Raw genomic sequence first — 144,179 nt, forward strand, 5'->3', positions numbered from 1 at the left:
GTTAAAATTAACACAATTTTCCAACAATGAGGGTGAGTAAATGATGACAAAATGTTCCTTTTTTTGCAAACCATCCCTTTAACCATCCTGCATTTCTATTAAGACTTTGGCTGCTGTATTTTTTTGCGTTATCATATATTTGGTGTTATAGCTTACCCCATCCGATCAGGGAAAGACGTGAAGAATGTACAGATGCAAGGCTTCAATGGCCATCCAGGTGAAACAGCACAGCAGACTATAGTGTATCATCATGGCAACAAACACACACACTCCATACATTGTCAGTGTTGCAGCCCACTCACTGAGCATGAAGCTGATGTTGAGGAGCAAAAGAGCGCCACTCAGAGACGCATGGATGCTGGTGGACACTTCTTTCCTTGCATTAATGTGAAATACACATATTCTATATAGATAATCCTTGTTTTGTTATACACATATAATATACAGTATGCATAATTGTCAATTTATATATATATATATATATATATATATATATATATATATATATATATATAAAGAGGCATATTGGAGTAAATCCCTAGATTGGATCTTAAGGGGCATTTTAGTTTTAAATGTTTTTCTTTTTTTTCTACATTTTTAATTTTTGGGGCATTTTTGTTATAGTTGGAAACTTTTTTGCCCTGAGCCCCCATTAATTTCAGACACTGACATGCATAAATTAAGCATCTTTAGATTGTGTTTATATACTTACTTTTGATAACTATGCATATATAAAGATGCAACAAACTCACATAGAGTGAAAATATGAGCAATTAATCTGCAAAATATCTGCAAAGTTCTATACTTTAAGAGGTATGTTTATTTTGTTTTACATATATTTACCTTTGTATATTTATATATGTATATATTCTTGCCAACTTTGTTTTCATTGATTTAAAAAAATAAATAAATAAACATTTACACAGTATTGTAATTGACATGAAATTTTAAGCATTGTCATTAGTGTCCTGCTGTGTGACACTTTCTTGATCTAACTATTTTAAACAATATTTTATGATCTTATACAGCTATATACACATATATAATATATTATTATTATACTTGTTGTTTCCACAACCTCATATTAACTAAGACAAAGGTTTATTTGCACTTCTAGAAAAAAGTTGAAAGGTGATTAAGATCTTTAAAAACTTTGAAGAAATACTGACTTGTCACAGCACCTAAAATACACACTTTCCTTTGTACTTTCATGTACATTTGAACCTAAAAAAAAAAGTATTCGGACATGTTATTTGTCTGATCTATAAAGTACTTATTTTTAGTGCTTTCTCTAAAAAAATCCACTCATCACATTTACAGTGGTTTTATATGTTTAAAAATTATGACAATTTGTGCACTGGTGGGGCCCGTTGTCATGACTAGCAGTCAATAGAAATGTCTTTTTTTTTTTTTTTTTTTTTTCAACACAAAAATTTGAAATTGAGCAGTAAAATTAAATAAATGAGCCGGTGTGGGGTGTTGCAGGCTGGATTTGGTGGGCCGCTCTGGGCCAGAAAGTCCAGGGCCACTTTTAATCCCAGTCCGCCACTGGTAGTATGCAATTCTGAACTCAGCCTATGAGTTCAGCTACAGCAGCGAGTCGAGTCTTTCGAAATCTGTTCACAAAAGAGATCTGTTTCAATTCATTCACTGATGTGTTAACTATTTCAATACATTATATTCATACCTCAGTAGGTGGCAGCAAATGTGTGTAATGTCTAGCCTAATGAAGGCGTTGGTGACTCGAGTCGTTCATGAACCAAACAAACAATGGAAGTCAATGCGAAGGATTTGTTCATTTAAAAAAATAGTTAGAAAACGAAGTGACGAGAAAAAGACTAAACAAAACAATGGAACTATGATGAACAGTACATACAATTCGGATTCAGGTGCATCATGTTAAATAACAAACCATGATGTCCACATTTGTTGTATGTTTAGACCCAATGCATTCTTGCATTAAAAAAACTTGACGTAACCCAACAAATAGATAAGAAAGCAGGTGTCTCTTGATGCATTTTTAAAAGATGAAAGCTATGTCCGAACATGCAAACTTCCCTACTGTAGAGAATGCCAAAAACAGTGGTTGTTTCTCAATGTGCGTTCTTATGGGTTTTTATGTTCTTGTGGCCTCATTCGACATCATCATCCACTGCCGAAGTTTAATTCCAATACTCAAGAATGTAAGTACTGAGAATGGGTAAAATTACTCAAATGTGTTCTTGATCAGGCCGAATATCGAGGATGCATCAAATGGTGACTTGTGGTCAAAAGCCCATTTTAAGTCCCAAAAGTCATGGTCATTCATTGTGTTTTCCCTCAAGAGTCATCATACTCCATCACCATTTGTTGTTTTGTTGGGCAGCATTTTCATAAAGTAATAAACACATGGAGGAAACGAGTGTTAACAGACTATTCTTTTAACATGTCACTAGTTCTGCACAACCTCATTTGTTTGATGATTATAATCAGGGTTTGAAATTAGCACCCGCCAACCCACCAAATGCGGGTGTGATAAGTTCTTTAGCTCTCTTGTGAAGGAGGACCAGGTTAACAATTAACTTGAGTCTTTTATTTCCTATACTTTTCAGTATATCCACAAATGGTTCTGCTTTTCAACAACACGTAAACATATGCGCGCACACACAAACAATGCTGCGTGCCTCTCTGTCCCTCCAGCAGTCTGGACACCCTTTTTTATCCCCCTCCAGCTCTCACTGAAACACAGAACAGCTGTTAGAGATAATTTCCCACAGGTGTCAATCCTTACCGTTCTCCTTCTCCCGGCCTCTCTCTCCACAGATGTCGCTAGGCCATGCCCAAATCACCACAGCAGGTAAAAATCTGTAGTGGTGGGTAACTTACCAGCCACTTTGGCAGGTGACCTTTTTAGGATTTTTCCTGCATTGAAAATTCTATGAATGTCAGGTGACTCGGAGCCGCTAGCGAAGCAAATTTTATGGTATTCATGTCTCTCATAACTTACTGTACATGCGCATCTGTACAGGGCGAATGAAGCATGCTTTCGCACGAACCGCCGCAGCGCACATTATGCTGGGTGTCCACTAGCATGTGGTGAGCAAAGTGAAGTGAGCGTTTTCAGTTCATTCCAATGGGAGTCAAGCACCATGCTCGCGAGATGGATTCTCATCTGAATGAATTGAAAACAGTGGACACGTACAGTCAGCGTGCTCCATAGCGAAACTTGCATGATTCAGTCGTATCCCCCATTTGAATTCTACAGAGAACATTCTAGTATAAAGCTCTATATGGAAGAAATTAAACCCCTCAAACTGCTAGACATCCCCATCATTATAAACAGCACTGATGAGGTTCAGGCTATTAGTGATTTTTTAAATAACAAATACTATAGTTTGTATATATATATATATATATATATATATATATATATATATATATATATATATATATATATATTTTTTTTAGAAAAGACCATCTACATTTACCTAACCACAGTAATGAGGAGCCATCCATGGTCTTACCTGTGATAATAGCCTTATCATTACAAATGCCACTGTTAAACAAGTGTAGAACAATGGTAAACTTTTGTACAGGCAAGTTCAATTTGAATGAAAAAATTCCCTGAATCATGGACAAAATATTGACAGATTTTTCTCCTGTTCTATCTGTCTATGACATAGATATTCTAAAGGTGACTTAAATGATTAGGCCTGTGTCCTGCTAAACTAATATAATTCTTGTTCAAATAATGTCTAAACAAATGCATGCAGATGTGACGAGGCAGATGATGAATGAGGATCTAAACGTAGCTTTAATGAAACAAAAGAGAAACAAGGTAACGCAGAATAAAAGGAAACAAAACACAAGGAACCAGGCACAGAACATGATAAAACATGTGAAGACTGACAAAGAAACAAGGGCTTTAATACACAAGGGCAAACAAGGGAACAAGGAACACCCAGAATGTATTCACACTATTCACCTGTCTACCTAAAAAACTTTTTTAACAGCCAAGAAGTGTTTTAATCAAATGCAGTATATACTTTGACAGCACACAATTACGGACGCAGTTAATGTTAATTTTTACCTACCACGCATCTAAAATGCACAGCACTCCTGTGCGAGACATAGCACAACGTTCAAAAACATTTGTCTAGCTAGCTAGCTACCATGTTGACAAACCAAACAACCGACGTTCAAAGATTAGCCATTTGACGTGTCTGCATATCTATTGACTTCAGTAAAATGCATGTGTCCTAACACAGCAGATCTATCTTTTTTCCTACAGTTTGTCGACTGCACACCAATATAGAGTTAAAAAAGGAGCTGATATTAAAAATAGCTTTACATTTTTAACACAGATCAAGTAATCTGCTTAAATTGGCAAAAAGAAATGATCAAACAACCGTATTACCTCACAAACAAGTGCGAGTCTCTGTTTTTAGCCTGCTAGCTTTTTTTAGAATCGCTTACCTATCTGTTTTCAGATTTTAATCTTTAAAGGTGTACTCAGTAATTCTACTCCAGTACACTTTTTCAAATTCTGCAAATATCTCCTCACAGTCTGCTAGCTGTCCGTTCTGTTGGTGGGCTGAAAAAAAAATCTAGTATTTGTACATAGCCCTAGCGCTATAAATGGGACAAAAACAAAGTGGATCGGACCAGTCCACACAACACTACTCCAGCCAATCAGCAACAGGGGGTGTTTCTTGCATGTGCACAGGATGGGGGGGGGGGTTGGGTGGGCAGAGTGAGAGGGAAATTCATTAGAAGAGCGACGGCAAATCTAGCGTGCATGAATTTGGGGGGCAGACCTTCCAAAGGAGCACTGAAGGGAGGGGTGTGTTTGTTTTGACAGCTGAGTTCAAATATCAACAGTGTTTCTCAGGAATGGCTGAGTGCACCTTTAATCTCTGCCATTTCTAAGGGCACATCAGGTTTTTTTCTGCATTATTCTCTTATCGCGATTTAACTGCATGCATTTTACCGTGTGCACCCGTTTTCTCCTCTGTGTTATACGGATAATTGCATCGATCTCAAAGCACTGCTTATCAAGACCAACCATAACAATACCAACACAACAATAATTGCTTGAGGGATTCACATTGATCTCAAACCCTCACCGCTCGGGAACAACCAATAACTACAAACAATTGCGTTAAGTCATTGCATCCACTCATGTTATTGCTTCCTGCATTACATGCCACATGTTTACTATAGCTTCTTCTGCAGTGAGGGATTTACATGTGATAAATGAAAGGAATTAGTCAGGCTGATGGAGAAGATTAATGAGTTATAGACATGCATCCGAATGCTAGTGGAGGTCAGTGTGAAAGAGAAGCCAGTAGATACTGTTTTGGATGCGGGTAGTACAGCGAGCAACACACACACACTTTGGTTCAGGATGTAGAGCCCCTGCAGAAGGGTGTATGGGTGACGTCTCTGCATCATACTCCCTCAGCAAAGTGACACCATTCTCCTGTGCCTGTTAGGGTTTCCAGTCGATTCTCCCCACTCAGTGATGCACCCAATGAGAATCATGTTGAAAGTGCCCTGGTTATAGGAGATTCTTTTGTAAGGAACATGGAAATAGAGACTCCAGCCACTATTGTTAAATGCATTTCGGGGGCTCGGGCATCTGACATCAGATCAAATTTACAAGTGCAGGCTAATGCAAAACGTAGATTTTCTAAAATTGTTATTCATGTCGGCACTAACAATGTCCGGCTTCGCCAGTCGGAGATTACTAGAGATAATGTTAAAGAGGTGAATTAACTTGCAGAAACGATGCCAGTCACTGTAATATGCTCTGGCCCCCTCCCTGCTTGTCGTAGTAATGAGGTTTATAGTAGATTAGTGTCACTGAATGGCTGGAAGTTTGAGTAGTGTCTGGAGAATAGCATAGGATTTATAGACAATTGGAAGAGTTTTTGGGATAGACCTGACCTGCTAAAGAGAGATGGACTCCATCCCTCCATGGAAGGTGCCTCTCTCCTCTCTAGTAATTTGGCTCATAGAATTAATAGTGATAGTATTTGACTAACAGGGGCCCAGGTCAGGATGCAGACAAACTGGCTAATCCGAACATCTGCTAGCTCCCTTGAGATGTCACACAGGTCACATAAACTACAACAAATAGAGACTGTATCACTTAGATATCACATAAAGACTGTGTCTCTTCCTCGAACTACCAAACATAAAACTCTCACTAAAAACAACTTGAACTTGAAAAAAAAAAAAAAAAAAAAAATTGAACATAAACTTCAGATAAAGGTAGGGCTACTAAACATGAGATCTCTTTAAACAAAAGCACTAATTGTAAATGAAATTATTACAGATCATAGTTTGGATGTGCTCTGTTTTACTGAAACCTGGTTTAAACCGGAAGAATATATAAGTTTAAATGAATCTACTCCCCCATGTAATTGTTATAAACATGAGCCTCGTCTGAAGGGTCGAGAAGGAGGTGTTGAAACAATTTACAGTGAAGTTTGTGTTGTTACTCAGAGGAAAGGATAGAAGTTTAAGTATTTTATCTAATAATGCTTAAAGTGACACCATCAGATACAAATAAAAATCTCTGTCGTCTTTTGCCCTTGCTACAGTATATAGATCACCCGGGTTATATTCTGATTTCCTTGGTGAATTTGCAAATTTTCTATCAGATATAGTAGTTACTGTGGAAATTGTTTAATTGTTGGTGAATTCAACATTCACATAGATAATGAAAATTATACATTGGGATTAGCATTTATCAATATTCTCAACTCTCTTGGAGTCAGACAAAATGTGACAGGACCAACTCATCACCATAATCATACGCTAGATTTAATTCTGTCATATGGAGTTGATGTTGATACTATAGAAATTCTGCCGCAGAGCGATGACATCTCAGATCATTACCTCGTCTCTTGTATGCCGCGATCAGCTAATGTTACTCAATCTACACCACGCTATCATTTAGGTAGAACTATTCTATCGACCACTAAAGATAGCTTCACTAATAATCTTCCAGATCTATCTCATATACTCATTAAGCCACAAAGTCTAGAAGAACCTCATGTAATAACAGAAAATATAAATACAGTCTTCTCTAGCACTCTTGATAGTGTCGCCCCTCTTTGATTAAAGCAAATTAAAGAAAAAAGCCCCGCACCATGGTACAATGATCATACTCATACTCTCAAGAGAGCAGCTCAGAAAAAAAGGAGTGCACGTGGAAGAATACAAAATAAGAGGTATTTCGCGGTGCATGGAAGGATAGTGTCTGAAGCTATAGACAGGCACTAAAAGATTCCTATCCCGAGGTTACCAGAGCTGGTCAGATCCAGCTCCGTTCCTGCTTGGTGTCGGACTCCACTGCTACGCGTCTCTGAGTGATGATGACTAAATGTAGCCGGTGCCAGCCAGACATTGCTTCAGTCTATTTCGATGGACTTCAGAGGATGAACTGATGCCAAATCCAACCATAAGACATGGGATATTTCATATGCCACTGCCTGAACCTTGGACTTAGGATAGACCTCACAGAAATTACTGGCCGGTTGAACTGCGACCTCACTCATCCTTGGTCTAATGATGGACTACACTCCTGAAATGGTATACATAGACTATCAGTTAATTGCCAACAAAAGCCTACATCAGCCAACAAACAAAGGACAATCCATCAATGTGAAATTCTGCAGTTAATCCAGGATGGACTTCAAAGACATTAGTCATTAATTTTACAGTTCATACAAAAACATTGTTTATACACTGGCCCTTAACACTTACTTAGTTTACTAATTTTAAACCATGACTTGCACTGCACACAAATAAGTAATATTGGCATTATATTCATGCTGTTATCCAGAGGGTTTATTTTGTGTATAAACCTCACTCTCCTGACCTCAAGAGGTGCACTAGCGATTGACGCTAGAGGCTGTAGCCTTTAGACTCCTTGTTAGCGCACCTGCCTCCCATCCCAGAGATGCTGGTTCGAGTCCCATACGGAGCAGGTAGAACAGGAGCATCACAATGGTGCCGTGACCTGGATGGGAGTGAGGATTAGGGGGGTGAGTGTAATGGTAGCCAGCTGATAGAGAGCTGTGCAGTGTGTATAAACCCCACTCTCCTGATAGCTGTGCAGTGTGTATAAACCTCACTCTCCTGACCCAAAGAGGTGCACTAGTGACTAATGCTAGAGGCTGTAGCCTTTAACCTCCTTGTTAGCGCACCCGCCTCCCATGCCGGAGACGCCGGTTCGAATCCCATACGGAGCAGGTAGAACAAGAGCGACACACAAGCATGCTTCTACAGAATAATTTGACAATATTGACACATTTTCTGTAATAGATGAAGGGGGGAAAATGTATGTCTTGAATAACCACCAAGAATTCGTACCTATTCAAATTTCTTCCAACACTATAAAGGGAAGCATAGGAACCACCTATTTTGTCAGTGGCCTTGTTCCAAAAGTATTTGTCCCATCCGTTTTCTCCATAGGGATTACAAGAAATCCTTAAATAAATAGTTCTTAGCCATGAACCAAATTAGTAAAATATAAATTACAACATTATAACATTTGATTTGAAGCAAAAAAAGCAAAGTGAAAAAAAGAAGAAAAAAAACACAAGCTACATGACTGTTTACTTAATGTCTTTTATGTGGGAATTACACATCGCATGAAGCAAGGGCCGAATGACATAATTGAATCAAAAAGACAGCACAATATAAAACTATTGACTAACGGTATTGATTGTAAGTATAAAAACATACAAAATGTACTGCCTTAGTGCATTACATTTTTTGCAAGATAGAGCGACTTGACTACATAATTCGCAATGCTTTACAGAAGGGAGCGGTCGCTGCTGAGCAATATTGAAACATCCCATGAAGCAAGGGGTAAATTATTTATCGGTATAAAAAACAACGGCTTGTAAAGATGCATTATACATCATCACTTAACAACCTCTGAGCTCATGGTTGGCCTATCTTGAAAGGTTTATACACTATTGTTAAAAACAGATTTTTCTATTGAGACAATGAATGGGATTTGTACTTCTAGAACCATGATTTTGTGCTCTACTGTGTAACTAGTAGGTAATATAAAGAAAAAACAAAGCAAATTGTGAGGCAAAACTTGTTTACTTATGATGAAGTCAAATCTGGTTTCATCCTCCTTTTCCACACATATGCTGAACTTTTCTGTTTTGGTAAAGTTTGTGTTATTTTTTTATTTATTATTTATTTCTTTTATTTCTCCCAATTTGGAATGCCCAATTCCCACTACTTAGTAGGTCCTCATAGTGGCATGGTTACTCACCTCAATCTGGGTGGCGGAGGACAAGTCTCAGTTGCCTCTGCTTCAGAGACAGTCAATTCACGCATCTTATCACGTGGCTTGTTGTGCATGACACTGCATAGACTCACATTATGGGAGGCTCATGCTACTCTCCGCGATTCACACACAATTTACCACGCGCCCCATTGAGAGCAAGAACCCCTAATCGTGACCACGAGGAGGTTACCCCATGTGACTCTGCCCTCCCTAGCGACCAGGCCAATTTGGTTGCTTAGGAGACCTGGCTGGATTCACTCACCACGCCCTGGATTTGAACTCGCGACTCCAGGGGTGGTAGCCAGTGTCAATACTCGCTGAGATACCCAGGCCCCAAAGTTTGTGTTATTAAAGAAATTGTAAAAGGAGCACTTAATATAACATGAATGAGATGATCAGCTCCAATGTAGTTTTGTTTAGCAGTTTTAGAATACTGAATTTAGAGAAACTTCCATGTGTTGAACAAACCAGTGTACAGTTTCTGTTTTACCCATTTCTATTATAAAGGCTATGCATGGGTCAACAATAACAATTTGATCTCATGGGCATGTTGCTGGAAACTTCATGCAAATGTTTTTCAGATTGGAACAATACACCAGAAATAAGTAAGCATTGTTTTTTATATATATCTTTACCAGGGTTGTGAGGGTTACTTTTGAAATGTATTCCACTACAGATTACAGAATACTTGCTGTAAAATGTAATTTGTAACGTATTGCGTTAGATTACTCAAGGTCAGTAACGTATTCTAAATACTTTGTATTACTTCTTCAGCACTGGTAGATTTTTTCACTTGTTTTGACTATAAAAACTCTGCCAGTACAGTAAGACAAAATACACATGTTAAAAAACTGAAATATCTTATGCAGTGTTGTTTCTAAAACAAGATAAATCAAATTGATCTTGTTTTAAGGATTTTTAGATATTTTTACAGGAAGAATATGAATTTTTGTCAAGAATATGAATTTTGCCCTAATATCAAAGGTCTTACTAGAAAAAAAGAAATTATGATCTAACGTGAATTTTCTTGATAAAAAAACTATGATCGTGTCTGGTAACGTGCATGTAAAATGGCTAGAAATAGCATTTTAGCTTAGCGTAAAGCTGACAATTTACACAAGGTTTATTTCTATTTCTTCTGCTCCAAACTTACTTCAAACTTACTTCTCTGTCTGCTCGTATGAATGTAACACATCATAAGAAAGTGTTTCACCGCTGTTCAAATGCACTTTGGATCACATCATTTATATGGATAAATGTTTTCCATCTGAAAGGACTAAATATTAAATGAAACAAATGACAATAAAATGCAAAGTAATCTCTTCAGTAATCAAAGTACTTTTTGAATGTAACTGTATTCTAATTACCAATGATTTAAATTGTAACTGTAGTGGAATACAGTTACTTATATTTTGTATTTTAAATACGTAATTCTGTTACATGTATTCCGTTACTCCCCAACCCTGATCTTTACCATTGCCCTGTTCACGCCGTGGATCATAACCAGAAGTAGAAGGAATCTCATATCTTCAAAACTGTAGAACAATTTCTGTTTTTTGTTTTTTGGAGGTGAGAATACCGACATTTCATATTACAAACCACAAAATTACAAGGGGAGACCGGAGCTAGTTGTCAAAATTTTCACTCCAGTGAATATTTTCCAAGGTGGGTTTATTTTTGAAAGTCCATTTCTGTTACCGTCAATGAACTGAACAAACAAGAATCTTCAGAGACAACAGCCTTTGTTAAAAACAAAGGTTTATTATGCTTACAAAATGGATACATTTACATGCAAATGTAACAAAAATTCTTGTGTAAAACAGACACAAAGAAATAAGAATAGATAAAAATACTTTAGATACATTGTAAATTAAATCACTCCTCTATTTACAGGAAAATGGGAAGTTGACATGTCCATGAGTTTTTTTAATTTTTTTATTTATATTAAGATTTTAGGTAAAATTTTATGTGAAAATGTACAAGTATAAATATTCCATGTAGTCTCTCATTTCATTTGATGCTATAAACTGTAAAATAATGATAAAAGAAAATAATGCAAAAATAGTATATATAAAAATTAGCCGAATACTGTTTAAAACATTTTAAGATGGATTGCATGTCACACTGCAGGACATCTCAACTTCCCCAACTTATTTCATGCCAGCTGCTATACTAACAACAGAGAGTAAACTAACAATCAAGTAAATGTTTAATATTGACTGATATCTGGGCAAGCATGCATGTGAGCAAGCCTGAGCACCTTTCACCCTACTAGTTAGATAAAATGTCATGCATGTCATTTGCTGCTGGTTTGTTTGGTAGAGATGGTGGAGTTAGTTGTTTTTGTAGTGTCTTCCTTGGACTGGCATTTGGATATGCAGAACCAGAGGAAAAGGAAGAATCCTGGAAGAAATATACAGTATAAGTCATCAAGAAACTGTGCCAAAACCATTCACAGATGTTCTTATACTTAAACAACAGTGTAGTGTTTTGTCACATAAAAAATGAAAGTTATCGGTTTAACACATTAATTCAGTGGAATTAATTATATATATATTAAAAAAATTTTTTTAACCCAATAAAATTAACGCATTTAATCATGCCACCGCAATAAGGAATTTTTCTACCAGCGGAACAATTCAAGCTTGAAGTGCCACCTGTTTTTACAAGTTTCAATCAGCAGGGGGCAGTAAGTGCAGCTCCAGCCATATAGGCAAGGATCAGCACTTCAACATATCGACAGCAGATCAAAGAGCTGGACAGAGTGTAGAGGTCAACAGAGTGTAGAGGTCTTGAGACATGTTTTTTAAAGTTTCAAACTACATTTAGATGCTGAAAACCAGTGAAACCTGATGCAACCACAGTAGCCACATTTACATGCATTTAAGAAAATGGTTTATTGCAGGGTTTTTGCATGCATAGTTGCGTTCTAAAATGTCATGTCAACAAGAATGCCTTTTTCTTTATGCCGTTTAAGGGATTAAAGGGATAGTTCACCCAAAAATGAAAATTCTCTCATGATTTACTCACCCCCCTAGCATCCCAGGTGTGTATGACTTTCTTTCTTCTGCAGAAATTAAGATTTTTAAAAGAATATTTCAGCTCTGTAGGTCCTGACAATGGAAGTGAACAGGTGCCAAAATTTTGAAGCTCCAAAATCCACATAAAGGGTGCATAAAAGTAATCCATACGACTCCAGTGGTTAAATCCATGAGTTCAGACACGATATGATTGGTGTGGGTGAGAAACAGATCAATATTTAAGTAATTTTTATCATAAATGAAGACTGTGAATCACCAAGAAGAATGGGAAAGTGAAACTGGAGTGGAAATTGAATGAGCAGGGAGGAGAATTCAGAGTAAAAAAGGACATAAATATTGATCTGTTTCTAACCCACACCTATCATATCATTTCTGAAGACATTGATTTAACCACTGGAGTCGTCTGGATTACCTTTATGCTGTCTTTATGTGGATTTTGGTGCTTCAAAATATTGGCGGCCATTCGCTTGCATTGTATGGAACTACAGAGCTGATGAAAGAAAGTCATTCACATCTGGAATGGTATGAGGGTGAGTACATGATGAGAGAATTTTCATTTTTGGGTGATCTTTTACTTTAAGAAAAAGCAGTTTAACACACCCAGGTTTCTCCCGTAGATAGCGGCCTATGTGGCCATGTAAACGCATTAGTGGCATTCTTACAGGTTTGGAAGAGTGCTGATGTGCGTAGAACAGACAGTCATAGGATGGAGCCATAAAACGGCTATGACATTAATTGTCAGGAACATAATTTGATGTTCCACTGTATTTTCAGAGTTCAGACATTAACTTTATTACCACCGACTGGTGGAATCTCCAAACTGCAAATGCAGGATCTGAGTTTAGAACTTGCGATGAAAACAAATCTCAGTGTAGTCACCTATTTCTCAGGAAAATAGCAAATTGCACTTTGCGCTATTTTATTTACATACAAAACACCCACAGTTTGTGTGCATACATCCACAGATAGCGCAAACACTCCCACCCACACCCACTTGCGCTTTGCGCTGCACGAAAATTGCGCTTAGAATTAGCGCGCTCATGAAAATTGGATAAACATAGTGCATGGCCGTTGCGTGTAGCGCTACGATTTGTGCACTCATGAAAATAGAGCCCTTAGTATTTACAGTGTATGACTCATTGTTTATGATTTGCATAAAATATTTGACTGACTATACCAAAAATTACTGTAATATGCCCTAGGAAATTAGTAATAAGTAGGTTAGTGATTTATGATCAGTTGTCAGGGAGAAAATTGGTAAATTCGGATGTTGAGTTGTAATTAATAATGCTGGGTCAATTTGATCCGGTGAGGTCTACAGTGAAACTTGATTGTCAGGACCAAGGAAGGGTTAAGCAGCTTTCTAGTAATAAACACACCAGCAGTTTCCATCTGATGCATGCACAGATAGAATGCAAGAATGCGTCCTGTGAGAAAATCTCTTAAAGGTGCTGTAATCAATTTTAGCCATGCTGGAACTTCCACTACACTTAACTGTTGATTAGCCACGCCATCTCTTTCCAAAACACCACTTACCATTTATCCACTTACCACAATCTGGAATCATGTGTAACAGTGTCTAGAGTTGTGTTCTAGAAGATCTCTAATGCATGTGTAGAATAACCGAATAGTGATTTTGGTATTAGAAAATAGGTAACTAAACAACAATGCACATCCCTATTTAAAATATATTGTTTAACTTCCAAAAAATATTAATGTAATGTTTCATTTCTTAAAAACATTTCTAGAAGTAAGGAGGACCCCCCCCCCCCCCCCCCCCCCCACACACACACACACATACACACACACACACACATACTCAGTTATAATGGTTGCTATAGCCCTGCCTAAGAAAAGTAATGTAAATAAATATTGGCTATATCATACATATATGACATACATTATGTTTCTAAAATTATCAGGGAAATGAAAACAGAAATGACAGATAAAAATAGTCAGTTTTACATTTTAAGTTAAATTGTACATTTTTATGTTGTAAAATTGACTACTGTTTAAGATAATATGCAGTGCGGACACTGATTGGGATAGAAATGCCAGTGGTGAATTAAATATATATATATATTCTTTACTTTGTACATTTTAAACACAAAATGTATGCTTTAAAAATGTTTGATTGAAATATACCACAGATGTCTTCATATTTAGATTTGCACCAAAGTTCTCTCACCATGAAGTGAATTGAAGACACAGAAGAGGTAAAGGCCTGCTGTGCTGACACTGCCAAAGGAGAAGAACACCAAACCCCAGCTGATGCCCAACAGACAGGTAATGCCAAGCATTGTGCAGATGTCTTTTTTGGCTCTGTGTTTCTGTGCAAATGCTTGATGATTTGAACCCACTGAGAGGATCCGCCGCAAGGCAGTCAGCCACATAGTGATGTTAAACAAAAACACCATACCAAAAAAGCCAATTGTTGTCACGATCTTTACCAGCTCATTAGAGACATAACACCTTTGGGCAAAGAAACAGGGGAGAAAGAAATCAAACTATGAATGAATATACTGATACAATTCAATTTATAAATGGATAGTTAAAACGAAAGTTAGAAGTTTAATGACACATTAACCACTGACTTTTCAAAAAAGAACAATTTTCAATTAAAATGGTTTGATACTGATCAAATGGTAATTGTAAAAGTAAATATTTGTATGAATTTGCCTATTACATCAACAGTTCCATGGGACACAGTTGCTCTTTAAGGAATATTCCGAGTTCAGTACAAGTTACACTCTTTAAAACAAAAGGAAAAATCTGGGTTATCATGAGACACTTACAATGGAAGTGAATAGGGGCCAATTTCTGAACATTAAAATACTCACAATATGCGTGTAAACATGATTTTAGTGTGTAAAGTTATAGCCAAATTTAAATTTATATTGTAGACAACGTAATGTCAACAAATCCTAAAATGACTGTAAAAATTACAATTTAAAGTCAAGTCATTTTTATTTGTATAGCGCTTTTCACAACACACATCGTTTCAAAGAAGCTTTACAGGAAATCATGAATTAACAAAAAAATTATCTGTAATATCTATAAAGTCTTAGAGTGATCATTGTGTAATTTGATTAAATATGATTGTAAATTGTGTATAGAAATTAAATAATAATTGTATTTAGAACCCCTGTGAGCAAGCTGAAGACGACTGTGGCAAGAAACACAAAACTCCATAAGATGTTGGTTAATGGAGAAAAATAACCTTGGGAGAAACCAGGCTCACTGTGGGGGCCAGTTCCCCTCTGGATAAACAGCATAAATATAATGCCAATATTAGTTATTTATGTGCAGTGCAAGTCATGGTTTTAAATGTGTAAATTAAGTAAGCATGAAGGTCCATTGTTTAAGAAAAACTTTAATATTAATGACTAATGTCTTTGTAGTTCATCCTGGATTAACTGCGGAAGTTCACATAGATGCATTGTCCTTTGTTAGTTGGCTGATGAAGGCTTTTTGTTGGCAATTAAATGATAGTTTGTGTATTCCATTTCAAGAGTGTAGTCCATCAATAGACAAAGGTGATACAGGCAGAGATTAATGTGGTGCATCGCAGTTCAACCTGCAGGTCATTTCGGTGAGGTTCAGTGGGGTCCATCCTAAATCCAATGTTCAGGCAGTGGCATATGAAGTATCCGATGTCTTACAGTTGGAGTTGGCATCAGTTCATCCTCTGAAGTCAAAAGACTGAAGTGATGTCTGGCTAGCACCAGCTGTAGTTTGTTGTCATCTTTCAGCGACACATAGCAGTGGAGTCTGACGAAAAGCAGGAACGGAGCTGGATCTGGCCAGTTCTGGTAACCTCGGGAAATGAATACCAAAGGTTGAGACATGGAAACAAAAAAATTAATATTAGCGTAGATGCCATTCAATTTTATGCAGAGTTATAGATCATGATGGATGTTTCTGGTTCTGGCAGACCTAACTAAAGCAGCCTAATTGTGAGTTGAAGCATAAATTAGGTGTATGCCTGGCTAAATAGACGAGTCTTTAGTCTAGACTTTGAGTGTGTGTCTGCATCCCGAACAGTGTTAGGAAGACTTTTCCATAGTTTAGGAGACAAGTATGAAAAGGATCTACCTGCTTTTGTGGATTTTTATATGCTTGGAATTATTAACAAGCCAGAATTTTGTGATCGTAATGAACGTGACGGAATATAGCGTGATAGAAAGTCACTTAAGTACTGTGGAGCTAGACCATTCAAAGCTTTGTATGTTGTTAACAGAATTTTCAAATTAATATGAAATTTAACAGGTAGCCAATGTAACGCCGATAAAATGGGGCTAATATGATCATATTTCTTGGTTCTAGTTAGCACTCTGGCAGCTGCATTTTAAAACAATTGAAGTTTATTTACTGAACTTGCTGGACATCCTCCCAGTAATGCATTACAATAATCTAGTCTTGAGGTCATGAATGCCTGAATTAGTTTTTCAGCATCAGCAACAGAGAGCATGCGTCGTAATTTAGCAGTATTTCTTATGTGGAAGAATGCTGTTCTACAAACACTGGAAATTTGATTTTCAAAGGACAGATTGGTATCAAATATAACACATAAGTTCTTCACTGTAGAAGATGACGTAACAGTACACCCATCGAGAGTCAAATTATATTTTAGCTGCTTATAGAGGTTTTTAGTCCAATCATTAGTACCCCTGTTTTGTCAAAATTGAGTAGAAGGAAATTTCTATCCATCCAGCCTTTGATTTCATTGATACACTCTGCTAATTTGGAGAATTGTGAATTTTCATTGGGTTTAGAAGAAATATAAAGTTGGGTATCGTTGGCATAACAGTGGAAACTTATTCCATGATTCCTGATAATATCCCCCAAAGGGAAGCATATTTAAGGAGAAAAGCAGAGGTCCTAAAAGTGATCCCTGTCACACTCCACACTTAACTTTTGTTTGATTTGACAATTCCTCATTTAAACATACAAAGTGGTAGCGGTCTGATAAATAGGACCTAAACCATGCTAATGCAAGTCCACTAATTCCAACATAATTCTCCAGCCTATTCAAGAGAATGTCATGATCTATCGTGTCAAATGCAGCACTAAGATCTAAAAGCACCAGAAGAGAAATGCAGCCGCAATCAGATGATAAGAGCAAGTCATTTGTAACTCTGATAAGTGCAGTCTCTGTACTGTGATGGGGCCTAAATTCTGACTGAAATTCTTCATATATTCCATTTCTCTATAGAAATGAACATAGTTGGGAGGACACTACCTTTCCAGTGTTGGGGAAGCTACTTTGAAACTGTAGTTTGACAAGCTACAAGCTACTCATAATTGTAATTAGTTAAGCTACAGTCAAGCTACTCTTTTAAAAAAGTAGTTAGCTACACTACAAGTTACTATCAAAAAGTAGCTAGCTACATTGAAGCTACTTAATGAGGCAATATTTTTTTTATGTTACTATCAAACCAATAATATTAATAACAAAATGATTTTTTTAATGGCGTCTGATCTTTTTTGTTTTTATTGTATACTGTTGTATTTTATTTTATGGCATTATTAACTGTATTAATTAAATACATTTAATGTGTTTAAATATATTAAATGTATTTAATACATTTAATGAATAATAGCATTAATACAGTTAATAATGCCATAAAATAAAATACAACAGTATACAATAAAAACAAAAAAGATCAGACGCCATTAAAAAAATCATTTTTATACTATACTTCACACTTTTCAGTCCTGCTGTGGCCAGGTGTAGCCTACTTCCCTAAAGATCCAATTTTTATGACAAACTCTCCTTGGGCTGGCATTTTTTGTTCTTGTCACATAATATTTAGTGTGGATAATATGCAAATAAAGACTCAGGGCTTGTTTCTCCCCTCACCTGGGTTCATGCTCATTGTATTTTCTAACTTTTTTGCCATTGACATGCAAGTGCCAGCTTTACAGGTCACATACAGAGGTTGCTCTATAAATATTTGTTCGCTTTGTTCATGCATGAGTAATTTTGCTCATCTACCCGCAACAGGTGGGTGACCTGTAAGATGTCTCGGAGTGACACATGACAAGAAATGCTGTTAGTCAAAAAGACACGCACTTGAAGAAACACACTTTATTATATATTTAAGAACAGACAAAAGAAAAACCGTCAATGCTCCTGTCTGATTCGCTGTTTTTTCAGAGACGTGCAACGAGACCCTGTCTCATGGAACAAGCTCATGTAAAGAGTTTTCACTCCTTTTTCTCTGTTTCATTCCAAAAGCGAAGTTACATTTTTCATGAACAATTGTAAAATGAAGTAATTTTATGGAGACCCGCACAAACGTGTGTACTCAGTTCCATATTGCAACATGTTACATACATTTTTTTGTAGTCTATGGGCAATATAAACATTTTATATTATTGAAAAACTTTGTTTTTGAAAATAGTAAATTATTCGTTTGTGGTATGGCTCTTTCGAAAAAATGCATCAACCATAAATTAAAAAGATTGGCTTCTTAGTGAAAAAAGTTGAAAAATTGTTGCATAATAATACATAACATAAACGATTTCTTTTACCAATCATTTTATTTATTTTACATGAAAATAATAGTTAATTAAATGCTAAGAAATTGAGAAATCAAATAGTTCTGCATGATAGTAATCATTATAATAATATATACTGTATATTTATAAATATTATAATAATAATTCACTCGCTGCTCCCAGTAACGCACAGATGATGAGAAGCAAAATAAACATATTTAGAACAGAAACAAAATCCCTCAAAAGGCAATAATAACTTTTTGAATTATTTTATTTAAAATAGTAAAGGTAAATATGCTGTTGTGTGATCTATTAAGAACAAAGTGTCTGAAACATTCTTTGTTTCATAGAAGAATAAAATGGTGTTCTTTTATCATTTTCAGATTTACCTGCCCCTGGACATCATGTAAAGGTAAACAAACTGTGGTTGCTCACTTTATATAACCATCAGACATCACTTCTTATCCAAGTGAGCTGTAATAAGCTCTCAGTAGATGACGGTAATTCACTATTTTTGTTTGTGATCTGCCATTACAAAAGAAGAAGAGGAGGCTGCCTGATTCTGATCAGCAGACAGAAATATGCTGCCAGATGTTCGGACCTATTGCCGGTAAAAGTTTGGCTTCTACACAATAAGGAAGGCTATTAGTTATATTCTAACCAACATGATGTAGTGTTTGGTCAGGCTACACCGCTACTTGCTGGAAAAAGCAGTTCGCTACTGGAAAAGTTACTCTGTTTTAAAAGCAGCTGAGCTACTGTCAAGCTACTGAAAAATTTAGTTAAGTTAGTAACGTCGCTACATGTGGTTAGCTACTCCCCAACACTGACTTTTTATAGTATTTTCGACATAAATGGTATATTTGAAATCGGTCTGTAATTAGCCAATTCTCCAGGATCAAGTTGTGGCATCTTAATAAGCAGTTTGATAACTGCCATTTTAAAGTGTCTTGGGACATGTCCTAAGGATAGCGAGGAGTTAATAATATTAAGAAGAGGTTCTGAGATTACTCTTTTAAGAGCTTAGTTGGTATTGGATCTACCATACATGTTGTGGCTTTTAATTTTTTGATAAGTTTTGTTAGCTCTTCATGACCTATGACAGAGAAGGATTGAAGTTGCTCATGAGCAAAATTATGAGACACTGTTTTCTGAGGTGCTGTGATAGTTGATTGCATTGTTCCAATTTTATTTCTGATTATTTCAATTTTATCAGAAAAGAAATTCATGAAGTCATTACTATTGTGCTGCCACGGAATATCTGGTTCAGTCGATGCTTTATTCCTAACCAATTTAGCCACAGTAATGAATAAACACCTAGGATTGTTGTGGTTATTTTCTGTGAGTTTGCTAAAATATGCTGACCTGGCAGCATTTAGTGCCTGTCTGTAGCTACAGACACTATCCTTCCATGCAGCACAAAATACCTCTAATTTTGTATTGTTCCACTTGTGCTCCATTTTCCAAACTGCTTTCTTGAGAGCATGAGTGTGATCATTGTACCATGGTGTGAGGCTTTTTTTCTTTAAATTTCTTTAATCGAAGGGGGGTGACACTATCAAGAGTGCTAGAGAAGACTTTATTTATACTTTCTGTTATTACATCAAGTTCTTCTAGACTTTTTGGCTTTCTGAGTATGTGAGACAATTCTGGAAGATTATTAGTGAAGTTATCTTTAGTGGTCGAAAGAATAGTTCTACCTGAACGATGGCGTGGTGTAGATTGTGTGACATTAGCTGATCGCAGCAAGCAAGTGACGAGGTAATGATCTGAGATGTCAATGCTCTGCGGTAGAATTTCTATAGTATCAACATCAACTCCATATGACAGAATTAAATCTAGCGTATGATTATGGCGATGAGTTGGTCCTGTCACATTTTGTCTGACTCCAAGAGAGTTGAGATTATCAATAAATGCTAATCCCAATGTGTCATTTTCATTATATATGTGAATGTTGGTGTCACCAACAAATAAATCTCTATCTACAGTACCTACAAGATCTGATAGAAAATTTGCAAATTCACCAAGGAAATCAGAATATAACCCGGGTGATCTATGTACTGTAGCAAGGGCAAAAGACGACAGAGATTTTTTATTTATATCTGACGGTGTCATATTAAGCATTATTAGTTTAAAAGACTTAAACTTATCCTGTCCTCTAAGTAACACCAAAAACTTCACTGTAAATTGTTTCAACACCTCCTTCTCGACCCTTCAGACGAGGCTCATGTTTATAACAATTACATAGGGGAGTAGATTCATTTAAACTAATATATTCTTCTGGTTTAATCCAGGTTTCAGTCAAACAGAGCGCATCCAAACTATGATCTGTAATAATTTAATTTACAATTAGTGCTTCGGTAGAAAGAGATCTAATGTTTAGTAGCCCTACCTTTATATGATGTTTATCTTAATTTTTTTAGTGAGGGGTTTGTCTTTGGTAGTTCAAGGAAGAGACACAGTCTTTATGTGATATCTAGGTGATACAGTCTCTATGTGTTGTAGTTTATGTGACCTGTGTGACATCTCAAGGCAGCTAGCAGATGTTTGGATTAACCAGTTTGTCTGCTTCCTGACCTGGGCCCCAATTAGTCAAATACTATCACTATTAAGACTATGAGCCAAATTACTAGAGAGTAGAGTGGCACCTTCCCTGGTGGGATGGAGTTCGTCTCTCTTTAGCAGATCATGTCTACCCCAAAAACTCTTCCAATTGTCTATAAACCTATGATATTCTCCGGACACCACTCAGATATCCAGCCATTCAGTGACACTAATCTACTATAAATTTCATCACCACGACAAGCAGGGAGGGTGCCAGAGCATATTACAATGTCTGGCATCATTTTTGCAAGTTCACACACCTCTTTAACATTATCTTTAGTGATCTCTATCTAGTGAAGCCAGACATCGTTATTGCTGACATGAATAACAATTTTAGAAAATCTACATTTAGCATTAGCCAGCACTTGTACATTTTATCTGATGTCAGATGCTCTGGTACCCAAAATGCATTTAATAGTGGTGGCTGGAGTCTCTATTTCCACGTTCCTTACAATCGAATCACCAATTATTAATGCTATTTCAACATGATTCTCAGTGGGTGCATCACTGACTAGGGAGAACAGATTGGAAACCCTAACCGGAACAGGAGAGTGGTGTTGCTTTGCTGAGCGAGTATGCCGCCGAGACGTCACCCAGTCGCCCTGCTGCGGGGGCTCTTCAGCCGGAACCAAAGTGTGTGTGTTGCTCGCTGTACTACCCGCATCCGAAACAGTATCTACCGGTTTCTCTTTCTCACTGACCTCCACTAGTGTTCAGATGCGTGCCTCTAACTCATTTATCTTCTCCATCAGCTTGACTAATTCCTTACATTTATCACATGTAAACCCCTCACTGCTGATGGAAGAAGCTATAGTAAACATGTGGCATGTAATGCAGGAAGCAATAATATGAGCGGATGCCTTGACTTACCGCAAATGTTTGTTGTTGTTGTGGTTGTTCTTGAGCAGCGAAGGTTTGAGATCAATGTTGTTCCTAATCAGCAGATGTTTGAGACTGATGCAATAATCCGTGAAGAAGAATTAATGTAAGTGCTTTTATAAAATTATAAACTTCACATTTCTGCCTTGAAACCCTCCAAAATTTGGCCCCATTCACTTCCATTGTAAGTGCCTCACTATAACCCAGATTTTAGCTTTTTTTTAAAGAAAATGAGGAACGAGTCTAAATAAATTGTTGTGGTAATCAACATTATGCCACAAATGCTGTAGATTGAGCTTAACTTGTATTGAACCTGGAATATTCCTTTAATCAGTCTTTAAAAGGACATTTCAAAAAGTCTTTTAACTGTTTTATGAGAATTTTGACTGTGCAGTCTATTGGTTATAGCTATATTGTCTCCACCCAGAGCCACTACTGCTGGATATTATAAATGATATTCTGTAAAGAACAGAGACTATACAACTGCATATGTCCACATTTGCTTACATATGGATGGAAGAGGGAGCATTCACTTCAGTAGAATTCAGAGTCACTCGGTCATATGCTTTTTGGTCAATGCTGAGTATCAGTGCAACAACCACAGCAGGGAAACCTGAGGAAGATATGACCATACTGAGAACATCAATGGGTTTTTATTAAAGGAATAGTTCACCCAAAAATGAAAATTCTTTCATCATTTACTCACCCTCATGCCATTCCATATGTGTATGACTTTCTTTCTTCTGCAGAACATAAATGAAGATTTTTGAGTCTTCTGAAGCGATCCAATCGATTTTGGATGAGAACAGACCAAAATATAACAAATTTTTCACTATAAATCATGATATCAGCAGTCTCAATGGAGATCATGATTTCAAGCTCGATTACAATTCCTAGCACCATCTAGAATAGCTCTAGATGGTGCTAGGAATTGTAATCGAGTTTGAAATCATGATCTCAACTGGGAAGTGTAATCAAGCTTCCCAGTTACCTAGAGACTGCAATGGCAAGATTTACAGTGAAAAAGGAGTTATATTTTGGTCTGTTCTCACCTAAATCTGATTGGTTTGTTTCATAAGACATGGATTAAACCACTAAAGTCATATGGATTACTTTTATGCTGCCTTTATGTGCTTTTTGGAGCTTCAAAGTTTTGGTCAACATTCACTTGCATTGGACCTACAGAGCTGAGATATTCTTCTAAAAATCTTCCTTTGTGCTCTGTCATACACATCTGGGATGTCATGAGGGTGAGTAAATGATGAGAGAAGTTTCATTTTTGGGTAAACTATCCCTTTAATGTTATTTAATTATTATGGCACAGCTGATACATTTTTATTTCAATAATGAGATGATACACTTCTCTTTGAGAGCAAGCACAATAAATATGCTTGGTACATATAGGAAAAAACAGAGATCTACTGCAACAATTTAATAAAATATATATATTTGTATTTTATTATTATTATTATTATTATTATTATTATTATTATAATGACTAGTCTGCTACAAGGGTTGCTCTGAAAGAACTCACCCCATCCCACCAGACTTAGTTTAAGCAGGTATCTCTTTATGTAGATGTTGAAGACTCGCACCAGAAGCAGGTACAGGTGAAAGCCCTCAATGGCTGTCCATGTGAAGGTGGCCAAGAGAGAGTAGTGAAGCAGAATTGCAATGCATACACATACTTCATAGGAAGATGATTCTGCAAATAAGTGGTTTGGGAGAAACTGCACATTCAGCAGAATAAGGGCCAAAGCAAGACTGATGTGCACCTTCTGAGACAGGTCTGAAACAGCATGTCTGAGGAAAGAGAAGAAGAGAGACACTGTTAAACAGTGCTCGTTGTCATTAAACCAAATAGTTTTTGATGTTTGGGATTGATCAAATATGTGTTGATATCTTTTGGGAATTTGAATGGAATTGGCTTTAAGGCACTGACATTTGTAGATTGAGGTTTTATTTAAATTATAAATTTTGAGAAGTCTTAAATAAGATAACTTTTAAATGAAACTATATATAACATCTGTAATAAATTAAACCCTGTGCATGGGTTTTCAAACTTCTTGATGCCAAGAACCCCCAAATCTTCAAAAATAAATAAATAAATAAAACAAATAAAAAGACAGCAATATATTTTCATGTATAAAGACCCATTTATACTATGTGAAAAAAATAGTTACAGTAATATTGTAAAGTCAATATGTTGTTTGCAAAATTATAAAAGAAGGAAAATATATATTTGCATTAAATTGACCACATATTCCCTCTACACACTATTAGTTGGTGTTACATCTAAAAACCTGGATAAAAAAAATGTCAATTAAATTAAAATATATTTGTAGTCATTAGAAAACAAAATGAAACTGTAATAATGTCAAATTTGGTAAATGCTTCTTTATATATATATATATATATATATATATATATATATATATATATATATATATATATATATATATATATAAAAAAATTGTACACATTTTTTTTTCTCTATATGTTTCCATGGAGCCCTAATAGTGCCCCTTTGAGCCTCTTTGGGGTTTTAATAAACCTGAATTTACAAATGTTAGTAAACTGTAGATTCCAAATCTCAAATAAAAATGAATTAGTGCTTATATCTTTTACACTCCCTACTAAGCCATATGTCAGAGCATCTCACACTGGATGGGTCACAATTAGCACGAATATATCTGAAGCATTTGTTTCTGGATGTGGTTTGGATTATTATTATTTTAAGTTTAATTTTACATTTACATTTATGCATTTGGCAGACGCTTTTATCCAAAGTGACTTACAGTGCACTTATTACAGGGACAGTCCCCCTGGAGCAACATGGTGTTAAGTGCCTTGCTGAAGGACACAATGGTGGTGGCTGTGGGGATTGCACTGGCAACCTTCTGCTTACCAGTTCTGTGTTTTATCCCACTATGCCTCCACCACCACTATTTAATAGCTATTTAGAACGGGTATAAAGTAAGGGATTACTCTTATTTTTTTCAGTAATTTAATTACAGTTACTTCTGATGTAATTGCATTAAAGGTGCTATATGTAATATTTTTAATGTACTAAATACATAAGTACTAAGTACATAAAATGACCATAATACATCATTAGGGAATTAGGAAACATGCTAAGTTGAAATACTGGCTTCTCCGATAACAATGCTACAGCCAGTATATTCTACTTTGAAGTTTCCATTCTGGGCCGGAATTTCTGTTTATGTTTTGGCCTGTGTGATCCCGCCCACTGCCCACTCACCAATAGTATTTCGACACCACCCGCATGAGCTTCGAGTCTGGGGCGGGGCAGACAACTCTCCAATATTTTGAATATGGACTGCAGTACCCATTTCAAACACTTGTTGTCAATCTTACATATAGCACCTTTAAATGCTGTATAGACTATAGAAAAATTCTACATAAAACAATAATGAATTTAAAATAGAAATTTAACATCTACTGTTAAAAGTATATGTTTTCTAATTTAACGCTGCCCCCTTAAATTCTTTGGCCAGTTCATGAATAATTTATCTGATTTTATCTGATTTATTTGAAAGAATTAAAAGAACAGTTTCAAGTCTCTCTTTGTATTTTTCATCTGGTCGAGGTTATTCAGGGTTTTAGAAAGTAATTAGTAATAAGTAATGCAATTACTTTTCAGACAGAGTAATAAGTGCAGTAATCTAATTACACTGTCAAAGATGTAATTAGTAGTTAGTAATTAATTACTTTTTAGAGTAACTTACCCAACACTGGATATCACAGACTAGTCAACAACTACAACTACAACTAACATTTACAGTCGACCATCAGCCTGAAGTCGACTAGTCGCTTACCATGTGATTTAAAAAATGTGTCTGCCCAGTGGCTCAGTCTGCACACACACACAATGCACTTCAGAACTGGGCTGGGTTACCTAAACCACTTAAGGAGTACTTAATCTCTAAGGCACGTTTCCCAAAAGCATCCTAATCTAAGTAGTTTGTAAAAACATTCGTAACAAGAGCTTTGAACCGATCTTAAGTCCATTAAGTGCAACTTAAATATATCTTTCTGGCATCCTTCACAGTTTATCAAAGACAATGGGACATTTAATAAATTGTATTTTTATATTTTGATAATTGGGAAGCCGTTGTAAACTATTTCAGAGGATAAAAAGTGTTGAAAAAATCACTATGAAATCAACAGGCAGTCTGCACATGCGACGTGACAGGTCTAAATTTACAAGACATTTAATACAGTATAATGTTATATTAGCCTTCATTGATTAGCATACTTGTAATGGCAATAGAAAGACGACATGTTCTTATTAAACAGATTATTTAAGAAGACATATGTGAGTAATGTGACCACGCAGTTTAAAACTTAAATAGATATGCCTTAATAAATAATTAAAATATGGTTAACAGAGGAGATTAGAGCGAGAGTGTGCAATGAGAGATTCCCTCTCTCTCCATTCTCCTCCTCTTCTTTCTTCCTCCAATGGCTGGTTCAAATCGGCTCGCCTATAGTCTTTTTACAAGGCAGTAACAAATTGCATGATGCATAATGGCAGTAAGGCTACAAGTACACAGTACCTTGAACTCTAACCAGATGATCTATTAATATTTAGAGAGGTCTATGAGTAGTTCAATACTGATGCCCGTCATTTTAATCCTGTTCTGTGTGCATTTGTTCAGTTTCCAGCCAAAAAACATTAGGCTACGTGAGAGCCCCTTATGATCCACATAGCATACATTCACGTTACATGCATTTATTGCGTCACTTTTATTAATCTCTATGATTGAGCATTAATACATCTGAAACTCCGTCTTACAAAAGCCATAATTATTTCTTTAATTAAATTCTGTTATAGTTAGGTAATACATTCCGGCGCCTCGACAAGTTTACAAACAACTTCCATGGTTGTCAGTATTTCCACCTTATTTTCATTTTGAGAAGACAAACACCTGGACATACTGGCCAAAGTAATCAGCACCAATTTAGACTGGACAGCTCCCATAATGAAGCGCTTAAGTTCAAATTTATAACGAGTGATCTGCGTGCTGGTTTGGGAAATAGGTGTTACTCCATCGTAAAGATGTTTTGGCACCCCCTACTGGACATTTTACTTGGAAACTGCAGGCAAACATGTAATGAAGCACGAAATTTCAGTTTCGCAAAAATGTTGCGATGCTCAAGTAAATTTTATGAGACCAGGCTGAATATTTTCAAATAGGCCTTCAAATATAACCAAAATAATAGTTTTATGCTGACCTGAATGCTATTCTCTCTTTCAAGAACACGATTCGGTGACAATTAAAAAAGAGCTTCACGCTGAAGTCCGATGACCTGACGGAACATGATTCTGCAACAGTCCACTGACATGATGGAATGCATCCCCATTTTCGTACTTTGGTATGGGTTGGGTGTGTGGTATTATGGCCGTGGAATGACGTCATGACTAGTTGAATTCAACCTGACTAATGACTCGACTAGGGGTTTCCTTGAAAAAGCACTGCCATGGGACTGTGGCGTCGCTAGACTCTTACAGATAAATCCTTGACTGACAAGGGATATTACCTTATGAGAAACAGATTCCCTGAGAAACAATATTTCTGCAAGCATGTTGTGTTTTCCGTTTCTGTCGTCTGTTTAGAAATTACAATCAGAACTAGCGATATCTGATTCACAAATGAACCACTCTTTTTGAGTAAGTTCTTTTCAATTAATTTGTCAAAATGAGTTAGCAAAACGGTCTGAATCAGTTCATGATTCAGTCTGAATCATTCAGACAGCTCACTCAGGCACTGAATCATCTGGAGCGGTTTCTGTCTCAGTAAAACTGTAGCAAGATACTTAGATCACAGAGAACAAACAGCGCCGGATCAAGTGGAATATTTAAATATTTTGTTTTGTGATTGTATATTTATATTTGGAATCTTTTCCAACATAAGACAATACTCTGACAGATTGTAATTTAACCTACACTCTCTTACTGAGGTAATTCAGCTAGTCATCAGATTCAACTGGCTAAAATTCCTGAGGAAACTCACGGCGAGCCCTTCCAAGCTGGCCTACAAATTGATGTTGTGACTAAACCACTCTATAAGGAATCACCGTTTTGTGAAGTATAGGACAACAGCGACAACCAGGAACACCAAAGATATGCTGCATCCAACCAGGCTAATGTAGGTCAGGATCTCCCTGTCCTTCTCAGATACATTAGGTGATGGTGCCTGATCACAAACACAAAGATCAAAATTCTCAGCTGAGTTTCTTTTACTGCAACAATAACCTTTAAATGTATCTAATGAAATGAACAACCACTTGCTCTTAACCATGTAAATAGTTCTGTACCATTAACACAGCAAAATAACTGAGGTGATCACACGAACAGACAACCCGGCTCTCATTTTTCCTATAGTATGTAGTACAACCGTCCCGTTTAAATGCTGTTAAGACAGACAACAGCCATATCAGTTGCGTATCTCACAACAGTAAATGTTTTAAAACAGAAAAGTAATAGCTCAATAATTATACTTACATGAAGTATTAAAATCAAGATACTGGCAGGATGGCTCTCTGTCCCCCTTTGAGAGAAATTGCTTAAAGTGTTAGTTTACCCCCAAAATTGAAATTTTGTCGTCATTTATTTGTCGTAATTTAGTCACCATGTGATTTCATTGCATGAAAAAACGTTTCTTTTTTGTATGAACAGAATTGTCTTTTTTAGGTTACTATACCTTCATTCATTCATTTTTTTTATTTTTTGTTTATTTACGCATTTCAATTTTAAAATCAATTTGAATTCAGTAACAAAACTATATAATATATATATATATATATATTAAGTTTAATTAATTATGTTAAAAATACACAATTCAATCTGATGGAATTTTGCTATGAAAATAAAATGCGTAAATATTAAAAATAGGCTAAAATATTTTTTTAAAATGTTTTTAAGATTGTAATACTCACAACATTGGCCAGAGCCATTGAGATGTTCACAGTGTTCTTCAAGCCTGAGATAGATTTGTTTCCAGCAGTCAACAAAACAATTTTATTGCCAGTTATGTTCCAGTGCTGAATTTAAAACAGAAAAAACAAACAAAAAAAGATTTTTGGCACATTAAAAAAAAAAGCAAAAAAACAACAGCAAACAAAATAGATAGGACATACAGAATTAGCTGAAGTTTACAGTGCTTCAGTATAGTGCAAATGAGGAAGAGAAATATATTGGAGGTAGAAAAATATCATTCTATCATTGGTCTATACCGAGAAAAGCTTAGATGATTTGATCGTGCAAAAGACTATCGGCTCCATCTCATTTTCTCTCAGCAACTCTTGAGGCAGTGTGATGTTCATTGTGCTATTTGAAATCTCAGTTGTGTTCACCTGCCAGAGAAAGATACTGAATCATGACTTTGTAAAAAAATATAAGTTGATAAAGCAAATTTAGTGATATATAATGTAACCTGTGATATACAGTATAAGGACACATGGAGATGCCTCTGTTAACATCGACAGTGGTTAATGAAGAAGAAACTGTCAAATTAACACATTTTTACATTTCATGAAGAAAATGAGAGGGACTGTGCATAACTTGCCAGCATGATGTTGGAGTTGGCTGGAAAACTTTTCCTGTTTTTCTAATCCATTGCTAATGTGTTCTTAGTGGTTTCTAGGGTGTTGCTAGGCAGTTGCTTGGTGCCCAATGTCAAAAGAGGCTACTTCCAAGTCTACATGATATTCTGGTCCCAAGATGTGGTCAATGTAAGTCTATGCAAGTTTTCACCCATTTTATCAATCGCCAGGCAAAAGAGCGTAATTATGATCGCTTTTGAAAGTACTAGGCTAGCATACCACTCCTCAAGAAACGACCTGATTTTGAGGTATCATGAATGACCATTGCAATAAACTGTGCAGGACTAGTTTAATACTTAGGGTTAGGAGTCTATTCAACACCCAAAAAAGATAATTCTCTCATTTAGATCATTTACTCACCTTTATGCCATCTCAAACCCAGATGACTTTCTTCTGCAGAACACTAACAAAAATATTTTGACTGAGAAATTATGTGAATATATCCATTCAATGCAAGTCAATGGGGTCACATCCACAACAGTAGATACATCTGTTCACCACCATAGGTCCTCATTGCCCAATCCTAAGCACTATTCACTTCACCTGTGCCCAATCTATTGCTTGTTACACTTAGAGTATGTACATCTCTTTGCGAAGGATTATTAGCCTCTCATAGCTACAATTCTGAGCATTTATCTTGTCAGTTGCCTACCCAGTTATCAGAACCTTTGCTCTCTCTGTATACCTTGATACCTGCCTTGCCCATTGGATCTGTTTTGCCTGCCTTTGACTGTGTATATGAGTCTGCTCCTACCAATAAATCCTCTGTACATGCATACTACCCAGCCTCCAGTGACTTCTGAGGTACAGAAACACGTTCAAGCTTCAAGAAGGACATAAATCCTCCTCTCCACCAATAGCTGGTGTGTGGTGGGCATTCTGGCACACTATGGCTGCCATCGCATCATCCAGGTGGATGCTGCACACTGGTGGTGGTTGAGGAGATTCCCCCTATACTATGTAAAGCGCTTTAAGTGCCTAGAAATGCGCTATATAAATGTAAGGAATTATTATTATAAATTCATTGTTCAAAGACATCATGATTTCAAGCCCAGTTACACACAAGGAAGTGTAGTCAAGCTTGAAATCATGATCGCGTAAAGGAGACTGCAGATGTCAAGATTAGAGTGAAAACGTTTTTACATTTTGGTCTGTTTCTCACCCAAAACCGATCGCATCACTTCAGAAGACATGGATTAAACCACTCGAGTGGATTTCCCTTTATGCTGCCTTTATGTCCTTTTTGAAGCTTGAAAGGGTTGGACCCCATTGACTTGCATTGTATGGACATTAACACATCATATCCCCATTACAATATCTTTGTTTGTGTTCCACAGAAGAAAGTAAGTCATACGAGTTTGAGATGGCATACTGGTGAGTAAATGAAGAGAGAATTGTCTTTTTTGGGTGAGCTATTCCTTTAAGAATGAGCAATAGAGACGCTTGCCTTAACAAGAAAATCCTACCTGTTTATCATTGGCGTAAATATTCAGCCCGCTGAAGGACTTGTCAGCTTTGTGTAGGTAATACACATAACTCTCATTGATGTATGATACTGACTTATGGCTAGAAATCTTACGCAAACACGTCTCATATTCCAGAAGATGTCTGTGTTAAAAGAAGAGGAACAAAACAAAACCAAATTATTTTATTATACTGTACATGCACAATTACTCTGTCTATTGCCAAACTTATTTAACTGTTCATTCCCAAAGACATATTGGAATGTTTGTCAGCCATAGTAAACTGATACATAATTTCAGTTTAAACTCACACACAAAATTTTTACCCCACCCTCCACATTCCTCTTCATTGAACTGTCATTGCAATTAGCTTACACATTAGGTTGAGGTCTATTTAATTGTAGCCAGGTGGAGAAATTTCATGTAATTTAACTCTAGTCATTAATTGGAAGTGTTTTGCGACACCCGCTTTCTAGCACTCTCTGGTGTTACACATATGTGTGCTGGTTGGAATGTGAAAACATGTTATGCCCAAGAGAGCTCCTGGTTTTTTTCATCGTTTGAGAGTTCTTTGGGATGCATATGGATTGCATGTGTGGAGTTTGACCATGTTTGCTGCACATGTGATAACTGGGTATGTAAATTTAGAATGAATCATACCTTATTTAATGATTTATAGCCCAGAGTGTTTTCCAGTTTAGTGAATAAGTGTAATACGTGTTATATGTGTTCCTTGCAACAGTAGCCTTCAGTTTGCTCACTGGGGTTATAAATACAATTATTATTTAATTACTTATCTTTAAACACAATTCACAATCGTATTTTATCAAACTACACAATGATGACTCTAAGACATTATAGATATTACAGTTTCATTTTCTGCTAATGCCTGATCTTCTGTAAAGCTGCTTTGAAACGATGTGTGTTGGGAAAGGCGCAATACAAATAAAAATGACTTGACTTATGTGAAAATATGTGCAATGAGAAATGTATTGTTTTATCTTTTATATATGTCCTTAAAGCATGTGTTAAATGCATAAACAGGGTTGTGAGGGTTACTTTTGAAATGTATTCCACAACAGATTACAGAATACATGCTGTAAAATGTAATTTGTAACGTATTCCGTTAGATTACTCAAGGTCAGTAACGTATTCTAAATACTTTGGATTACTTCTTCAGCACTGGTAGATTTTTTCACTTGTTTTAACTATAAAAACTCTGCCAGTACAGTAAGACAAAATACACGTTAAAAAACTGAAATATCTTATGCAGTGTTGTTTCTAAAACAAGATAAATCTAATTGATCTTGTTTTAATGATTTTTCGATATTTTTACAGGAAAACAATACAAAAATTATTATCAAGAATATGATTTTTGCCCTAATATCAAAGGTCTTACTAGAAAAAAATTAATTATGATCCAACATGAATTTTCTTGATAAAATAATATGATCGTGTCTGGTAACGTGCATGTAAAATGGCTAGAAATAGCATTTTAGCTTAGCGTAAAGCTGACAATTTACACAGAGTTTATTTCTATTTCTTCTGCTCCAAACTTACTTCAAACTTACTTCTCTGTCTGCTCGTATGAATGTAACACATCATAAGAAAGTGTTTCACCGCTGTTCAAATGCACTTTGGATCGCATCATTTATATGTATAAATGTTTTCCATCTGAAAGGACTAAATATTAAATGAAAGAAATGACAATAAAATGCAAAGTAATCTCTTCAGTAATTAAAATACTTTTTGAATGTAACTGTATTCTAATTACCAATGATTTAATGTAATAGTTACTTATATTTTGTATTTTAAATACGTAATCCCATTACATGTATTCCGTTACTCCCCAACCCTGTGCAAAATGTGATTTAAGCTTGTGTTAAATGCATAAGATGCTTTGAGTGGTTTGAGCAAGAACTTAAGTGCATAGGGTGCTGTGAATGATATTAGCATAAGTATGTGTTGAGGCATGTGGGTAGGCTAATGCCCTGTTTGTGTATTTATTTAAAATTAGGCTGTACCATATTTCATTTCTGTATTTCATTTCCTCATTCCATTTTTTGTATTTCATTACTGTATTTCATTTTTTACTTCGTTTTTGTATTTCATTTCCTTTTTTTAATTTTATTTACAGCCCCATTGACCGCAGTTTTTCTTTTTTCTTTTTTATAAACAGCCTTCAGATAACCACCCCGCCACCCCCCACCAAATAGTTTCGTGTTCTGTGTGTTTATTCATAACTCACTGGCTCCATATTTATCATGATATGTTTAAAACCCTGTGTGAGACATACTGTACATCACATTAGCAAATAGTTTGAGTAAACCAATCAGTCTGACTCTGTGGATTAAGTGATGTACGAGGAACATTAGAATGCATTTTTGAGTGACCGTTTGGGGTACTTACCGTGTAATATTTTCGACGACAGCATGACTTTCGTGTTGTTTGATTGCATTTATGCATTCATTTATTTTCCACTTCCATGCTTTGAAAGACAGGACCCAAAAAAATGAAGAAAAAAAACCATAAGGATAGATTCTAAAAGACTACTGTCATAGATTAGTATGAATCACATTCACACTATCACCACATAGAAGTCAACAGACCTGTCAAGTCGGACCTGAATCAGTTTTAGAGTTTTAAAATCAAAAAAATATTTGAAAAATCAGATATCACTATACCTCCTTTTATTACTTTTTAACCTAGTTTTCACCATATAATTAGCCACAGAAGCTGGCATGATGATAAATCACAAACAAAGAAAGTAGGGACAGAGTAGGGAAAAGATCACATGCAGACATACTGTTTGTTGTTACCTGAAAAAGCTGTGCTGTCTTGTATTGCACCAAGAAACAATATTTGATAAAGAATTGGAATGTTTTTCATCTTGCTGATTCTAAAATAAAGTTGTGTCAAAACATAAAACACAAAATATGCCATTTACAAAATACAGTGTCCAAAATAAAAAGGACACTCGAAAAATACATTTTTAATATTTAATGTCAATGCATTAAATATCAAACCAAGTGATATTTATTTTGAAAGAAAGATAGCATGAGCACACTTTTCAGTTAAAACATTTCACAGATGTTAATAAAATAATTAATTGAGTGTTTAGAATGACAAAGTATTCAGATACTTTCAGGTTGTGAAACGTTGGTGGAACATGTTAATGCGATGATCTACAGCCGTTGTTATTCGGACACATTGAGGTTTTCTGATTTCATACATCCTCTAACAATCGCTTTGAGACCAGTTGGTTGAAATTAAATGCAAACTTGGCTAAGAAAAGATTTTGTTTCTAATTCAAAGACATTAATTCATCTTTAAATTTGCCATAAGTGTCCAAAACATTGTCATGTCATATTTCATAGAAGTTACAATTGGTTGACAGATCGACAAACATGGTACCTATAGTACATGGTAATTACTTTGTAAACATATCCTAATGGTACTTGGTGCTATATTACTCATCTGTGTGCACAGTATAATCTTTAATACATTAAATTGTGGTTTCATAGTCTTTTTTAAAAAATATATATAAATGAATAAAACTAACAATAAAGCATACTCAGCCTATTTGTCAGTTTTGACAGCTTATTAGAAATCTTGTAAATAATTATAAACACTCAAGACATTTCTGGAACAAAAACATTTAGAAATGCAAATGACAAGTCTAGAGTTATCTGAATCTTTTAAGATAACGCACTTACCGATAACACCGTTTAAGATGTGCATATAACTGTATAATTTAAATACCTTCCTGCTGATTTCTCTAGAAGAGGAAGAAACACACCTTCCTTTATGACACATTTGAATAAAGGATGTCAGTGGATAAAAAGCATAACCGTTAATTTAACTTCCAACCAAAACTTTGCATTGCATTCTAACTAAACCTTTGAAAACACACACACACACTTGATGGGTTTTCATGTTTTATTAGGACTCTCCGTAGACATAATGGTTTTTATACTGTACAAACTTTATATTCTATCCCCTAACCCTACCCCTAAACCTAACCCACACAGAAAACTTTCTGAATTTTTACATTTTCAAAAAACATAATTTAGTATGATTTATAAGCTGTTTTCCTCATGGGGACCGACTGATTGTCCCCACAATGTCAAAAGTGTCAGGTTTTACTATCCTTGTGGGGACATTTGGTCCCCACAACGTAGGGAATACCTGGGCACACACACACACACACACACACTGTATATATACAGTATTTAATATGAATAAAACATGTACAAAATATGTACAATATACAAAAATATAAATGTATTAATAGTAAAAAATATATATTTTTGAAACTGAAAATATTCATCATAACTGAAGTAAACAAAGTTGTGAAATCCATGACATATCCAGTGCATGCTGTCATTTAAGCAAAAAGGTGACATACCAAATACAAAGAAATTCTGAAATTCACTTTAATTTATCTTTTCGCTCACATCCTGATAATGTAATTTGCATTAGTGATAACAGATGCCCCTATTTTGTATTTTGGTGTTTTTGACATTTAAATATGGAGCTTGTGCTATGGTGTAATGTGTGCTGGCTGCTGACAATGATGACAATGACGAGGATGACGCGAAGATGAAGAACCCAAGTGCAGTTTATTTACAAAGTGAGAACCAATAACCCTGACTACACGTGAACTAAACTAAACATAAACATGAACATGACTTGACTTGACTTGATTTAAACATGGCTTGACAAACGTGGCTTGACATAAACATCTACAATCACATCCAATACTTGACCACTAGACAATGAAAACATGAGGGCTTAAATACAAGACATGGGAGAACATAAACCAATGAATAAACAGAACTGATAACAAGAAAATTAAACAATAAACCAATGAAAACATGACACATGAACATGGAGGGAAAACAAGACATCAATGACTAGGGAACAGGAACTAAACTTTTCAAAATAAAAGACATGAATCAACAAAATACACCTGACATATCCCTCCTACTAAGGGGTGGCTCCTGACACCCCAACACATAAACAAAACACGTAAAACATGACATAAATTCAAAGTTCTGTAGGGAGCTGGGGGGGGGGGTGTCTTGAGGTGTGGGGCGTGGCATGGCGAGAAAGGGCAAGGGGCATGGGACCAAGGCAAAGTCCGTGGGGGGTGGAGCCATGAGATGCTCGAGGGGCGGAGCCATGGAAGGCGGAGCTGTGAGAGGCTCGAGGGGCGGAGCCATGGAACTTGGTGTCCGGAGAGTAGCTGAAGACTCAAAGGGCCAGGGTGGAGCCGATGGTAGGGAGGACCAAGGCGGCGCTAGAGGCTTGGAGGAGCAAGGCGGAGCTGGGGGCTTGGAAGACTGAGGCGGAGCCGGTGGGACTGAGGACCAAGGCGGAACCGCAGGGAAGGAGGTCCCTGGTGGAGCTGACAGATCGGAGGGACGAGGCACAGCCAAAGGATCGGAGAGCCAAAGCGGAGCCAGGTGACCGACAGACCAAGGAGAAGCCAGAGGGACGAGGAACCCCGGCAAAGCCGACAAGCTGAAGGACCGCAGTGGAGCCGAGGGAACGCAGAGCTGAGGCAATGTCGAGGGACTGACAGGCCAAGGCGAAGTCCAGGGCTCGGAGGGTCCAGGCGGGGTCGGAGGGCCGAAAGTTCCCCTTGCCTGCTCAGGAGAACTAAGGGTGGGTATAAGGGTGGGAACCATCTCCAGGTCCCACTGCTCAGGTGTGGCTGTGACGTGGCATGGAGCAGGCCGAGGCGTTGCTGTGACGTGGCATGGAGCAGGCCGAGGCGTTGCTGTGACGTGGCATGGAGCAGGCCGAGGCGTTGCTGTGACGTGGCATGGAGCAGGCCGAGGCGTTGCTGTGACGTGGCATGGAGCAGGCCGAGGCGTTGCTGTGACGTGGCATGGAGCAGGCCGAGGCGTTGCTGTGACGTGGCATGGAGCAGGCCGAGGCGTTGCTGTGACGTGGCATGGAGCAGGCCGAGGCGTTGCTGTGACGTGGCATGGAGCAGGCCGAGGCGTTGCTGTGACGTGGCATGGAGCAGGCCGAGGCATTGCTGTGACGTGGCATGGAGCAGGCCGAGGCATTGCTGTGACGTGGCATGGAGCAGGCTGTGGCGTGGCTGTGACATGGCATGGAGCAAAAGATGGCACTAGCTCAGCGACCATGACTAGAAACTCTGGATTGGCGGCCATAACGTGGACCTCTGGCTCGGCGGCAGCCATGTCGTGGACCTCTGGCTCGGCGGCGGCCATGTCGTGGACCTCTGGCTCGGCATCCGCCTCCCCCACAGTGAATGGGGAACCAATGATCTGCAGGGCGAGGTCGATATACTGAGCGAGGGTAAGGGTACTCTTACCGCCTGGCATCAAAATGGAGATTGGCTCACTCAGTCCAAACCGGAAACAGTCTTTGAGTGCAACCTCAATAAAGTCAACCTGGATGGCCAGATCGCAAAAGTCCTCCACATAGTCCTCCAGGGGACGATTCCCCTGACGTAGGCGCAGAAGCCAAACTGCTGGGTTCATGGTTGGGTCAAGTATTCTGTAACGTGTGCTGGCTGCTGACAATGATGACAATGACGAGGATGATGTGAAGATGAAGAAACCAAGAGCAGTTTATTTACAAAGTGAGAACCAATAACCCTGACTACACGTGAACTAAACTAAACATAAACATAAACATGACTTGACTTGATGTGGCGTGGCTTGACATAAACATGGCTTGACATAAACGTCTACGATCACATCCAATACTTGACCACTAGACAATGAAAACATGAGGGCTTAAATACAAGACATGGGAGAACATAAACCAATGAACAAACAGAACTGATAACAAGAAAATTAAACAATAAACCAATGAAAACATGACACATGAACATGGAGGGAAAACAAGACATCACATGACTAGGGAACAGGAACTAAACTTTTCAAAATAAAAGACATGAATCAACAAAATACACCTGACATATGGACATGAATGATAGGCCTATCTAATGGAGCTGATTGTTTTCCTGATATGCAAACTTTCTGAACTAAAATGTTTATACATGTTTGTACATTGCACTGTTGTACTGATTAACTTTTACCTATACCCATCATTTTATCTCCCGTTGACTCATTGCATGGCACAGGCCTGTTGCCTTCATCTCATAGCCAGTTAAAATAAACTCTCACAAAACTGTACTGTAGTCTACATGCCCACTTTATTTATCTGCTTTACAGTATGTGCCTAAACTGTTATGCCAGATGGTATATAGACCTTGACTACAGACCTTACTTACTTTTATTATATGTCTGTTGAAACCCTCCTGTCTGGCATTTCCTATGTCTTATTTCCTTTCAATTAAAGTTGCACTCGGTCATGTTTTGTTTATGTTGCACTGGCAGCCATCTTGGACTTCTGTCATCTGTGTGATGAAAAGGAGTTTTCCTCAAGCCATATATATTTGTATCGCACTTTTCACAATACACATTGTTTCAAAGCAGCTTCACTGAAAATCATACAGTAATGTTTTTAATGTCTTAAAGTCCCTAGTGAACAGTGTCATTGAAAAAGTAAATTGAAAAATCTTGCCTTAATGTTTATGTCTTCAAGCCTCTAGTGAACAAGCCAAAGGCGACTGTGGCATGGAACGAAAAATCCATAAGATGTTAGTAAATGAAGAAAAAAACCTTGGGAGAAACCATGCTCAGCCAGGGGAGCCAGTTCCCCTCTGTCTATACAGCGTGAATATAATGCCAATATTAGTTAGCTATGTGTAATAAGTCATGTATTTATTGAGTACATTTTGGCAATGTTTCAAACTAAAGGGTGGTGATTGAAATTAAGTATGATTAATAATTAAGTGTCTTTGAAGTCCATCCCAAATTGACTGCAGGGGTGTAGGTAGAAGCAGTGTTCTTTGCTGTTTGACTGGTAAAGGCTTTAGTTGGCACAAAAACATGAGGCTTGACTGGGAATTGAAAAAACATTTACAAATCTCCCCAGTCCCCGTGTTAAGTATGGTATGATCAGCTGGCCATCTGTGCATCAGTGATAACATCAGTAATAATAACCCCCATTACCTATGTTGTAAAAGATATAAGCAGCATTACGGAGGCTGTCTAAAGATTTTTGGCTAAATCAAGGTCCGTTCACATTGAAGGTAATCTGCAGTGGAAATGCATCAGGAAGTCATTCAGTTTAAATGATGGTGCCCACACTCTAGAGTTTACCTTGCATTAGAGAACCCTGCAAATTTTTTGATTTCATTTACAAACGCTCCATTTATATTCCGGAAGGTAAAATATTAACTGAATTCACACAAATTATTCTGTTCAAAAGATTACATACCCTTGGTTCCCTAGTTGTTTTGCTACTTAATAAGTAGCTATTTTTGATTTTAGTGAAATATCATTTACATTTATGCATTTGGCAGACACTTTTATCCAAAGCGACTTACAGGGCACTTATTACAGGGACAATCCCCCTGGAGCAACCTGGAGTTAAGTGCCTTGCTCAAGGACACAATGGTGATGGCTGTGGGGATTGAACCAGCATGTGTGTTTACCAGTTATGTGTTTTAGCCCACTATGCCACCACACCACAAATATCAAACTCATCAAGCAAATTAAACGAATAGATTTAAATGCTAAATATAATGGCATGCTATTAAATGAACAACAGTGCATTTACAATTTTATACATTCAAATCATTTACAAATTGTGTTTTTAACGAAACACCCATTTAAAACTTACTCAGTGAAACAACATGTGAAAAGGGGAAAAAAACTGATTTGTACTCTTCCAGTTAAAGGGATAGTTTAGAAAAAAAATCTCTCATTATTTACTCACCCTCATGATATCCCAGGTGTGTATGACTTTCTTTCTTCACCAGAATACAATTGAAGAAAAATTGAAAAATATCTCAGATCAGTAGGTCCTTAAAATGCAAATTAATGGAGATTTCTCTTTTGAAGGTACAAAAATCACAGACAGTCAGCAAAAATGTAATCCATATGACTCAATTGTTAAATTAATGTCTTCTAAAGCGATACAATCGCTTTTGATGTGAAAAAGGTAAATATTTTAAGTACTTTTTCACTATAATCCAATGCTTCAGGAGAGGGTGGAGTTCAAGCGGTCTCTCGTGTGACGTACTCACGTTGCCATTGATACCGAAGTAATATCACATTCTCCACTCAGTTGAGACATCCAGGATGAGCACACAAATGCATCATTGTGAGTAAAGAAACAGATAAATACAGATCTAAACTAAAATCAACTAAGCTTCTGTACAGTGTTCCTCCTTCTCACTTGTAAACAGCGCTGCTCTTCCGGCTGTGATGCACGTGCCTCAGTTCTTATTTGTTTTAAATGCCAATGCGATTACGTCACGCACACACTGCTGCGGACCGGAAGCGATGATTTAGAGTTTAAAAAAGTACTTAAATATTTATCTTTTTCGCACCAAAAGCAATTGTGTCGCTTTAGAAAACATTAATTTAACCACTGAAGTCGTATAGATGATGTTTTTGCTGACTGTCTTTGATTTTTGGACCTTCAAAAGAGAAATCTCCATCCATTTGCATTTTAAGGACCTACTGAGCTAAGATATTTTTCTAATATTCTTCAAATGTGTTCTGGTGAAGAAAGTCATACACACCTGGGATATCATGGGGGTGAGTAAATAATGAGAGAATTTTCCTTTTTGGGTGGATAATTTTTAAACTTTAGAGTAAATTTGTAAGGAAGAGTATTTTTGTTCAGTTTTGATAAAATATAAATTACTGCCATACATGGAATGGAACGGCTGCAATTTGTCATTTCGTAAATTGTGTTTAAGATTTATAATCATCCTTGTATTTGTTAATGGTGGAAGTATCCACCATGGATAGGTACGATTTACTTGTTGTCTGTTTGTCCTCATTGTCTAGCACATCCACAAATATATAGAAAAGCCTGTAAACAAACAGAGCAACATTTAAGTTGATGTATAAAGCTCAGTCTGCATGACCCTTTGAGGTCTCTATTCCAACTTTCATTGCTACCATTTCCTACCTTGCATTGTGTTTAAGGTGCAGAAAAGGTAGAGTACTGGGTAGTTAGTGTATCCAGTGCTGAGGAAGATAAAACCCTATGATATACCCAGCAGACACATGAGACCCAACACTGTGCTGACACCCTTGCAAGCTACTGTTTTCTTCCGCTTGTTGTCCACGTGCTTTAGCTTTAGGATCTCTCTTGACACCGTAACTAGGATTAGTGAGTTGAACAGAAACACAAGGCTGAAGTAGTAAATATTCACACGATAGAGGACGAGAGGCTCTGTGATCCAGCAACTGTAATGTACAAAATAAAACATGTGGCCACATCATGTTTAAACGCCGTTCAGATGCGTCCCGGATGGTAGAGAAGCACCACCTCTCACCTGTCTATCATCTGCCGAACAAACATGCAGGTTGACATGATGACAAGCACACAGACTGAGAAAAAAGGGGAAAATCATCTGATATATTTGGCTTTTTTAACAACAACAAAAATAACACAAAACCGGTGTATAGTTTTTTCAATTTCAGACAGCCAAAAAACACGAAACTGATTTTTTATCGCCTTCCAACCGACAAATATAGAGGCCAAAAGAAGAGCGCTGAGGCTGCAAGCTTTTGAGCTGCAGAGTCATACATTTCAGCGGTCTCAGGACAGAAGTTTACATTTACGATTTTCATGTTAATGTTTGGTTATTCGATTGGAATCTAAAACATTTAACTGCATTGTTTATTATCAACAACACACTTTTATTTGTATCTCTTAATATGATTATTAAAGTGTTTTATCCACACATTAATGATATTTTGAAATGATTTTACACATAAAATAGCCCAAATTTAAGGTGAAATCTGTGATGTGGCTGATGCGATTTCAATGGAAGACATTGAATTATTTTTACATTACAATATATATACCGCCTCTGCGGACAATGCATGAAGGCTTAAACTTTGGTAAGGGTAAAACTGTAGACATACAATAAAACTATATACAAAAAAACACAAAGAAGGGGGATTCAATAATGGGGATGAAATACATTTTTATTAAACACGAAATATGCAGTAACATGCAATATAACAACAATTAAGCGAGAAGTTTGATTCATTAAAGCATGAAAACTGATATAAGCAGCACTTCACTCTGATCATGTCAAGTTTTTTCAGGTATCTTATCTTGCTCAAACACACTAAACCACATATCCAGCATTTGGTAAACTGAAGCCACAGCGCTCTTCTTTTGGCTTCTATATGGCTAAAAAAATCAGTTACATTTTTTTTTTTTTTTTGGCTCTGTCTGAAGTGAAAAAACAATACAACAGCATTTCATCATGTTTTTCATTGTTAAAATAGCCAAATTTTTTTACAAATAAATAAGTTACTTTACCGTACTTTACCACCCATGCCATAGATTATAATCAGAAGTAGTACATAGTCTCATACCTTGAACTCTGTGGAACGAATTATTAACCATTTTTTTGGAGGTGTTTTGGATGAACATAGACATTGGAGAGGACTGTAAAACTACATTCCGTATTACTTCTGAACCCACAAAACAGGAATTTTCCCCAATTGTGAGAGTGACTAACAGACACAACATTGACTGTGAAGAAGTCAATTTGATTACCACAAAAATGTATGTCATTTAGCAAATGAGTTGATCCAAAATGACTTACAAATGAGAATAAAACAAGGAGAAGCAATTCATCCAAATGAGAACATAATACAAGTAGTGCTATCATATTAATTTCCACAAGTACCACAGCAAAGTTACAAACTTTGAACTTTACAAACACTCCACTACATATATTGTATACTGTACTTATCTGAACATAGGTCTAATCTTTCTTAACTTACCTCCCCATTTTTCAGTTGATAAAGTTTGAAGACAGCTCTATGAGGCAAGTTTGGAATTCACACACTGAAACATTAACAGCAGCAAAAGACCAATTTTGTGGCTTCAGACACAAACCCACTGAGCTCTTCTCATTGCAGAGAACAACAGCAAGCCTTATCATCACATTTGGTTTACATATATGATGTTTTTTTTCTAGACCATTTTTTCCACAACACAGCTTAAAAAAAAAATAAATAAAAAAAAAAAAAAAAAAACTTGATAATTATTTGTTATTAACTTTTGTTAGACTTTTTACTTGTTAAAAAACCTGTGGTTTGAAATGGCAAAATGTTGTCCATTTTAGCTCATGGAATAAAAAAAGTATATTTTAATTTTACATATGGTATTTTATTCCAGTCACCAGACAATTAACGCTGCAGCACGACTACAGGGAATGATGTTTTGTACTTTTTATTTTAGAACTACCATTTCAGTCACTGGTACAACATTACATTGATGCAAGTTTAAGACCTCATGAATTGATGTTTCATTCAAGTTTTTTCATCCTACCTCAATATTGGGCTGAATTGTTGTCCTTGAAATACTTTGTAACAGCAAGGAGAAAGAAGCTAAATTTTAACCCATTTTTTTTTTTTACAAATTCTGCTTTTTAATTTACTTATGCATGCTTTTTTTTTTTTTTTTTCAAGAGAGACAAGAAAGTGGAGGAATTAGGGTTTGAAACAGGCTGGACTCAAACCTGTGTCATTTACATCAATGCATTTGGCAGACACTTTTATCCAAAACAACTTACAGTGCATTCAGTGTACTAGTATACACTATCAGTTTGTGTGTTCCTTGAGAATCAAACCCATGATCTTGGCATTAGTAGCACCATGCTCTACCAGCTGAGCTACAGGAACCCTTGTTAGAGGGTGTCCTAGTTAGAAAAATGGCACTTGTATGTTGCATGCACACATGCTACCCACTATGCCAGTTCTGACTCAAATGAGCAGCTTTAATGAACAAACAGAAGAAAAACATAATTATTCATTATGGCTGTGTTTGTGTTTATTTTGACATTTAAATATCTAATGGGGCTAATCATATCCCTGATATGCAAAAAATTCTGATCTAATTTTCTGACCTTGGAATGAGTTTTAGGTTCCCTAAACTCAAACCACCATTTACATTGCTGTCTGTTGCAGAATAGTGGTATGTGATTTCCATGAATGAAATACACCAATATAAAATAATGAAAAAATAAAATATCAGCTCTAATCAAAATTCACAGTAAAAGTGGTTTAAAAATGACCTTACAATCATTTTTTTGGCCATAAAATCTTCATTCTACTGAAGCAGCCAACCGCACACGTGACATCAGGAGCATGGTGGATTTGGTGAAAACATGTTACTTGCACCTGATTGTTGGAACTCTTGTTGTTGCAGTTACCTTTTGTAAACCATATGCAGTTTCCCCCTACATGTAGTTTAGTACTGTAACCACAAGAGGGTGATGCATGATTAACACAATATAGAACGACAGTAGTACAGTACACTTGTGGTTGAACCTCTCATGTTAACAACACACTAACCCATAGTTTACCTCCATATTGATTTGATTCCTTAAATTATGTACTGTATCTTTGTTTATTTATTTATTTATTTTTCATTAAATAGAAGGGTGCTCTGCTGTTGACTACACACATGGTATAGGCTATGACTAAAACAACAGGCTTAACAAAATTATTTGTTCAATATCTGACTTAAAACTTTAAGTCATTTTAATCTTAAATAATTTGAAGACTTTAGTATAACATCTGATAAAAGATGAGGGTAATATATATATATATATATATATATATATATATATATATATATATATATATATATATATATATATATATTACATTTTTTATAATTTTTTTCTCTTTTATATGGTTTTGTGTGAATGTGGTTGTGGGCTCATTTAACAATTACTGTATGTCTTCAGCAGTGTAGGGTAGTAACAGATTACATGTTATATGGATTACGTAATCAGATTACAAAAATAAAGTACTCGTAATTAGATTAAATTACATTTTAATTAATTGTAATAAGATTACAGTTACTTTTATGGATTACACGATTACATATTAATTAGGCAAAGTATAATAACAAAGCATAAATGTTCATAATTAATCGATCCCTCTAATTCTTCTTCTTTTTTTTCTTTTCTTTTTTCTCCCCAATTTGGAATGCCCAATTCCCAATGCACTCTAAGTCCTCGTGGTGGTGTAGTGACTCGCCTCAATCCGGGTGGCGGAGGAGGAATCTCAGTTGTCTCCACGTCTGAGACCGTCAATCCGCACATTTTATCACGTGGCTTGTTGAGTGCGTTACCACGGAGTCGAAGCACGTGTGGAGGCCCATGCCATTCTCCGCAGCATCCACGCACAACTCACCACGCACCCCACCGAGAGCGAACCACATTATAGTGACCACGAGGAGGTTACCCCATGTGACTCTACCCTCCCTAGCAACCAGGCCAATTTGGTTGCTTAGGAGACCTGGCTGGAGTCACTCAGCACACCCTGTATTCGAACTCACGACTCCAGGGGTGGTAGTTAGCGATTCTTCTTCTTTTAAAATATTTTTACAATATCTGGTACTAGCCACCAGCCATAATTACACTGAAGATTGAGTGGTAATCCATACATAAATGCCGAACTGACTGCATTAGTGCGATAAAGTTAGTTTCACAAATTGCTTTTGTACTTGGCATCAAAAATGTACGAGTGTGCTTTTGTTTTGTGAAGTTAATTCACAAATATAACTGATCTATTCCGTTACCGCACATGGATAGCATTTGTAATGCCAAAATTGCCAAGGTAAGAACAGTACTTTTTTTAAGTGCCTTTTTTATTTCACTCAGAAACACACACACACACAAACAAATCATATCCATTCTCGTATTTTGATCCATTAAGAAAGTGTTCTTTAATGCATGAAGCAACATTTATGTCAAAATGGTACAAGCGTATCCAACTCAAATGGATGTGACATCATACAAACAACAATTGGGTCAGAATTAATCCAAAAGTAATCCAAAATAAATTAGATTAGATTACCTTACAAATGTAATCCAAGAGACTACATTATGACTACAATTTTAGTCATGTAATTTGTAATCAGTACCAGATTACATTTCAGAAGTAATCTACCCAGCACTGGTCCTCAGAAATTAGGTAAATATATCAAATACCCTCCCTTTGGGGACTTCTGGGGATTGCCCAATTCACAATGCACTCTAGGTCCTAGTGGTGGCGTAGTAACTTGCCTCAATCCGAGTGGCGGAATCTCAGTTGCCTTCCTCATCTGAGACTGTCAATCCACACATCTTATCCTGTGGCTTGTTGAGTGCATTACCACAGAAACCTAGTGCATGTGGAGGCTTCAGGCTATTCTCCGCGGCATCCACGCACAACTCACCACGCGCCCCACCAAGAGTGAGAACCACATTATAGCGACCACGAGGAGGTTAACCCACCATGACCCTACCCACCCTAGCAACCAGGCCAATTGGTTGCTTAGGAAGCCTGACTGGAGTCACTCAGCACGCCCTGGATTCAAACTTGCGACTCCAGCTGTGGTAGTCAGCGTCTTTACTTGCTGAGCTACCCAGGCACCTGGGGAAATCTTTAATTGGAAAAACGATTCATAATTAAATTAATATTTGCCTATAAACATACATTTTAAGATCAAATGTTTTTTTTTTCAGGATTAGGGTTTGGTTTTAGAGAGTCTACTGTTTTCATAGCATTGAATGAAACATATTGAAGTAAATGCTTCTTTTGTCTGTGTGTGGAATGAACACAGCTTGTGAACTGACCGACATACAGTATTTGTTTAGTCAGGCTGCTCATCTAGCATTTCCATGTGTATTTGAATGAAAGTATTTGAAAAGGGCCTTAATTTGTTTGTACTGACTGAAGTTTGGCAGCTCCAGTTTGACAGCTCTAGACACTTTACTGCTCTCAACATACAGTCAATTATGTCCTTATCTTACTGACAGTCCTTTAATACACCTAAAACACAGGAGGATTCAAATAGTAGAAAGGAAGGCAGATGCCCTGCTAATGACAAGCACCGGGGTCTTTGGTCTAAGAATTAAGATTGGGGTAGCTTGAAATGTACAAATATAGACAATTATATTTTAACTAATGAACAGTTAAAATAAACTACTACTTATAGTGTTACATTTAAAACGAAGAATTAGATCAAATAAGAAGTTCAGTCTCTCTTGTCATTGTCAGTTTATTTTCCTGTGCTTCTACGAGGTTAATGTTAATCTCTAAAGTTTTGTGTTATGCAAGCAGGATTAAAATTGATTTTAAAATAGGCACTTAAGAACACTCAGCAGTAACAGTAATTTTGGTCATAGGAGCGGATGTCAGATCCAGTCCTTCAAAGCAGAAGGACAGTGCTCACTGCCAGTCATAAACAAATAAACAGATAAATGAAGTCATTAAAACTGAGACTTTTATCTAAAGTAAGCCTTTCCTGTCTTTTAAGGATTTTGAAAAGGCTATCCATGCTTTTATTTTTGCTTGCCTGGATTATTGCAATTCCCTCTATATAGGAATTAACAACACTTCCCTTGCAAGACTGCAAATGGTCCAGAATGCTGCAGCCAGACTGCTGACAGGGGCCCGTAAGGGTGACTATATTACTCCTATTCTACGCTCTCTTCACTGGCTGCCAGTTCGATTTAGAATTGATTATAAAATACTTTTTTTCATTTTTAAATCCCTAAATGGTCTAGCGCCTCCCAACCTTGCTGACCTGTTGCATATGCACAATCCTCAGAGATCCCTCAGATCCTCTGATCAGAAGCTCTTGATAGTCCCTAGGACTAAATTGAAGATGAGGGGTTACCGCGCTTTTGCGGTAGCTGCCCCTAAACTGTGGACCAGTTTACCTCTTTACATTAGATCAGCATCAACAATACATGATTTTAAAACAAAGCTGAAAACATTTTTTTTTTCACCTTGGCTTTTAATCAATCCTAGAGGTTGTGCTTTGTATTTCTGTATTTATGTTTATTATATTGCTATTTTTACCCTTTTGTATTGTACAGCACTTTGGTCAACATCTGTTGTTTTAATTTGTGCTTTATAAATAAATTTGAATTGAATTGAATTGAATTCATTGTATTCTGTAGGGGGCGCCCTCGTAATTTCCAGAAAGACTTTGTTGAGGTGGCATCGCTTGATCATTTCTGGTTCTTCAGTACTAGCAAGTAGGCGGAATGAATTCTGTTTCAGTGAAGCATTTACAATAGAAGTCAATGGGGCAAATCCGTAAAATTTAAAACACTCACTGTTTCAAAAGCTACAAGACATGAGCAATATGCATGTTAACATGATTTTTGTGTGATAAAGTTGCTTACTAACCTTATCTGTGCAAAGTTATGTCCAATTTGACAACTTTGTTGCCATGTCGACAGAACACTGTAAACCCTGTAATCCCCAAAAACGATTTAAACAACTTCACAGCTCAATTAATACATGAGGTTTAACAGAATAATGTAAGTGCATTATTTAAAAATTATAAGCTTCACATTTCTGTGTTTAAACCCTCCAAAAATGGCCCCATTGACTTCAATTGTAAGCCTCACTGTAACCTCAATTTTTGCTGTTTTTTAAAGTATGGACGAGTCGAAATTAAATTCTGTGGTAATCACAATTATGCCACAGAGAGCCTGTCGATTGAGCTTAACTTGTATTGAACCCAGAATATTCCTAGCTTCAGTTAATGTTCACATCAACCATCAGAATGGGGAAAAAAAATGTGATCTCAGTTATTTCGACCATGGTATGATTGTTGGTGCCAGACAGGCTGGTTTGAGTATTTGTGTAACTGCTGATCTCCTGGGATTTTCATGCACAACAGTCTCTAGAGTTTACTCAGAATGGTGCCAAAAAACAACAACAACAACAAAAAAAAACAAAAAAAACATCCATGCTGCCATGGATAGGACTTGTTGGTTCAGCACATCCCACAGATGCTCAATCAGACTGAGATCTAATCTACCCAGACCTTGACATGTGGCCTTGTTAGGAGATGGTCAAAATTATTCACTTTGTCTTTGAGTGGTCATAATGTTTTGGCTCATCTGTGTTTATATATATATATATATATATATATATATATATATATACATATATATATACTGTATACACATACATACATACAGTATACTGTATGTATGTGTGTGTGTCTTTGTTTATTAAAAAGAAAAATTTGTACTATATTCATACAAATGACTTCTATATCACGTAGATTTTCTGTGACAGTGGTGAATTATCAGTATTCCATATGCGTGTACACATGCATATTATAAATGCTATTTCTTACTTAAGTTCAAGGTGGCTCTGATATTTCAGTGACTGACTTGATTTACACATGACATTGCCATTTGATGAAGAAACAACTTGGAAGTAAACTATAGCAAGTACAACACATGATCAGTATGATCTGGCAATTGCATTTGTTTGTTCTACTTAAATTGTGTAAACTGTGCATCTATTTAGACTCAAAATTGCCTGAGAAATACATATGTGCACGTGTGTACAAATGTGTTACGTGGAGCTCAATATGTGTTTGACAGCCAGTTGCGTCTCATGAAATTTCAGTGTGGGAGTAATGCATCCTGCATCATCTCTTTGATGCATGAAAAATAAAACTTCAAAATATATTATATTATTTTCTAATTGTCTTGAAAATGTTCTGGGCATTTTGTAGATCCATTTGTGATAGATAGGCTATAGGCTATCTATATGTTATAATGTTTTGCAAAACACAAATGCATTTAAGGGTTAAAATAATAGGTGATACGACGTGTTTTTTCACTTGCAGTTTTGGGGGCTCTGGGAACCTAGTGTATTTCCCAACAGAACATGAGAGTTAAGGTCAATGAAAATGGGAAAAATTTTCATTCACAGGCACAGCTATTGGTCGAAATATCATTGAGTGTCCTGACTGGGGGTGTAGTACTCGATACTTCACTACTCTGACATCAGTCCCGTTTGTGCCCCTTCCCCTCGGCTTCATGGCAGCGGGACGCGCCGCAAGCGTCGGCTCAAAGGCCGAGCGACAAACTCTGCACATGAGGGGCGTTGCAAACGACATGTGAGAGCGCGCAACGGATACAAAGTAGACGCCGTCCAGGAAAACCTAGAGAAAAACGTGGATTTTAACGTGAAGAACCCCTTCATATTACATCTTTAGAAGCAGTGCGGCGATCCAAAGCAGGTGCCTACAGTCTTCTTACCGAGCCGCGCCGCTGTCATCTGCTAACAATTGAAGCGCTCGTGTCTTGTGGTTGTTGTCGCGCGGCGTCTAAAGGCATCGTTGTTTTTATTTGTCACTTCACTTGCGTGTTTCGGTCGCGCTTGTCCTTGTATATGGACAAGAAACGTCCGTTCAAATCTTCATTACAATAATTATTAAGTCATTATACATGCTTGGTTTACCAAGTAATACTACAAGAGGAAAAAGGAATACTTTGAAGTAGGTTGTAGGTGTGATTAATTTTGTGGGCACCACGTGAAGGGGGCGCAACCATCGTTAAGAGGGCGCACCCGCGGGATATGATCCTGTATCGAACACACTCAAAAACTTCGACCAGAGCATTGGACCTTTTGGGAGTCTACTTTAATTCAACAACGATTAAAACCTGCCATATGACAGCAAAACCGACAGCAAACTAGAAGAGATGCCAGAATGATATTGATTTCTGTTATTTAAATTACAAACAGTTTGATTTAAACCTCTTTTGTTTACATGTTTTAAGAGGAGCCTTCATTCAGTTGCACGTTATTTTGTAATCGAATGCATTGGGTTTGTGCAGTGTTGGGTAAGTTACTCTAAATAAGTAATTAATTACTATCTACTAATAACATCTTCTACAGTGTAATTCGATTACTGTACTAATTACTCTTTCTGAAAAGTAATTGCATTACTTATTACTAATTACTTTTAAAAACCCTGAATAACCTCGACCAGATGAAAAATACAAGGATAGACATGAAACTGTTCTTTTAATTCTTTCAAATAAATCAGATAAATTATTCATGAACTGGCCAAAGAATTTAAGGGGACGGCGTTAAATTAGAAAACATACATTTTAGCATTAGAGGTTAAATTTCGATTTTAAATTCACTATTGTTTTATGTAGAATTGTTCTAGAGTCTATACAGTATTTAACACAATTACATCAGAAGTAACTGCAATTAAATTACTGAAAAATTAAAAGGAATCCCTTACTTTACTTTTTTTTCCAGTGAAAAAGTAATTTAATTACAGTAATTAATTACTCAGTAATGCATTACACCCAACACTGGTTTTGTGTGATATAAATTACAGACAGTTTGATTCAAACCAATTTGGTTACATTTTTGAAGAGGAGAGCCCATCACTACAATTGACTCACCACCAGCCAATTGGTTTTCTGATACCGGTGAGCATGGCAGTATTATGGGATGACCCGTTCACATTGCTGTGGAGACGGACTGTAATCTATTCCGTTCTGATGATGTTGATGAGTGGCGCATGCACTTTTGGAGATGGAGACTTCAGTGGAGAGGTGATTATTTCATTCCAATGTCTTATTATTATTTATATACTGTACATTTTGCACCACAGACTGATCATTTACATGAACACGCACAAGAAAGCATAAACTGTGATATGGTTGTGTTGAACCGTATAATACAAAACAGTTGTCAGGTAACTAGACAAGACTTCATTGTTTACAACATAATTAAAGGGATAGTTCACCCAAAAATTTAAATTCTCTCATGATTTACTCACCCTCATGCCATCCCAGATATGTGAGTTTCTTTCTTCAGCAGAACACAAACGAAGATTTTTATAAAAATATCACAGCGCTGTAGGTCCATATAATGCAAGTCAATGGGGTGCAAAACTTTGAAGCTCCAAAAAGCGCATAAAGGCAGCATAAAAGTAATCCATACGACTCCAGTGGTTACATCCATGTCTCCAGGAGTGATTCTTTCTCCTCCCTGCCCAGTAGATGGTGATATGCATGAAGAATGCAAATCAGCAAAAAACAGAAAAACTCTTGTGAATGTGCATAGAAGGGCTGCTTGAAAGTAGATTTATAGTATAAAAAGACTTAAATATCTGTATCTTACCCACACCTATCATATCACTTCAGAAGACATGGATTAAACCACTGGAGTTGTATGGATTGTTTTTTATGCTGCCTTTATGTGCTTTTTGGAGCTTCAGCGTTCTGGTCACCACTCACTTGCGTTGTAATGAGTTACAGAGCTGAAATATTCTTTTAAAAATATTTGTTTGTGTTCTGCAGAAGAAAGAAAGTCATACACATCAGGCATAGCATGAGGGTGAGTAAATGATGATGAGCAAATTTCATATTTGGGTGAACTATTAATTTGAATATCACGATTCAGCTTAAACATTATATCAGAATCAGCTGGTCATGTGGGACTTTAGTAGTTTTTGCAGCTTGGTTACAAGTTTGATGTAGTTGTTGGCACAGGTGTTATACTGTTAAAACAAACAGTTTTCTAGATGATAATTTACTAAAAACAGCAAGTGCTAGAAATTCGAACAAAACTGTGTACAAACACTTTCATCAGGCAACAATGAGAGACATCTAATTTTTACAACATAAAATGCCATTGAATATTATTATAACAGCATCTGGTCATATTGCGTTGATACAAGAGGGAACTTATAGTGTTTTGCTCCCTCAAGTTTGACACACTTGTGTTTTTTCCTCTAGAGCCAAACTCCTCTTGACCACAGGTCTGGTTTTTATATGACAGCTGATTTCTCTCCAGTTCAAAATGTTGCTTGTAACCTAGCATGTGAATGGTTGTAATATTGAAGAGCATATTAGAAAGTTGCTGTAAAGTAATGGTACATTTTTAACAGCACAACAATCCCTGCCTCTGAAGGCAAAACACAGAATTGTTAGAATTTTGTCACATGTCGATTTTTATGAGATTTTTGGAGACTGGTTGGTGGTATGAGCTGCTTGCCGTCTGTGTGGTTTGAGGTTTGTTAGTTGTATGCCACCCTATGTATGCAGTGCTGCTGTGGTTTGAACTCTGAATCGAGACAGGAGCAAAACAACTAAACCGGCTCTCTGATCACTCTCTGAACTCAGTCATTCATTGCACAGGGACGGCAGATGAATTTAGCCATCTTGGCAAAATCTGGCACATTTACATCCACATGATTTTAATTATTGTCCCTGATGAAATAAATAAATAATTATTTTGTAATTGTTTTAATAATTTAGGCAGCAAGCCTCATTTTGATGCATTCAGGTCTCTGTAGTCTTCTTAAAGGGATAGTTCACACAAAAATGGAAATTCTCTCATCATTTATATACATTCAAGTCATCCCAGATGTGTATGACTTTCTTCTGCTGAACACAAACAGAGATTTTTAGAAGCTCTGTAGGTCCATACAATGCAAGTCAATGGGTACCAACATTTTGAAGCTCCAAAAAGAACATAAAGGCAGCATAAAAGTAATCCATAAGACTCCAGTGGTTAAATCTATGTCTTCAGAAGTGATATGATAGCTGTGGGTGAGAAACAGATCGATATTTAAGTCCTTTTTTTACTATAAATTCTCCTCCCTGCCCAGTAGGTGGTGATATGCACAAATAATGTGAATTGCCAAAAACAAAATGAGGAGAATGTGAAAGTGAAGATTGATAGTAAAATAGAACTTAAATATTTGTCTGTTTTTCACTCACACTTATCGTATCGCTTCTGAAGATATGGATTTTGCCACTGGAGTCTTATGGATTACTTTTATGCTGCATGTATGTACTTTTTGGAGCTTCAAAATTTTGGTACCCATTCACTTGCATTGTATGGACCTACAATGATAGTGATTGTAAATTCTTCTAAACATCTTTGTGTTTGACAGATGAAAGAAAGTCAAACACATCTTGGATGGCATGAGGGCGAATTGATGATGAGAAGATTTTCATTTTTGGGTGAACTATGCCTTTAAGCATTTATATTACAGTAATATATTATGGCCCTCGCCCAGATTAAAATGCTTTAAGATGGAAAGATTGCTACTTAAACTTATTTTCAACCCATCTCTATGACCACAAGTGCACCAGTGGGCTGGATGTCTTCTAGCTGTCAGTGATGAACTTCACTGAGACATTGAGTCATTCTCAAACTGGACAGTTGCTGTCTGCAGTTTTCTCCATTCTACATTACTTGCAGCCTTTGTGGATTGGGTCACTAGGTTGATGGTGAGAGGAGAGGGAAAAGCTTTGACACATGGGACTTTCTGGTGTCATGCAAGCATGTCCTGTAGTATGGAGGTTTCTATTACACAGTGACATTGCTGGAGCTGTTTCCATACAATTGGTTACCACAACTGCAACACTATCTCCCATCGTTTATGATGCTAGAGCATTTCTATGCAGGTTGTATTTTGCAGAATTAGTCATCTAAAACTAAAGCATTGAAGTTTTTACCTTAACTGAAAACCTGAGGAATGTCATTGCATTTTTTCCCCCAGCACAATTAAGTACTGATACTCATTAAAATCTGTCTTGTATTTCCTTTAGTTCTGAAGGATCCAGTTTGCTACTTGAAAGAACTGGGAGGTTGCATCACTGTTCTAATCTTTGAGGGCCAGCCTAAAACCTATAAGCATGGTTTATTCAAGCCAGTTCCTTTACAAAGCCATTTGTTTAACTAATTCCTGCATTTGTTGAATGACAGCAGATTGGCCCTTACTTGCCACAGTGGTGTATGGATTCTTGAGTGGATTATGTGTCTTACAGCTATACGGTCTACAGGTATGAGGACTGTGTGAGAACTTTGGGGTCACTGGCTCTTAGATGCAGTACATTATGCAGAAGTATAGTATGCATGCATTCTCTTTTTTATTTAGTATATCAGGTTTAAAGGCTTTGAAGATGGTGTGAAGTCCATGTTTTCATAAACATGTTGTGCTGGTTATAACTGATAGATTTCATCAGGTGTAGCTCAAGATTGAAAGTAATAGTTCACCCAAAAATGATAATTCCTTCCTCTCCCCTTTATGCCGTCTCAGACTCATATGACTTTCTTTCTTCTGCAGAGCACAAACAAAGATATTTTGATGGAGATATGAGGTGTTTTTGTCTGTACAATGCAAGTCCATGGGGTCCAACATTTTCAAGCTCCGAAAAGGAGATAAAGGCAGCATAAAGCCTAATTTATAAGATGGAAGAAGCCAAACTTTTTTTCTCCTGGACGAACTAAAGCACCCTAGGTGAATGAAACCAGTGTTTATACTGTTTGCAGCGTCTTTTTAAAATGTGTTTGTTGAGGGTGACATCGCAGTGTTTAACATACTGTTCCAACCACCGAAGTAATAACAGTAATGCAAGTCTTTCAGTGGTTTGCTGCTTTAATGCTGCATCTCTTCTTTGCCTTATTAATCTTCCACTTTTGGCAACAAGTTATTTGATTTGACTTAATAAAAACTGCAATCTATCTGTGATGAATCATATAAAAAAGTTCACGTATGCACATAATCTGAAAGCAGGATTCAAAATTATAATTTTTTTAACTGATATTTTCAACCTGGTCTCATAGTGAAAACGTGACTCTATATAAATTTTTGCAAAACTTGTTATACGTGTCTCCAGGTACAATTCCCTGCACTTTCCAGGTGAACTGAATACTAGAGGCGCTACAACAACTGTGTTTTATTCACCTTCACTCAAATCATGACTTTAATGACTGATTATGACTTTAAAACAATACATTTTAATGCTTGCATTACAGACCCACCTACATATATACACTTATTCCAACATGAATAGCTTGTGCGGTAGCTCTTCTGATAAGGTGTTTGACTTAGAGTCATAGAAGCGGCACAAAATGATGTGGTTGCTTCAGAAAATGTGCTTTTTCATTTTGCTTCTGCATTTTAAAACACTAATGGTTATATTTATTCATTCATAAGGTAAGGATGTCTTTTTTTTTTAACGTCTCATTTAGATTTTAAAACACTATTGGTTAGGTTCAGGCAAAAGTTTTACATTAGGGAGGTATGTTTTAAAAACATCCATCTAAAATTCACCTTAAAACCTAGTCTGAATACGTCACCATTTTACTCGCTTTTGGCATACCCAGCTGGACATTTCACTGGAAACCTGCAGCCAAACGTGTTATATATAAATATATATATACACAGCATGTACATTTTAAATTGCAAAAATGTTGTCATGTTCACCTGAATTTCATGAGTTCAGGCTGTATATTTTTAACAGCAATTGTAAATAAGAAAACATCACATCCAAACCACCCACAATGTTTTAACCGATCATCAATGCTCTTCGACCAACCGAGTTCTCCTAGGTGAAGAATTTCAGAGATGTGCACGAACAGAAGTATCACCAAACGAACACCTTGGCAGAACAAGAACATCACTGCATTTCGTCGTCATTGTTAGGCGAACTAAAAGAAGCCTGTTTGCCCATAAGTATAAATTAGCCCTAAAGGTAATCCATGACTTGAGTGGTTTAAAGATTTGTAGTGAAAAATTAGTTACATTTTGGTCTGTTCTCACCTAATACTGATCGTATTACTTCAGAAGACATGGATTGAACCACTCGAGTCATATGAATTACTTTTATGATTGCTTTCTTTTTGGAACTTAAGTGTTGGACCCCCATAAATGCATCATAAACACATCAAAAGTCTTTGCTTGTGTTCTAAAGAAGAAAGAAAGTCATACAAGTTTGAGATGGCATAAGGGTGAGAAAAGACGACAGAATTAGCATTTTGGGTGAGCTATTCGTTTAAAGAAAGGTTTCCCTTTACATGCAACTAAAAAGTCATCAAATGTTGGAATTACAAGGCGTTTTCCTTTGGTGCAATTATCAGTAGCAAACTCAAGATTGTGTGTCCATTCACCCTCAGCACAAACAATATAGATGCTTGAGTGAGCATTGGGAGTGTTGTGAGTGTGGGTGTGGGTGTGGGTGTTGTTCAGAGAGCCTTTTGTTGTACATTTCTTTGTCTTTTATCCCGTACTTCATAGAAAACCATTTACTTTTTCGAAAAGAGATTTGATTTTCACAGATTACCAATGTAGCTTATGATGAATGTTCCTCAACTATGAGGGGTTGGCATTAATGTTACTCATTTGTTTCTTGTAGGCATTATCTTTCCTTTTCAGATAACTTAATCTATTCACTTGACAGTTGAAGTCCTAGATATGTCCCTGTTGATAAAGGCAAAACATAAGGGATGATTAAGAAGATAGGTTTGGTAGTGTTGAGATGGTGGCTTGCTCTTGTGCATGTGATTGGTGAATGCAACAGCTGTTTTCTAAATAGGCCACAGACAGAAACAGTTAAGTAATGGTCAGGCCTGCAGGGATTCCAGGCAGCTGAGGAGCAACAATTAGACTTGTGTTCAACTGACTGTATCCAGAGGTACAGGGAAAGATAGTGAGACAGGAAGAACTGAAAATGAGGATGTGGAGGGGGGTTATGAGGACTGTAGTACACAGGGAGCCGACTGTATCACTTCCTGAAACCTTATCGCTAGCCGGCGTTTAACCCCTTAAGCACCGGCTTCTCTAATGTTCTTCATCCGTTCTTCTGTTGCCTATGAAACATACGGCACGTTGCATCCTTGTTATATCTCATGGTATGCTGTCCTGTTGAAATGACCAGCAATTTCCAAACTGGTCCAGGCTGGTCTGGTTAGTGCTGGATTGATGCGATGAGCATTGCTGGTCTTTTCAAGAGTGTTTGTGTGTGGTCTGGGCTATTACTGTGGGGGATAATGAGACGTGATTGGACAAGGAAATGGCATTAACTTTTAATTGTGTCCATGTCTCGGTAGATGACTTTGACTTCTGACTGGTAGGTCAATTTCCCCTCTTATTAAGAACCAGGGACACATTCACCAGGTCAATTATTGCAAGGCCATGAGGGCAATGTGGCAGAGTCATTAGCCCTGTTCCAAACCCAGCCTACAACTGCCTACATCTTTACTGAAATGGAACCTGTAAAGTGACTGATTTGAAACACTACATTGGCCTTTGATGCCTTAAAGTAATAGTTCACCCAAAAATTAAAATTCTCTCATTTACTCACCCTTATGCCATCCCAGATGTGAATGACTTTCTTTCATCTGCTGAAGACAAACAGAGATTTTTGGAAGAATTTCTCAGCTCTTTAGGTCCATACAATACATGTGAATGGGTGCCAGAATCAAGCTTCAAAATCACACAAGTCAGCATAAAAGTAACCCATAAGACTCCAGTGGTTAAATGAATATCTTCAGAAGCGATAAATATAGGTGTGGGTGAGAAACAGATCACTTCCACATGCTGCTGCTTGTGTTTTTTGTGATTCAAATTATTCATTCATATCACCCCCTACTGGGCAGGGAGAAGAATTTCAAGCAAAGAAAGGACTTAAATATTGATCACTTTCTCACCCACACCTATCATATCACTTATGAAAATATGGATTAAAACACTGGAAACATATGGATTACTTTTATGCTGCCTGTATGTGCTTTTTGGAGCGTCAAAAGTTTGGTTACTGTTGCTTTCTCAGACAAGATTTACAGAACATCCCATAGGAATGAATGGAAGGTTTAATTGAATAGCAGAGTTTTCAGTAGAAAGTGCATGGATATTATTCTTAAAGTCACCATGAAACGGAAGTTGCGACCGACTTCTGTATTGCGCCGCATTTCTGAGTGAAACGGCTTATCGAACAAGAAAAAATCTGGGGTGGGGACTTGATTTTATCCATCAGTTGTTGATTGGATTGTGAAAAGTGGGCGTTGCATAGCGGAATGGAGGCAGATCTGAATAGAGTTAGTAAAAGATAACAATATTTGAACGTTTTGAATCACAAAACACTAAATAAAGGGGGAAAAACACTTATTTGTGCTGTACATCCCAAGATACTTGCATTAAAAAATATGAATAAACTCCAGAGGCATCAGAAGCATTGTATTCATTAGTGATCACCTTCAGGTGTGAAATGTCTCGAACTCATCTGTGAATTCACTATTATTCCTCCTCACTCTAAATATCAATTCAAGTCAGCTGGCCCGTAACCAAGAAAGTTTGGGTTAAGAAACGATAGTTTTGGAAGAAAACAGCCAAAAATACACCTTATCTTCTCTGCATTAGCTGCTTTGATGGCAGGGTTAAAACTGACTACCACTTCAGCAGAGTAAAGTCAGTCATTTCACCGGAAGAGCAAGACATGATATTTTGATTAAAGATTACGAGGTCAAATTAAAAAAAAAAAAATACAAAATATGCATGGATGAATTGTTCATAATAAGACCAGTGAACGTGCATTAATAAAATAAATAGGGTCAATTTTGATTTCATGACGACTTTAAGCAGGCTGGAATAAAGAATTACATTTGTAGAAAAGTGTGGCATTTTTATTTTAACCTTTACAATGAATTAACAGCAATTTATTAAAATTAATTTAACTTGGAGCAAATGTAAGTGTCCTTACGGATGTTACACATGTTCGTTTGAGACTGACACATACAGTTGTGCTCAAATGTTTGCATACTCTGGTTTGCAATTGTGAAATTTTGGCATTGATTTTGAAAATATGACTGATCATGCAAAAAAACTGTCTTTTATTTAAGGATAGTGATCATATGAAGCCATTTATCATCACATAGTTGTTTGGCTCCTTTTTAAATCATAATGATAACAGAAATCACCCAAATGGCCCTGATCAAAAGTTTACATACCCTTGAATGTTTGGCCTTGTTACAGACACACAAGGTGACACATGCAGGTTTAAATGGCAATTAAAGGTTAATTTCCCACATCTGTGGCTTTTTAAATTGCAATTAGTGTCTGTGTATAAATAGTCAATGAGTTTGTTAGCTCTCACATGGATGCACTGAGCAGGTTAGATACTGAACCATGGGGAGCAGAAAAGAACTGTCAAAAGACCTGCGTAACAAGGTAATGGAACTTTATAAAGATGGAAAAGGATATAAAAAGATATCCAAAGCCTTGAAAATACCAGTCAGTACTGTTCATTCACTTATTAAGAAGTGGAAAATTCGGGGATTTCTTGATACCAAGCCAAGGTCAGGTAGACCAAGAAAGATTTCAGCCACAACTGCCAGAAGAATTGTTCAGGATACAAGGAAAAACCCACAGGTAACCTCAGGAGAAATACAGGCTGCTCTGGAAAAAGACGGTGTGGTTGTTTCAAGGAGCACAATACGATGATACTTGAACAAAAATGAGCTGCATGGTCGAGTTGCCAGAAAGAAGCCTTTACTGTGCCAATGCCACAAAAAATCCCGGTTACAATATGCCCGACAATACCTTGACACGCCTCACAGCTTCTGGCACACTGTAATTTGGAGTGACGAGACCAAAATAAAGCTTTATGGTCACAACCATAAGCGCTATGTTTGGAGAGGGGTCAACAAGGCCTATAGTGAAAAGAATACCACCCCACTGTGAAGCATGGTGGTGGCTCACTGATGTTTTGGGGGTGTGTGAGCTCTAAAGGCATGGGGAATCTTGTGAAAATTGATGACAAGATGAATGCAGCATGTTATCAGAAAATACTGGCAGACAATTTGCATTCTTCTGCACGAAAGTTCCGCATGGGATGCTCTTGGACTTTCCAGCACGACAATGACCCTAAGCACAAGGCCAAGTTGACCCTCCTGTGGTTACAGCAGAAAAAGGTGAAGGTTCTGGAGTGGCCATCACAGTCTCCTGACCTTAATATCATCGAGCCACTCTGGGGAGATCTCAAACGTGCGGTTCATGGAAGACGACCAAAGTCTTTGCATGACCTGGAGGCATTTTGCCAAGACGAATGGGCAGCTATACCACCTGCAAGAATTTGGGGCCTCATAGACAACTATTACAAAAGACTGCACGCTGTCATTGATGCTAAAGGGGGCAATACACAGTATTAAGAACTAAGGGTATGCAGACTTTTGAACGGGGGTCATTTCATTTTTTTCTTTGTTGCCATGTTTTGTTTTATGATTGTACAATTCTGTTATAACCTACAGTTGAATATGAATCCCAAAAGAAATAAAAGAAATGTGTTTTGCCTGCTCACTCATGTTTTCTTTAAAAATGGTACATATATTACCAATTCTCCAAGGGTGTGCAAACTTTTGAGCACAACTGTATAGTTTAATTCACAGCAGGCACTTCTTAAGATTTATTTAAAGATTTGAAAAAGGTGAACTAATATCCTCTCTAGGTTCTTTGTGTCACTATTATCAGTGCCCCAGCAACAACATTTTGCTGTATTTTTGGATAATTTGTGCACAATTCTTTTTTAAAACCATCTAAGCACGCAGGACGTCGATGCGTAATTATTCAGTAAATCTAAAAACATTTTCTAATAGGTCAGTTAGGTGTGACGGCAGTGTGCAAATGCAGTAGAGAGCCCATCGCTGCGATTTCTACAGACATTGCTTTTCCAGTGCGAATTGACAATAAACATAGACTGCAGTAGCAATTTATTACAGACATATGTACTGAAAACTAATCCTGTCCAAATAGGCCTTTAGTGTTAGTTGATTTAATTTATTTTACTTAAATAATCTTTTTTGCTGATACTTCCACCTGCTATTGAGAACTCTTCATTTGATGGTCCATTTAATTTAGTTTGCCACTGCTTTTGTCATTGATGAAGGTTATTGATTTTAAACAGATGGAAAATGAAATTGACCACTGATTGATGCACTTGGTCCTTTGACCTTTTTTGAGTCTCATTTCACAATTGCCTGCCTTTATAGCCTACATGTATGTTTGATTTTCAGTACACTGGAGTGAGAAACTCAGTCCCTTAGGCCCAGTAGAGCACATTAGAGCAAGCGAAGAAAGAAGGCCACATGGAGTTAAAATGAGGTTTGTCATTGCACCTGTGGTATCAGAGCCAGGATCCTGTCTGTTACACCAAAACCAAGTCTGCTTTTAACTTATTTAATTCCTTCTCTCCTCTGTCATGTTCTGTTTTCCTGTCTTCCTCTTAGTTTTTTTCACTTGATCTGGTTCGCTCGCTCTCCCTTCCCCTCACGCTTACTGACCAAAAAGATGGCATGCACCCAAGGCTCTGAAATAATAGCGCTCTAGTCGTTAGAGTTGGCTGACATTGTTCTAGACACACACACACACACACACACACGTTTTACAGCACGCTGTGAATCACGGGTTCTTGGAGGACATGCTGTTGGCAGCCACTCTCAAGGTCCCATTGAGGTAGCTGTTGGCACGGTGGTTGATTGGAGAGAAAGATATGTCTCCTTGCCTAGCTCTTTGCAAAAACTTGTTCTGTATGCATGACATAGGATGTTGTGATTGTGGAATGGACGCTGAAACACTTAATGCTTTAAAAGCAGACCTTTGTTTTTTCCAGCACAGGAGAGGTTGGCATTCATGCCAACACCCTTCAATAAATATCTAGCAGAATGATTTCTGGAGTCATTAAGATTCATAATCAGAATAGATTTTCATTTGCCAGGTCAGATTGATCCTGCTAGGAATTTGACTTGGCAGTTGCTAGCACAGGACAGACATGAAATAAGAAAAACAGGAAGTATAAGAAATAAGGTGATAACTGTTTGAAAACTTAAAGCTGATGCGTTTCTTATTATAAGTAAGCCATTGGAATGTTGATTTCACCTAAAGGTATAATATTGTGGCTTTTTGGCGCTATCGAAACATTCCTCTGATTGTTTGTAAAGCCTTTCTAATTCGACACAGCAACATCGAGCGCGTTTACAATGTAAAATTGTTCATGTAAACGTGATCGTTGTCTTGAGCAATGGTGTGAGTTTGGGGCAGGACTGTAAGTTTGTAAAACCTATAGATGACGTTTTCTGGAATCTGTTTGAAAATGGAAATTATTTTTGCATTTCCTTTTGTTGATGCTAGTGCCGCAGAAATTGCACACTTCATCTTTAAAATCAAGTAAATATATACAGAGATTGATTGAAAAGGAAATAAAAATATAAAGCAAGAAAGTTGTTTCTTTTATGAGCCAGCAAGCAGAACACTAGGGTAATGTTTTTCTCATTTTGCGGGTGTACACACCCTCACACCTCTCAGCCTGTTTAAAGCCCCAGGGCTCTGAGTGACTGAAAGGAACACAGTCTTATCTGTGGAGTAAGGTGTGTCCTGCACTGAACAGCCCTTTAGCACTTCCCTCTCTCACAGTCTCGTGGCAGATACAAAGAAGATTGTACTCCGGGAGAGTAAATGAGACATATACATTTTTGAAGGTATAAATATTGTCTGTATTTCTCAATTAATTAAAGGTCATAAAACCTGTCTGAATTATATTTATAAAACTAGATCTTTTTTTATATTTTCTGACGAAAATTTGAGCAGTGCTTGCCCATGCAAAATTTGCCACCGTGATGCTAAGGTGATGAAGGTGGTTGCCAGGGCATTGCTATGCGGTTTCCAGGGCTTTATTAGGTGGTTTCTTACAGGCCTAAGTCTAAAGGTGGGGTCACGCTACACTTGCGCTTCATTCACTACCATTAAAAATGCATCCGATTGTGGGAGACCAGAAACACAAGCTCATGCGGAAAAAAGTTGCATTCGGCTGATCGATGATAGTTCCAAGTTTGGCGAAACATCACGCACTGACCTCTTGGATCAATGCAAAGAATGCATATTTGAATACAAAGAATACAAATAATTCTTAACAAAGGAAACATAGTGTGTTTTTGTCGAACACACACAAAACACTGTACTAATAAAAGCCAGGTGGACACAAATTTAAACATTTCACCATTTTTTTGCTATATTTCTTTGTTCTAGTATTTCAATTGTTCATACTACATGATTTCTATAGAGCTAGAACTAGAGGTAGAATGATATAAATACTGGTTAGGTAGAAAACCTGGAAATATGGCTAATTAGAAGTACTTTGATAAATAGAAACTGATGAAACTTGTATAATGTCTGAATGACAACCCATAATTTGGTCTTTCATAGCTCAGAAGACTCGAAGACATTTTCAGTCATATTTAAAGGAATAGTTCACCCAAAAATGAAATTTTTCTCATCATTTACTCACCCTCATTCCATCCCAGATGTGTATGACTTTCTTTCTTCTGCAGAACACAAACAAAGATTTTTAAAATAATATTTCAGCTCTGTTGGTCCTCACAAAGTAAGTGAATGGTGACCAGAACTTTAAAGGCAGCATAAAAGTAATCCATAAAACTCCAGTGCTTTAATCCATGTCTTCTGAAGCAAAATGGGTGTGGGTGAGAAACAGATCAAAATGTAAGTCTTATTTATTTTTTTTATTTTTTTATACTGTAAATCTCCACTTTCACATTCAGCCACCTACCGGGCAGGGCTGGTCGAAGGCGGAGATTAATAGTAAAAAATTACTTAAATATTGAACTGTTTCTCACCCACACCTATCAAATTGTTACTGAATATATGGATTTGTACTGGAGTTGTATTGATTTACTTTTATGCTGCCTTTATTTCATTTCTAGACCTTCTGAGTTCTGGTCACCATTCACTTGCATTGTATGGACCTACAGAGCTGAGATATTCTTCTACAAATCGTCATTTGTGTTTAGCAGAAGAAAGAAAGCCATACACATCTGGCATGGAATGAGGGTGAGTAAATGATGAGAGAATTTTCATTTTTGCGTGAACTATCCCTTTAAATAAGTATCAACTTTGTAATTGTTTCTCCTTTTTGGAGAAATAAAAGTAGACAACAATTAAGACATTTGTGGACATACAGTTAAAGTATAGAGCTAAATAATATGGGTAACATTGCTTAGATAATTTGGTCTTGGAAGAATTTGATGAGAAATGTTTGAGTTTAAAAAATATCTAACTTTGGTATCTAGGCAGATTTGAGCACTGTCTGTGACATTGTTGAGATCTCTTCTGAAACTCTAGATGGACACATGTGATTACAAGGGCTTGTTTCTCAGAAGAAGTCTCCAGTTGTTCTCCATTTAATCTCATGGCTGTCTAGGAGAAACACTTCATCTCATTCTCATTTGTGATTTTTCTTTCCTACGGGACAGTCTGTCTGGTGTGGGACATCCTATTACTGTTGCCGCAGGGCAGTCTCTACAATGGGGAGTCTAATTGCTTAATCTGTGCTAATGACCTAATTAAGCATAATAAGCAGTGGGAGTTGCCATCTACACTGCACATCAGAGCATTGAGTTGAACCCTCACCCCTTTACCCCCTTTAATCGAACCACACGACCCTCTGGCCTTTTGAAATCCCCCACCACATCCGACAAGTGAGTCAGATATCGCTCGAGTTTTGGCCCCATGCGTGTCTCTGCCCTGAGGAAAATTTCTCCAGCAATGAGGAAAGAGTTTCTGCTCTCGGCTTCTAAGGGCTAATAAACTGCCCGCCTCAGCTGGCGCTGTCACCCCTCAATCTGTGCTCGCATCCGCCTCAAATGTTCTCTCACAGTCTGGGCCAGTATTAGGTGTCGCCTATAACAGGTGTGACGCTCTTTCAGTCTGTGACAATATCTTCTTTCTCTGTCATTCTCAGTGCTGTGAAAGACTGATGTTCCATTCAATTGTCGTGGTCTTAAAGGGGTCATTTCATACATTTATTACAGTTTTTTTGTGTGTGCCAAAAACAGTCATAATTTATTACCCTTTCACAGACCATAAGAATTATTACATATATATTACATTTATATTTTTCATAAGCCATTTTATTTGCTGCTGTGCCTTTAAAGAATCCTATGTAAGCAACCTATGAGAAACAGTGCTTTGCTGCACTCACTCGCTGAGAACAGGTTTGTTATCTAGTCCAATATAGTTTATGCTGCCCCATCCTTCATTAATGACCTCTTTTCAAAATTCGGTATTATATATGGACATATTCACAAAATAATCCATGGCAAAATATGTAACAAACTATTTAGATCAGATTGAAATGATCCAGGACCTTGTTAAAAACAAATTCCAGCCACTTTTCCTAACACATTTGGACAGGGCTGGTCAGTGTGATAAAAAGAATATATGTGACAATTTTAACCCATTCGCTCATGTACAATAAGTGTCGTTTCTGCCTATGAGGAGCATTAGTTAGCTTTAGTTTGCTGTGGATGCGTTGTCATGGTCGTGGTAATGTTCCTTCTATGCAAAAAGAGAGTGGCACTAACTGATGCGATCAGTAGAAGTGGAAGATATTCTGTTTGCTCACAAATACTGAGCATCTAGTTCAGGGGTCGGGAACCTTTTTTCACTAAGGAGCCAGTTTTTTAAATTTTTGGTTGATGCATTTTTTCGAAAGAGCCATACCACAAATGAATAATTTACTATTTTAAAAAACAACGTTTTTCGATAAAATAAATTTTTTATATTGCCCATAGACTACTCAAAAACACAAAAACAAACAAATATGCTAAATTAATAAATAACATGTTGCAATATGGAATTGAGTACATGTGTTTGTGCGGGTCTCCATAAAATTACTTTTAAAATTACATAAAAATGTTACTTCCCTTTTGGGCTGGGCGATATGTAATTTTTTTTTTTTTTTTTTTTTACGATAATCGCCTTTAAAATATCGCGATATCCGATTATATGGTCAACCCCCCTGCCAAGGGTCAGTGAATATTTTCTTTAAAAATGACGTACATTTATTGAAACACGAAAAACTTAAAAGACATTTCTAAATTCAAATTGCACTTTAAACGAAACAACAAAAGCAATTAAAATGACGAAGTGATTAAAAAATCTTATATTTAACCACCTCCCCAAATCCAAACAGTTACCTTCTCCGACGGCCCCATTTGCTTCACGCAAGCCAGGTGAAAAATTACTGATAGCCTACAGATTAAGAACTAAAGACAATTATAAATGTAAAGATAATTATAATAATCATCATAATAAATAAAACTAATAAATTCCCTTGTGTTCGCAAAATAATGCTGCCAAATATGTGTTCTTGTCGAATGTGTTTGTGTTGCGTTTTGGTAATACAGTTAATGCTGCCTAAAGAAAATAAAATAGAACTCAATTTTAGGTTCAAGGTGAACGTGTCATGTAATATTTTATGATTTAATCACTTTCGTCTTTGTTTCTTTAATACAAACATACCTGTATATATTACTGAACCTGCAGAGTTGCGTTTACAATGTGTAAGAGCAAACTGCTCTGTGGAAATAAAGCAAACTAAACTCACAGCACCTCATGAGATGATCAGAGATCATTTGCAGCATTCTCATAGATGACATTATTCTTGCAAACAGTTTTCAGTCGAATGAAACAGAGAAAAAGGAGTGATAACTCTTTATGAGACAGGCTCATGCAGCACGCCTCGAACAAACAGCGAATCAGACACAAGCATTGACGGTTTTTCTTTTGTCTGTTCTTAAAAATATAATAAAGTGTGTTTCTTCAAGTGTGTGTCTTTTTGACTAACAGCATTTCTCGTCATGTGTCACTCCGAGACGTTTTGCAGGTCACCCACCTGTTGCGGGTAGATGAGCAAAATTAGTCGCGTATAAAATACCTGCATTTGAACGAGGAGCTCGCAGACTGGATTGAGCCTCGTTGCATTTGTAGTGTGGCAGGTGCAATTTCACACCCTGGGCACACGTAAAAAATAGCGAACGTTCATAAAATCGCTCGTAGAAAATGCTCTTTACAGCTAAGATCAATAGTTATTGGGAAATGAGGCCCAGAACTCTATGCATGTGCGTGTCTTGTAGAAGCGCTTTCATTGCACTCATGAATAGCAGAGCTCACTGTGCACACATATCAAATCAGATGCGAATCAGCGGCTTTCATCTGTTCTTCAAAATATAATCACATTTCGTCAAACACGCGTCTTTGTGTCTAATTTCTTGTAATACGTCACTCTGAGAAGTCTTACAGGTCGCCTTCCGCAGTGGCTGGTACATCAACAAAATACTCCGCATGAAAAATCTGCTTTTGGCGGGTGTTTATTTCAAACCTTGTTCACCAGGAGTAGGCTGTACGACAAATTCAGGAGAAAGGAAATCAAAACCATTGACAGCTTTGCAATCGCACCCAAACTTTCTGCAGGAAAATTATCTCTAGAAAGTTTTAAACGATCATGTGTTGGTGAATGGTGAGACACCCGGCGACCCCTGATCTAGTTGGTCGATTTTCATAGGGCGAACTTTTAATGTTCGCTTTTTATTTGCATTAAAAACTTTTAATGTTTTAAAAAAAAAAATCTTGTTACACTCTAATCTCTGTCTTAGCTAGTACTTTTCTTATACAATTGAAACCTTGTAATGCAGCACTTATGTATCTGTCTCCTTAAGATGCATCGCTTATGTTGTATCCTCATTTTGTAAGTTGCTTTGGATAAAAGCGTCTGCTAAATGAATAAATGTAAATGTAAATAAATGTAAACTTAAACAGTGATGCTTTTACTCAGAAACACTGGATTCAATTTCTGAGATTGGAAAAAAATAACACTATAGTGGGATGCGTTGCTGCAATAAGCTATTTAGATTAGTGGTCTGTTGAAATGAGTTTTTCATCAAAATATATATGGTAATTGACCCATTGCTAAGCCCCACCTTAAAAGCATTTCCTGCATATACATATGCATATACAGTATCTTCTCCCTCGTAACGAATATTATCCATAACAAACAAATCAAACATTAAACACGATCCAGAGGTCACTAGAGGGTGAAATACAACTGTCGAATCCGCAGGTCAGAGATGGTGAAACGGGTGTTTTCTCCTGTCAGTCACTGATGCTCTATGAGAGGTTGGGCATACTAAGATGGCCGCTCGAACACTTCCGGTGGCTTCACCTCCTGCTGGCAGTTTAACGTTGCATCAGCGATCCAGTTCTATTTATATATCAGTGGTTGTTTGTCTTTTTACAATGAGAGCCTACGGGAGTAATGTGTGTTTGAATCATTTTAAGCAGGATTTTATCGAAATGATCCAAAAAAATTGTTTAATTTTGAAATAGTGGCACGAGGTACCTAGAGAGGATACATGCAGTGTTTTTTCTTTCTTTTAAAAAGAATCTTTAAATAAATATTGAGAAGAGCATGCTATGGATTAAAGTGTCTTTCCTCATTCCCGAGTGAACAATGTATAACATCAGCGAAGACATCTACATTTCCTTCAAGGTAAATTAAAGCTAACAACTTAACATTAGTTAAGTTGTTCATTTATTTGATTCAGGTCTTAGTAAAGGTGATAGTAAATAAAGAGTTCACGGCATCTAAATGAGTGTGTTATGAGACGTTATAAGCAGTTCTTTTCACTTATACTAATGTTATGAGGTTTGTAATCACTATCAAGTGACACGTTTCTCTTTTTAAGTGATTTATAATCGTTTGATTCACAGTATGCACAGTTTTCAATCAAATTAGTGTGTAATTTAACAATTTATTTTACAAAAAAGATAAATATGCTTTACAATGCCACTCTTCAGTCCAGCCCACGTAATAATATTATCCATTCTGTTTCCAAAAACCCGTGCCGTTCACTGCAATCTCCCATTCATTCCTATGGGGAGATCTGTAGAGCTTGTCAGAGCGAGCAACCGTAACCAAGGGGGCGGAGCTTAGCAAAGGGTAAATGTATAAATCATGCCCCTTGCCCGAAACTGCATACTGTCACAGTATGTACTGTATTTGATGAAGGACATACTTATCTGCCAGCAAACAGTGCATTCTTTTAGGTATGCATGCAAGTAGTATGAATAGATTTCGGACATACTTCATCCGGGGACATGGGCATTGTCTTGTGACCCGCATATATGACACAAGAACAACAACCGCGAAAACTATCTGCTCTGGTTCTGCAAAACAAGCACCATTTAAGCACAATGAACAATTATCTTGGTATATGGAGCACGTTTTGAAAGTGACTTCGCCTTAGCTCCCGAGGGATTATGGGATTGTTAAGTGTCCAGTTGATCCACACTTCAGAGACTCACCGGAAATAGTATGTCATCTGGGTACTTCTCGCTTACTGCTTCATAAAAACTGTAGATTCGGAAATACTACTCCATTGGCATACTGTTTTTGGCTTACTCTATAGTAGGGAAGTATGGATATTCGGATGTAGCGATGGTATCAAAATTGTAGTAGTAGCTATGTCAGGAAGTGCCTGGACTCCAAGTAAATAAAATCAAACCAACCGAAGTGGCTGAATCCAGACAAAAGACAGAGACTAACAAGACAAGAGTGTCAGGGCTCTGCCACAAAAGTCAGGAAGACAAAACTAATGGCAGAACCCTGACACGCAAAACTGTAGTAGTAAATAATACGCAGCGCTGTAGGTGCTACACCCAGTTAGAAATGGCACAAAGTTTGGTGAACTTTCTCACATTTTACTCCTATTTTAGTATTTCTGGTGTTTAGCAATAATACTATGGGAATAATACTATCCAGCCTCTATAACTGCAAAATGACAAAGGAGAGCAAGTTTTTGAACACTGAATAGGTGCCGTTGACATGTAAGTTGGGTGTCTGATGATGCTGTCTGATGATGCTCTAAACAAGGTGTTTTTGCAGTGTAGTTTCAATTAATAGTCTTCCAAGTCTAGGGAGGAAGTTTTGAGCCCTGAAAGATACAGTATGTATTCATAGTTCAATGAACTATGTATTTCAATGTATGATGTATTTCAAACGATCAATGACAATTTGATTTCTCAAATGTTATTTTTTTGTTTTAATTCATTCTATCCCTGTTTCTCTCATAGTCATGGCTGCGAATGTATGGCTACCTCCCGCAGGCCAGCAGGCAGATGTCCACCATGCGCTCGGCTCAAATCCTGTCGAATGCCATCAGTGACATGCAGCGCTTTTATGGCCTGGAAATCACTGGAGAGTTGGACCCAATCACCATTGAGTAAGAGACTCACCCCATATCACATGATTTAATGTATCAGCTGCACTGTTAGAGTTCCCTACCGCAGATATTACTAATTCGCAGCTGATGCTGAGCTCATCTTAATCAGACCATTTATTTTTCATGAAGCACTTAAGTCCCATTAAATCTGTAAATGAACACGGCAAAACAGAAGTCACCTTAAAGGAATTTTATGGGTCATTATCAACTTAATATCTATGGAACTACTTTTCTTGGTTGTGTAATGTCTGGTAATGCGTTAATTATGTCATTTCCGTGGGTGTAGTGTGCAGAACTTGTGTTTAGAATTGCATTTAAAATGGGTTGGTGAGTAATTGATGACAGAATTTTCATTTTTAGAGCAGAATTATCCCTTTAAGTTGAAAATAAGCAAATTCTTTATGCAATGATATTGAAGCCCATCAGGTGCACAGTCATTATTAACATTTCTTGACAACATTTAGCCATGTTACCTCTCTTTAGTGCCATGAAGAGACCCCGCTGTGGCGTCCCAGACAAGTTTGGGGGTCAAATCAAAACCAATGTGCGGCGGAAGCGTTATGCTCTCACAGGCCACAAGTGGGACAAGACTCACTTAACTTTCAGGTGGGTTTTAATTAGGCTCATCAGTATTTGTGTCATATCAATGCCATGCTCTATATCAGTAGTAGCGATTTGCCTTCGTATAGCCAGTCTACCACAATTTTAATCCCAAATATAAATGTGCATCTGTCATGGCTGCAGTATTCAGAACTACACCCCTAAGATCGGGGAGTACAACTCATATGAAGCCATCCGGAAGGCCTTCAAGGTGTGGGAGAAGGTGACGCCACTCACATTCGATGAAATCCCTTTTCTGGAGGTCAAATACGGCCGTCGAAAGGAGCCCGATATTATGATCTTCTTTGCCTCTGGTTTCCATGGTGACAGTTCACCGTTTGATGGAGAGGGAGGTTTCCTGGCACATGCCTACTTCCCGGGTCCAGGGATGGGTGGAGATACTCACTTTGACTCTGACGAGCCATGGACCATTGGCTCACAAAACCTACAGGGTGAGTCAGCTTAGTGTGTTTTGGTATTTAAAGGAGTATTCTAAGCTACATGGACTGTATTTGTGGCCTACTTTCAATTACTTCGGAAAAGGCTAGTAAACTTCTGGTTATACGCTACAGAGGTAAATGTACCTGTGTTGCTTTACGAATACTTGTGTCACAAGTACCACAAGCATCCTCACACAGATGCCAAGAGAACGTTCCTCTGGTTATAGTGACTATAAACGATTCTGTCATTCTGGTCTCATGTAAACACATATTTTAAATGTTGATTCATGGTGCTGAATGCTTATCTAGACTTTCATTGTAAGTGCATTACTGCAAATGCATTTTTTTATTCATTTTTACAAACTAAGGGAAGAGTTGCTATTATTTTCTGATTCAGAGCTTAAGTTGCATTGCTTTAACATAATAGGGTTACATTTTATTTGCATTTTCACACAATTTCACATTTCATTGACATGCTTTTAACAACCAAATTCACTTAAAGTTCACCATAAAGTCTTTCTAATGATTAGACCTTTGTCCACCCAAGTCAGTTGCCAAAATTGAAATCAACTGCAGACTCCTACAGTTTGTAAGCAAGAAAAGGTCACATTTGCAAGCTTAGTTTTTTCTGTATTCGCTCTAAATGCTTAACATTTACTATTGTGTTGTGTTCATCCAATAGATTGAATGATCAGAGGTTTACATGCTTCTGTGGAGGTGGATGATGTCATTCGAGACAGATGCTTGACCATGTGAGCTAGTGAGGGACATGATGAAGTAGTGAGAGGGGCGGAGAAGCCTAGACAATAGTGAAGTATTTGATTTACAAAATGTTTAGAAATTAAAAATCTGATTTCCATACTAATTTTTTTTTTCACAGTGCGGGATTATTTAAAGGTGAAGTGTGTAATTTCTGCAACTCTGTTGTCACCAAACGGTGTTGGGAAAATAATTTTATTAACAGGTTTACCAAATACTTCCCTGGTCTTCCATTGGTCGAACAAATGTTTAGTCCTGCCTAATGCCATTGGTTGAGCCACTGTTGCTGTGTCGGCCTGTTTGGGATGCTCAGATAAACATTGTTGACAGTTTTCAGGGGAATCAACCTATGAATGGTTTACATACGTATATGTGACTCTGCATATCAAGATGAGGTATTCAACAGTACTGTAATACTAATATATATATATATATAAACTTACACATATACATTTTGATGTTGGAAAAGAAGTTCATGGACATGTTATTTGTTACTAAAACTGAGCAAATTTTTGGTGGTTAGGGTTACACAACAGAGGCTCTCTGTCTCTTCCTTCCTTTAACTGTAGTCACATGAATAGGCTAAAGGTTAATCATGAGATGGCTGGAGTTTAGAATGCTCCGTTAAATTATTACATCACCACACTTTCGACTAATAACCTGCCATTTCATTCCTGACACACTGAGGACTTGAAACAAAATCATCTCAGTGCAACATTCACTGAGGAAGCACCACATAACACATCTTTAATAGGACTCTATAGGACTTTCCAGAGCCTTTTTCCATAGGTTTGAAATGTCTGGCTACAGGATCTTCATTGTTAGGAACGGTTGAAGTCTCGGCCACTGTTTCACAGCGGTGAGGAGAGATGTCTCCAAATGCACTGAAGTTGAATCTTAAAAATCATGGCCCTAAAACAAGAGTGGTTTTGAACGGGGCTGGAGCACGTGTCTGTGAAATCCATCATTGATTGAACTGTCTGAAAGCATTAGACATTCAGCAGAACATTTCTTATTTGCACGAAGCTATTAGGCCTAATGATGTTACTTTGATGAAAAAAACACTGAACAAGCAACATTACTGTCTGATTACTTCATAAGGCCTTTGTGGAGATGGTTAGGATTGTCTACACTGGCTAATAATGGATCCTGTCAGGGTTATAAGGAGGCAGTTAATCTTTTTTCCTCTGAAATCAGGCTTTAAAGGAATAGTTCACCCATAAATGAAAGATCTGTCATCATGTACTCACTGTCATGTCGTTACAAACCTGTTTGACTTATTTTCTTTTGTGGAACCTGTAAGAGCACATCTTTGCACTAAGAAGGAAGCGACAGAGAAACCCTAGCCCTAGCTCACCCTTAAACCCCCACTCCCCATTTCACTCATATATCCTGGGTAAATAAGACTCATACACTATATTGCCAAAAGTATTCGCTCACCCATCCAAATAATCGAATTCGGGTGTTCCAATCAATTCCATGGCCACAGGTGTATAAAATGAAGCACCTAGGCATGCAGACTGCTTCTACAAACATTTGTGAAAGAATGGGTTGCTCTCAGGAGCTCAGTGAATTCCAGTGTGGTACTGTGATAGGATGCCACCTGTGCAACAAGTCCAGTCGTGAAATTTCCTCACTACTAAATATTCCACAGTCAACTGTCAGTGGTATTATAACAAAGTGGAAGCGATTGGGAATGACAGCAACTCAGCCACGAAGTGGTAGGCCACGTAAAATGACAGAGCGGGGTCAGTGGATGCTGAGGCGCATAGTGCACAGAGGTCGCCAACTTTCTGCAGAGTCAATCGCTACAGACCTCCAAAGTTCATGTGGCCTTCAGATTAGCTCAAGAACAGTGCGTAGAGAGCTTCATGGAATGGGTTTCCATGGCCGAGCAGCTGCATCCAAGCCATACATCACCAAGTGCAATGCAAAGCGTCGGATGCAGTGGTGTAAAGCACGCCGCCACTGGACTCTAGAGCAGTGGAGACGCGTTCTCTGGAGTGACGAATCACGCTTCTCCATCTGGCAATCGGATGGACGAGTCTGGGTTTGGTGGTTGCCAGGAGAACGGTACTTGTCTGACTGCATTGTGCCAGCTGTGAAGTTTGGTGGAGGGGGGATTATGGTGTGGGGTTGTTTTTCAGGAGCTGGGCTTGGCCCCTTAGTTCCAGTGAAAGGAACTCTGAATGCTTCAGCATACCAAGAGATTTTGGACAATTCCATGCTCCCAACTTTGTGGGAACAGTTTGGGGATGGCCCCTTCCTGTTCCAACATGACTGCGCACCAGTGCACAAAGCAAGGTCCATAAAGTCATGGATGAGCGAGTTTGGTGTGGAAGAACTTGACTGGCCTGCACAGAGTCCTGACCTCAACCCGATAGAGCACCTTTGGGATGAATTAGAGCGAAGACTGTGAGCCAGGCCTTCTCGTCCAACATCAGTGTCTGACCTCACAAATGCGCTTCTGGAAGAATGGTCAAAAATTCCCATAAACACACTCCTAAACCTTGTGGAAAGCCTTCCCAGAAGAGTTGAAGCTGTTGTAGCTGCAAAGGGTGGGCCGACGTCATATTAAACCCTATGGATTAAGAATGGGATGTCACTTAAGTTCATATGCGTCTAAAGGCAGATGAGCGAATACTTTTAGCAATATAGTGTATGTCCTATTTACCCAGCCAACTAAATTTAGCACTCTTTCCTTATTTTATCTGAAGCTACTGTAGCGCCAGTGGCAAGTTTGTTTAATGTGAGCACTTCAGTTGCATTAACTGCAGCACATTGTAATGCGCTGGCTGATGCGCTGTATATTATATGTTTTCAAGCTAGAGTGCACATAAAGTGCAGCTGTGATCCCCAGAGTGAATAAAGATTAATAAGCGGTTGCATCAGACATTCCCTGCCACTGACCTCAGTAAATCACCTCCTCTTCTCATTGCAGACCAGTAGCTTTCTCTAATACCTCAGCATGTGATATTTAATATCTCTCTCTTCTCTCTGCAGGTAATGATCTGTTCCTGGTAGCTGTGCATGAGTTGGGCCATGCCCTTGGACTGGAACACTCCAATAATCCCTTGGCTATTATGGCTCCTTTCTATCAGTGGATGGACACGGAAAACTTTGAGCTTCCTGAAGATGATCTCCGTGGGGTTCAGCAGATTTACGGTAACATGATGCCTATGATGTCTTCAGAATGATTTAACTGTAATTTTTAAGGAGATTATTTCTGATTAATTAAGGGGCAATTTACAAAGAATATTTTTTTTGCTTCCATCTGCATTGTTTTGCAATTGATTTCCGATGTAAACATGCACCAGATGGACATATTTGACCATTGTGCCGCATCTTGCTTTTTTTTTTCTTCAGCATATCATGCTGGAGTGCTGTGTTTTTAAGATGCCTTGTCAAGTTAAAGGAATATTCCGTGTTTAATACAAGTTAAGCTCAATGGACAGTATTTGTGGCATAATGCTGATTACCACAAAATGGCTATACTTTTGAAACAGTGAGTATTTTAACATTTACAAATCGTCCCCATTCACTTCCTTTGTAAATGCCACACTGTAACCCACATTTTGGGAATCAGTATTATGCCACAAATGCTGTCTATTGAGTTTTACTTAAATTGAACCCGGAATATTCCTTTAAAAAAACCTCTACTGTATCTGCAATCTGTTCCATTTGTTGTGCCACACCTTTTTTACTCAAGAATGCTTCAAGTAGGAATGGCACTCAACTCGGTCTAAAGAAATGTTCAGTCAGAGCTGTGGCTATTATTAGGGCTGGGTAATATATATACACGATATATTTAGAATAATTTTGTTGACGGTATAAAATTCAGCAACATTAAAATTCAAATTTTTATTAAATGATTGAAATGATAGATAATAATAGATGCTTGAATAGTGTAAATTCGATTGTTTCTATGAATCAGTTCAAACTGTTTTCTGGTTTAGTCTAGTCCAGAGTCATTCTACACACATGCAGTTGTAAAAGTGTTTGTTATGCTTTAGTTTACACTATGTGGTTTTACTGGTACTTAGACTTACGGTGTAAAGTTTCAAATGTTTATTTTTGTGGTAGGTTGGTGTACTTTTCCATTAACATGGCGTGCCATACAAATTCACATATCAGTTTACTTATTAGGCTAGTAGTAGTGCTTGCTAATGCAAACATCACTGTTACTATGGCTCATACTTGAGGTTAAGGGTTTGAACAACCTCTTTCATCTGTTTATCCTCTCTCTCTCTTATAGGACCCCCTAGCAGTTCTCCCACCCAGGCTCTCCCCACGGTGACCCCTCGGCGACCAACCCAGCCTGACCCCAGGTACCCTCCTAAGAACCCTCCCGGAGCCCCTCCCCGTCGGCCGGAAAGGCCTCGCACCACTGACCGCCCAGATAACTATGGCCCGAACATCTGTGAAGGCAATTTTGACACGGTCACCGTGCTCAGAGGAGAGATGTTTGTTTTTAAGGTGAGCTGGAGATCTTTACTATTCAGTTCGTTGCAGAGCATGTGAGTGGAGCGAGAGCAGAGCAGTGATAATTTCATTTGAGCAGAGAGCTCCTTTTTGAAGATTCCACTCTGTTCGCTCAGGCCGCTCAGCGCCACTCGCTCAACCCAGAATGTGCTTCATGATATGCTGGTTTGGGAACCTGCGAAATAAGCAATAGGCTTGAGGTTATGGAGTTCAAACATTGTTTTAGTGAAGTTGTAAACCTTATATATAAATGAAAAGTAAAAAAACAAAGCTAAGAACGAGGAAGGTGAAGCAATTGAAAGGGAGTGGAGAGACTGTGAGAGTTAGCAAAGATTCCCTTTGGAATCTTAAGCGTCACATTGCCAGAAAGTAGGAGGATGTTTTAAGCGAACATGGTAGTGCAGCAAAATGTGAGCTAGTAGGCTACACTACCATTTGATAATAAATTAATAGATAAGTAGATAATAAGGTATCTTATTTTGCAATCATCTCAGTGCAGCTGCCAGCTAGATGCAGGCCTGGTTCTGCAGGGGTGCAAACGTTAGAGCACCCTCAATTGAATATGTAAGATTAATAATACTGTATATTGGCAAAGCATATTTCCTGGAATCCCGGCAAACACACACAAAAAATCCCTGCATCAAAACGAATTAACGTATGATCTTGCAGATCAGTGTGTCCTAATTTCCAGGCTCAGCATTCTGCTTTCATGCCTCCATTGAACAACTGAGCATTTGATTGGTAATCATTTTCTCTCTCGCAAAGTGAATTTCATAGCGGAATTGTCATGGCTTCGGGGAGTTTGTTGGCTTGCTCTGTGTGTTTTGTTATTTTTCTTTCCCTCATGTCTCGCAGGCGCTGCCGGCATGCATGATCGGTGTTTCCATGGGAACATTGATTGTTCCCAGGGGAACGCTGATCATGCCACTAATTAGCGTGCTAGCAGCACCTGGTTCTCAACTGATTCACTCCCTACTTAAGCCCTTCGTGTTCTCAGTATCTTTGCTAGATTGTTGTTTGATGTGAAGTACTTGCCTCACTCTCTCTGCCTAGTTGGTCCTGTCTCGTGTATCTGTTTTGGTTGCCCGTCTCTGCCCGCGTGTCGGGAGAGTGATTGCCCTCCAGTCTGCTGGGCACTGTTCTCTGCACATCACTACGCTTCAACGGAGGATTCCTGCGAATCTGCTCCTGACTTCCACAATGCACACAATCGCCTACGAACACACTATTCACAGATTTGCCCATTGCACGGTCATGGCACGCACATACCCTACTGTACACATAAAGAGTGCATGGTCAACACATGATCTTTTGACACATACAAAGACCAGATTCACTTTATGCTGCTTTAAAAATATCAAGGAAAATTAAAGGGGGCTCATGGTATTATCTTATATGCTAATTATTATATAATTAACCACAGTCCTTTAGATATACAATTCCTACATATAAAATTTTAGGGATATTAATCTAGCAACAAGACTGAAAAATAGAAAAACATTCTCTGCTCTTTTCTAGATAATTTTAATATGCCCTTTAAAACTGAACTCAAAATTAGGATGAGAAATTGATCATTTTAATTTATATTAAATAAAAGTTTAATCTGATAGCATTAAATCAGAAGCCTATTAATGTATCAAATCTACAGTAATAATCATTACGTGGAGACAACTGAAAAACAATTATGAACTTAAATTTTACCTGTATTTTCTGATACCAGTCCATGTTTCATTATTGCCATAAATGACTCGAAAAAACATTGAAGTTGAAAAGATTGTGTTTTTCTGGGTCAATTGTGTCACTCAGGTCCAGTTTAAACTGGAAAAGCGCGAATTTGCATGTATGCGGTTTCCGCGCCACCGCACATAGTATGTTTTATCACTTGTAGAGGCATGTTTGATGACTTGTTTAAAGTAAATAAAAGTCATTAGAACTGAAATGTTAAGGCAATATTTGAAGACGTTCAGTGGCATTTGTGCTAACAGAAATATTTGACTGATTACAAATGATAAGGAAGGTCTGGTAGACCTGATTATCTAGCATCAGTTGTGAACCAGTACAAAATAAACAGTGAGGTTTTATATACACAACAATACAATCACATAATTTCGGATGTGTACATTACTAAGCATTTTGTAATTTAATAAATGTCGGCATATAGGCTATATTTCACCCAGAGGGGCACCTCAGTCCATGTTGGCAAAGGGGCAGTTGCTTGGTCATGTGTGCATGACTGCAAACAAGTATAGCCTACTACAGAGAAAATTCAGTGGGATTTGAGCTAACTTATTTTTACCGCTGAGTGTGAGCGGTACTTGAGCGGAGCATTCGCTTGGACCATGAGCGGTGGAGCGGATTATTGAGCAGAGTGTCACACCGCTCCGCTCACATGCTCTGGTTCCTTGATTAAACAAGTGTTGCTTTTGTGTCCATGTGTAGCTTCTGTGACATCACAAATGCACTGATAATGCTACTGTAAGTTCTAAGTCATGTACTGTAACTTGTTAGCTGATTGTATAATTGAGTGAAAGTCAAGCTGCCTTGCTCTGTGTGTGAATGTTCGATTGTGTTAGGTATGATGAATGAATGGGGATGAATCTCATGAAACCGAATCAAGAACATGTCCAGCATATATTTCGCAACAAAATCAATGAAAAAATAAGAAACTGTATTTTTCATAAAGAAAACAAAGCCTATTTTTTTAGAACCATTTACTTTTTTTTTGGCCATGACAATTAAGCACATTTTCCACCCCAGTTCTCATTAAAGGTGTTTTATTTAAAAAAAAAAAAAAAAATATATATATATATATGTATATTCTCGTTATTTGACTCTGATTAGATGCTTATTACTGGAAATCATCCAGTCTGAACACAATATTTTTTTTTTTTTTTTTTTTTTAATAAGACAGTATAATAGATACTACCATTAATCATTGCGTGGCTTTGTGGAATACTTTATTCTGTTTGGTCGATTGTGGCATTCTACAGTCAAATATTTTTGTATAATGGCAGATATTAAACAAATATTTGAAACAAATAATTTTTATATTTTGACCGTTATCCCTGGCAACCTGTACTGTGCTAGTTTCATGTCTCTCGTAGCACTCTGCGCTCTTCTCAAAGTTTCAACTCAAATGTACAGTCTATTTCCATTTTTATTTCTTATTTGATAAGAGTCCAAAAGAGAGGGGAAGCTCTCACACAATGCTTACGTACCAAAGCTACTTGGAAATATAAGCCCTTTCAGTATTTGGCGTGGACGTCTATAGCTTTTATTTTGCTGTTGGTTTACTATTATTTGATAAGAGTGAAATTAGGATAATGTAAGATCAGGTAGTCATTGTTGCAAAATAAAGACCTCTCTGCTGCAATGACTGACTCACTCTACAATATACCTTGCGTATAAATACTTAGCAACTTTTATAATGTATAATTTTATTTTTTTTTTCACATTACAGTAGAGGTAGACTGATATATCGGTTTAACCGATTAATCGGTGCCGATAGTTGCTTTTTGGAACTGTCGGTTATCGGCAAAAAAATCAACGCTGATAGATTTTTCTTTTAATTTCTCCATGTTCCTCTGTGGACAAAAGCCTTTATCTGGTCACTTTAAAGACCAAAAAAAAATAAGCTTTATTTGGTGAATATTTACATTTAGCGCATTGTAACGGAGGCAACACTCTGTCACCAACACTGTTTATGGACTAATTCATGGTTATTAATGTGAAAGGTTATAAAAAAGACAGCCGATTGCTGATTACTGCTCATACAGTATTTATTAGTCCATATGACAATGTTTACTTCATATTAGTGATTCTATAATAGACTTCTTTTTATTTAAATGAAATTATTTAAATTTCTTAATGTAAATAAATAAAGAATTCCCTTGGAGAGAGGAGGGGAGCATAACGATAGTGGCCGGGGTTTGTGTGATGTCGACCTGTGAATGCAGATATGATGGCTGGATTGAGTTTAGATTACACTGATATCCAATCACAAAGCATCCCCAACTACGTCGGGATCAGGACAAGCAGATCAGAACACATTCCGATCACAAATGCATATGTGGACAGCATCCAGATACAGGTCGCATTTTAATGCCAAGAGTAAACGGGGTCTATAAGAGTGCTTGGTTCCAGCTGAAAGACCTGACCTGCAGGTGGAGGCAGTCAGGTGTAGATCATGCCTGCTCTCAATCAGGCTCTGTTAGGCAATGGGCTGTAAAAACCCAAGTGTAGGTCTTTGTTATGGGGCAGAGATCCATGAAGAGGAAAGGAGCCGTGTCTTTAGAGTCTGGAGTTAATCAGGAGAGACATCAGACTTCTGCTATGTGCTGGAGTTTGCTGTTTCGTGGTCACGTCATGTGATTTGTTCCTGCATGACAGAAACATTCTCTGTGTAAGGCAAGGCAAGTTTATTTATATAGCACATTTCATACACAATGGCATTTCAAAGTGCTTTACATATACATTTTAAAGAAAATACAAGATACATAAGAAAATTAAAAACCAATTAAGAACACGAAATAAGAATAAAAAGTAATAAAATAAATGTAAAAAAATTAAAATGATTAAAATGAATAATAAGAAAAAGAATATTAAATTGTTAACACCATCCATAACGAAGAGATATTTATACATACAAATGCTTGAAAAACTTTTTCATTTGGGTTACTGGTGACACAGTTAGCAAACGTGTCGGAGCATTTGGGTTAGCATTACTGCAGTCCACACAGTCTTTTCTCGATATAGATAGATAGATAGATAGATAGATGGATACATTACCAGTCAAAAGTTTGGACACACCTACACATTCTTTATTATTACCCTTTTTCCACATTTTAAAAATAATGCAAATTGAAGTATGGGAATTATGCATTGAAGAACAAAAATCTGCAAAAGTAGTGTTGTTTGAATGAACATAATATGACACATCTTTCATATTAGTAAGAAATTCATATGTAGGTGTGACGGTAGCCAGCTTGTACGTGATAGCTGTGCAGTGTGTAAACATCACTCTCCTGGCCTTAAGAGACACACTAGCGGCTGAGGCTAGAGCCATGGCTTTTATAGCCTCCTAGAAAGCGCATCTGACTCCCATGCCGGGGATTGCCGGTTCGAAATCCTTCGGGTCGAGTAGGACATAGGCACAATTGTTAATAGTCCACAAAAAGTTAATATTAGCTTTAAAGGAATGTTTTGTGTTCATTACAAATTAAGCTCAATCGACAGCATTTGTGGCATAATCAGAATCAGAATGAGCTTTATTGCCAAGTGTGCTCACGGACACAGGGAATATTTTTTGGTAATAGGAGAAACAAGCAAGTGCACACAGAACATTACAGTGAGACACAGAATATAAAACAAGGTAAGAGTATAAATAGACATACAAAAAAATAGGACATTTAACATAGAATGGTGTATGTAGATGTGCAAGTGGTAATATATGTATGTACAGTTATTAAATTAAATATGAGTAAATTTACATATATACATGAGATATTTATATACATTATTGCACTACGGAAGTCCTGAAGGCAGTTTAATTGTGCATGCGGAAAATGGCCTGAGGGTAAAAACTGTTCTTGTGCTCTGCAGCCCCGGCCAGAGGGCAACAGTTCAAAGAGGGAGTGGGCAGGGTGTGTGGGGTCCCGAGTGATTCTTCCTGCACGTTTCCTCACTCTAGAGATGTACAGGTCTTGGAGGGTGGGCAGGGGGGTGCCAATAATCCTCTCAGCAGTCCTGACTGTCCGTTGTAGTTTCCTTCTGTCTGATTTGGTGGCTGACCCAAACCAGACAGTTATAGATATACACAGGACAGACTCAATGACGGCTGAGTAGAACTGTGTCAGCAGCTCCTGTGGCAGATTGAACTTCTTCAGCTGGCGAAGGAAGTACAACCTCTGCTGAGCCTTCTTCACAATGGAGTCTATGTGGGTGTCCCACTTCAGAGCCTGAGAGATGGTAGAGCCCAGGTACCTGAATGACTCCACTGCTGCCACAGTGCTGTTCAGCATGGTGGGGGGGTGGAGGATGCAGGGTGATTTCTCCTGAAGTCCACTATCATCTCTACTGTTTTGAGCGTGTTCAGCTCAAGGTTGTTGTGACTGCACCAGACAGCCAGCTGTTCATCCTCCCTTCTGTATGCAGACTCGTAACTGTCATGGATGAGGCCAGTGACCGTGGTGTCATCTGCAAACTTCAGGAGCTTGACAGAGGGACACACAAATAATGTTGATTACCACAAAAATGTATTTAGACTTTTTCCCTCCTTTTCTTTAAAAAAAAAGCAGAAATGGATGTTACATTGACTACGTTTACATGGACAGCATGTAAACTGTTGATTCGCTTTATTTCCAGATACTCTAGAATTGTTGCTGTGTTTGTTTCCTTAACTTAATTTCTCGACCTGCAGCTGAATTGCGATGCAGTAGTGGGTTTTCCCTCTTACTTTTTCCCCTAAGGTACGAGCGCATATACATGCACATGAGGGACAATCGCTATTTTACATTGGTGTGTATAAATGGTTATAGTTTATAGTGTATATGATTTTTTTTTTTTCCACTGTACTTCTAGAAATGTGGAATTCATTCTGCTGTGTTGACATGTTACTGGGCTCCATCCTATGATGTTTGTTATCCTGGTCTGTTATACAAACACCCACCAGAACACTGCTTATGCGTTTACATGACCACTTTAAGCCTCATTTTCTGAGAGAAACCTAGGTGTGTTAAATCGCTTTCTCTTAATCCCTTAAACGGCTTAAGGAAATCAGTGTTCTAGTCTACGTGACGTTTCAGAACGCCACTTTCTGCTAAAACCCTGGAATAAATTATTTTCTTAAATGGACGTAAACATGGTCAGTGAGGCACTTGCAATGGAAGTGAATGGGGCCAATTTTTGGAAGGTTTAAAAGCAGAAATGTGAAGCTTATAATTTTATAAAAGCACTTACATACATTTTTCTTTTAAAGCGCATGTATTTTTTGAGCAGTAAAGTTACAAATTTTTACAGTCATTTTAGGATTTTAGGGTTTGACTACATCGTCATGGCAACAAAGTTGTAAAATTGGCTATAACTTTACACAGAAAAGGTTAGTAAGTGATTTTATCACACTAAAATCATGTATTAACACATACTGTTTATGTCTTGTGGCTATAGTTTTGAAACAGAATTTTTTTTTTTTTTTTTAATTTACCAAAAAATTGGCTCCCATTCACTTCCGTTGTAAGTGCTTCACTGTAACCCAGATTTATGATTTTATATATATATATATATATATATATATATATATATATATATATATATATTTTTTCGCCTCAATTTGGAATGCCCAATTCCCAATGCGTTCCAAGTCCATCTGGGTGGTGGAGGACGAATCTCAGTTGCCTCCGCATCTGAGACCGTCAATCCGCTAATCTTATCACGTGGCTTGTTGAGCGCATTACCGCGGAGACGTAGCGCGTGTGGAGGCTCACACTATTCTCCACGGCATCCACGCACAACTCACCACGTGCCCCACTGAGAGTGAGAACCACATTAGAGTGACCACGAGGAGGTTAACCCAACGTGACTCAACCCACCCTAGCAACCGTGCCAATTGGTTGCTTAGGAAGCCTGAATGGAGTCACTCAGCACACCCTGGATTCGAACTTGCGACTCCAGGTGTGGTAGTCAGCGTCTTTACTTGCTGAGCTACCCAGGCCCCCGTAACACATATTTTTTTTAAAGAAAAATAGGGATGAGTCGAAATTCATTTTGGTGATAATCAATATTATGCTTCAAATGCTGTCGATTGAACTTAACTTGTATTGAACCGGGAACATTCCTTTAAGATCAAACTTTTTCTAAGATTCATCACAGAGAGATTTTGGGGTCTAATAATGAAAAACTAGCATTTACAATAGTCTTCTCGCAGCTGGTGGGGAGACAAAGGCTAACCTAACTGGACATGCAGTACTGTAGAACAATTTGTTGGCCATTACTGCCTGCAGTAGTCAAGTTATCCATTATATGGAAATAAGGCCATTCCTCAAGCACTGTGTAACACAATCCAACCAGTTCCCTTAAGCAAGATTGTATTCTTTCTTAAAAAAAAACGAGGTGTGTTTTGTTTGTGAATTGGAGTGTGTGTGTGTGTGTGTGTGTGTGTGTGTGTGTTTGTGAGGAGTAAGGGGTTTAGGGGTGTGGAGGGAATGCATTTAGAGTTTGTTGGACACAGAGCCCCAGCTCTGGCTTTAATTTGGGCTTGGTTTAGAATATTCTGAAAGTCCTGGCAGAAAGCCATAGTGATGGAGGAGATTCTTACAGACGTGTAAAGTAAACATAGTGTGTTTGTGTGTAACTGTATTGTGTATGTTCTATTTTTGTCCTCTGCATCTGTATTGAATGTATGCATAGTCACTAATACTATTGCTTTGAATTCAAACAAACCTATTTGAACAAACCCCTAACCCTAAGTATTACATTTCAGTGCTCTAGGGCATCTACGCACAAGAGTTTAAGCAGTGAATCCATTGATTTCAATGGGGATGGTGCATCACGAGGATGTAGACTAGAAGAAAAACTGGGGTTTGCAAAAGTGATGCTCCATCAAGCAACTAAAATTTGAGAACATTTTAAGACCAGAAACATACTATAAGCAAGTACGCGTACGCAGATGCGAGCATTTGGCATGCTTAACAGTTGAGCGGTTGAACATGCTTAACGTGCATTACTGTGGTGGTAATAAACCACAGTACTCAAGGGGGCAATAGAGTTGCCTTCATAAGGATGTGCCTATAAACTGGATGTGTTATTATTCAGGTAAGTTGCTATAAGTATTGTATAATGACTAACTTGCTCAGCAGTAGTTTCTTCAAACGGTTTCTTCGCCATGAATGTAGTTGTCTTGAAAGAGAAAACTCACTATAGAAGCAAACAGTTTACGATAATGTCTGCTATAGCGCTATAGCCCCTGTGGCAATGTTGAAAATGCACAACACATTTTGGAATGCAACAACGTGCAAAATCAAGCTTGCATAGCGTTTGCATTTACGTACTTGCGCATAGTATGTTTGGCCTTAACTTTTGCTGCAGCGCACTTGAATTTCTCATTTGTCAACGGATGCTTACGTCAGAGAGGCGGGTCCAGTTGTGCAAATCTAATTGAATGTTTTGTAGTTCAGTCATGACAACTCACAGAAAGATTTTGCATGTTAATGTAGGTATGACATATTACATATTGATAGGAAATTGGTCTTGACTGACTTGATCTGCTACACTGCTACTTCAGAGCAAGTACAGAGAATTGCTACTGCTATAAAATACACATATATACTGAGATAGCATGTGGACATGCTGCTGCTGCACAATGAGACAAAACGGGAGACATGCTGCATCGAGCATGTGTTACGTGCTGCTGCACAAAAGACATAAACAATCCCCCGTGTAGCAGACTTAGACAAGTGTAGCTGGGGTGGAGGTGGGTTTCAGAGATAAAACTCCCGCAGCATGCTGCAGAGAAACATGCTTAACTGCAAAACTGAGCCATTTAAATTTTAGACAAAGAGAGAGATGCAAGTTGATTGGCTACCCAATAACAAGTCAGAGGACCAATCAGCTTACACCATGAGAGCCGATTGGCATAACATGTCACATGTGAGCGAGTCAATTGGCTAACAGATAAATCAAATAACCTATCAGCTTGTGCCACATAGAGTTGCACAGCTGAAATTTGGTCATTTTTAGAGTTTTCATAAACATTTTGCTGTTTGGTTGAGTCTGTCACACTAGGTTGTATACCGTAGCTAATGAATAGATCAAATGTTTAAGCACACAGCATGCTGATAAAAGCATAATTCTGTGTTTCCAACTACCTTATTTATTGTTGCTTGATTCTCTTCCAGTTTGGGTTTGGAGCATGTGCAGGACAGGTTGTTGGCCTTGATGAACTAACACAGTGGCTTGGCAGAGAAGATGTACAAATAAATCTTGTTTCTTGGTCTGGAGGAGAACCAGAACCTCTGATTCTGAGCAGAACTACAGCTGCACATGGTCATCCATGCCGCTAATAAACCTTACAGAACCATCAGCATCTGGTCGTTGATTCATGTCTTTTTATCTCCTCAGGGTCGCTGGTTCTGGAGAGTGAGGCGGAACCGAGTACTGGATAACTACCCCATGCCTATCGGACACTTCTGGAGGGGTCTGCCGGGAGACATTGATGCAGCGTATGAACGGCATGATGGCCGATTTGTGTTTTTCAAAGGTATTTTTCTCTCCCTTACTGCACTCTACCACGGATATTGCTCTGTACTTTCTGAAAGTTAATATGTTGGAGGTATAGGCCATAAAAATTTTATATTTATGAGAGAGATCATTACCCAGGCTGGCAGAATTATGTCAGATGTAAGTGCTTTTCACATTAGAAAGAGCCACTGATTTTGACATTTGTCATTATGTTGAGGAAGTGCCCTTGATTTCAATCATCCAGTTATATGTTTAGCCTGATGGATTTTACAGGTTTATATGTGGATTTTTTAGTATGGGAGTAATTTTGGATCTTAAAGGTATAGTTCACCCATTATATGAAACTTTTGTAATCTTTTATTTACAGCAATATTGTTCCAAACACGTATTACATTCTTTCTTCTGTGGAACACAATTGAATTGAAAGTCGACTCCAAAGCATGGAGTCAGCTCCGCTCAGGGGAATTGATAAATAGTGTGAAGTATGTCTTAAATTGCACAGTTTATTGTAAGTTTTCACTTTGCCTCCCAATTATTTATTTATTTTTTTTTTTTTTAAGAATCAGGAAAATTAGTCTGGAATTGACTCTTGGAATCAATTCCATCCAGCCTGAAATCTGAATCGGAGACAATTGTAAAATGTCTGGAATAGTACAGTCCAAGGCAGATGGCAAGGTATTTTTGTCCTTTTAGAGACAATAAGTCACCATCCATTTTAATTGTGTGGATGAAAGCAGCCCTTACATTGTGCAAAATATCTCATTTTGTGTTCCACGGAAGCAAAAATATAGGTTTCGAGCAATATGAGGGTGAGTAAATGGTGACAAATTTCATTTTTGGTTGAACTGTCCCTTTAAAGCATATACGTCTATTGTTTACCTTAGTAGACTAAAAAAACTGCTCTAAACACAGTGAGGTTTCACACATTTGTTAAGCATATCATCAAAACCTTTCACCTTTAAAACAGACATCTAATAACTTCCTAGTGAATATGCCCAGATGTATTTTGTGGCAGACAAGTAGTGGGCACATGCTTTTTGCAGCAAAATGTGTGTGATGTCATCGGCAAGACCCTCTTAAATTTGGCTTCCGCCCATTCAAAAGAAACCAGGGGAGCAAAAAACTTGGGGCGCAACATCTGCTCTTTGTGAGGCGAGGCCATTGCGTCAGCTTGTGGTTCTAGCAGATGCTGACAGCAATGGACCTGGATAAGGGCCAGTTGAATCAAACAGGGTCCATGAGGATGGTGCCTCTGTGTCTGCCATACTGTAAAATCATTAAGACTGAAGCTTGTCCTAATGTTTTGGTTTGTCGTCACTTTGACCACAAAAGTGTGGGATTCAAAACAAAACCACACTGTTGGTGCATCTTTTGCTGTGTTGTAATGCAGTTATTTGTGTTTTTAATAGAACACAGTTCTGTAATGCAGTTAGGGTTTCTATGTCTACAAGGTGGGGAAAGTCCCTGTACATGCACCATGAAATCCTGTTAACCATTGAGTGTTGTTGCCTTGTTCCTCCTCCTCCTTTTCGTCTGTTTCCTCACCATTGTTTCCCACCTCTGTCCCATTTCTGTAGGCTCTTTGTGAACTTTTGAGGGTTTTTTTGAGAAACTGCCTTCTTGCATGCTGCAAACAAAACATCTTTAACCAGTCTGAGATGTTTTACTGGTCTTAGCTGGTTTAAGTTGGCTTAAGCTGATTTAAGATGGTAACCAGCTGAAAAGTTCCTAAAAGTCCTCTAAATTCAGCCCAATCTTATCAGGTTCAAACCTAAAGCTGTTTTTTCAGGTAGTGGTTGACCAATATGCCAGAGGCAGTGCTTCACACTGGATATTATCTCTCTTCGCATACGCACAGGTCGAGTCTAATATCAACAAAGTCACTCGTGACCCAGACGACACGGATGTAACCCCATGATTTCCTGCCGACTGTCTCTATAATCTTCTCGCGAACGCATACGTGCAAGTATTGCAGGTCGTAAAAAATATTTTCATACTAGAACTTTGGAATCCGTCCTTCACAGCTTCGCAACAAAACATTTTGTTGGAGTCTCGCTGTGATCTCATCCTCCAGAGGCTGCAGTGGATTGCAAGCTGAATTCCAACTCATTCATTGTTTGATACAGCTGATTACCGGCAAATTCAAGTGAGTAACCTCACTACTGTTCTCGGTGAATTACGAAGGCTACAGGTACCTACGGAAAATAACAACTCTTCTGCTGAGTGTTGTTTACATATTTACATGGAGTTCGCGCTCGTTCTCCCAACATTATATTGTACTAACTAGTGAGTGTTTTCGCTCCGTGGAACTGCCATACAGCGGTCGCTAATAGCTAGCTTGCTAATTGCTGATCAATCAGCTGTAGGCAATGCGGTCCGTCTGCTGAGCCATACTCAATTAGTGGCTTGGGTAAGCAGCATATTAGTTAATTTGGCTAGAGCACATTATGATTTACTGTTTTCAGTTATAATCACTGCTGTTTGATACAGTATATACACAGTATATGTATAATATACAGTTGTGCTCAAAAGTTTGCATACCCTTGGAGAATTGGTAATATATGTACCATTTTTTTAAAGAAAACATGAGTGAGCAGGCAAAATACATTTATTTCTTATGGGATTCATATTCAACTGTAGGTTATAACACAATGGCACAATCATAAAACAAAACATGGCAACAAAGAAAAAAATGAAATGACCCCTGTTCAAAAGTCTGCATACCCTTAGTTCTTAATACTGTGTATTGCCCCCTTTAGCATCAATGACAGTGTGCAGTCTTTTGTAATAGTTGTCTATGAGGCCCCAAATTATTGCAGGTGGTATAGCTGCCCATTCGTCTTGGCAAAATGCCTCCAGGTCATGCAAAGTCTTTGGTTGTCTTGCATGAACCGCACGTTTGAGATCTCCCCAGAGTGGCTCAATGATATTAAGGTCAGGAGACTGTGATGGCCACACCAGAACCTTCACCTTTTTCTGCTGTAACCACAGGAGGGTCAACTTGACCTTGTGCTTGGGGTCATTGTCGTGCTGAAAAGTCCAAGAGCGTCCCATGTGCAGCTTTCGTGCAGAAGAATGCAAATTGTCTGCCAGTATTTTCTGATAACATGCTGCATTCATCTTGCCATCAATTTTCACAAGATTCCCCGTGCCTTTAGAGCTCACACCCCCCAAAACATCAGTGAGCCACCACCATGTTTCACAGTGGGGATGGTATTCTTTTCACTATAGGCCTTGTTGACCCCTCTCCAAACATAGCGCTTATGGTTGTGACCATAAAGCTCTATTTTGGTCTCGTCACTCCAAATTACAGTGTGCCAGAAGCTGTGAGGCGTGTCAAGGTGTTGTCGGGCATATTGTAACCAGGCTTTTTTGTGGCATTGGCGCAGTAAAGGCTTCTTTCTGGCAACTCGACCATGCAGCTCATTTTTGTTCAAGTATCGTCAGATTGTGCTCCTTGAAACAACCACACCGTCTTTTTCCAGAGCAGCCTGTATTTCTCCTGAGGTTACCTGTGGGTTTTTCTTTGTATCCCAAACAATTCTTCTGGCAGTTGTGGCTGAAATCTTTCTTGGTCTACCTGATTGTGGCTTTGTATCATGAGATCCCTGAATTTTCCACTTCTTAATAAGTGATTGAACAGTACTGACTGGCATTTTCAAGGCTTTGGATAACTTTTTATATCCTTTTCCATCTTTATAAAGTTCCATTAAGGTCTTTTGACAGTTCTTTTCTGCTCCCCATGGCTCAGTATCTAGCCTGCTCAGTACATCCACGTGAGAGCTAACAAACTCATTGACTGTTTATACACAGACACAAATTGCAATTTAAAAAGCTACAGGTGTGGGAAATTAAACTTTAATTGCCATTTAAATATGTGTGTCACCTTGTGTGTCTGTAACAAGGCCAAACATTCAAGGGTATGTAAACTTTTGATCAGGGCCATTTGGGTGATTTCTGTTATCATTATGATTTAAAAAGGAGCCAAACAACTATGTGATAATAAATGGCTTCATATTATCACTATCCTTAAATAAAAGACAGTTTTTTTTTTTTTGCATGATCAGTCATATTTTCAAAATCAATGCCAGAATTTCACAATTTCTGTCAGGGTATGCAAACTTTTGAGCACAACTGTATATATAGTGTGTTTATGTGTATGTGTGTGTGTGTGTGTGTATACACATACATGCAGGTTTTTATACAAGGAACAGTCTAGCTTTGGGTGTACAGCCAGTGTTTCAGCTGGGCCTCCAAATGTTGCTATCTGTGTTAGCATGGAACATTTAATTTACACCTGCACTGTGTGCATGGCCACAGTCCAGAAAGATGATGGAAATTATTGCTGCTCTTCCTGTTTAGTGTTAGAACACCTCAAACAAGGCCTCATGGAGGAGGCCTGCATGAACTGCAGTGCCATGCCTTGGGAGCAGAGGACTTCCAGGCTAGCTTTGATAGAAGGGCTCTTTGAGGAGTCACTACTACCACCACGAAAAGCAGCAGTTAAACGCAAAAGGGCTGAAACATCAGAGACCTCCACTGGAAAGAGGGCTAAGGAAGACCCCTTAGCCTTTAAGGTGGATGTGTTGACTTTCAAGTTTGCTCAGATTAAGTCCCTCATAATAAATCTACAACCAGGCGAGGCGTCAGCGCCTGCAGTGGAAATACCCACAAGTGAGTCATATATCTCAGAGGATGATGTCCTTTCGATGATGGCTTCTCATAGCCAGTTCCATAAGGAGGATGAGGAGGAGATCCTATCTGATTTCCTCTCTCACCTCTCCCAGGAAGGCTCCCAAGACATGGCATAAGGGTCAACAGAGGGGTTAGAGTCAGATCAGGATATAGTGAAGCAAGCTCTCTGCATTGCATTGGTGCGTTTAAATCTAGACACAGCCCCTACAGTGGCAACCCCCACAAGTGCTTTTTTCTGAAGAGCTTCACAACCCTCTGTTTTAATGGGTCAGATGGGTCAGATGCCTAAAATGGACCCACTTATTGCCACCTTTGTTCTTTCTCCGGAAGAGGCCTTGAGACCTAATGCTCGCTGCTTGCGATTTAATGCCGAATTACTGACGATCTCCTCATTCAGGCTTATAGTTCAGCAGCATGCATGGGTCGCTCTCAGTCATTAACGCACACAGACACCACTCACAGCAACAAATCACAGCATTTAAAACGGTCTGTTCAGTGCCCCGTGCTCGGGGACAACAACCATTTCAGGCACCAAGGGATAGAACGCCTGGCCAGCGGCCCCCCAGAGATGCTTAAGGCCAGGGCTGCAGAACATGAAGGTCTTGCACCGGTCACCGGATGTTTATCACATCAGCAGGTCAGTTACTGGTGGGCAACCACCTCAGCCCCTTGGGTTATAACAATGCTGTCTCAAGGGTACAACCTGCAGTTCCAGTGACGGCCCCCTGCTTTCAATGGGGTCAAGAGGATCACGGTCACAGACCCCAAGAGTTCACTTGCTCAAGCACAAGAAATAATGGTGCTCCTGGAAAAGGGTGCCATCGAACCAGTAAAGAGGTCAGCATGACTCAGTGGGTTCTATTTGGTGTATTTCATTTTTCCAAAAAAAGACAGTGGCGTACGACCCATACTCTATCTTCGAGGTCTTAACCAGTTCTTCAGAGTGCTGCCATTTCACATGCTGCACACAGCCGATGTTCTCCAGGCAGTCAAACAGCAGCAGTTATTCACTACAGTAGATTTGAAGGACGCTTACTTTCATGTTCCAGTTGCACCACAACACAGGTCATTCCTCCGCTTCACATTTCAATGTCAGATCTATCAGTTCCATGTCCTTCCATTCTGTCTTTCTCTATCCCCGTGAGTCTTCACCAGATGTATAGCTGCAGCTCTGTTGCCAATCCAGGCCGGGGGGTACTCCCTTACCTGGATGACTGGCTCCTCTGTGCTCCATCTCAGGAGCAAGCAATACAGGTAACCACCATGCTACTTCCCATGTTGCCCAGCTGGGCTTCATGGTAATTACCAGCAAGAGCCAGCTAACTCCAAGTCAGTCTGTGGAGTTAATAGGTATCAGTCTGGACTCTCAGTTGATGAAAGCCTCACCATCGCTGCAGCGGGTGGACTGTAGCCTGCTTCTCCTCCAACAATTTCAGAGACAGGTCAGGCTCCCATTCAGGTTGTTCCTCAGACTCATGGGTATGTTGGTGGCAGCGGCTGCTGTAGTTACACTGGGTCTTCTTTCATAGCTTCCTTTCCAGGTATGGGAGAACAGTCTCCACCTGAACCCCAAGGCACACAGGAACAAAATGATCAAGGTTACAGAGAGGTGCCTCCTGACCCTAAGAACATGGAGGAGGAGGTCATACCTGACCAAAGGGATTGCCCTGGCTATGATTCCCTCTCGCCGGAAGGTAGTTCAGACCAACGCATCACTTACAGGCTGGGGGGCAGTCTGGCAACACAGAACAGTCAGGTGACACTGGAATCCACAGCAAGCATTCGAAAGTATAGGTACTCTGGAGCTACGAGCAGTGCTGTTAGCTCTGAAGCACTTTTGCCAGTCCTGAAGGGCAGGAATGTCCTTATCAGGTCAGACAACACATCAGTGGTCTATCACATCAGGGGGGCACCAGGTCCAGCTAATCCCTACAGGTCACACAGAAACTTCTGACTTGGGCCTTCCCTCGGTTTGCAAGCTTCAGAGCTATGCACCTCCCAGGTGTGTAGAACATGGTGGCAGATTTTTTTGTCATGCCACAAACCTCCTTCGGGGGAGTGGAGACTCAACCCGGAGGTGGTAGAGATGGTTTGGCAACGGTTTGGCAGGGCGAAGGTAGACCTCTTTGCATCAACGTCCTCAACCCACTGCCCCCTCTGGTTCTCCCTGATGGAGGAATCCAGCCCTCTGGTTCAGGATGCACTAGCTCATGCCTGGCCAGACCTGTTACTCTATGCCTTTCCTCCGACACCCTTAATCCTGCTGACTCTTCACAGAGTTCTCCAGGAATGCCACAAACAGGCCTAGTGTCACCGAAGTGGCCCAGAAGGCCATGGTTTTCAATGCTGCACAAGCTCCTGGAGGGGGAACCCTCGAGCCTTCCCAGGAGGAAGGATCTCCTTCATCAGTTAGAGGGTCAGATTTGGCACCTGGATGCAGACCATATGCAGCTTTGTATTTGGCCTCTGAGGGGCTGGAACCACTTTTGAAGGCATGTGACCAAGATGTCCAAAATACTATCTTGAACTCTAGAGCACCCTCTACCAGGAGTGTTTACAACTTCAGTGGAAGTTGTTCTCTGATTGGTGTAGGGAATGAGCAGTGGCCCCAGAACACTGCTCTGTACCCATGGTATTACGTTTTCTGCAGTCTATGCTAGAAAGCAATAGAGCAACCTCTACCCTAAAAGTCTATGTGGTTGCAATTTCAGCTCATCATGTGAAGGTGGATGGTCAGCCATTGGGGCCTCATGGATTACTTACTCTGTTTCTTAGAGTTGCTCAGCGATTGCTCCCCCCTCAGACCATTTGGGTGCCCTCATGGGACCTGAATTGGGTTTTGAAGTCACTTACACTGCCTCCCTCAGAGTGATCTGAAGTGGGTCTCATTGGAGACGGCATTTCTCCTGGCAGTTACCTCAGCTAATGTGAGTGAGATCCATGCGTTGTCCATTAATGCATCGTGCATGCGTTGGAATGCGGATGGGTCAGTAGTGACATTGTGGCCCAACCCGTCATTTCTACCCAAGAGGCTCCCGGCCTCATTTAGAAACCAAGCTATTGAACTGACAGTGTTTAATCCGCCAGTGTCAGATACACAGGAAAACAGTCAAGTTGAACTGTTATGCCCAGTGTGGGCCCTCCATGGTTATCTGTGGGCCACAGAAAGCTTAATACAATCAGACCAACTATTTTTTTTTTTTGCTATGGTGGGTCAGCTCCTTTCAAACAGAGGTTGTCGCACTGGGTGGTAGATGTGATCACCCATTCTTACAAGGCTACCAACTATCCATTGCCAACTGGTGTAAGATGCCACTCAACTAGAGGTATATCCACGTCTTGGGCATCTCTGCGAGGTGTCCCTCTCAGTGACATCTGTGCTGCAGCTACTTGGTCATCTACAGATACTTTCTCAAGATATTACAGAGTTAATGTAGCTGTTCCCTGCGCTATGGAGACAGCTGTCCTTTTGAGGCATTCAGCTTCTTCTTAGGGGTAAGCATGGCCTCCTCGTGACCTTGTTGTTATGAGTAATCCAGTGTGAAGTACTGCCTCTGGCAGTCAGAAAGAATGAAATAGAACAAGAGTTACATATGTAACTATGGTTCTATGAGTTCTGGATGACCGCCAGAGCTTTCTGTCACTCGGAGTTTGGGCGAGAAGATTCTGTAGAAACAGTTGGCAGGAAGTCATAGGGTTAAATAGGGGACATCCTGGGTCATCCTGGGTCACGAGTGACTGTTGATATTAGACTCGACCTGCGCATATGCAGAGAGATAACATCCAGTGTGAAGTACTGCCTCTGGTGGCCATCCAGAACTCACTGAACCGTAGTTACATACGTAACTCTTGTTTTTCGTATTGGTATCGGTGATCCAGGCCGATAAATGGTGGCCCCAAAAATTATTTGGACACTTTAGGTATTAGATAGCAAAACATCACAGCAACTGACTTCTGCAACCAAATAATGCAAAAAGACCTTTTCTCAGATGTAACTTTTGCAGTCACTTTTAATCAGCTGGTCTAATGGCGATTATTTTTTTTATTTTTTTTATTTAAAAAAACAAAAACAAATACCTATTGTTGTATAATTTGAAACCTTCTTTTTGTGCAATAAATTTCTTGAAAAGTGTGCCTGGGATGTCAGTCTTTAAAATAAATGGCACTTGTTTTGATATTTTGTGATATAATGCAAAGACATTCATACATTTTTAAGTGTGGCCTAAGTGTCCAGATAGTTTTTGGGGTCGTTGTACACATATTACAATGGGAAATGAGATTTACACAGAATTGCTGAAATTAAAATAGAAGAAAATTACATAATAATTATTCATATTATTATTATTATACTGTATATTATATATGTATAATATATATTAATATATAATATATGATATTATATATTAATATATTATATTATTATTTTAAGTATGCATTAAAAATGCTGTTGTTGCTGTTGGTTTATTGCTTCCATCTTCATCTCTCTCTTTTCTTTTGACCCTCCACCTATAGGAAGCCAGTACTGGTTGTTCAGGGAAGCCAACCTGGAGCACGGTTACCCTCAAGAGCTGATGGACTACGGCCGAGGTATCCCCTACGATAAGATAGAGACGGCCATCTGGTGGGAGCCTTCTGGATTCACTTATTACTTCAAAGGAGACTGGTGAGGGAATGGTCTCTTTTTTTTTTTATTTATTTTTTCGCTCTTTCAAAGAATTATTTCTCTAATGTTTATTGTCTAGTCAATACCTTGAGCTATTTTGTATAGTCTGTGTTGACTCACTGGACCGGTTTACACCTGGTATTAGCATCTGTCTCGGGTGATCCGATCACGAGTGAGACAGATTGCTGTTTACACCTGGTATTAACATGCCGCAAATGCTTCTCCAGTGACCACTTGTGATCGGATATCGTTGAGGGAAGGGTCTCTGATTGCTTGACTTAATACATCTTGAGCAAATTTTTGTATTGTATTAATCTAATTGTTAATTAATATTTAGTTGAACCCAGCCAGCAAAGTTTAAAACCCCTGTTTTGGTGAGATAATGGCACAAATCGAGATTACAGTGAGGCTCTTACAATGGAAGTGAATGGGGGCCAATCTTTGAATGTTAAAATACTCACTGTTTCAAAAGTATAGCCACAAGACATAAACAATATGCTTGTAAACACAATTTTAGTGTGATAAAATCACTTACTAACCTTTTCTGTGTATAGATATAGCCAATTTTACAACTTTGTTGCCATGACGATGTAATATCAACAAACCCTAAAATGACTTTAAAAATGATTTAAACTTTTTTACAGCTCAAATATTACATGAGTTTTAATAGAATTATAAATGTAAGTGCATTTATAAAATTATAAACTTCAAATTTCTGCCTTTAAATCCTCCAAAAAATTGGCCCCATTCACTTCCATTGTAAGTGCCTCACTGTTTTTAAGAAAAGGATGTCAAAATAAATTTTTGTTAATCAACATTATGCCACAAATGCTGTTGATCGAGCTTAACTTGTATTGAACCCTGAACATTCCTTAAACTTGTATTAAACACTGACTATTCCTTTAATACCAGGTGTAAATGGGGTCACTGTATAGTTTCCTGTTGCTGCTTCAAGGAAAGGCAGAATGGTTCCCTTTGAAATATGTTTGATAAACCACAGGTACTGGCGCTTTAATGAGCACTCTCGAGCTGCAGATCAGGACTACCCTAAACCAATTAGTGTGTGGGGCACTTCTGTGCCGTCCTCTCCCAAAGGAGCCTTCCTCAGCGATGATGGAGGTGAGTCAGAGAGTGAAATGGTGTGTGGGGTTGGGGTCATCCAGTGCCACCATATTAATGTAAAGGATGGGTGGGGAGGTGCCGATCAGATCAATCAACCAATGAGACAATGAGACAAAGGGTGTGAGAGAAAGTAATGGAAGAAATGTGGTTTGAGATTATTGGGAAACACTTATATAATTGTCCCATTTTAAAGCAATATTTAAGGTTTAAAACAAGTTAATCTTTGGCTACATCTACATTAATCCGGATACATTTGAAAACTGTCTTTTCATTTTTGAAATGCTCTCCTTCCACACTGCCGTTTTCCAAAAGTTGCTCGTCCACACTGAAACGTATGAAAACGTAAATCCCCATACTGAGCATGCAAAAAATCGCTGTTGCATGTACGGTCTGAAACCCAATTGCCTTCATGTTCCATTACCGCACACCAATCGGCTTTGAATTAATGCAATGTGAATGTTGTACGAAGTAACATTTATCTTTAACAATGCTATCGAAGTGAATATCAAGTACAACAGCACCGCTACAACACGGGCCGCCATCTTTTGGTTGAATGGATCACATAACTGCGTCACATGACAACAAATACGTCATCATTTTCAGATATATACATTTTCCCTGTCCACACTACAGTGTGAAGATGCCATTTTCAAATTTATCCACTTGGGAGATCGCTTTCAAAAAGCTCAGTTTTCGCTGACAAAAATGCCATCTCAGTGTGGACGTGGCCTTTATCGACAGCATCTGTCGGTTACCACAGACAATCATTTTGACTCATTCCTCAGTTTGTAAAAACAAACACAAATCATATTTACAGTAATATACAGTATATGCTAGAGGTCAACCGATAGTAGATTTTGCTGATACAGATAACTAATGTGGTGGGAAAGGCTGATAACCGATTAATCAGCCGATAGTTTTTTGAAAACTGATTTTTAGAATGTCATAAAAAAAATCATATTCTTTTCTTACTATGACGGGTCCTAAATGAATAAAATCCCAGATGCAGTTTATTGTTCAACCAAAATCCCCAAAATAACTACAAAAAAAAATGAAGATTCGGTGCATAACATGGCAATTTTAAGTATAAACAAGCCCAAAACACACCAGGGACTATTATTTTGAAATGACAAAATTATGAAAAATTTATCGGCATAGATTTTTGCTGTTAACCATAGTTCCAAAAAGCATTGGCACAGATTAATCGGTAAAACCAATGTATTTGTCTACCTCTAGTATTTACAATGTTAACCTTTGGGGGAAAAGACATTCCAGAGGATTTAAAGGAATAATTCACCCAAAAATATAATTCTCTCGTCATTTACTCACCCTAATGCCATCTTAAACTTCTTCCTTTCTTTTATCACATTAGTGTCATGTTAATATGTGTAATGTTTAAATCTTATGGAACAGTGTATATTTTAATGTTTAGCCCTGTCCAATGTGCCTAATATTTACCCCAGTGCCTTGCCCCTCAGACTTCCACTTTCATTCCAAGTGCATTATTGTGTACATTTTATTTATTTATTTTTACTGACTGAGAAATTAGGCAAATTTATTTTCTGTGGATATTATATGTAGAGGCTGAGCTATTCTCAAGCCTATTATATCATTTTTTCCATTTTGTCATCAATGAAGTAATGAACAGATGAGCTAAATTTGTTTATTTGACTTGTCAGTGATGCACTAAACACAATTTGCTCTGTCCAACACCGTTTTTTTCTTACACAGCTTATACGTACTTTTACAAGGGTACAAAGTACTGGAAATTCGACAACCACAGAATGAAGAGTGAGCCGGGCTACCCGAAGTCCATTCTGAGAGACTTCATGGGCTGTAATGTGGACCTCGATCCCGACCGAGACACAGACGTGGACCCGGGACGCAAGTGGCCTGAACGCCCACCTTTTAACCCGGATACAGGGCGAGACAAAGACAAGGAAAAGGACAAAGAGCGGGACAACACTAATGATGTTGACCACAAAGAAGAGACTGAAGATGAAACAAATGAGGTGGATGTAGTTTTGAAGATAGACGAGACGGAGCGCACCTTGAAAATCATCATGGTGACGGTACCGCTGGTCCTGGTGCTGTGCATCTTAGGATTGATCTACGCTATCATTAATACACTACAGAGGAAAGGAGCACCCAAGTATTTAGTACACTGCAGACGTTCACTGCAGGATTGGGTTTAAACCCTCACGATGCCCCGTAAACACTCACTCATACACTGTGTCCTAACCAAACACGACATGATTCAAGATTCCAGCGACAAGCAGTTTGTTCATCCACACTGAAAGCAAAACTGCAGCATGACGCCACACAATCAAAGCCAATCGGAACATATTTGATGGTTAATGTGCAGTTATGAGAAGCAGGATTTTGAGAGTTCACCGATTGGCGGGGCTACGCAACACGACTGACAAAATGCCTTGTGCTTGTCATGGTCATGGCTGGTTAAAACATTTAAGTGAGAGCTTTTATTGTTTGTCACCATATTTTGTTGAGTCTCGTTAGGACACTCTGTTTCATGTTCGCTCTGTACACACTTTACTTCCCTTCCCATGGTGCTCTCCTAACATGATGACTAGTATATTTATATTGGAAATTTTGCACATTGATTTCGTTGTTCGGGTTTCGTATTCATAATAATCATTTGATTAATTTTTTTGTGGGTTTCTCAATGTCTTTTTTAGATGTAACAATTAGTTACCTAGATCTACAATCACTGTGTATAAGAGCAACTGACAAGCAGATATTTCACATCTTGCAGAGGAAAAATAGAGGAAAAAGGATGTTGAGGATGGAATATCTCTTCTAGGAATATTTCTACCTACGTTCATCTTTTCCCATGTATCTCAGCTGTGGTCTTCCAGCAGACTGCGCAAGTTATAATATACTTGGTGGAAATCCAGACTAGGATTTCCATGTTCCTTTCCTTTGTTCTTTTTTTTTTTCTCATTTAACGTACTTGAGAAGGGGTGTGGTATTGGAATAGTTCACCTAATTGCCTACATTACCTGCAATAACTCAATCTATCATTGATTGGTTTGCACCCAACTTATTTGGTATCTTCTGTGATTTGATATCACACTATGTTGGAAATTCTGGTGCAGATTTTCTACATATTAGTAAAGACAATACAGTATTAACTGTGGCCATTTACATCATAACTATATTATAGTATGTCCACAAATGTTTTTAAGTCATCCAGGTCGGTATAGAATGTCAAGTAAACTAATTCACAAGCAACTGGACTTGGTTAGCCAACCAGTAAATTGCATTTCATTGAGTTTTACCTGATACTCCATAGCTCTTTGTTTCGACATCATAAAACAGGGACTTTTCTGTGGATTTTGCCTACCTTGCATGACCATAAAAAAAATCACATTTTATTGCCTTGCTGAACCACTTATTCTTTTGTTTTAAAAATTGTGCCTTGGTCCTGCCAACCAAATGTGTTTTCTGTGGTTTCGTTCATATTTGTAGAGCCCTTTTGACCACTTTCTTTTATCTCCACAATGGTTCAGTGATACTGCGGTGATTGAAATATTTTATTGCCATTTGTCATTTCAGTTGCTTTCATTTATGACAGAAAGGCAGCATACTTCGTAGGGGTTTCTGAAAATCTTTAGGCTTTGGAGGCTCTTCTAGAGGAATATCTTCTAGTACCTTTTGCTGATGCAGGAGCCATTCGCTGAGTGTATATGCATATTTATATAACAGCTTTACATTGTTAAATCAAAAGAACATATGAAAAAGAACTATAAAATGCATACCACTAGCTTGCACCAATTTAAAACTCCGTAAAATATACTCAAGTAAGCTTCTTGGGGCCCAATTATAAATAAAAAGCCTTAGAGGGGCCCACTGTTGCCTTCATGTAGGGACTGTTAGATAATCCTCTCATTTTAAAAACAGCAGGGGGTGAAATGCACTGTTACCTCTTCGAACCCCAACCCAAAGAAATACCACTCTCGTCGACACTGCTAGGTGGACGAAGACAAGAGAGAAAGAAGCACAGATAACTCTGTGAGTTCAAAAGGAAAGGGTTAAGATGGAGAAACTCTATCTCCAAAGTCTTTCAAGAGGGATTACAGTGTGTTAGTACAGATGATGAGCTAGACTGTATTACAGTGATGGGGCAGATTTCAAGAGTGGGAGAGCAGTATACAGGCACAGCTGGGATAAACCCTCTGCCAGCTCCCTTAAGGCTGAAACATTCTCTATACAAGTACATGAATGCAAACAACATCCACTATGGTACCTTGGTGTAGCATGTTCTGTAAATACCATGGTATATTACTTGGGTTAAGGCTAGGGTTTACTTTGTTTTTCTGTGTGCTGTTCGGTCTTGCGCACGTTCGAGCGTTCAGCCTTTCAAAGTGTACTCTTGACCGCAATCTCATACGGACTCTTTTTGTACAGTCAATGATGCACAGACTAGGACTGTCCATGTGCAGCTTAGTTTTTCTCCTCACATGGACAGTCCACGCACACTGTGCTGATGACAAAACTTGCGTTGTGCGCACTGTGCACAAGATGTACCGGCATGCGGTAAATCAAAGAATACTTTGGCCATAATCATTCAGTACCAATGTATACAGGGCCAGATCATGTTCCCATGAAGCCTCCAAGCACACATCTTTGGAGACTTACCCCCCCATTACCACCCCTAGTGGTAGTCCACTTTTCCTACATTAAGCGACAAGAGTGATTTTGGCTAAAAACTAAATTGCAAACATGTTTCCAGCTACGCAAGCTCAATTTTGTCAGCGCAATTCTTAAAAGATGACTTCTCACTAGTCGACTTTTTAGTCGTAAGTTTCTTTTACATAATCGCTGGCCAGTCAGACGGAGTCAGAGCTCGCATTAGCATCTGACAGTGGAAGGTCGGTAAGTCCTTAAATCAAAAGGCTACAAAAGCTGATGAGTTTGAAAAAATCGTTCAGTTGCTGGGACAGGCTCTTTTAGTCTCATCAAGTGACCAGTGAGCTGCTGCTTTAACTGAAGAATTGACAAGATGTCATGCTCTGATCTGAACGTCAGTAAGTGTGACACCCTCTGCCAAAATCGAGTTGTTTGGAGTCGGCTAGTGAGATGCCTGCTTAACTCGGCACAAGTAGTGCAACAGTAAGCATTTGCATACATTTTTTCTTTCAGGTCAACTACTACCATGGCAGAGCAAGAGTTAGGGACTAACAAAAGTTAAAGTCGGCATGTTTGTAGCTCGTTATCTGAATAACACATCTGTTATAAAAGGTGAAATGTGTAATTTCTGCACTACTAATGCCACCAAACAAAATTGCAAAAATAATGATTGTTTCAACTAACTGCTAAACACTCCTGGACAAAAAGATATTGAAGTTGCAGATTGCAATTTTCTTTTGGTGCCACAGAGTTTTTTTTTTTTTTTTAACCACAACAGTGTTTAAGGATGTACAATGGAACAATATGCAATGCCTTGGCCAAGCATTCCCATCTGCGTTTGCTTACTTGCATAGAGTATATTTCTGGCCTGAGCTGGTTGGTAAGCAGTATGTGTGTCAATGCCATCCCTTTATGAGAGCTTGCTGGCACACTATCCCACAGCCCACATTGCCAGGGTCTGCAGGTTATTTTTGGAACACTTTCTTAGACCGGCAGCGGAAATAGGATTCCAGTTTCATTCACAAATTTTTAGTGTGCTGATGTGATCCACAAGGCAAAGTTAACAAACTAGGTAAGTTCCCTAACATTGTAGGATATAACTGCCATTAGGTAGTTCTGTGTTTGCTTTGTGTTATACTTTGCTTAGTCTAGTGTCTAACCTTAAACTCGGCATAGTATACTCAGACGTGGCCTAGAGAAACAAATCGTCGCCACTTTTTAAAAGTGTCTATGAAAAATTTCAGTCATTTGGCCTTCGCAATAAGCGTAAGAGTTTTGCAAAGAAAGAGAGATGTGGAGGAGAGTGGTATTATAAATATTGCCCTGTCAGACAAGGTAGAGCAGAAAGCACTTTGATAAATATTATTGAAAGAGTAGAGGAGACGGGACAGTCATGACCTGAATGCCGTCACTGTTTAATCCAGCCGAATACCGTTGCCAGGCAATGTCAGTCCCCCCTCGCAGTGCTCAGAGGAGAGTTAATCAGACATAAAAGCTCTTCCACCTCTCCCTCGACGACCTCTGCCTTCCCCTTCTTATGCCCAGATCAATGAAGAATACATAAACAGGCTTGAAGGATATCTGAAAAGCAGCTTGCTCTCGCATACTCTCAGGGGCTCACTCAAGCCTTATTCCCATTTTGTTCCCACTATGACCCTTTCTTTTGTCCCTCCTTTATGCCCATGTTCACTCCAGAGGCTTTTTAACCTAATCTAACACTTAAAGTATCATGCTATTACCATGATATTTTAGACATGGCATGTTTTGTGGACACTACCATGATTGTAATGCCATTTACCATGCAAATGTTATGGTGCATGATGATATTATTCATGGTGTCTGATCGCCACAGTTCTTTTTTTATTTTATTTTTTATAGTACGAGTCTAGAAGGCATAAAAGTGCATTACTTTGTATGCTTGTTTCTAATTCTAATAATTGTCTTTTTCATTTTCATAAATAAGAAGTGTGACTTAACAATGATTGTGGAAGATAATGACTAATGAATAATCAAAACAGTCTGTTTGGTTTTTGTGTTTGATAGAATGTGATACTGTAGTTTTATAGCGTTTTCTCCATCTTGAATCAACTCCTGGCCAAGTTTAGGACTGGCTCTGATAACAATGGCCCCTCTCTCTTTCTGCATTATTGTCCTGCACACTGCTTCTGGCTAACAGGAAGATGGACTGGGCCCTCAGCCAGTGCCACAAAGCTTCCTCCCACAGGCATTGCATTCTAAACAACAGCCTCTGTTCAGAAGGCTTTGAGTGTGAATTACGGACGTTGGCTGTTGTGGTCACACCTTTCTCATAAACGCAGCTCAGGACCGTGCTAGTTTGTGTGCCGGTGGGTTTTTCATTGCAGGTTAATGAGGTCTGACCACCCAAATGGTCTGTTCGATGTGAGGTCTGGTACAGTCACACAGCAGATGTGTTCCAAAATCTAGTCAGCATTTTAAAGAATATTCCGGTTTCATTACAAGTTAAGCTCAATCGACAGCATTTGGAGAATAACGTGGATTAATAAAAAAATGAATTTCGACTCATCCCTCCTTTAAAAAAAAAAAAAAAAGCAACAAAAAAGAAAAATGGTTATAGTGAGGCATTTGCAATGGAAGTGAATGGGGTCAGTCTGTAAATGTTAAAATACTCACTGTTTGAAAAGTATAGCCACAAGGCTTAAACAATATGCATGTTAACATGATTTGAAAAATGCAGTTCCAGTGTGGATGAGAGACGTAAACTTTGCAAAACCAATGGGCTTTCAACCCAAAAATGTATTAGTGTTGATGTGGCCTAAGATACCTCATTTTGGCCAAATTCTGAGGCTGCGTTGAATGTATTCTTCGTGGAAAACACAATCCCAGAATTTGTTGCGATAAGCAATTAACCCAAGATGCCAGACAAGAGAGTCAAGGGAAATATAGTATACTTACATTTAATTGATAAAAAATAGTTCAATCTAATTAAAATAGACAACTTTACCCAATACTTCTGTGTGCTGTGTATTTTTATGCTTTTTAGAGCATTGCTTCATTAGCTTAGCAACATGCTAACACCAACCTCTGTTGGAATCAACAGAGTTGAGTCTCTCAATTTCAATTCAGTCTCTAGTGAGGTTCCATTTCAGTTTGGAAGGCAGCTGCCTATGTAGGCAGAAATTTAGCTCACTAGGGATTGAAACTAAACCCATGTTAACACTAATCTATTTGAAACCTCCATTTTTTGTTTCCTAACGTCATGGTATTCCAAAGTATGCGGTTTTAGAGAGCGTCTTCAAACGCTCCATTTTCGGTGCAGGAAAACGTATTCTAGTTTGGATGAGAGGCGTAAACATAGCAAAATGTATGCATTTTCAAACAAAAATGTATTAGTGTTGACGTGGCCTAAAATGCGCAGAGTGTCTTTTCTGTATGTGTGTTCTCCTGATATAAACTTGAGCTTTGATCATAGGTGCCTCTAAAAACATCCGTCCAACCCATTTATTAACCACTTCATGATTAAACTGCAGTCATTGTTAGTTCACTGAACAATTTAACCACAAAGGTCAAGTCAATAATATTGTCTTCAGCTTTGTGGAAACAGCTAAGTAGAATGAGACCGAGACAGTGGGTGTTTATGACTGAATTCTCCTGTGTCAATGGTGGATACAATGTAAGATCAGCCCATTATGACAATGGGTCTGAGCATGCATCCTGTCTTAAAGGGAATCTCATTTTACAAACATGCTGTGTAATACTCAACAAAGCAATTTCAGACAGAATATATACAAATCCTAGTAACAAATCTCTAACATTTAAAGCAGTGCTGTCAATGTTGTGCACAAACCTGTGCTGTAGTGTTTTTCTTAAACACCTCATTACATCATTACTTTATTAATGATGGTAAAATTAAATTTAATTCATTTGTATTTTCTGTTTATCTTAAATTACTTATTTTTGAAATTGTAAATTTTTACCTTGTTAATAACATTCCGATTGGTGTGTTGATTTTTTTGTTTTCATGTAGAAACAGGATTTTATACATTTGTGTGTGATGTTCATCTTCTGAGTGTGATTAACGATCCATGCTGGACATGTAATAGGTAATAAAATAAAAAAATGTTAAAAGAATTAAGTCTCTGATCTCAGCCTTTTTTAAATTCTTTTACAAACACCTATGCATATGTCTTTAAAGTAAAAAAAAAAGAAAGAAACTAAATTGACCCTATTTACATTCTTAATACATAAGAATGAGAGACAAAATAAGAGACACCTCTTATTTTGTATGATTATGAGTACAAATATGATTATCTTTGTAATCTTTCATTAAAATAGAATAATTTGCCCCTTCTTTTAAACAACTTTTATTTTCGCATGATGTTATAAAGCATTTGGGGTCCCAAATATTTTTATTTTAGAAACGATAATAATGACAAATCTCTCTTATATAACATTACCCGGACTGAAAATATATATTTTTTATTCTTGATCTTTGTTTTGACCACACACAACAACTAAAAGCACTATAACCAACATAGTGTCCTGATCAATCCACTACCCCCAAGCACCCCCCCCCCCCAAGTGGTTGGGACCCCCCATAAGACTAGAATCAATTCAAGCACTGCTTCTGAAATGCATGAATAAGCATTGTTTGACTTTCATATAATGTTCTTTGCTGCTGTTGCCTTTCATGATTGCCCATGTTTTGTCCGTACTGAGCTGTAGAGTGCAGAACTCCAGGGAGTTCCAATGTAAACAACCCTTGTCCTTCCCAACTCCCATCCCTGGGCTCTCCTCTCTCCCTGGAGAAAGATCAGGGTCCCTGATTCAGCCAGCACTTCCTCTCCATCAGGAAAGAGCAGGGCCGCATGGGCCATGAGAGACTGGGCGGGATATTTATAGAGGCCTGCTGGAAAAGAAGAGCAATAAGAAGAGTAGAAACAAGTGACTGAAGCATGAAGAACAGGTGCTGGTAAGTGGACTGATGGGATCCGAGCAGAAAAAAAATATACTGAGAGTGAGCAGTTAAATTATACAGTTTTAATTGTGGTTATCTGTCCAGGAAGTTTCAAACAATCACCGTGAGCCACTGGAGCACCACAAAGCATTAGATGTTGATTAAACAAACCTTTCAACATCTCTGTGACCTAACCAGCCACTCAACTGCTTTATGTTTTTTTTTGATTTTATGTTCCATTTATAATTTTTTCTTTCTCAGAATAGCATTACAGTTCTGCTAGATCACGTCATATATATTGCTTTTTGGGTTGTGCATGTGCTCTGACATGATGCGCTGTGGCGCTCATGTGGGTGACTTATGTCATTCTACAATCCTATTCTGGTTTCTGGCTTACTCGTTATCTTAATTGATAAAACGCCTAAAGGTCTTTATATGTTACTTTGGCTGTGTTTGGAATAATTAATTTACTGCCCAATGCAGTAATAGTAGAGTTGCAATTTTCTTGGAATACCCTGATCATCTACTACCAGCTAGTGTGCCTCTTGAGGCCAGGGGAGTGAGGTTTGCACATACCACACAGCTATCACTTACTAGCTGGGTCCCGTTACATATACAGTCGTGATATTTTTTAAGTCAACATGAAAGAGTGTTTGCAACCTATTTTACTTCCATAATGTCCCGTATTTCCGAGTGAAACAGGATATTCAAGAATATTTTTAGGGTGTGTCTTAGCAAGAATTTATCCATATTTCATCCATCAAGAATTCACTGGATCATAAAAGTGTTCTCCATGTATATGTCAGGTGGTTAGATGGGAGAGAATGAAAAATTAAAGGGTTTGGTGGCATCAGCTGAAAAGTCGTTTGAGGTGGAACAAGTGGAACAATTAATGCAAAGACAAACATTTCTTTCTTTAGAATAACATGCAATAATGAATCATTCGCAAAAACACCAGGAGCATGTCTAAAAGTAAATAGCCAATTTTGATTTCACATTGACTTTAACATCTCACTTCTTGATTCATTATTTGATCAGACTGCCAAGCGATGTCATTTACACCAAATTGGATTTAAAATGTGAAATGCTTAATGCACTTAATGAGATAATGTGACGACTACTATCTGAAATGTTTATCTTTGCATACTGCGTACTGTTTTATGTAAAATGTGTGTGTGTATGTGTGTGTGTGTATATATATATATATATATATATATATATATATATATATATATATATATATATATATTTAAAATTAAAAAATAAATAGCAGGTACTGTACATTATATTCTGCGGTCAGCAGTACGCCTGCATTCCATTCTGCTCTGTATTTGAACTGCTCTGATCCTGGACTAATTACTTTCAGATCTCCACCGATCTCTTCCTGGTGTTTATTAAAGAAACACACTTAACACCTTCCCCTCCCTAAGGCACCTGCTATTTCATAACAGATCATTTAAAATAAAACAGGTGGGTCTGGCTCTCCCTAACATACCTCGTTTCTTTCTTTAACACAGTTCCCCACTCAGTCTGAAACCTAAAGAATTCTGCCTTCGCATGAAATATGCGGAGAAAGGATGGCATGAAGACACTTTTCATGTTTGCTATCTGCTAACTCCCTATCTACTAAGATTCCTTCATGGTGGGTTTTGAAGGTAGCAAAGATGTGCTGTCTTTGATAACACATAATCATATGTATGCATTTGGCAAATATCGATACAATATCATGAGGAAAAATATATCACGATACTTTAGCATATCTATATGAGACGTAGAGTACTACAAGTACCCGGATGATTTACTTATTCAACCAAAAAAAAAAATTATATAATATCTATTTTTTGATCATCTAGTTTCAACACAGGGATTATGAGCTACAAAAAGTTTTACTGACTAATTGCATTTGTATTCCATTTGAGCTGATACTACCCTTTGAAAATTCCAACATGATCACACAGGAAGTTGACATGTTGCTCCCGAATTTTCCAGTACCCTGACATTGACCGCATTCTGCTTAGTTACTGAAAGCGCCAGCTCTTATCAGACATATTTGCATCAATTCATGCATGTTTACTTTTTCCTGTGGTGTGACTGATAGCATGTTGCATCAGCAGTCTCAGAAACGTGGGTTCCCATCCCGCATTTAAATCAGGAAGTAATTGTGTTTGTATAATAAATGATGAGCGTGATTTGAAGGTTCTGTTAAGATTGCATTTTTACTCCACTGACGGTTAGGTTTGGGGTTTGGGGATAGTGTTAATAAAATATGCATTCCTTCTCACTATAGCCTATTTCATCATTTACAAAAGAAAAAAAAAAAAAAACTCGTTTGTTGCCACCCTGTGGACATTTCACCCAGAAACTGGAGCTCACAAGTGCCTTTACATTTGAAACACTTCCCACAGCGGTTCAAGTTTTGCTGAAGAAATTTCAACCTATTGTTACCGAATTCACTGTGAGATAAGTCCGGAAAAACCCAAACACTAGATGGCCGATGCATAGTACATATTTACTATTTATTGAATAGTTTATTGATTCACTGGGCAGCATGGCAGCTGCCTTTAGTTTCAGACACAACCTCTATTGATTTGTCTTTGTCCCTGTTGTTGAATGAGGTTCCCTATCTGTCACTCACTCGACATTGTGTCGATGTAGTGACACTAGGAGTCACTCTTGGGAGCCCAAGACACCTCTGGTCTTTGATAAAAGGCCAATGAAAATTGGCGAGTGGTATTTGCATGTCACTCCCCCGGACATATGGGTATAAAAGGAGCTGGTGTGCAACCACTCATTCAGATTTTCTCTTCGGAGCCGAACGGTCAATGTTTACTGAGCTGACTGTTCATTCACCTCTGCTGGATCTGACGGCGCATTTCAGCGGCTTCTCCCTCCTCTACACTGGTGCACTGCAGAGGACACCCTGGGCGCTTCGGCAGAAAAAAGAGAGTATATTTTCCTGAAAGAGTATATTTCTCTAAAAGAGCGGCACACACTGAATGTATTTTTAAAGACGCATCTTTTTAAAGATGCCTTTCCATTTGTGTGTTATTCCTGGTTGCGTTCGTTACCTCTCAACTTCAGACGGTCACGATCGCTGTCTTTTGTGTCTGGGCGCAACACATACGGAGACAGCGTTCGTTGATGGTTCATGTTCTCACTGCGAGAACATGACCATGGCAACGTTGTGGTTGCGGCTTGCTTTCGTAAGGAGCGGCTCCCCACCTCGGTCCTTCTACCTACGAGTATGAGGCCAGCACGGCTAGCACTGGGGGCAATTTGTGTCCCCAGACGTGGTTCTCGGACCTCATGCTCCTCGTGACAGCGCCCCCCCCCCCCCCCCCCGTCTTTTTCAGGGATGGGGCACCATCTGGCACCCATGACCAGACCTCTGGAATCTCCATGTCTGGCCCCTGGATGGGATGCAGAAAACCTAAGTGGCCTACCACCCGCGGTGGTAGACACGATCACTCAGGCTAGGGCCCCCTCTACGAGGTGCCTGTATGCCTTTAAGTGGCGTCTGTTCGCTAAGTGGTGTTCTTCCCGATGGGAAGACCCCCAGAGATGCACAGTCGGATCAGTGCTTTCCTTCCTGCAGGAGAGGTTGGAAGGGCGGCTGTCCCCTTCCACCTTGAAGGTGTACGTTGCTGCTATAGCAGCACACCATGACACAGTGGACGGTAAGTCCTTAGGGAAGCACGGCCTGATCATCAGGTTCCTGAGAGGCGCCAGGAGACTGAACCCCTCCTGACTGCGCCTCGTTCCCTCATGGGACCTCTCTGTAGTTCTTCAGGGTCTACAGAGAGCCCCCTTTGAGCCTTTGCAGTCAGCTGAGCTTAAGGTACTCTCCTTGAAGACTGCCCTCCTGACTGCGCTCACTTCCATCAAGAGGGTAGGAGACCTGCAAGTGTTCTCTTTCAGCGAAACGTGCCTGGAGTTCAGTCCGGGCTACTCTCACGTGATCTTGAGACCCCGACCGGGCTATGTGCCCAAGGTTCCCACAACCCCTTTTAGGGACCAGGTGGTGAGCTTGCGAGCGCTGCCCCAGGAGGAGGCAGACCCAGCCCTGTCGTTGCTGTGTCCGGTGCGCGCTTTACGCATCTATTTGGATCGCATGCAGAGCTTTAGGATATCTGAGCAGCTTTTTGTCTGCTTTGGTGCACAGCGGAAAGGAAGTGCTGTCTCCAAGCAGAGGATTGCCCACTGGCTCATTGACGCCATAGCTATGGCATATCACGACCAGGACATGCCGCCCCCGTTAGGGCTACAAGCCCATTCTACCAGGAGTGTAGCAGCCTCCTGGGCCCTGGCCAGGGGTGCCTCTCTAACAGACATTTGCAGAGCAGTGGGCTGGGCAACACCTAACACCTTTGCAAGGTTCTACAACCTCTGGGTGGAACCGGTTTCGTCCCGGGTAGTGGCACGCAATACAAGCGGATAAGCCCGGGATAGCCGGCCGGGTGTATCGCTTGCACATAGCGCCTTTCACCTCCTCTGAGCTGAAGACATGCGCCATTAATTCCCAGTAGTGTTCACAAACTATGTTTCCTGGTTGACTTCCTCTGAGCCCTGTGGCAGTTCAGTTTTCAGAGAGCCTCGCTGCCGGCCCAGTACACGTGCTAACTAAGAGCCCTGTTCTGGGGTAGGTGCTCCGTATGTGGCGGTTCCCTGTAGGTAACCCCATTCGATGTATATCTTCCGCTAATTCGTTTCCCTGTTGGCAAACTGCATCTTCCTTGGGCAGAGCCCCCTCTGCCACAGTCTCCATGTTTGTAGTAACCCGTTGGGTAGGATCTACCATGAGACTTCTCCACATGACATACTTCCGACATAGTTCGGCAAGACCATGTGACATTTTCCACTTAAATATCCCCCCCTCTCTCTGGGTGAGGTGTGGTCTCAGTGAATTGGTGGGTTTTTGTTAAATGTGAGCCAAAATCATCACAATTAAAAGAACCAAAGACTTAAACTACTTTAGTCTGTGTGCACTGAATTTATTTAATACACGAGTTTCACAATTTGAGTTGAATTACTGAAATAAATGAACTTTTCCATGACATTCTAATTTATTGAGATGCACCTGTATACAGTAACCTATATAAAATAATGTATTTTCAATAAATGTATCCTTAATATGAAATATATCTCATTTATAAATAATTAATAATAATATGAATATCTAAATTAATAACTAATTAATAACTAAAAATATTTCAAATATACAACTATCTAAAATTTGTGTTAACGCATCATATCTAACAATAATTTAGTGAAACTACATTTTGCCTTGAATATTGTTCCTTGTATCTAGATTAACCATGCATGTACACTGGCGGCCAACAGTTTGGAATAATGTACAGATTTTGCTCTTATAGAAAGAAATTGGTACTTTTATTCACCAAAGTGTCATTCAACTGATCACAATGTATAGTCAGGACATTAATAACGTGAAAAATTACTATTACAGTTTGAAACTACTTAAACTACTTCAAAGAGTTCTCATCAAAAAATCCTCCACATGCAGCAATGACAGCTTTGCAGATCCTTGGCATTCTGGCTGTCAGTTTGTCCAGATACTCAGGTGACATTTCACCCCACACTTCCTGTAGCACTTGTCTTGTCTGGCACTTCTCACGCACCTTACAGTCTAACTGATCCCACAAAAGCTCAATGGGGTTAAGATCCATAACACTCTTTTCCAATTATCTGTTGTGTTTCTTTGCCCACTCTAACCTTTTCTTTTTGTTTTTCTGTTTCAAAAGTGGCTTTTTCTTAGCAATTCTTCCCATAAGGCCTGCAGCCCTGAGTCTTCTCTTTACTGTTGTACATGAAACTGGTGTTGAGCAGGTAGAATTCAATGAAGCTGTCAGCTGAGGACATGTGAGGTGTCTATTTCTCAAACCAGAGCCTCTGATGTACTTATCCTCTTGTTTAGTTGTACATCTGGGCCTTCCACATCTCTTTCTGTCCTGGTTAGAGCCAGTTGTCCTTTGTCTTTGAAGACTGTACTGTACACCTTTGTATGAAATCTTCAGTTTTTTTCAATTTCAAGCATTGTATAGCCTTCATTCCTCAAAACAATGACTGGCTGATGAGTTTCTAGAGAAAGCTGTTTCTTTTTTGCCATTTTTGACCTAATATTGAAATTCAGTTCGTTTTTATTCCTTGAACCATTTTTTGTCCCTGATGTTCGGAATGACATCCTACCACCCCACCTGACAGGGAACGTTTCAACAGTTTTGGCTAACGTTATGTAAAGGTTAGGAACATTTAAATAACATTAATAGTACATCCTTTAAATAGATAAAAACATTTCTGAGAGTGAAAACTGATGATGAATTTTCAAATTAAGCTTTTAGGAAGTTTTCGGATTCTCTGGAATATTATGGTAACCTTTAAACAACGTTGTAGTTACTAACATTAAGAAGTGGACATTTTCACATGTAACGTTTGAAGAATATTTTAAGAACATACATTTGTTAGCTGGGACACTACTTGAAATTGAACACACTTGAACTTAAGATGTGATTTTTGTGATCTCTTTCTTGACTTTTTTAATCAGACTAATTTTTTTTTTTTTTAATTAATTTTTACATGTAATTGGATGCCAATACAAAATAATAATATTTATTTACAAGGTAACTGGATGCCACTTGCTGAACATGTATTGAGGTCATGTGATAAAGTTGCATACTACTGTAGCAACAATGTAGCTATAGTTATAGTTTATGTTTGTATACTGCATCCTGTTTCACATTCAGCCTTTAAAAAATGTAGGCAACACTCTACTATGCCATTCTCAACATATTGTAGCCTTTATGTGTGCAATTAAAAAAAAAAAAAAAAAAATACAATGGAGGAGAGATGATTGCCAGAATTTCCTAAAGCTCTTTATTTATGATGAAAAACTTCACCCCGCTGTTGAAGAATATGATGACAGATCACTTGTACAGACAAGCACTGAGCTCTTGACTCAACATTATGAGCCTTTTATGAATATTAAATATTTCTTTCAGGTAAAACAGGGAAGTATGTAGATTTCTGATGAGGTCTTGAATAAGCACTTTGGAGGTCATTTAGCAGCTGCTTGAAGGGCTACTTTTGTAATGTCCACTGAAGTCATCCATACGCTACACGTTAATGGAAATGATCATTGTTGCAATGATCATAATGAGATTGTAAGCCCATAATGACCTTCTGGAATACAGCTGTAATGTAGAGCAGCTTTCAAAACTGCCAATATCTGAAGCATTCATGAAGTGATGCTTTGCTACAAAGCATCTGCTAAATGAAAAGGAAATCACATAGGAAATCTGTGGAAAGCATCACAACACCAACAAGAAATAATAATCTGTATTGGAGTGAATTTTAACAGTCAAGAGTTTTGCTTAATTTAAATGATTTATCCCAGCTCTTTAAATGCAGTCATTTGACTGTTGCAATAATACTGTTTTTATATAAAAATAAATAAATAAAGATTAAATAATGTTATGTTTGGAGTATCATACTACCACACTACTCGAACTGTTTCTGCAGCCTATATTGTGTATGTTGTGTGGAGTATGCAAATTTAGCGTATGCATGGAATCTGCCAAGATTTTGAACTTCTCATTTACTCATTATTTGACTAGACTACCAAAAGCAAGAGTTTTTTTATCAGTGGGATAAAATGCAATGTAACCGTTTTTATTTCCAAGATGATATCCATTGTTGGGTGTAATATGATTACAAAGTAATTAGTTACTGTAATCTAAGTTCTTGATCAAAAAGTAGTGTTACACATTACATTTTCAAGCCAGTTACTAACTTTTTAATTAAGTTAATTATTTTAAGTTCATTACTTAGGTCACACATACTGTATTTCTAAAATATTATTTATGTACAGTAGAATACATTTTGTATTATGTTCATAAGTACAGCACATCTGTTTAAATTTCTGTGACCGCCTCTAGTGAGTCATTGTAATGGAGAAACGTGGTGCTGAGTGTATGACTGGTGTGCTATGCTGGCGAGTACTTGTTGGCTCAACAACCTTAACATGTGAAAATAAATAACTTCTACTCAGAAATGTACACATTTATTACATTTCTAGCTTAATTTGCATTAATGTGGACAACACAAAATATCAATGATAAGGTGAACTTAGAGTGATACATAAAGTAAATGAATAATTGTGAGTTCCTTGAACTTCTTGATGTTGTTTTATTATAATTAGTTGTTTTGTGTAAAGTCATCATTATGGTGATTAGTGTTCACTTTGGTGCAGTTGGATCCTGTGTTCAAGTCATGTAATTTTTCCTTACACATGTGCAAAGCTGAAGACTGAGGAGAAGCTTTCTCTGCGCTTCTTTGGGGAGTCAATTTTAATGACTGATCTCAGTCATTATTTTTAATAATGGCAATTAAATTAAGTAGAAACAATAATATAAAAGTTCATTTGAAACAATGTGCTAGTAGTTCAAATCAAATCAAATCACTTTTATTGTCACACAACCATATACACAAGTGCAATAGTGTGTGAAATTCTTGGGTGCAGTTCCGATCAACATAGCAGTCGTGACAATGATGAGACATATACCAATTTACAATAAACTTCAGATTTACACAACACAATTTTAAATCTAATATACACATAATTACACACAACACAATATACAAATAATAACATACAATGTACATTATACAATAAACACAATATAGAATACACTTTATACAATAAAAATAGTATATATAGTATATATAAAATATACAGTAGGTTATATAGTACTGTATTGACATTCAGGCTGTCAGTTGATAGTCAGATGCCAGTGTGTTGTTTAGAGAGATATAATTATGACAGTCCAGTGTGAGATAATAAGAAAAGTGCAGTGCTGATGTATATTGATCGTGAGAGATCAAGAGTTCAAAAGTCTGATTGCTTGGGGGAAGAAGCTGTCATGTAGTCTGCTGGTGCGGGTCCTGATGCTGCGATACCGCCTGCCTGATGGTAGCAGTGAGAACAGCCCATGGCTCAGGTGGCTGGAGTCTCTGATGATCCTCCGAGCTTTTTTCACACACCGCCTGATATATATATCCTGGAGGGAGGGAAGCTCACCTCCAATGATGTGTCTGGCACTTCGCACCACCCTTTTCAGGGCTTTGAGGTTGTGGGCGGTGCTATTGCCGTACCAGGCGGAGATGCAGCCAGTCAGGATGCTCTCTACAGTGCTGGTGTAGAACCGTGTGAGGACGTGGCAGTTCATTCCAAACTTCCACAGCCGTCTCAGGAAGAAGAGGCACTGATGAGCCTTCTTCACAACGGCCTCAGTGTGGACAGACCATGTGAGTTCTCAGTGATGTGGACACCCAGGAACTTGAAGCTGCTGGCTCTCTCCACTGGTGCTCCATTGATGATGATGGGGCTGTGTTCTCTTTCTCTTCTCCTGAAGTCCACCACAAGCTCCTTTGTCTTACTGACGTTGAGGGAGAGGTTGTGCTCCTGACACCAGCGTGTCAGATTGTGAAACTTCTCTCTGTAGGCTGTTTCATCATTGTCAGTGATCAGACCTACCACCGTCATATCATCAGCAAACTTAATGATGGATAGATCTTAGATCTTATTTGTGTGAAATACCTTAAAGTTGAATGAACTGACACATTTGTGTATATCTAACAAAGGTTTTCTAGTTATGCTGACATAAAATGACTATTTGTTGAATTTACTTAAAAAGTGTGATGCAAAAATGCTACATACTGTATATATTTTAAGTGAATGAACAAGAAGGAAACATAGACATTATTTTGAATACACTGAGTAGAAAAAAAGAGTGGTTTAGAAAGTAACTTAAAAGTAAAATAATTAGTAAGGTGGTTACTTTTTCAAGAAAGTAATCTGATTACAATTTTATAGCAGAAATTAATCATTTGTAATAACTCTTTTGAGTTGCATACCCAACACCACTTGTTGAATTTAACATGCACGCAATGAGCTCATGTGACAATATGAAGTTGCATACTACTGTTTGAAGCATTTCTTGTTGCATAATGCATAATGTTTCACATGCTATTTAAAAAAACAGTAGTCAATATACTGTATGCTGTACACTAATATTCCATTCCAAACATAGCGTTACTTTCCCATCCCTTATTTCAGAGCATTTTCCTGCCTAGGAGAAAACTAATGCATTAATTTTATATTGTAGAATCTGTTTGGAGTGGATTGCATCACCTCATGCTGAATTTGCTGTAGTGCACTTACAGAAGATGTGTGTAAGAGGAGGTCAGAGGAAGTGGTCATCTCAGGGTCAGGTGGTATGTGGAAGTCGCTCTGTTTCCTGAGAGAAAGTCTTGTCCTTTTGAATGTAAAAGTTGGGGTCTTTGCTCATCACAGCTCTCATTCTACTCTTTAGTTCCCATAACCTTCATGCATCTGTGACATTTGAATCAGCAGCAGAACACTTGAGATACACACTGACACACACGCAAACACTAGATTCCCTTAAAGGGATAGTTCACCCAAAACTAATTTACTCTCCCTCATGTTACCCCACATGTGTATGACTTTCTTTCTTCTGCAGAACTTAAACAAAGATTTTTAGAAGAATATTATAGCTCTGTAGGTCCATACAATGCAAGTGAATGGGTACACCAGCAAAAAATACTCATAAACCATCATAGTCTTTCTGTTGAGGCTGGTCAAGCTAATTATGAAGTCTGGTGGGGACATCAGCACACCGGAATTCCATGCGGGTGACCAGCAGTGCTCATATTTTCAACAGGGCATACATACCGTCATGTTCAAGGATCCTTTCCATGATTATATTCACAAATGGTCTTGATTTATGTGAAGGCTCTTTATGGTATGGAGCAGTTGGAAGTCCTCAGAGACAGAACCTTTTGATCAAATATCTTCTCTATTTTTCTAAAAGAGATATTTTAATGGACTGCACTTATCCTTTATAGAGTCAGATAAAAAACAAAAACAAACATATTGTGTGAATCTAAAGACATGTGTTTAAGAATCAAAAGCCGTCACATAGCCAAATAAGATGGAATACCTGCTGTGTCTGGACAGCAACGCAGTCGTCTCCAGGGCTATAACACCATGCACACACTAGTACTATGAGTGGGTAAAAACAATCAGAAATGACTGACTGTGGTTCAGTTCACACTACATACTACTTTAAAATATGAGCCCAGTCCTCAGTCCTGTGTTTATGGACAACACAGCAAATCCAAATCCATGCAAAAAGCGGAAGTCTGAGCACTTAGGAATATATTGAATGTAAAAGAAAAGTAATTAATGTACACTCATTCATTTTCATAGTACAAACGGTTCAGGATGTGATACATGCCCAAGTTCAATACTTAGGGGTAATAGTGATGCTTACCTTAGCAAGCATAACTAATTAGTTTTGGGGGCATCCATATCTGTGAGTACTCTGTGCATTCAAGTAAATGCTTTGTTTACTTTGGTTATGTCTGTTATGCAAGGCCCCTGGCTGCATGTAAAAGCACATGTGTTTCGCTGTCTTCCCTGCTGGATAGATTCAGCAACATCAGACAGAATGATGATGCTAAACTCATTACTACAACATAAAAGGGCTTGCAAAATAACAAGCCAGAACTGGGTGCTGTGGTTCATTTTCTTGTTGGTAAATATCATGATGTAATCTGTTATGGCAGGTCAAAACAACCTGACCTGCAGATGGATGTTGGTAAGAAAGTGTTTGCTGGAAAAAAAATACTATATCTGCTGTACGTCATACACACATGTTGTGTCAAACTGATTAAAATCAGTCTCATAAATTATTAAGGTGTGTATTGGGAGGGGTGCGCTTGTATAATGAACAGAAACATATGTTACATTACTTAGCAGACTTGGCACATCTGCTTGTGGTCCTGTTTGGAGATTAGTTAGACATTCCCGGCCCGTGATGTCTGCTGGTCTTGCAGCTGTGTGTGCAGAGGAGACCTCCACCAGGGGGCTCAGCATCTGGACTCCATACCCTAATATTAGGGTGTCTAAAGGTCAGGCAGCAAGAAGTGCCCTGGAAAACTTACTAGATATGGAGTCCGTCAGTTGCTCTTCTTACTTCTAATTGGATACTGTAAGTGGTGAATTAAGGCCAAAGTATACAAAGTATACAGAAGTATACTCACAAAGGCAACACGGTCGACCAGGCTTGAGCCGATCCGGAACACACAAAAGCGAAGTATACCTGGGCCTTAGACAGTTTGGTCAGATCAACTTCAAAGCTCAGAGGACTAAAGGATTGCAAGAATCTCTAGTGCTCAAATCTCTGAAATTAGATATTACAAGGATTAATTTTGTAATAGTTGTAAATTGCCTGCTCCTAATAAGCATTTAATCGTTTATGGTTGTCAATAAAGGAAATACTGAATGTAGTAACCCAGAAATTGTTGATCATTCCATATAGAAAGGTAATTTATCCTTCCTTTATCTGACTCTTTCATAGTTCTGCACTCATCCACTCCCTCCCTGTAGCACTCAATCCATCATGTTGGTTCTTGTTGGCTTGTCACCCAGATAAAATCACTCACATATACAACTTCAACACTTGAGAGAGGGAGACACGTCCTCTTCCTCTGTGGCATGTTAATTAGGGAAATAAAGGAGAGTCAGAATCATGTTGACTTCAATCAATAAGATTTGACACAAGAAATCTATCGATCTATCTATCATGTTTGCGTGCGTGCATTCATTCTATTGTTCATTTGTTCAATCTATCTATTGTTTGTTCTAACGTTTGTTTGTTCGTTCTATTGTTCGTTTGTTCTATCAATCGTTCATTCCATCAATTTTTCATTCGTTCGTTCCATCATCGTTCGTTTCATCCTTTGTTTGTTCTATCATCGTTTGTTCCATCCATCGTTCATTCCATCCATCCATCCATTGTCTGTTCATTCCATCCACCGTTCGTTCTGTCCATCCGTTCGTTCATTCCAACCATCATTTGTTCCATCCATCCAACCATGCCATCCATCCACCCATCATTCATTCCATCCATCCATCCATCCATCCATCATTCATTCATTCCATCCATAGTTTGTTCCATCCATTCATCCAAACTTCCTTCCATCCATACTTCATTCGTTCATTCCATCATTTGTTCCATCCATCCATTCATCCTTTGTTCATTCCATCCATCGTTTGTTCCATCCGTCCATCCATCATTCGTTCCTTCGTTCGTTCCATCCATCGTTCGTTCCATCCATCCATCGTTCATTCCATCCATCCTTCGTTCCATCCATTGTTCGCTCCATCCATCCTTCATTCTTTCATTCCATCCATCCATCCATCATTCATTCCATCCTCCCTTCGTTCCATCCATTGTTCGCTCCATCCATCGTTCGTTCATTCCATCCATCCATCCATCCATCCTTTGTTCGTTCCATCCATCGTTTGTTCCATCATCCATCCTTCTTTCGTTTGTTAATTCCATCCATCCATCATTCGTTTGTTTGTTCCATCCATCGTTTGTTCCATCCATCCATCATCCATCCTTCAATTGTGCCATCCATCGTTCGTTCCATCCATTCATCCATCCATCCATCCTTTGTTTGTTCATTCCATCCATCCATCCATCCATCCATCCATCCAAGATTTACTTCTGTAATCCTCATTGCAATGTTTGCAAGCTTTAAATGACCTCTAAATACAAGGAAACAAAATAAAACCTTTACACTTTAATTCCACATAATTGGGCACCATTTCTTTCTGTATTTGTCAGCAAAATGCGTTTTCTTTGTCTTATTTTGGTGTGGCTCTTAATAGGACAGGAAATGTTATAAATAGAGTCTTTTGCCAAGTCTCACATATAGAAAGACAATAAGGCAAAAATTTGATGGTCTAAGGAATTAAATGTTATGGCATTTTTTCTGCTTAAACTGAGATTTGTTGATTTTTTTTAATGAATAGTGCTTTTATGAAGGTGGTGCAATGCACTGAGCCTCTGCTCCATTTCTCAACCAGAAACACTGCACAAATTCCCTATTCCTGTCACAGTTCCGGTGTGTTCGTCGGTCTGTTCTGTTTGTTTTGTTATTTCTCTCCCTCATGTGTCTCTGGCAGTGTCCACTATTTAGCATGCTAGCAGCAGCTGTCTCTCCACTAATTCACTGCCCATTTAAGCCCTTCGTTGTGTCATGTTCTTTGCTAGATTGTTGATTGGTGTTGAAGTAACTCACCTCGCTCTCTCTGCCTAGTTGGTCCTGTCTCGTGTATCTGTTTTGGTTGCCCGGCTCTGCCCGCGTGTCGGGAGTTGCTCTTCATTTCAAGCATTCGCCACGGAGCTCCGCCGGGTGTTCGATCACATCAAGGTCGTGAGGTGGCGAGGGTTTTATCTGGACTGTCTCAGGGTGTTACTGGCGAGCACAACACCCCTGGACAAACCCCCCGGTTTACGCACGTTTCTCCCAGCCCGGCTGCAGTACAGATCAACTAGTCACACTGTCTCCGCATTGGTTGATTCTGGAGCCAAAGGGAACATTATGGATTTTGATGTGGCTTTCGAGTGGTGAGTTCCGATGGTCTAGTTGGACGATCCTGTGACAGCCCACATCCTCAGCGGCACGCCCTCCTCATCGCCTGTATGACTGTGTCTTTGAATTGCTCCCTGGCACTGCTTCTCCTCATGGATGGCTGTATTCACTCTTGGCTCCTGAGAGGGAGGCCATGAACAGGTATATCAATGATTCTCTGGCAGCCGGTCTCATCCGTCCTTCCTCTTCGCCGGCAGGGGCAGGGTTCTTCTTCATGGGGAAGAAGGACAGCTCGCTTACATCTTGCATAGATTATCGGGGGATGAATGGCATCACAGTGAAGAATCGTTATCCTTTGCAGTTGATGTCCTCAGCCTTCGAACTCTTGCAGGGAGCGTCCGTCTATACGAAGATGGATTTACGCAACGTTAATCACCTTGTCCGGATTAGGGAGGGGGATGAGTGGAAGATGGCTTTTAACACCCATAGAGGCACTTCGAATATTTGGTTATGCCTTTCGGATTGGTCAGCGCCCCAGCCATCTTCCAGGGGCTCATAAATGACATGCTTAGAGGCATGGTTGACCATTTTGTGTTTGTCTATTTAGATGATATTCTGATCTTCTCCCAGAATATCCAGGACCATGTTCAGCACGTCAGGCAGGTGATTCAGCAACTGCTAGAGAATCGGCTGTTCATCAAGGCAGAGAAGTGCGCCTTTCATGCACAGTCGGTTACGACCTTGGGGTTCATCGGTTCATCCGAGTGAGTGCGCATGGACCCTGCCAAGGTCAGAGCCATCTCCAATTGACCAACCCCAGATTCTCGCAAGGCTTTGCAGAGGTTTCTGGGATTTGCTAATTTCTATCATAGGTTTATTCGTAATTACAGCCTACTCGCCGCACCTCTGACGGATCTCACCTCCACCCGCACTGACTTTTGTTGGTCCCTGCGGGCTGAGGCTGCGTTTTCTAAATTAAAGAAGTGGTTTTCTTCCGTGCCAATTTTGATAACTCCCGACCCTGCATGTCAGTTTGTGGTGGAGGTAGATGCGTCGGAGGTTGGTGTCAGAGCGGTTGTGTCGCAGCGCTCTTCCTCGGACGGAAAGATGCATCCGTATTTTTTTTCACTCCACTTAACACCAGCATCATTGGTCAAAGGGTTTGGGGGTACCTTTTGTGGTCTGGACTGATCATAAGAACCTAGATTACATACGTAGCACTAAATGTCTTAACTCTAGTCCTGCTCACTGGGCACTGTTTTTAACCCGTTTCAACTTTCACCCATTTTTTTTTCCTTTCGTATCGCCTGGACACTAAGAACATCAAGCCTGATTCATTGTCTTGATGTTTCGAAATTTAGACCTCTGCCATCCCACTGGATACCATTCTACCCACCACTCGGGTGGTTGGCATGGTATCCTGGGATATGGAGGCACTGACACGGTTCTGGTGAGTTTGTCGGTCTGTTTAGTTTTTGTTATTTCTCTCCCTCATGTGTCTCTGGTGCTGTCAGCATGTGTGATCAGTGTTTCCATGGGAACACTGATTGTTCCCATGGAAACGCTGATCACACCACTAATTAGCGTGCTAGCAGCACCTGTCTCTCCACTAATTCACTGCCCATTTAAGTCCTTCATTGTGTCATGTTCTTTGCTAGATTGTTGTTTAGTGTTGAAGTAACTCACCTCACTCTCTGCCTAGTTGGTCCTGTCTTGTGTATCTGTTTTGGTTGCCCATCTCTGCCCACGTGTTGGGAGTGTGGTTGCCTTCCAGTTTACTGTACGCCTGTTCTCTTCATCCACATCTCTTCAACGGAGGATTCCTCATGAATCTGCTCCTAACTACCACAGTGCATACACTCGCCTATGAACACACTCTTCACAAAGAATTCCTTATGGATCTGCTCTCTGCACGGAATCTGATACACCCTAAAGAAATTGACATGATAGTATTGGAGCTGTGGCCTACTGGTCAGTGCATGTGCTCCGACACAATTAGTTGTAATGCTCATGTTGGTGACACAAGTTTTGAATCTGGCTCACGATTTCTCCCTTCTTTTTCTGTCCATAATTACATTGCAGCTTTCCATTGCATTCTTACTAAAAGTGGCCAAACAAATATACAGAAATTTACATGACTGTAAAAGTGTCAGGTTTGGACAAGTGCGTTTCAGACCGTACATGCAACGGTAATTTTTCGCATGCGCTGTAAGAGGACTTAAGCATTTTCATATGTTTCAGTGTGGACAAGCAACTATTGGAAAATGCTTGAAAACTGCAATGTGGACTGAGAGCGTTTCGTAAAAGAAAACACCATTTTCAGATGTATCCGGATTAATGTAGACATAGACTTAAGCTGTTTTCTTTTTTTTTTTTTTCAGCAGCGTAGGCAAAATGATTTTATTTAAAGAGAACAGAAAACCATTTAATGATAAAAATCATGGAATCACCTTAAAAGGCATTCCATTCTCAGAGTAAGGTCATACATTTTCGGCACACGTAGATGTTTGTCCATTATTCTGATTTTGCTCTGATTTAATGTCAAAAGCAGAGAATAACCTGATGATTTGAAATCTCATGTGTATGCCGTTTTATTGTGTTGTCATTTTTTTTTTTATCCTTTTTTATAAGCTGATTTTTGGTAGTTATCAGCGTATTGGTGTGCATGCAACTCACTCAATGGTTTTTGAATGAAGCAAATGATTAAAAGCAGATTTCACACTTTTTTCTTTGATATACAGTGTGCACCATCCTGCTCTCCTTTTGTACAACAAGAAAACGACTAGCAGGGTTGAGGTGTCCCAAGTCCCAAGAGTTTATGTCTGTGTTTGGGTTAACAGCTCTGTTCCCTAAAGAGGAGCTTTCTCCAACAAGAGTGTCCTTCAAACAGAGAGAGGAGGAATGGGAGTGAGATGAAAGGATTTTAGGCGGCTAGATAAGAGCACATCCTGCAGTTCTCTTTAACCCTGAGCCAGCTGATGATAAAAAGACTAAAGAGCAGAGTGGACCATGAGACAATGAGGCAGAGATATGATAATTAAGCTGCTGCCAGCAACATGCAGATTGCTGTTGAAATGATGACTTCTTAATTAGTTTATTTAGTTGTCTTGGAAAAATAGAATAGAAAAAATACTGCAAACAGTCATATATAGTATGTTGCGAATCTAAATTAAACCATTAATACATTTTTTTTTTTAAATTCCATTGCATTACCTGTGTCTTTCCAGACTGATCTAACTGTGAATTCGGCAATAGTAAGTTCTTCAGCTGAAATTAATCTCTGCACTGCTCCCAGTGGCAGAAGCAGGAAGTGTTTTGAACGTGTGTCCTCCAGTTTTCCTGTGAAATGTCCACAAAGTGTCACCAAAGGAGAGTTGTAAAGTGAGTTGTTTTTAGTTGTAAATTATGTAATACAGTGAGGAACACATATTTTATTAAACACACCCCTAACCCAAAACCAACCCCCAACCCTAAACCTAAACCTTATCGTCATTGGAGTAAAACTTTAATCTTAGATGGAAAATGCAACCTCTGAATCTTGCTCATTGTTTATTAGGTGAAAGCAATTACTTCTTGGTTTCCATTAACCTTTGTCTCTGAGGCTGCTAACACAACACGCAATCAATAGTGTCACAGTAAAAGATAAACGCATGTGAATTGATGCAAAGATGTCTGATGGGAGATGCAGCTTGGCAGAAACTTGACAGAATATGGTCTATGTCAGGGTACCGGAACATTTGATAGCAAAAATTTGACTTCCGGTATGATCATGTTGGTCCTAGGCACCAGGGTGTTTATACCTGTGCAGAGGGTGTTTATATTTTTGTTAGTTTTCTAGTAAAGGTGGTATAAGATCTTCCTGCATTTTGATCATTTCAGATCCAACAAGTTTCCAGTATTTTTCTGGTTGCATGTGTTTATTCTGATTGCATGTGAAAATCATTTTATCCAAAATGACTTATACTGTATGCAAGATATTCATTCTACCTGTATGTCTGTTCCCTGGTTAACCCATGACTTTGGCATTGCTAGCATCATGTATCAGTTGAGCTACAAGAACAAACATACCAACACTCTTTTTAACCCTTTCTTTCCCTGTGATTTTTAGGGATAAATAGGGTTAAGGTTGAGGTTATGGTTAGGTTTAGGACTATGTTTGTTTGAAAACATTTTTGTTCCAAGACCAACAAAAGATGTTGATCCAGGAACATATCCTACTTGACAAAATCACCTTCACCAATAAGTAGTTGCTACCAAACATGCTACCAAATTAACATAGAAGAGATTTTTTTGTTTGTTTTTCATTTCTATCGCTTGTCGCTTTACTGCGTCGTAGCTGGTTAGGACACCTCTTTCTCCTTATGTGGCAATCATTATTGTGCCTGAACCATCATACTACTGCTGTTCCCTGATTTCACAAAAAATTACGCATTGACCCAGTCCAAGATAAACAGTCAAATGACAAGAAGAAATGCTTGTTAGACAGTAAAAAAAATTGTCTTCCTTAGTGATTTTGTCTGCCTTCCATTACTGTGTTCTTGACTTAGCATGTTTTGTTTTAGACAAATGCACAGAAAAACATCTCTTGCAACATGCACACATACGCATATACACATCCTGGGGGGCTAGGATGCCTCACTTCTGTCTGTGAAGGGCCTCCAGACTAATTTATAGGCATGTTTATTCTCTACAGTCTTGTCATGCACACTGAGGCTGGATTTTCTTTCTGAGTGTTACACAGCACAGGCCATTAACAGCCTAATAGAGTAGATTGTCAGATCTCTAACAGATTTCAGTACTTGTGTAGCCGGGTGTCTGGGTATACTGTCACTAAATGAGGCTTTGTTGCCAAATAGGGAATTATATTTGATCATACATTGCCTTTTGTGTTTATATTATCAGAACATCTATCTCTTATTTTATATTACTGTATATAGGGGGATAAAGTACATATTTTTTAAATCAACTAGTCTGTGGCTTGCCTAAACGACTAGTCGACTAATCAGTCTTAAGGAATTCCTGTATAATTAGGCTGGTTTTTGGTTCACCTGACCCCGATCAAACGAGATCATAGGGTACCGGAGGAATTGGAAACAACATGCCAACCTCCCATGTGATCATGTTGATTTAGTTAGGCTCAGTCTAGTTGATTTTAACCACAAGAATGCATCTCATGTAAATGCCCTCTAAAGGCCTAAGTATACTTCGGTTGTCCGCGTTGCTGATCGTTCCTCACACAGTATGCGTGACGCAAATTTCATCATCAGTACAGTCCGTGCGGCCCAGATCTGTGTCTGTGCCCATAATCACAGCATGCAGTGGCTATTGACTGTACTAAAAGAGTATCACAAAGCAGCTTTAGTGGGCAAGTGTCGAATGCATTTGTATTTGCTTGCTGTCAGAAGAGTGTACTCAGAAAGGCAACACGGTCGGCCAGGCGCGATCTGATCCGTAACACAGAAAAACGAAGTAGTCATAGGCCTCAAGAAATGCCCACATTATGCCAACTTATTGACAAGCGCCATCTCCTATCAGACATGTTTGCATCAGCTCAAGCATGTTTACCTTCCCGGATGGGGCAACCGAAAGTGCATTGCATCAGCAGTGTGAGAGACCCAGGTTCAGATATCGCTTTGAAACCAGGAAGGAATTGCGCTTGCATAATCAATGACGAGCACGATTCAAAGGTTGCATTTTTCCCTCTAACATTACATTTTTACTCCACTAATAGTAAGGTTTTTATAATATGCATTCCTCTTCACTGTATTACTGACTGAACAGCTGAAAACAACTCTCTTCACAACTCGCTTTTGACACCCCTCTGTGGACATTACAGCTGGAAAATGGAGCTCCAACGTACCCATATTCCCAACAACACTTACCACTTTGGCCACTGGGGGCAGTGTTTAGCATTACAGTAAACAGAAAGATTTCGGCAAAGAAAAGTCAACCTACTGTTACCAGTTTCACTGTGACATCATTCTGACTGATTGGAACAGAATGCAGGGGTCTCGAGATGCAAATTTTTAAAAGTTATACTTTTTAACTTGACATGCTATCTTAGAAATGCGATAGGAGAGACACTTTTTACTCCAAATAATGTCAAAATTCTAATTTTTGGGTGAACTATCCTTTTAAGTAAGAGGGGTTAAAGAGAAATTACACCCCCTCATGTTTATGTAGGTAATGCGAGTGTGGTTTGCGATGCAGCAGACAGTAAACTGCTCTCAGGAGACAGGGATGAATCTTAGAAGTCATTGAGGACAGTAGACATTAGAAATGCACAGTTCTTACAGACTCATACAAATAAAATGAGAGGAGGAGATTACGGTAACCCTTCCATTAAAGGCCTCGTTAACCTAGGGCAGTATGGTCATTTACCGCCCATCTCTCTCTCTCTCTCTTTCTCTCAAGTGTCTGTGTAAGTGCTGTTTGGTTATGCTGACTGAGATATTGCATTTTTGCTTTGAGTGCAGGGGAGGGATGATGAAGAAGTGATGAGGGAAAGAGGATGGGAGGACAGAGAGAGGTCTGAATCTTCTTTGATATGGCATTTGACTGATGTTTTACTTTAGGTACATAGCTGGAAAAGAGAAAGAATGTTCTGTATGTGTAGTGCATAGGTGCTGCCATACTTAATACTAAGGGCGTATGTTTGGTTTGAAAGTTGGTAGGGACATATTGCAAGGATAATATTCAAAATATTGGTATTAAGAAAATGCGAGTAAGCCAGCCTGGTAATAGAGTAAAAAAACATTACTAGCCTAACATACATACAAAGTCTCATTTCTTATGTCATTTCTTATACACTATACTAAATAATAGCCTTTTTTTGTCTTCTAAAGAATAAACAAATTAAAAACTGACCACTAGGGCTGCACTACGGTTTGGTGGAAAAATGTGATATGCGATAAACTTGGATAATGTGACAGCTATATGAGATGCGATAAAGTTAAGATTAATGGGTCAAAATCAAATTGTATCTTTTTCAAGAAGATTTGCATGAGAAAACTATATCCAAGGGACATGAAGTGACATTCTGAAAAATGTATTATCCAGTTTTATGTAGCCGGTGGGTTGTAAAGAAACAATCACAAATAATATGTTTTAATCTGACGGCTGATGGAAAAAGAGAGAAAAAACAATGGGGCTGTATAGTATTAAAAAAAAAAAAAGAAAGAAAGAAAATAAAAAAATTGAAATACAAAAATGAAATGCAAAAAATAAATACTGTATAATGAAATACAGTAGAGGCCAGTCCTTGCAATGTATGCAAAACGTGCTCAAACTCCACGCATGCAATCCATATGCATCCCAAAGAATTCTCAACCGATGAACTAAACCAGGAGCTCTCTTGCACAATGTTCTCACCTTTCTAACAGGAGAGGGTGCCGGAAATCAGGTTACAATACTCTGGTTCTTAAAGGGGCCATGTACAATTTATGACCAGAGTTAAATTACATGAAATTTCTCCAGTTGGCTACATAAAAAAAATAAAAAATAAAAATGGACATACAAACAAATGGTAGGGTAAATTAACAATGTACATGTGCAAAAATTACATCACAAGATAAATAATTGGGAAAATGGGGCATTGATGTTTTTCCCCACTTTCTGCTTTCCTGTAAATGAGTGGTAGTGAGGCAAACAGACCCAAGAGAAGAGGAACCGTTCAAAGGATTTATTAACAGCAATAATGAGCAGTCACTGGGTTGATGAACAGATTCATTGAATCCTCCACTGAAGCTCAGTGAGGTGCAGAAGAACACCCAGCAGAGATGGGCAATTTTAACTCCCGACATGTGGGGTATCCTCCGTGGATGACCAGCTGACATGCAGAAAAACTGGAAGGCAACCACACACCCGACACACGGGCAACCAACAGATACACGAAACAGAACCAACTAGGCAGAGAGAGTGAGGTTAATACTCAACATCAAACAACAATGCTCAAAAACTCAGTCAACACTGAGCAACATTAAACATTCAACATGTAACTACATTTAACAATCCACCACCGGACATGACACACGAGGGGATTAATATAGGCATGAACAAACAAGGGGCAGGTGCCACTCGCAGCTGAAATTTGGCATGATCAGCGTTCTCATGGAAACAATCAGGGTTTCCAATGAAAAGCTGATTCCGCATGCCAGCGGCACCTGAAACACATGAGGGCAAAAATGTTGACACGCTTGGAACAAAATAAACGTTGAACGATGATGCCAAGGTCCTCGTCAGACAAAAACCCAACTTGACAAGGTGACAGGACTGTGACATCATCGGAGAGCACACGGCGGTAACTCGCGCACGGTGTTAACCAACAACCGCACCCGTGCGCTCACACAAAGAACGTACGCGTAACACAAGACAGACAGGGGACGATGATGCCACGGTCCTCATCTGACAAAACCTAACCTGACAAGGTTACAGGACCGTGATGTCACTGGAGAGCACAAATTTACACATGAATAATTATACTAAAGTCTTTTAATAGTTTGTTGGTAAAATGAAAATAAAAAATATATTATAATGTAAAAGTATTTTCTGGCTGGGACATTTCCGATTTTCTGAAAGTTGATAGGTGTTGATGATGTCCCTATCATCCCTACCTAAATCTACGCCTATGCTTACAGGAATACACCTAATAATGATGAACATGGTTTTTAAACCCTCCAGCTTAAACCTGCTTTTGGTAGCTGGTTTGATGATTGATCAGTTGGACTACCAGCTGGAGGATCTCTTTTTGACCTTTTAGACTATCATGTTCAAGCTAGTTAGAGTTGCTAGACCACCTTGGACCAGCAAATAATAAATAAATAAATAAATAAAGCTACCATGGCTTGACCACCTTAAAGTCAACATGAAATCATTTACTTTATGAATACTGATTCCTGGTCTTTTTTGTGAACGGATCATTGCTGCATATTATTCGAAAGAAAAACAATATGTCTTTTTTTTTTTTTTTATCTTTTATCAAAATGTAATAACTTGCTCCGCCTCGGAAATGACTTTCCTTTGGGCTGATGTCACTAAGCTTTCTTATTTTTCAACCCCTCCCCTCCAACCACCTGTCATTTAAGGGCTTTTCACACTTGAAAATGTTAACCCCGGGTTATTCTAAACCCCGGGTAAACAGAATCCTGGGTTACCTGTTTCATATTTCACACTGTTCATACTTTAATCTGGATTCATATTTAATCCTGGGTATTCATGTTCCGATGTTTCACACTGTACATTCGTAAACCCTGGGTTATTTGCACATTTGCGGTGTCAATAACAATGATTGGACGAATACAGCTTGTGATGGACACACAACCTGTCAATGGAGCTGCTCTGCTCATCTGTGGAAATGTTGACCAAGCAAATCAACTTTGTCTTGTCTCTTCATCACGCCACGGCAGTTATCGCATTTGCCACCACTGTTCGACACTTTACAGGTTTCCTCAGATGGAGAACATAAACAGAGCGTGAAAGTTTCAGCAACGGAACAAAGCACATGAATATTTAATGGGGTAATTACTGAGGCTTTATATGATTGGTTGTCTGTTGCTAAACAACTTTCTGAAACATTCTAACACCACATTGTTTCACACTGTATACCTCTGGCACCGCAATATGGGGTTAACCATGGAGTAGGGTTTTTAAACCCCTCCCATGCCGGCTGGCGCCGGTTCGAATCCCACTCGGAGCGGGTCAAGCAGGACTGGTTACATTTGCAGAGGTAAGTCTACAAAACTTAGTAAATTATACACTCTTTTGACAATTGTAGACCTGTAGAACCATTGCTAGTGTTGCAGCATTGTTCATCAACTGGGTTGCTAGGAGACGTCTCTGGTGACTGTCAAACAACTGTTAAGATAACGGCAGTGTTCCAGTCATCTTCCGAGCATCTGTCCCACAAAAATGACCATTTAAACAACTTTACAGCTCCAAAAATACACACGTTTTAATAGAAGAATTAATGTAAGTGCTTTTATAAAATTATAGGCTTCACAGTTCTGCCTTTAAAATCCTCCAAAAATTGGCCACATTCACTTCCGTTGTAAGTGCCTCACTGTAACCACGATTTTTGAACTCAGAATATTCCTTTAAGATGATATGACCTGTTTTTAAAAGGACCTGGTTTTACATTGTATCAAGCTGATCCAAGCTGGTCATTTATGGGCATTAGCTGTTATAAGTTGGTTTAATTGGTTCGTCAGCTTGACTACCAGCTGATGGACCTGGTTTCAACTTGAAAGACCATCTTGGCAAAGCTTTTTAGGGCTGGTAGACTAATTTACTACAGCATCCAGCTTTCATGGTCCAAAAACCGTCTTGACCACTTGGTATGACCTTGTTTTTCCAGCTAGGAATACACAGACAGATTCATGACCCGGACTATGCAGTACATGCAGTTCAAGACACCCCTCATACATGAAGATGCAGTTTAAACACAATCTGTCAGTATGTAAAGAGGAGAGAATGGGGAAAACCCAGTGGAGGTTAGGTCATCTGTACAGCCTGAAGCACAACTGCAGTGGTTTAATCGTAGGTGGAGGGAATTGGGCACTGAGAGATGAAATCACTCACCACATGGCACAGAAGGATCTTCTGACAATATTTAGGCTAATTGTGCCAAGACACCTTGGCAATGGAGAATGACCTCAGAGCAAGAAGACGTGGCAAATTATGTGGCCATAGCACAGCAGCATAAAGATCCTACACACCAATACAACTGAGACATAATGTCTGTCTGTCTCAGAGGACGCTGTCTCCCAGCAAGGGGTACACTGACATGTGGAGTCAGTGCTTGTTTAGAAGAGAAAGGACAGCGTCGTTTCTTTACTTGAGTATCAATAAGAAAACCAGGGAGCTTCTAGTATGTTATGCTGGCTAAGGTTAGGAAATGTGAGGAAAATAGTCCTTTAAAATCCTTAAAAAGATAAATGTGAGAAACAGATTAGTATGTTTGGAGGATGTTTATGAATATTAAGTTTATTTTGTCTTACTCTATAGGCAGATTTTTTTTTATTATTTTTTTTTCACTTCATTTTTCACTTTTTCACTTAAATTAAGTGAGGGTTCTGTGTAAAAAATCAAAAACAAACAAATGAAAATAAGTGTTAATATTGTATGCAATTTTGCTTCTTTGTTACATTTATCTTATTTTAAAGACATTTAGATATTTTAATAGGAAATTAAAATGAAGATACAGATTGAAGGAATATTCTGGGTTCAAAACAAGTTAAGATGAATCGACAGCATTTGTTGCTTAATGTTGATTACAACAAAAATGTGTTTCCTTCCTTTTCTTAAAAAAAGGCTGAAATGTGAAGCTTATAATTTTATAAAAGCATTGACATTAATTCTTCAGTTAAAACATGAGCTGCAAAAACATATTTACATTTTTGTGGGATTATAGGGTTTATGGTGTTACGTCGTAGTGGAAATGAAGTTGTAAAATTGGATTTAACTTTACACACACACACAAAAAAGGTTATTAAGCAATATTGTTTAAGTCTTGTGGCTATACCTTTATAATAGTGAGTAATTTCATGTTTACGGTTTGGCCCTCTTCACTTCCAAGTGACTCACTGAAACCCAGATTTTTGCTTTATTTTTTTTATTTATTATTATTATTATTTTAAGAAAAGGCAGGACCATTGAAAATTTGAACCCAGAATATTCCTTTAAGAGTAGGATTTTTTGTGGTGCTTTTGATGCCAAAATCCTTCAAGGGTTCAAAGCCATGAACTGAACCAACCAGCTCTGAGGTTTTACAACATTACAAACTTAATTGAAAATGAGACAAAAAGACAAAGGAACAAGACCGTGTACTTAATGTCATTAATGAGAGAATGAACTACAATCTCATGAAGCACTGCGACTGATTTTACTGAAATAAAAATATTTAATAATAAAAGTTAATTTCAAGTTGTTGATTACTAAGATACTATAGAATCAATAGATGTTAAGTTTATTGCAAAATATTTAGGTGTATATAGGCTTTGCACAGAGTAGTCGACTACTCGACTACAACAAACGTAGTCGATACTGTCAGCTTGATGTCGACTAGTCGCTAAGCATGTGATTTATAAAATGCATCTGAAGGAAATACAGTGGGTGTGAAGCCCAGTGATTCTGCACTAAAAAGGCGCACTAAAAAGACGACCCCAGTGTTTTAATCCATATTTTCAGAAGTGATATGTGTGAAACAGATCAATATTCAAGTCCTTTTTTTGCTTGAAATTCTTCTCCCTGTCCAGTAGGGGGCGGTGTGCAAGAAAAATGTGAATCTCCAAAAACACAAGAAGAAGCATGTAAAAGTGATCTGTTTCTCACCCTTAACTATCATATTGCTTCTGAAGATATTGGTTAAACCACTGGAGTCATAAGGATTACTTTTATGCTGACTTATGTGATTTTTGGAGCTCCAAAATTTTGGCACCTATTCACTTGCATTGTATGGACCAAAAGAATTGAAAAAGTCTTCTAAAAATCTTAATTTTAACTCAGCAGATGAAAGAAAGTCATTTTCATTTTTGTGTGAACTATTCCTTTAAATATAGTCTGTGATGTTCTGTCAGACTCACATTAAAAGACACACACAAAATGCACTTCAGAACTGGTGATTGTTTACTGTGTCGTTCTGCTCATAAATGCAATGCATCAACGTTTCAACAACAATCTTATGCATTCTCCGTATCTGTATTGCACATGCGCATAGCATTGTATCAATAATGACAATGTTGAGTACATACCATAGGCTACATTGATAAAGAGGACATAAATGCTACGGTAACCTGCAATATATGTAAAGCAAAATATAAATACTACCGAAATAATAGTGTTATGCTGACCCGGATGCTGTTTGCTTCTTCAAGTACACTTTTCGGCAACAGTTAGAAAAGAGCTTCAAGTTGGAGTCTGATGACCTGACCGAATACATCCCGATTGTCAACTTTGTTTGTAGGGACATCTGAATTGAATGGTGTTCACTCCTTCCAAAACACAATTTGGAAGTTTGAGTCTACTGACATGACGGAATGCATCCCCACTGTCATCTGCACGCTAGATCAAGTGACAACCCAAAACCATCCAAACTAGTGGCTGCAAGAGGACGGGGAACCGCTTATAGCTAGAAGTAGTCCAGGCTAAGTTATTTGTAATATGCTAATATGCTAATGGCTATATGCTAACATGTTCAGACAGTTATGTTAACTTTTATCTCATTACAGCTCGCCATATACCTACCTGTTTTGGCACACTTCTAATAAAAAGGTGCTTACAAAGAGATAACGTTGATGTTTTATTTAATCCGATCCGTTTACATTCAAATCAACGCTCTGAACGTCGGTCATTATTTTCCCCTCAGGTGTCAAACTACTTTGTGTGTTTCGTATAACTATATACTGTATACTAACCGCAACCTGTAGGACCACAGGCACAGTCTAGCTGGCTATCTAATGTTTGAGGATGTAGCTATGTTTATATTTATGTAAATATATATTATTAGCTAAAACCTATGACATTGTAGCAAACGTAGATCTATGTATTGTGTACTGTTGGATTGTACATGTAGGGGAGTGGGATACTGACTCAGTTGCGTCTATCACAGTGTGTCATGAAAGTGGTTGGTCACTGCAGAGCTCTTTTGCTGCGGTTTGTTTGCCACAACTCTCTGGTTGTTGTATCTTTCTCTGCAGGATCATGGGTAGTGTAGTTCTCCAGGAGGATTTCCAATATTAAACCCTTTTTTTTCCACTATTAAAACAATTAAGTTGAAATAATGAGGACTGATGGCCTTATAACAGAAGCATATACCATCAATTAACAACCTCAGAGCTCACGGTAGGGCTGTCTTTAATGGTTTACAAGTAATCAAAAAATCAATCCGCCTATGGAGAAACTGAATGGGATTTTTACATTCGGAATCAGACTGCTGTGCTCTATTGCCAAGAAAATAGATATTTACCAACATGGACATATACAGATTATGGCTAATGTCAGTTATGAATGAAAGAAAGCAAATCATCGGTGTTCATTCTGGCAGCAAGGTTGCATTCTTGTACTGAGAGGTCTATAGATGAACATCTCTTGTCCTCGCACATCCCTATCAGCTTCACATCCTCACAGTGGGGTGTGCTTCCTGCAATTATACTTATCAACATCAGAAAACTCCTCTGAGACAATACACAAACCTCTCCAAGTCAACTTGCAACCCTCCGATCATGTAAAATACCAACATATGAAATGAAAATTGACAGTTTAGACTGTCTAAACGTGACTTTGATTGCAGTCAAGGCAAACAAACAAACACATGATTCTGTTGTCATGTCATCAGTTAGTCCCATATCCAGATGAGCTCAGTGATCATGGCCGATTTAAGAATATAAGGCTGCCTTGGAAATAGCTCAAGTTCATTTAGGGGACTCATATGAGAGAATTGTGCTGAGCAGAAAAGAAGCTGAGCTGTCTTAAAAGCACAAATTTGATTCTCTGGCGACTTTCAGGGAAATATAATGAAGTTCTAAAACTGTAGTTTCACTACTGACCCTGTCACTGTTTGGTGATGTCATGTTTCACATCAAAATCATTTTTCCCTGCTGGTCAGTAAGCCTCAGTTTGACAGTGACAGACTAAAGGAAAGTTACAGGCTTTAATTAGATTTCCATGCTACAGTGACACCATGGCCTTACTTTTACAGTGAAAGAGTGTTTTCCAGGCAGGTTTACAATGAAATCACAAGCTAGCTTGTCTAGCTTGGTGTTACCCAGCTCATTCTGCCAGCAGTTGTGTAAATGCTGGTGGTTATGCTGACCACCCTGATTGCTTTGTGGCTATGTAATCTGAAGCTGGCTTGCAACAGCACTTGGGCAAAAGTTTTAGTGTCTTTTCACATTGTTCATCTTTGCTCTATTTAGTTTGAATGCATCAGTTTGGCTTTATCTGGGCTTAAAGTAATAGTTCTGGACTCATAGAATCACATTACTATCCCTAAATTTTTGCTAAATTATTTTTACATGGCTCGTTGTATATATTGCGGCAAATGCCTTGTGAAACTAACACTAGAAGCGCTAAAACAACGAAACGCCAGATTATCAGTTCATAAGCACTTAACTTTTCGCCCTGTTCCTCACAAAATGCAATCTTATGACATCTAATAATTTTTACTATAGCGTATGACTTGTAAGGCAATGCTTTTTAACGTTTGCATTACATAACCAACTACATTTACAAGCTTGTACATGATCAAATTGCACTGTAGATCAACTGATAGAGCATTGCACTTGCGATGCAAAAGACTGGGGAATGAGACCTGAAGCGCATGCATGTCGACATGTGAGCTCAATGTGTCAAATAGGCACAACAAAATGATATGGTTGCTTCAGCAACAGGGTTTTAATGTCACATTTGGTCTACAAGAAACTAAATTGTATTTATTTTATTTTATTTCTCAATAGAGCATTAAACCCCATCTATTTTTCATCTCACATTATGACACTATCGTTTAGGTATAAGGTTTAGGTAAAGGAGGTAAGTTTTGTTGACTTATAACTCAAAAGAGCAAACCACATCTGTTTGGGAGAACATTTACTGTAACTCGCTTTTAGTGCCACACTGTGGACATTTCACCTCGGAACTGACACGATACGTGTAATAAACCATGTAATATCATTTTTCAAAAATGTCGCCACAGTCACCTCATTTTCATGAGATCACGTTAGATAGTTCACCAAAAAATTACATTTGTCTTCATTCACTGTCCTGCATGCCATTCCAAATCTGTATGTTGTTCAATATATGAACATATTTCCATAAAACAAAAATGAATGGACTTGTGTGCTATGTTACTAGTCTTCTAAAGCCGTACAATAGCTTTGTGTGAGGAAAAGAGCCAAATTTTAGTTGTTATTTGTGGAACATTTCTAAAAGTTGAGTTGGTCCAGATTTGACGTCAATGGTGACTTAGAACATTGCACACAAGTTGCATGGACTACATTTATAGTCCCTTTAATGATGCTTTATTTGGCATTTTTGGAGCTCAACAGCCCTGGTCCCCATTCATTGTCATTGTATGGAAAAGAGAAGCTTGGACATTCTGCAAAATATCTTCTTTTGAGTTCCATGTAAGAAAGTCGTACAGATTTAAAATGACATGAGGGTGTACATGAGAGTAAATGATGACATAATTTTCATTTTTGGGGGAACTATTCCTTTAATGAACATGGGCAGTAGCTTAAGTGAGTTCCCATGCAATGCAACACCACATAAAGTCAGTTAAATCAACAGCACATGAAAGCATATGATCAGTGCTAGCATATTAAGACCATATATATCTGGTGACAGTAAATGGCATCTTGTTTTGTGTTTGAATTGTGTGGTATGCATCTCATGTATGCATGTATGTAGGAATGAACAGTATGTAGGAGTTTCAGAGAGAAGAATGGGAAAATGAATGGACTTCATTACAGACTGAGTTGCAGCTGGCCGTGGGAGTCACCAGCACAGACTACAAAAGACCCTCTTGTCTTTCTATACTGTCTAATGGTGAGGACTTCTGATCGAATTAGAGGAACAGATCTAAAGAATATTTTTTTACAAAAAACACATACATCGATTGTCGCAATTCCTTATCGATATAGTCCGGGTCAAAGGTCATGGAAAACAGCACCATTTCCTTTACCTACAAGACATTGTGAAATTGCTATGTGTGCTGTTTCAATGACCACGCTGATGGGTTACGCTGAAGTGTAATTGACATTTCAAGTTCTCTTTGGCCGGAAGGACACTGAAACTCAAAGTATAGATAAATGGTGTGATAACAAAGGTGTGCGAGGGGATTTACTGTACATGCTTACAGGTGTTGAAGGGGTGGGGATGGGGTTGGTTTGGTTCTCTTTTCTTGGCTAACCTTAGCTTGTTGACATCAATACTTTCGTTACCAGGGTAATTTGCCTGTAGTGTGTGAAGCACAAAGAACAATGGACTTCCTGTGCCTGTTAAAATGGTCACTCATCATAAGCCCTTGAGGAAGGGGGGAGAGGAAAGGGGATTACAATCGACAGATTCCCATTTCCTTGCAGAAGACTAGTGGCTGACGTCACTTCTGGGTGTGAGGTGGTGGTTTGCCAGAGAAAGTTAGGGTCTGGTTAGAAGGTGTGCCGCTATATTACGTAAAAGGTTTTACTCACGTTTGAGTATTTTAGTCTTTTCTGTTCAGATGCTCAAATTTCCCTGAGGAAATTGTTTAGCTGAGAAGTTGCTCTTTCACAGCTCAAGAGACTTAATGTGAGATTTAAAGAGTTCTCAGATTGTCATAAATATTTATCGTAAAATTAAAAGGAGACAATTGCCTCAAAAATGAATGTAGATAGAGCTTAGATAATTTGGTCTTGGACAGACTGATCTCACAGTGAATTAGGAAACAGTGGTTTACTTTTCTTTAGCAAAAATCATTCTGTGCTTACAGAAATTCAAAACACAGTCTCCAGTGGCCAAAGCAGTAAGTGTTGTTGGGTGTTTGGGCACGTGTGAGTTCCATTTTCCAGATGTAATGTCCGCAGAGAGGCACCAAAAGCAAGTTGTGAAGCAAGTTTTTTTAAGCTGTACAGGCTGTAATACTGTGAGGAGGAATGCATATTTTATACACAAACCTCAAACCAAAACCTAACCATGAGTGAAGTAAAAAAATAATAGTAGAAGGAAAAATGCAACTTCCAAATCGCGGATTATGTGACGCAATTACTTCCTGGTTTCAACACAGTATGCTGACGCAATGCAATTTCGGTCACACCACAGGGGAAGGGAAACATGCTGAAGCCGATTCAAACATGTCTGATAGGAGATGTCAGATAGCTTGTCAGTGAGTCAGCATAATGTGGCCAATCCTAGGATACCAGAAATATTAGAAACAACATGCCGATCTCCCGTGTGGTCCTGTTTGGATGCACTTTATTGTACTGTATGCTGAAAGTATTGTACACAAACTGTAAAATTAACAACTTTGTTCAGAGACAGGTCAGGAATGCAAGCAGGCCAATCTAGCACCTGCACTCTCTGCTTATGCAGCTATGCACTTGTACTCTGGGCAGTGTAAGGTTTGGCGTTGTCCTGCTGGAAAATGCAGGGTTGTCCCTGAAAAAGACAGCATCTAGTTGGCAGTATATGTTGCTCCAAAATTTTGTCCATATTTGTACAGAATGTATATTTCTGTATTAATGCCACCCTCATAGATATGCAAGTTACCAATACCATGGGCAATGAAACACCCCCACCTTGAAAGACATTTCTTTCTTTCTTTCACTGAAGCTGCGTTGAGAACGGAGGTGAGAAGTCCACTTTGTTTTTAATGTGTGCTTTTTTTTTTTTTTTTTTTTTTTTTTTTTTTTTTTTTTACTTTGGCCTGTTTGCAATAACGGTTTGCACATGAGCACCAGTGTGCCGTGATGGAGCAATAACACAGATTCCATGCTTTGCCTCTGAGTTCAGGACCATTGCAATAGATCTTTATGTCTTCATTCGGGCCTGCTGAGTCCCTCTCTCTGATCCTCCCTTCAAAGAGGCCAGCCCTCCCTGAGATCATTATTGCTTGGAGCAAAAGCACTCCCACCCATCGTTAAACGCCCATGATAAACCATACCGAAATGCAAAATTCACCTGGGGTTAAACGATTAACGCCAGAGTTCACTTTATGATGGCTTGCTCTGTTTACATTAGAAAGCTCACTTGTCTCTTGTATTGTTTATACGTTCCTGGACATCTCAGTGACCATGAGTGACAGGCTTTAGGCCATAGTATCTTTCACAAGTTCACTGGTTCATATAGTCCTGGAGTGCATTAAGATAAACAGATTTGTCCTGCTGTCCATAGGTTTTATGAAGTATAAAGGTGGAGATGGGGAGGAGGAGGGATGCCGAAGAATGGTCACCAGTGCGAGGGAAGCAGCCGCTTATATCCTTGGGATATGACTGGCACGCCTAGATGAAAAAGCTCCTCCTGTACTTACATTTGGAACTTCATAATTTTTATTTTTTTTAAAAGATCAGAAGTTTGGAAGAGAGGCTCAGAGGTGAGAGTCCACATAGTACTGTAGGTCATACAGGTATTCTATGGAAACAGATACTATATATGGCAGCAAAAGTAATAGTGTAATAGTATGCTAACCCGAACATAGGGACATTGTGCTTTGTTGTATACTGCACATTTTGGCAAATTAAGTTGTAGGTCATTCCAGTATACTAGGCATACAGAATTTTGTATTCTGTGTGCACAGTATACAAACTATACTACTGCAATAATAAGAGTAGTAAGGTATTATGTTATTCCAAACATGGTAACAGTATACTGCACATTTTGGCAAATGTAGTAGGCCACTGGGGTATTTTATGCATACACAAAATTAACATACTGTGCACAATACTCATCCTATATACTGCTACAATAGTAAGAGTAGTATGGTAGGATGTTATTCCGAACACAGAAACAGTGCTCTGTTGTATACTGCACATTTTAGCAAATGCAGTATTGTAGGCCATTCGGGTATTTTATGCATACAGAAAATGTGCATACTGTGCACAGTATACATACTAAATACTTCTAGTAACAGTAGTATGGCAGGATGCTATTCCGAACAAAGCCAGTGTGCTCTGTTGTGCACATTTTGTCAAATGTAGTACAGTAGGTCATTGGGGTATTTTATGCATACAGAAAATTCAACTACTGTGCACAATATACTGTTGCAATAGTAAGTAGTATAAGAGTAGTATGGTAGTATGCTATCCTGAACATAGCGACAGTGCTCTGTTGTATACTGCACATTTTGGCAAATATAGTAGGGTAAATAGGCATTCTATACATACAGAAGTGTAACATACAGTGCACAGTCTACATACTAACAGTATTAGGGTATGATGCTATTCCAAACATAGCCAAACTCACACAACGCACACCTGCTGACAACAATATGGAGTTTAGAATTCATTTATCCAATTTAGAAATTCCTTTTGGCAGGCACTAAACTGTACATGCTGTCACTCTATCACATGGCCACCCTTGCCACCCATCTCTTCCACCTCCTCTATATGTCCTTATTTATGAGCCCTTGTCTTTCACCCAACACAGAGCAACGACAATCCACCCACCCACACACACACACACACACACACACACACTTCACCTTAGGCAAATGAAATAAGGACTCCAATGTGATTGAGTGAGCAACTCTCTCTCTCTCTTACTATCTTTATCTCTCTTCATGTTGTGAAAGAGGAGGCATCCATAGACTGCCTTAGCTAATTTAATAAAAAACCCATCAGGTTAATGGAGGCATATAGCTGTGAGCAGCAGCCCCCCTTCCCCCACCACGCCACCCTACTTGCAAAAGTGCTTTGTGGGAAGCCATTCACATTTATCAGTCCTCTCTACTCGCTTATCAAACATGCCAGAAAAGAGAGGGATAGAAAGGGTCAAGCTGAGAACAGCAGAATGGCTATGTTCGGAATAACACACTACTACTATTACTACTACTACACCACCACAAAGTAACTACACATTTAGTCAAAACTGAGTTATGACCAAAATTGTGTCTCTTAAAAAATGATCTGTTTTGTAACAAATGAGTTTGGATCAACTATGTTCAGATTCAGAAATTTACATTTGAACTTTGAGCCCATTTCTCTCAGTTTCACTATTAGCATAGTTGCTGCATTTTGGCATTTGGCTATCCCTTTTACTCAATCTTGAGTTTATTTTTCCTATTGCAAGAACCTTTATCTACTTTTGGTTTCCTTCCTTCCTTGCCTTGACATTAACCATAGATTTCTTCAGTTCTTGCATTGTTATCTTTGATGTATTTTGGCTATTATGACAAGAGTGTTTGGTACATGATCCTAAAGTATCACTCACTGAGCCATTATGAGATAAGAACAAATGGATTGTAAATTGATGTGGTGCACAGTGCAAATGCCCTGTATTTATTTTTTTATTTTTTTGCTGTACACTTTGTCACGAAGATCAGGACGGGATAGTACTCCATTTGTCGCTCTGATCTGCTGCCTGGTTGGTTCAGCCAAATGGGTGGGGTCTTTTCACTTGGATGTGGAGTAAAAGAATAGGTAAATCTTGTCTTTTCAAAGGGGTCATATACTGTATCCTTTGTTTATTTATTTGTTTATTTTTTCACTTACAAAGTACTTTAAGTCTACTTATAATGTTAGTCATGGTTTCTTACGCCAAAAACTCATAATGTAGCTCTTTATGACCATTTTCAACCCTCTCTCTGACCCTTAAAATTCAACAGGCTGTTTGAATTTGCTACTGTACCTTTAAGATCTCCATGTCAGTGATTTATGTTATAATAAGACCAAGTACTAACATCATAGCTTTCTATTTGAAGAGAGAGACCAAAAAGAAAGGTCATTCCTACAGTTGGGGGCCATTTAAGTCCTCAGTACAAGTTGGTGTGTATAGTACCCAGTACAAGTGGTATTTATAGTGTTTCACCTGATTACAATTTTAATTGGCTTCAGAAAAAAAGTATTTATAAGGTTACACACTGCTTTGGGCCTAAAAGTCACATTTGAATTCATTTTGATTATTGATTATTGCACTAGTGTCATTTCTTCATGTCCCCAGAGCTGCACATCAATCATCTTTTACAAAAGCAAGTGCTTACTTGTCGGATTTCATTTTTTTTTTTTTTGTTATCCATATAGTTAAGTGATATCTTTCCATTACAGGGTGGACAGGTTATGTTTGACCACATATGACTAACATCACAAAACAGAGGAAAACATATATATAAAAAAGGAGTTACACACTTCAAATAACTCTAAATGATTTTGATGAATAACTGATGTCACCTCTAGTGTGTGATGTCATCATAACATACTGTACAGGGTTGACCATAAATCA

The 144,179-nt window shown here is 38.5% G+C and overlaps 2 protein-coding genes across 7 annotated transcripts; one reads left to right on the plus strand and one right to left on the minus strand.

The window, feature by feature from the left end:
- Nucleotides 1-11,219: 11,219 nt before the first annotated feature.
- LOC127440644 (adhesion G-protein coupled receptor G5-like) lies at nucleotides 11,220-29,706 on the minus strand. The gene is made up of 9 exons (XM_051697371.1): nucleotides 29,590-29,706; nucleotides 29,293-29,397; nucleotides 28,859-28,904; nucleotides 28,672-28,766; nucleotides 28,432-28,550; nucleotides 23,864-24,132; nucleotides 22,837-22,942; nucleotides 14,531-14,814; nucleotides 11,220-11,704 (listed from the first exon to the last, which is right to left on the minus strand). The coding sequence occupies exons 1-9, from the start codon at nucleotides 29,677-29,679 to the stop codon at nucleotides 11,598-11,600; spliced, it is 1,221 nt and encodes a 406-aa protein (XP_051553331.1). The 5' UTR covers nucleotides 29,680-29,706; the 3' UTR covers nucleotides 11,220-11,597.
- Nucleotides 29,707-50,344: 20,638 nt separating this feature from the next.
- LOC127440490 (matrix metalloproteinase-15-like) lies at nucleotides 50,345-106,972 on the plus strand. Of its 6 annotated transcripts, XM_051697124.1 has the most exons (12): nucleotides 50,345-50,576; nucleotides 51,690-51,909; nucleotides 62,162-62,249; nucleotides 71,070-71,218; nucleotides 71,683-71,824; nucleotides 71,963-72,270; nucleotides 76,021-76,182; nucleotides 77,273-77,493; nucleotides 87,613-87,751; nucleotides 96,940-97,090; nucleotides 98,091-98,209; nucleotides 99,944-106,972. In XM_051697124.1, exons 2-12 carry the CDS (start codon nucleotides 51,876-51,878, stop codon nucleotides 100,405-100,407), a joined length of 1,977 nt encoding a protein of 658 aa, XP_051553084.1. In that variant the 5' UTR covers nucleotides 50,345-50,576; nucleotides 51,690-51,875; the 3' UTR covers nucleotides 100,408-106,972. The 6 variants fall into 6 exon arrangements, with proteins under 6 accessions (XP_051553084.1, XP_051553071.1, XP_051553093.1 ...); XM_051697111.1 differs by lacking the exon at nucleotides 62,162-62,249 and having other exon boundaries at nucleotides 50,345-51,180; nucleotides 51,728-51,909; nucleotides 71,702-71,824; XM_051697133.1 differs by lacking the exon at nucleotides 62,162-62,249 and having other exon boundaries at nucleotides 50,346-51,180; nucleotides 71,702-71,824.
- The last annotated feature ends 37,207 nt before the right edge of the window (nucleotides 106,973-144,179 follow it).

Source organism: Myxocyprinus asiaticus, chromosome 1 (assembly GCF_019703515.2).
Source record: "Myxocyprinus asiaticus isolate MX2 ecotype Aquarium Trade chromosome 1, UBuf_Myxa_2, whole genome shotgun sequence".
In the NCBI taxonomy this organism is placed as follows: Eukaryota; Metazoa; Chordata; class Actinopteri; order Cypriniformes; family Catostomidae; genus Myxocyprinus; species Myxocyprinus asiaticus.

Bases quoted from the DNA above. Each gene is read 5' to 3' on its own strand.
- LOC127440644 (XM_051697371.1), bottom strand. From the start codon at position 29,679: ATGAACATCACACTGCCTCAAGAGTTGCTGAGAGAAAATGAGATGGAG. The intron at 24,133-28,431 runs GTGATTCCTTAT...CTCTTTCCTCAG, and splicing joins GTCCTATACTTCACAAAACG to ACATGCTGTTTCAGACCTGT. The intron at 11,705-14,530 runs GTGAGAGAACTT...TATTTCTTCCAG, and splicing joins TGTCTTCAATTCACTTCATG to GATTCTTCCTTTTCCTCTGG.
- LOC127440490 (XM_051697111.1), top strand. From the start codon at position 51,156: ATGCATTGGGTTTGTGCAGTGTTGG. The intron at 51,910-71,069 runs GTGATTATTTCA...TTTCTCTCATAG, and splicing joins ATGGAGACTTCAGTGGAGAG to TCATGGCTGCGAATGTATGG. The intron at 97,091-98,090 runs GTGAGGGAATGG...GATAAACCACAG, and splicing joins TATTACTTCAAAGGAGACTG to GTACTGGCGCTTTAATGAGC.